This window comes from Catharus ustulatus, chromosome 1, assembly GCF_009819885.2.
Source record: "Catharus ustulatus isolate bCatUst1 chromosome 1, bCatUst1.pri.v2, whole genome shotgun sequence".
Taxonomy (NCBI): domain Eukaryota; kingdom Metazoa; phylum Chordata; class Aves; order Passeriformes; family Turdidae; genus Catharus; species Catharus ustulatus.
Window position 1 is genome coordinate 18,354,687 of NC_046221.1, and position 128,409 is coordinate 18,483,095.

At 39.7% G+C, this 128,409-nt stretch overlaps 2 protein-coding genes and 1 long non-coding RNA gene across 9 annotated transcripts; 1 reads left to right on the forward strand and 2 right to left on the reverse strand.

The window, feature by feature from the left end:
• Positions 1 to 17,111: 17,111 nt before the first annotated feature.
• Positions 17,112 to 27,509, reverse strand: MSRB2 (methionine sulfoxide reductase B2). Its single transcript, XM_033064063.2, has 5 exons — positions 27,285 to 27,509; positions 26,263 to 26,369; positions 25,210 to 25,286; positions 21,170 to 21,317; positions 17,112 to 18,169 (listed from the first exon to the last, which is right to left on the reverse strand). Exons 1-5 carry the CDS (start codon positions 27,406 to 27,408, stop codon positions 18,062 to 18,064), a joined length of 564 nt encoding a protein of 187 aa, XP_032919954.1. The 5' UTR covers positions 27,409 to 27,509; the 3' UTR covers positions 17,112 to 18,061.
• LOC116998454 lies at positions 26,381 to 38,634 on the forward strand. Of its 2 annotated transcripts, none has more exons than XR_004418406.1 (3): positions 26,381 to 27,086; positions 34,943 to 35,468; positions 36,480 to 38,634. It is a non-coding gene; the product is annotated as an uncharacterized LOC116998454 (long non-coding RNA). The 2 variants fall into 2 exon arrangements; XR_004418404.1 differs by lacking the exon at positions 26,381 to 27,086 and adding an exon at positions 27,451 to 27,529.
• Positions 38,635 to 38,917: 283 nt separating this feature from the next.
• ARMC3 (armadillo repeat containing 3) lies at positions 38,918 to 100,976 on the reverse strand. 6 transcript variants are annotated; one of them, XM_033064008.1, is made up of 18 exons: positions 100,726 to 100,976; positions 88,795 to 88,843; positions 82,847 to 82,964; positions 80,756 to 80,881; positions 79,611 to 79,679; positions 79,099 to 79,274; positions 77,570 to 77,764; positions 76,757 to 76,940; positions 71,331 to 71,483; positions 71,100 to 71,205; positions 58,717 to 58,966; positions 57,431 to 57,567; positions 54,564 to 54,732; positions 53,594 to 53,694; positions 49,993 to 50,061; positions 44,694 to 44,891; positions 42,193 to 42,355; positions 38,918 to 40,721 (listed from the first exon to the last, which is right to left on the reverse strand). In XM_033064008.1, the coding sequence occupies exons 2-18, from the start codon at positions 88,840 to 88,842 to the stop codon at positions 40,521 to 40,523; spliced, it is 2,463 nt and encodes an 820-aa protein (XP_032919899.1). In that variant the 5' UTR covers position 88,843; positions 100,726 to 100,976; the 3' UTR covers positions 38,918 to 40,520. The 6 variants fall into 6 exon arrangements, with proteins under 6 accessions (XP_032919899.1, XP_032919930.1, XP_032919910.1 ...); XM_033064039.1 differs by lacking the exon at positions 82,847 to 82,964; XM_033064019.1 differs by lacking the exon at positions 79,611 to 79,679.
• Between the last annotated feature and the right edge of the window lie 27,433 nt (positions 100,977 to 128,409).

The following is a 128,409-nucleotide window of genomic DNA, read 5'->3' on the forward strand; positions in this document are numbered from 1 at the left end:
AAAACTCATGTGATATTCCAGAAAAACGAATCCTGTTAGCTAAAGCTGAGGCAAAGCGCCAGGTCCCCAGAAGTGCCCAAGTTTGTTTGGTTTCCCATCCAACTCTAATTCCTGCATTAGCTGCATAATTTTCCTGACTTCTATTGTTGATCCAATATCCTTCAAGGGGGTCATACCACAGGCATGGGAAGACAAGCCAGGAGAGTTCCACTTCCATCCATGCAGGCTCTATCCAATATTCTTCTCAAATCTCCATACCCACACCGTCAGCGTTTGGTTAAACAAGAAGTCTGGAGTCCATAAAGTCTCAGTGGAGCAAATTCTAAGTATGATCACTTTCCCCTCAAGATTATAAAACTAACAGCTCACCTGTTGGGATTCCTTGGCGTGCTGCACTTATTCAGAGATGCAATGTTTGATGGAGAAAGGAAGCAGAAATGGTTTAAAAGACTGAGTTTGCCCAGTATCTGTGCGAATGATATTTACCAGGAAATGTTTCGGGAGAAAAAAAAAAAGAAACCAAATGAAATTCATAATACAAAGCGGCACTTTATTGAAAGCGTAATTGGAATCAAACTTTGTTCAATGCAACCCTGGCGCATTGTGTTTTTCATGGTAACAAACTTTTACACAACTTTCCTGGTCTGAAGACGAAGCGGAGAGTCCCGCACGCCAGGCACCAGGCAGGTCTGAGCTGCCAGGTACTGGAGACCCAAATCCACTTTGCACAGTCGTCTGCGGGAGCTCGTTTGCTTCCCGCGGGCCAGCAGACCCTCACCATCCCACAGCACACCTGGGCTTTGCAGCCCAAGCATCCCCGGAGGCAGATGCCCGGGACCCGGGCGGCTTTCCCGGAGCAGGGACCGGCCAGGGGGGTGCGGAGGGAGCAGAGCGGGCCGCGGCGAGCCCACCCCTTCCCCCTCCACCACGTGAGGCCCATAAATAAGGCGGGGAAAAGCTCTCCCCCCTCGGCGCCGCTAGCGGGGCGAGCGCGGCGCGGCGGGACGGCGGCCCCACAAAGGCGCGGGGCGGCCCCGGGCGCTCGCCCGCCCGGCGGAGGAGGCGGCACCTGCAGCCGGGGTCGGCCCGGCTGCGCGCCCTCCCCTCCGAGCCGGTACCTGGGCGCTAGGCTGGTAATGCACCATAGCCGGCCGCCTTTCAGGCTCTTTCAAACCGAGATCGCGGAGGTCACCGTGTCTGCAAACCCCCCTCCTTCGGCCGCTCGGGCCGGGGTGCCAGTGCGGCAAGCTGGAGAGCAGGCACAGCCCATGGGAATCCCAACACTTGTGCCGCCGGGTCCCCCGGCCCGCCCTTCTCCCCCCTCCCCGTCCCGAGGAACCGCTGAATGTATCAAATGAGCTGCAATCGATCTGCGGGCACAGGGGAAAATCAAATTATATGGTGCGGCTGGGCGGCCGCGGCAGGCAAAAGGTGCGGGCGGGCTGCCGGGTTCCCTCGGCCGGAGAGCGGAGAGGCTGCCAGCCCCATCCGCGCTCCCACCGAGCCCTGCTGGCTTCTCCTGCCGCTCCGTGCAGGGCCCTGAAAGGCGGGGGTTCGCCCCAGTCCCGTTAAACGCCGTTCCCCCGGTCGGTACCTCCCTGCCCCGAGGGGCCCGGCGGCCCCTCGGCCGCGCTGCCCGCCTGCGCGCAGCTTCCCCGGTGCGCGGAGAGCTGCCGACTACGGCAAAGCCCGTGCGGGGCAGCGGGATGGGGCGGACCGCAGAGAGGTCGTGCATGAGAGGTCTTCTCTTTCCTCCTGGTGCCGGTTTCAGGTCTCTCCGAACTCCTCTCCCGGGCCTGGCAAAGGGAATCAGCCCCTCCCGTCACCGCTGCCGCCGGGCCCGTCCGGCACCTGTGGATCCCGCGGGACGCAAGAAGCGAGTCGGGCACCCGCCAGCCCGGACAGGCAGCACCTGCCGAGGCCGCGGGCTGTGAGCAGAGGGGTTTCAGACAGCGAGCTCGTACCTGAGCCCTTTTCTCGCCCCCCAGACGCGCGCAGGGGGACGGCTCCTCTTGGGAAAAGCCCCGCGCGGAGCCGGCGGTTGTCTGCCGGTCCATGGGAATCTGGCCACTTGTGCCGGCCGCAGCCGGGAGGGGGCTGTGCTTCCTTTACAAAAAGAGACACAATTAAGCAAAATGCTCAATGAACATTATAAATGATGTGCAATCGCCTCGCAGATTGCTTAGCAAATCAAATTATATGGTTGCTCACGGATGATTTCCATGTTCTTTAAAACGCAAACAGGTACTTTCTGATTCGGGGGGGAGGAGTGTTGGTAGTTTTTTCCTAGACAAAACAACAACAACAAAAAAGCTCAGCGCTTTAAAATTGCGAAGCAGTGCCACACGCTGAAAAGCGGCTGTGTGAATATTCACGTTCTCCTTTGTTCGCTCCTGAATTTCACAATAGCCCTGGAAGGGCACGTTCACTGCGCTCTTGTAAATTTACCAATCCTTGACTAAAACCGCCAGGCACCTGCTTGGCAAAGCACAAAGCTGCCTACGTTTCCACCAACAATTTACCGTTTCATCAGCTTCTAAACTGACCCGTCACTAGAAGGGCCTAAAGTTAATATCATTTACACCACGGGGACGGTCGGGGTCGAGGCTCTGCCGGGGGCAGGGCCGGGGCTCCTGCCCGGCTCTTCCTGCGGGATCTGCTCAGGTGCGAGCGGGGCCAGCCTGCTCTGCCAGGCACGGGGAAGCCGCAGGAAAGGCGGCCACGGTGCGGGGTCGGGGATGTCGTGCGGGTGCTGGTTTTGCAGGACGGGGACGGCGCAGTGACGCCTTTAGTGCAGCGCAGCGGAATGAGACCGCAACAAACCCAACCTGTCCCCGCAGGGAACGGGCTCCTCTAAGGGGCCGAGACCGGCCCAGAAGGCGTGGGCAGGCTGGGAGCAGGGGCTGGCTCCCCGGGCTGCCCCGAGCCCCGGCAGGACTCTCCCCAGTGCCCCCCGCCCCCGCCCTGGGCTGTGTGGTGTCCCTGCCGTTTCCCCGTGGGGAATGTATAAACAGGAGCACTGAAGGAAAGCAGTATGTAAAAAGCACGTTTGATGAGGAGTCTTTTATCTTCCAAGACACAAACCCACTCAAGAGAAGGGGAAATGGTTCTTTCAGTCCGGGTCCTGACAGCACTTCTCTGACGCAGGGTCGCTCATTTGAAACACTGCACAAGACTGTCCCCGCAAGTGCAAAAGGGCTGGCTGAAACACAGCAGAGCAGGGCACAGCTGATGGAACGCTAGCGACTTGCTTTACGGTGTAACAAGGGCAGTAAGGCTCCCCAACAGCAGCTGGCAGGAGGCGCTGTGATTTGGCTTCAAGATTTATTCCTGACAATTTCTAACAACTAGGAGTCCTATCCCAATGGGTGACAGGACACATTTCCATCCTGTTAAGCATCTGTGTTACATCACCTCTTCCATAAAAACAAGCAGCTCTAGAAACTAAGCTTTCCAGTCATTGATCCTTTTTGTTGGTTAGAGACTTCATTAATTTTGTACCTTCTTCCTTGAATTCTTCCTCTCTGTTTCATGCCCATCTGTTCCAGTGTGAGTGTTGATTCCCATGAAAGATCTCAATCTCCATAGGGTTTTCTCTTAGGTCTATCTACACACATTCCTTCCCAGCTCTTGCTTTGCCAGGGCAAACAAAGCAAGCTCAGGATTGGACTCTCTTTATCACCTTTCCCTGACCTTTTCTCCATATTATTTCATCTTCTGGGGTAACCAGAGCCCATGCAATGGTACACAGCTGTACAGGAGAGTTCTCACAGCTCCTTGGAGAATGACGCCAGCATTTGCCTGTCTGCCAAAATCCCTCACTTTGTACTGCAAAGGCTGTATTTACCTTTTTCATGGCCATGTTCCTTCAGTGGCTTATGACCACTTCGTCATTAGCTAGTGACCCAAGGTCTTTTTCCTCCTCTTCCTGGCAAGGACTATCAAGACACAGCCATAGCACATGTTCTTAACACACATCCCTGAAGTGTGACCTCTCAGCACTGGATTTCTTTCCTTCTTTACCACTTTAATACTCACAGTCCTAGGCTGCTTCTGAGGATTTTTCAAGCCCCTTCCATGCTGGGATGCCTTTCCTGCTCCATGACTGACAAATATTGTTTTCAATCCTTTGGTTCTACATTTCTTTCTGAAAAATTTTATGTTTTGTCCATAAGAGCAATGAGATTACTATCCTGGGCCATGACACAGATCCACGTGCCTAAGAGGTCTTGATACATTTCCCACCCTCTCCCTTCCATGAACTTACCTAATGGCTTTTAAAACTAAAATAATTTTACTGAAAGTATTAGGTACTATTTAGTAGAGCTGAGTTTTAAACTGATGATCACTGTCTTGGAAAGAGATAAAGCAGGAAAAACCAAAGGCTTAAAAGCACCTTAAGGGTCCATATTCCTCAGGAATCTCCCATCAGCTACCATCTAACCTCACAAGTGCCTCTTGCAAGGAAATACTCCACATTGTTGATGTTTTGTTGAGTAGTCTAGGCTGTAATATAATGTTAAAACTATCTTGATGACATTTGACAGGAATGGCTGAGCTGCCATGGTTCAGTTCCAGGAAAGGATTTCTACTGCAGATCCCTCAACCCCCACTTCTAAATGCAGCTGTGTTTTTGTCCAGCCCAGAGTTAGACATTTTTTGGCTCCCTACTGAGCCCTCTGGGTCTCTCCTACATTCTTTGTTGATCACCTGCCTCCCACTATACCAGGAGCCTTGGGGCTGCGTGCCCAGCACCTACAATTTAGGCATTGCAAAACCACATCTCTGCATCCATTTAGCCCTGAGGCTTTTATCTTTGTGGCAAATTATTAACCAAGTCAGGGACACGAAAAACATCTACACAAGGAGATGCTGCATTTCCTTTGGAAGTTGTCCATACATTGAAAGTACTGTTTTACTTAGCCTGGTAGCTCTTCTCCAGTGCTCACCTTCTCGGAGGCAAGGGAGAACATTGCTCATTCCACTCCATGAAAAACTCTCACAACAAGGATTGTTTTCATGTCTCCTCTGAATGACCTTTTCCTGAGACTAAGCAAAAAAATATCCCCCAAAGTGTGCACTTTTTAGACATATTAACATTTTTATGGTGTTCGCTGCTAATTTCTCTGTAGCATTTCTTCAAGTGTGGTGTCAAAAATTGGACACTGTGCTTAGACTAAGCCTCACCAGTGCCAAGTAGAGCAGAATAATTACCTCAGTGTTTTACCCAAAACACTGCTGTTAGTGTACCCTCAAATGACATTTGTTTTTCTGCTTCTCCCATTTTGCCTAGTGCATAGTTCACAACAGCCAGCTGATCCATTCATAGAGTACTGCTGCCTTATCAGTTACTCTTCATTTCACAAATCATGCATTTGATCTGTCTTTTCTCCCAAGATTGCATTTTGTACTTGTCTTATTACAGTGCAGCTTATTGATTTCAGGCAAGCTCTCCAATCTGTGAAGATCAATGTGAGTGAGCCCCAACCCTGTTCTCCAAATCAACCTCTCTCAGCCAGTGTTCTCAGGAGTTGAATTAAGCACTCTCTTTCCCTGTAGCATGTGTATTGTTGAAAACATTGGAGCTGCAACAGACACCTGCAGGACTCCACTTGGCACATCCAGCTTTGACAGTGAACTGTGGATGAGCACTTTTGTATTATTCAAACATAATATCCTCATTCCATTCCACATTTTATTTAGATCTCATTGAATGGTTTTGTTTATAAGAAGAGTAAACATTAACAAAGTTGACATATATTATATCTATGTCTTGACACACTTGGCTAGTTAGTCCTTCAAATGAGGACACTGAATTAATTGGAAGTGATATGTTCTCGATTAATCCATGTCGATATGTTTTACTGCCTTCTTATCACTTATGTGCTTACAAATTGATTAATAATTGACTCTTATTATCATGGTTACGCTGATGGATTTCTACTTCCCAGGACCCTCTTCTTTGCCCTTTTTTAGGCTTGTAAACACACGCCTCTGGCATCAACGTCCTCAAGCAAGTCGCTTAGGGTGTGAGTCCTCATTAACTTCATCCAATCAAGAGCTGGACACTAATTAGGAGAGGGATTCAGCCCCTCACATAGAGCAATGACATATATGGTGTAGTACTATGTTAAATACTGCATGGTGTACAAAACTTGGGGCTTGCAGATACAGGAGGATCAACAGGATCAACAGGAGACCTGCACCTTTCTGGGGGATCAGCTGGAACTTCCATACAGGCTATCCATGTGGGATACCTGAAAACATTTAGAACAGGATGGGGCATCTGCATCTATGTGAAAGTAATTACCCTCCTAATACCTGAGTGTACCTAAGTATTAGGTGTTCGTTAACAGTCAAAGGGAAAAGATGGGTACAACAAACAACCCTCAGGAGGGAACTTTTTAAAGATGCTGCTCTTTGTTCACCAGCAACAGAGAGAACTGAAACAACCTGCAAGTTAAAGGACTAATATCTAGGGAATGGCATTCTGCCATTTAAATGATTCAAAAGCCTAACAAGAGTTTTGAAGTACTCAAGCACCTTGCACTCAGTCTGGCTGATTTTCCAGCACTACTGAAGATATGCCATGTAGGAAGCTAATTACTTCAAATTACTTCTAGACCATCTTTACATGCATAAGCATGTCTCTAACAACCATGAAGAGAACCTGCACTGTTTAAACTTTAGCTTGGGTGGTTTTGTTGATCCAGAGGAATCCAGGGTTTTACAACTCAGCACTATCTACTAAATGCAGAAAGCAGCCTTTCACTCACTGTCAGGTGAGGATAACCAGAGGAAAGCTTGCAGGGCACTCTGATCTGTGGTAACAAAGCCACATGCACCCAAGGCAGATGCATTAAGTAGCACAGATCGTGAAACTGGAAATCTGCATGAGCTGGGGTAACATCTCCCTCCAAATCTACAGACAGGACAGCGGTGGCAAGACATGACTAGCACAACAATATGTAGTACACATATGCAATAAATTTGGAAAACAGTAAATATCACATAAGATGACAATTTTTTTTTTTTAAATTTTTTTGTTGCCAAAACTCTCAAGACCTCTTCTGGACATAGCAAGTCCCAATGGTGTGTGAACACTGCAAATGCCCTGCATGCATATATCCAGGCTCATGTGATGTACAAGGTCTTTATGATCAATTACAGCTTAATGAATGAATGAATAAATGACATAGAATATGTGTGAGAAAGGGATTGCTTGAGAAAGCAGCTTTTCCATCATCTGTGCCTTTATTTGCAAGCTGTCAGAAACCTGTAGGAAAAGTTCCACTGCCAGTATCTTACAGGCTGTTTGATTTAATCCATGCCTCCATCGGCTTCCCAATCAACAGAGCCAGCAAGGAGTTATCAGATCCAAATGAGCTGCTGCAATTTCCCACCACAGCATGGGGACTGAACCTGAATTACCCTAGGCCACCTGTCCCCCCTCACCACTGCAATGTACAGTAGAGGGATTTAGGCCTTATTTGTAATCTTTTGTCTGCAGCCTTGTTGTTTGGGTGGGGCTGCACCTGTTCATGGCGAGTGGGAATCCCTTAATTATGGCTGTGGGGCTGGGCAGCAGAGCTGGCCCTGCGCACTGGCACACAAAGGCTTAGGGCAATGCGTGTGAATTCAGTGCCCTCTTTCTGCCATGCCAGCTTTCATTGCAAATCCTCCATAGGTCTTCACGGCTCAGCTGCATTCCCAGGGCTTCTGCCTGGTGTTTCACACAACAGATTGTCTCTTTAGAGGGCAGAGATGCTGCCTCCCTTTATTTTGGATCCCTGGGGACTGCAATTGTTTAGGAATAGCAGCCAAGAGACAGTAACACGTTTTAAGGTGTACTTTTGGTTATCACACTGCCATCAGATGCATATCAGGCCTGGTGAACATATCCCCATGTCTTTGAAGGGTTATATTAGTAACACAGCTTGAGCCACAAGACACATCCAGGTTACACACTCTAAGAGGTCCTCAGAGATACTGTTACCTACAGTGTCAACACAGGCTGGGGATGAACGGACCAAGAGCAGCCCTGCCCAGAAGGGCTTGGGGGTTCTCTGGGTGAGAGTCTCGGCATGATCCAGTCACCTGCACTCACAGCCCAGAAAGCCAAAGGTGTCCCGGGCTGCACCAAAAGCAGTATGGCCAGTTGGTTGAGGGAGGGGATTCTGCCCCTCTATCCCACTCTGGTGAGACCCCACCTGGGGTGCTGCATCCAGCTCTGGGGTCCCCAGCACAGGTAGGACATGGACCTGTTAGTGCAAGTCCAGAGGAGGCCATGGAGTTTATTAGAGGGATGGAGCACCTCTTCTATGAAGAAAAGATAATAAAATTTGGATTGTTCAGACTGGAAAAGAGAAGGCTGACTTAATTGTGACCTTCCAGTACCTAAAGGAAGCCTACAAGAAAGATGGAGAGGGACTATTTACAATGGCACGTAGTGCTAGGGCTAGAGAGAATGGCTTTGAGAGTAAGTGTAAATTAGACTTTATAAAGAACTTATTTACTGTAAAGGTTGTGAGGCACTGGAACAGGTTGCCCAGAGAAGTTGTGGATGCCCCATCTCGTGATGTGTACAAGGCTGAATGGGGCTCAGAGCAACCTGGTGTAGTGAAAGGTGCTCCTGCCCATACAGGAGGGTTAGATCCTTTAGATCCCTTCCAACCCAAACCATTCCATGATTCTATGATGAGACCCCAATGTCTTCCTTCACTCATTCCAGGTACCTGCCAAAACCCCAGCCCATGCCACCTCACTTTGGTGGGTACCTCATTCCCTTTCTCCCCTGCTCTGTGCCTGGAGTCACTATCTTCAGCTCTTCTTCCCTATACTGACAGCACAGCCAGCCTCTGCTTTTTAGTTCCAGAGGTAAATGCCAGACAGGGCTCTCAAGACTATCAGTAAGTTTGTGCTTGGATAGCACTCCTGGGTAGAAGGTGACCTGTTCAGAAGGCAGCTATGATGTACCTGACCGCAAAAATCGACCAAGCTTCCGTTAAGCGTGACCACAGACATCCCCAAAACTCTCAACACCATAGTTTATCCCGCCTTTTGGCAGGCCAGCTCTCGGGTTCCCCCCGGGAGGAGCCGGCCGGGAGCCCCGGGGCTCTGCCGCCACCTGGTGACGCCGCTCGGAGCCGCCGGGAGCGGCGCTGGGACGGCTCCGCCGCCTGGAGCTCCGCGGCACGGCTCCACAGCCCTGCAAACCAGACATTTGCTCTCCCCTAGCTCTGAGAATGGCCTTTCCTTTGCTGCAGCTCTGCGGCCGCAGCCCAGGGCTGGTGCCGGGCCCGCTGGGAACACTCCAGGGATGGGAAAGAGAAAAGGGCTTAACTGGGGCTCCCTCCGCCTCGCCACAGCACCTGGACACCCCCTGCTCCCCTTGCAGATGAGGGACCATCCCTCCGTACCTTCTTTGAACCTGTTGTCACAGCCTCGAGGATAACTAGGGTTGAGAGCCAGCTGTTGCTGGGCTTATATGACAAATGAGAGATTCAGATGTAAGATTGATAGTAATTAGATTGCCACCTGCTATCGCTTTAATCCGTATCCCGGATTTTTAATTGTTAAGGGGGGGGAGGCAGTTGGCACATGAATACATGAGGACTATCCTGTAAGGCACAAAACATTGGGATTGTATCCCAGGCATCACAATTAGGGCTGCCCATTTTTTGGTTTTTAGCCTCCACTGTGAATTTTGGCCTAATTTTTCAACATTTTCCTCCTGAGTTTTCTAGGACTTATCCACTCTATCCTTCCATTCATCAATTTGTTATTTTGTTTGTAGCAAATGGAGACAATTTCATTTTAGGCTTGGACAGCACTTTCCAGTTTGGCTTCCTGACAACGCTCTGCATCAAGTGGCCTGCATTCACTGGCATTGTGTCTGATTTTCATCAGGTTCCTGTTTGAGGCCTATTCCTCCTGGCTGTTACCCAGGTGAGCAGTCCTGCTGCAGTCAGCGATAATAGCTGTCAGTAATTAGTACTTAAACAGATTTGTAGGGTTGGGGCTTACTTCTTCCCCTCTGCTTTGGATAGCATCAATCTACTTTCAAGTCACGCTTCATCAGAAAAAGAGAACACCAAGAATTTTGAAAGGTTTGCTATCAGGTTCCACAAAGGCATACACTTGGGAGGAACACGTTGGTTTTGTTGGAGAGACACACAAAATAGACTATAATTTGCATAAGGAGCTGAGAGAGAACTGAATGAGGGTCGAGGGAAGGGGTTTCATTGACTTCAAAGAGTATTGGATCAGATTCATGCAGACCATCTGCAACTTCCTTTGATGCACCAGCAAACTGGAGATAACAAGCCTCTCCTCTCTACATGCCCTATGTAGGGCATTATGTGAAGAAGGACTTTGAGCCTGGCAATGGCACAAGCCACTCTGAGAAGAGAAAGTAGGTCCACATAATATGTTTGGGGGAAGCTGTTTGAGGTGATTGAATGTTGCAGCAGGTTTGAAAGCAGACGTACCCTAGAGGTCACTGCAGAGCAGTCATTTGAGTCTCAATGTGTTTCGAGGGAAAATGGTCAGAACACTTTGGAATATTAGATTTAGTCGAGGTGACTCTCAGTAGTTATTGTCCATCTCTCTCCAAAACCACCCAACCATATGCCATACCTCCACAGAGCAGGATCCCAAAACTCTACCCTGTTATCTTTCTCAGGCAGAATGTCACCTCCTTCATGCTATACCCTCTACCTCATATTCCCACCTACTCCCTTTACCACACCTCATCCTTTGAAGTCTTCTTGCTTTGAAGTAGCCCAATCGTATCATCTGTCTGGCCACATCTCCACAGCATGCACAGGCTGCCCCCCTCACCTTGCCTTGGCTCCATCAAATAGCTTTGTTTGCCTCTCTCCATCCAGAAGACTGGTTCTGATAGGGATAGGTCCTTGCAATGTTTGCCACGGGCTGGGAAGCTGTCACAAGCACAGCTGTACACCTCTGATCAGCTGTAGCTATCTGGGGAGAGGTGCATAAGGGACTTGAATAAATACTGTGGTATGGGTAGAGCAGAGGAGTTTCATTGCCTCTTTGGAGACATTAATCTGCTTCCTCCATTTAGGTAATGTTTATCAATTGGCAGTTTCTGGCTATTTGAGGCAGGTGTAGAGCAAGAAGGTGAAATTTTGCAGAAAAGATAATTTGGCACAGAAATAAAAAAGAGCAACAGGATCAAAATAATAAGCCATCATAAGTATTTCTACAGCCCTTTTCATCTGTGCATGTCAAATAATTTTGACAAAAATGTAAAAAAAAAGACCTGAAAGAGTCAAGCCTCTTTGCAGTGCACATACACCAGAAATACACAATTTCTTCCACCTATTGCCTAACTGCTGTCACCCCTGAATTAGGAGAGAGAAGCTGTTCATTGCTCAAGGCAACAATGCCTTGTGATTTAGGGTATGAGAGGCTAGCTCAAACTGTAAGACAAGGCAGCATTTAGAGAGTTGGCCAGGCCACTGCCTTACAAAAAAAGCCATGGATCTTTAACACCAAGTGGTCAGGCCCTCAGTTTGACGTCTCAGCTGATAAAACAGGAAAGGTGAAAGCAGGGGCAGAACCAATCTTTTAACAGCTGGCTATAGGAGAAGACAAATTTGTAAACTGTAAGAGGGACAAAGGAAAAACATTTACCCCCCGCTTTTAATAGAGATTCATTCATAAAACTTAAGTGAAGGCTACAAGGTCATAGAAAGTTACATGTGATCCAGTTTTGGAAAATGCCCTTCTTACAGACTAAGCCCAGAGGCAGAGGCTATTTTAGCTATTGCCAAGGAGAAGTGTCATGGAGGCCCCTTTTTTCCTTCTCTGGGGGCCAAAGGAAACTCCAGCTAGACATATTGTACATGACAAGGTTTAACGATCTTTGTTCATAATGGATCCAAGCGTGAATACCCAAGTGCATTCAGGAGAGGCCCAGGACTACGAGGTAAAATGTAAAGCCTGAAATAGGGAGGGAACGTTTTCTGGATTGGGATAGGGTCATTCCTGGGGCAGTGAACGTATATGGGTTCATTTTGCACCTGGTATTCTGATTAACAGTGAGGTCAATCTCCTGAACTTCCCAAGCGTGAACACCTGCTTCTAGCACTGCTCATATCCTAGCCCTTCACAAGGCTTTCTCCTTCAGTAATCCCAGGAAATGCATAGGCATCCCATGTCTCTGTTAGAACTATCCCCAAGAGACTTTCACACCAGGGAGGACTGATCTCAGCGCTCCCATATCTGAGAGCTCACAGACAGTTCTTCAGCTGACATCTACCATCTGTGTCATCATCCTTCAGTGCTGACTTCTCTGAAAAGGAAAACATGAATTCTTGTTGTCCCTGACTCCAGCACCTTCCTCTGTGTTGCCACTGTCTCTTCCTTAGAAGCTGGGCAATGGTTGCTGTTCTTTCCTGTTCTTTTTCCCGCTATTACAAGATGTCTGGATCCATGTTTTGGTCTTCCACAAATGACACATGAGCAGAGATGACCTGGCTGTGCTCTGCATTTCTACATCTCATGCATCAGTAGTACGACAGGGCAGCACAACCTTTGTTTCCTGAATAGAGCTGGCTGTGCAAGAACTCCTTACGACTTTTTTACTGTTTTTTCCTGATTTCTGTGGCAACTTCTCTGCCCCAATGAGTTTTCCTGGAAGTTGCTTTGTAAATGGTGTCAAACTGTGTGTGCAAAGCAGGAGAGCATGTGAGTTCCTACATAGTGATTCGTGTCATGGAAACACACCATGGGATCAATATAAACACGAATACTGAACTGAAAGTAAAGCATGGACATGAGACAAAGGAAAATAAAATTATTTCATTATATTTGTTTAAATCACTTTGCTTTGAATTGCTGGCTTTTGCTGTTATGTTTTTTGTCGGGGTTTTTTTTCCCTTTTTTTTTTCCTTTTTAGTTTGGTCTTTGTTCTGTTTTTGGGGTTTTTTTTGCCACTATAATAATGAATTGTATCCACTTTTTATATATAAAGAAAATGCGGGCTTGTGCGAACGTGAACAGAATTGTCACTGCTGTTACATGCTTGCTAGGAGTGTAACCTGACATGTTCGAGCCTTGTCCAGACCTGGTGGAGGCTTGTGGCCACTGCTGCTTGAGCCCTAGCCAGCATATTTGAGCTTGCTCAGACTTGCACCCCAGCACGGTGGGCATGTCACAGCCCACCAAGAAACTGCCTGTACAAGGGGCAGTGCCCAGGGGTGGGACGGACGTGTTGGCAGAACGCAGACTCCCCACGTCCCCAGCGCTGCTTGCCCAGCCCTTACCAAGGAATTCATAAATTGCCTTATTGATTGACCAACTCGATCGTGTAATTTATGACAAGCAGAATGAGCGCAGCCTACGTTTGCTCTGTCAGGGGCTCCAAGCTCCGGGAGCCCGCGGGATCCCCGCATCCCCCCCGGCACAGGCAGGGAGCTGCTGGCTCGGACACGGCTGCAGCACAGTGAGCTCGCCCATCTCTGGGCACCAAGGGCAGCGAACTGAGTGCGGAGCTAGGAGAGCTCAGGCACAAGGTAAGGGTGACTGCAGTCAGGAAAGCCAGAGCCCAGGGAGGAGGAGCAAGGAAGGATAGCACAGAGCAACAGAAAAAAAAATAACACCACAACAAAAGAGAAGACAGTAAAAGGGAGCGCAATAATGGGCATGCATTTCTCTTTCTTCTGCCCCGTGGCAAGCTGCCAATCTCTTCCACACAAATTCCTCAGTGCTACTAAAACCAGTCCCCATGGACACACCTGCCTTGAGACAAATTCTTTTAGTCTTGAAAAAATCTGGGCACTTCTTCAATAAAGCGCTTTGCTTTTACACTGCTTTGCCTTTGTGAATTTTGGCAGCAGCTCACACTTGGAGAGCTTTTGAGAACCCTTTCTGTAATCAGATTTCCCTGCCCTGCCCCAGGGGACTGTGGGCGAGTCACTTCCCACAGCTGTCCCTCAGCTTCCAATTCTGTGACGTGCGGCTCACCAGCACCTCAAAGGGCTGGGGCGAGGCATCGTTTGTGTGTGAAGAGCTGTGAAATCCAGGAGGGCCACGGGCGCTGAGCAGAACATGACATGCTGTGAGCTCAGTGTTACCATCAGCTCATCACTCGGCTATGGCAGGAGCTGGGGCAGGCACAGGAGTATGGTTTATAACACTTCACTGCCCAGTGCAAAACACCATAAAGTGAATGAAAGAGGAGGCAGTGGAGTCTTGTGGTGATATGACTTCTTCCTTCTACGCAGTAGGGCCAAGGTTTAAGACCAGAAAATACGAACATGCTTAGGAGTACTAGCTAAATACTCAGAAAAAACCCAAAAGCTCAAGCTGAGACTTTTCCAGTTCCTTCTCATGCAGGTTATCTCCTGAGCCACCTCAAGCTGGAGGTGTTTAGGGGTAGTGAAAATCATGTATCTGCATTGAAAATAGTCTCCCTTCTTTTCCTCTTCTGTCCACAATCAGACTAGGCTGTCCACAAGCATTAAAAAGAACCCAAATTATTTGCAGCATGGTGCAACAGAAAAGAGCATCACTACAATTCTGTGAATACATGGTTAAAATAATGGGCTTTGTGATTTCTGCCCATTCTAATTTTCTTCTGACTGAAGTTTCTAGTAACATAAGAGTAACCTTCTCCTTCTGTCCTATTTTTGCTCTTCTTTTCTGTAGTTTCTAACCAAGGCCTTACCACACTTGTTCTGAGAAAGAGGTCAAGTTTATAAGCCAGGTTGCCTGTTTCGGCTTAGATTTAGTTTTAATATCATAACTGAAAAACATACGCTAAGTTTACCTGCTCTTTTTTGGCAATTTACAAATATCAATATAAACTGTGAAAAAGTAGGGTCTGAAGATATGGATGCTGTCATGAGCCATGCAGAGTCTAATTCTGGCTTGGCTGCAAATTTAATTTGAAGTCTTGAGCAAGTCAATTAAATTTTTCTCATCAAGTCTTTCCTCAGCAAAAGAGGGAATAGTTACTTGCCCTGTAGAGAAGATGCAAAGACTGAGAAAGTAATTAAATAGTTTATTTAAGATGTAAAAAAATCCCTTAAGAATTATGTAGAAACCTCAATCAGGTTTTTAAAAAAGGCTATTTAAAACACAATGGGATAAAACATATCATCATTGAAACTAATTAATGAAATAACCATGGCAAAAATTCCTCAGATATGAAGAATGGAACATAAATCTGCAGTTGCCTGGCAGAGTATATTCCACTCAGAAAAGCAACTGCTCTTTATTCACTGTGGTGGAAACAAAGTAATTGCAGATACATGAGAGAATTCTTGTAGCCTATGAGAATCCTTGATAATGCCTTCCATTATTATTGTTCTTTATTTTTCATGATCTTATAACACTTTGGCCCTTTAGTTGGGATCTGTTGTGGTGTGGTTGGTACCACAGACACAGAAGATAATGAAGTACACTGCCCCAAAGAGCTTTAGGTCAGAGATCCCAAATGTCCAACAGTTTATATCACACTGAAAGGTGATGAACCATTACTCTAATTTTACACATGTGGTCAAATTTTCCCCTTTCCCCCGTTTCATATGAAGCAGAACAAGGCTGCTTATCTGTGTTTGGCTCCCCCCTCCGTGGGGGGTTTGCTGTGTTTGTTTGGTGACATACCAGTGTAGTGCAGGTCAGGTGCTGCTCTTGGAGCTATGGATCTGTTCACGTGATTACGTATCAGTAAAATTGCACAAGCTGAACTGGGGCCTTCCAGGACTCTTTCCTCAGGCCATCCTACTCTGTGAGCGAGGAGGCACCAGCTGCTGCTTACCCCAAGCATCCAGTTGCACACAACGATCCTTGTAGGTGTGAAATAAAAGTGCTCTCTGCTCTGGCCAGCTCCCTCTGTCAGTAGTAGGTACTAACGTGCCAGTTCACTAAGAGCTGACCTTCACCAACCATGTCCATCCATCCAAGGTACTAAACTGAGTGTGGTTTGCACATAGCTCTGTGTGGATGCTTGTTTTGTCAGTTCCATGGTTTGTTTTGTTGGTATGGCACTTTCATTTGTAAAAGGTGTCAGTGAGACCTGGATTCCCTGGGGACAGGAAAAAAACAGGTATTTTGCCACTTCTGTTCTACTTTAGGCCATTTGCAGAAGTGAGAAGCATTTCCATTGGTATCCCAGATAAGTCTCTCTTCTAAGGGAGGTGCTGGCTTCTCCCACCAGCACTTGCTGAGCACAGGAGTCATCATGGGAACACCTTTCCCCTTTCTGAGAGAACCCTCTCCTTTTAGGAAATGCAAGGAGAGCAGAGAAGGCTGCCTGACTAACAAATGCCTTTAAAGGTCAAATAACCTTTTCAGTAGCTGTGCAATAGATTTTAAGACAAACAAACAGTGGATGAAAGTGTATTAGGGTAAGGGGGCACATGAATTCAGACAGTGCAAAGACAGTGATTTCTGTTCAACCTGGGAAGACTCTTGAGAGCAGAGACCTGAGCAGGCTGGGCATGCACAGCCTGGTCAGAGCAACCAGAAAATACAGTGGGTGATGCAAGGGCAGCCCTGAGAGGCAGAGCATGATGCAGCACAGGCACAGAAAGCAGTGTGTTAGTGCTTTTAAAGGCAGCTCTGATGGCAATGGGACTGTCCCCAGCTGTGACACTACATAAAATCAGTAGCACCAAGCATTGGCTTCACTCATGCTGCTTCACACCTCTGGTGAGCTTTAGGTTCTGTAGTGATCTGGTTTAGGTTGGCTGTAGTGATCATTGTTTCTGTGATGTTTTTGGATTTGAACAGTTATGATGTCAGGGAATTGTAGAGTTCCCCTGTAGAAAGCAGAGGAGAATGAAAAACCACAGAGCTCCAGGACAGAAGGAGCAGAAGTAAATTCAGTGCAGTAGAGGTCCATTTTCTGAAGACATTAAACAGCTTTAAGACTACACTAGTAAATGAACACACCCTTTTTATCACTGAGGCAACCAAAGTGGGGAGAGTGGAAACAGGCAGTTATAGGTAAAGCCGAATGAGATGTTGCCTAGTAACTCCCAGCAGGGAAGCATTTAAACCCAGCCAGTTTAGTGAAACTGATGTTCTGAGTCAGAGATTATTTTCTCTGGAAAAAATTCTGAAGGAAGGAAAGCTCAATTTAACAGACATAGGATTTATTTTGCTGTTAAGGCAAACTGTAATGACAATGCTTGGGAGAATGCAGAAGTATTTACAAACTTGTACAAGGAAGGACAGACAAGGCATCAAAAGCAAGACTTTACCAAGCCTGGTTTTTGATGCTGATTTATTTCCTCCAAATGCAGTATATTTCATATTTATTTTTATTTTTAGATTCTGAAATACACAAGTGATAACAGAAGTCTGAAAATATTACACATATCATTACATTATTATCATATAATTGCTGTAAGAGAAGTTTCTGGAGCAAACCCTATTTCAACTCTGCTATTGGACACAGAATCAAAATAATTGATTTAAAAGAAGAAAGACTCCATGTCTCCACTGGTTCCATTGCCTGAAATAGTTTTAATTAGGTCCTCCTTCAGGACTTTGCTTTTATGGGTTCACAGAAAAGTCACTTGGCTCAGCTAAAGGTCTCTCACATCAGGGGGAAAAAATCCCCCAGACCTTATTTGAAGATTCATGTTATTTTTGCTTTCCTTTAGAAGGATATGATGATTTTACAGAAGCATAAGCTTTGCCATGATCAGCCACGTGTGTCTGTGTTCCTGAGTGCCACAACTACTGCTCAGAATAGGCAGTCAGGTTCAGGAGAGCACCTCACTTCAGCAGCCTCAATAGAGTTAATGATGATAGCTGTGAATGTGAACTATTGCATAGATTTTTTTAAAATTAAAAAATATAGTAAGCAGATCAACACACCACACTAACCATGGAAAGACAGACTGCCAAAGTGTTACAACAGAAATATGCATTTTATCAACAATGATAAGAGGTAGAAAACAAAGCTATAATAGCATAAATCCTAAATTTTGAGTTATATAATAAAGGCATGAGAGTTTTTCACAAGCGTGGTATACAAGCAGAGAAAAAATGTTTGCGAATTGGAGAGAGCCACTTCTCATTGACCAGAGCCTGGTTTGAAGTTTAATGAGACGCTATTGATACAGAACCTCTGCCCAGAAGGTGTGGGTCCATCATCAAACACATGGCCTAGATGGGCATCACACTGCAACAGAAATTATTACCATTTTATTATTGTATTGCTGCAGAATGACAGAATCATTTAGGTTGGAAAAACCTCTCATTCACGGAGCCCATCCTTGACTGATCACCACCACTGCACTAATTGCCATGTCCAGTTGCTTCCTGAACACCTCCAGGGATGGTGAATTCACCACATTCCCTGGCAGTCCATTCCACAGCTTAACAACCCTTTCCATGAAGAAATTCCTGCTGATGTCCCGCCTGAACTTCCCTGGTGCAGCCTGAGGCCATGTCCTTTGTCCTGTTTCCAGCTGCCTGGGAGAAGAGGCCACCCCCACCTGGCTGCACCCTCCTTTCAGGCAGTTGTAGAGAGTGCTAAGGTCACCCCTGAGCCTCCTTTTCTTCAGACTAAACACCCCCAGCTCCCTCACTGCTCCTCATCAGGTTTGTGCTCCAGACCCTTCCCCAGCTCCATTGCCCTTCTCTGCACTCTCTCCAGCACCTCAATGTCATTTTGGAATTGCGGGGCCCAGAACTGAGCACAGGATTCAAGGTGTGGCCTCACCAGTGCTGAGTGCAGGGGTTGGTCACTGCCCTGGTCCTGCTGGCCACGCTGTTGCTGATCCAGGCCAGGATGCCATTGGCCTCTTGGCCACCTGGGCACTCACTGGTTCATGTTCAGGTGCTGTTCACCAGCACCCCCAGGACCTTTCCCAACTTGCATCTTTCCAGGCACTGTGCCCCAGCCTGTGGCCCTGCAGGGGTTGTTGTGACCCAGGGCAGGAGCAGGCACAAGCACTTGGCCTTGTTGAACCTCAGACCTCTGGCCTCTCCCCATCAGTGCAGCCTGTCCAGATCCCCCTGCAGAGCCTTGCTGCCCTCCAGCAGATCAACACTCCCACCCAGCTCAGTGTGTCTGCAGACTCACTGAGGGTGTCCTCAATCCCCTCACAGGGATCACTGATAAAGGTATTAAACAGAGCTGGTCCCAGCACTGAGCCCTGGGAACACTGCTGGTGACCAGAAACCATTGTCATTGCGTTATTACCATTGGAATTATGGACCAATGTTATCTTGGTACCTACTGTACTATCCTGAATTAAGAAACTTTCATGATTAAATCACTGCAGAGCTGTGTGAGTGGGAAAGTCCCAGGGAGTGACAAGGAATCACATCTTGTCAGTAGGCAAGTATCTGTCCCCAAACAAGCAGAACCCAGAAGAGAAAGTAAAAAGGTATTCATGCCAGAAAGTATAGGCAATAAATGAGATGATCTAGGCATCTCAAAATTTCACAAAAATTTCAAGTTAATTAATTAATAAGTCACTGTAGTCCATTCTAACAGATCAACTGAGGACTCTCAAATTACTGAGGTGAAAAAAATAGACACAGTATAGCTATCAGTGACATTATAAAATTGGAAGATCTTCATCTGGGGCTCTTGAAGGTGCTTGCTGCATATGGCTGCAAATATGAACTCTTCCAAAATAATGGACTGCAGCAAATTCTTGTTATGTTTGTAGATGTATCTAAGCCTGCTGCAAGCACACTGAAGGACAGCATTAACAATCTTAGCAGTTTACAAAAACAGACACACAGACACATAAAAAGCCACCCCAAATCCAAGATGCAACTCATTAAATTCAATTGCATACTTTTAACAAAAGTAAGGAACAGATTCAGGGTTGGGAAGAAGTGGTTAAGGGTGGCAGTTCTTTAGAAAAATAAACTGGGTATTACAGTAGGTCCCAAAATACAGTAATTTCACGATTACAACCCGCACCAATCATAAGCTGCACTTCCGGGGTGTCAGCAACGTTTCGTTTTTCCTCCATATATAAGCCGCACCGGATTGTAAGCCGCACTTTCGTTCGCAGCAAGGATCTGTGTGCAACTTTCACTAAGTTGCCAATTAGTAACAGAACCGCGGGATCGTGGAGTTAACTGGCTCGGCCCTGCTTGGGGCGGCCGCCAGGAAACGGGAGAGCGGCATGCCTGGTTGCCACTGCCACCGCCACCGCGCTTGTCGGGGGGCGAGCGGCGCTGGTGCGCTTGCTGGGGCTGGGCAGAGCCGCTGCTGCACTTGTTGGGGGCGGGCAGTGCCGCCACGCTTGCAGGCTCTCACTTCTGGGTTTGGAAATTTCCTAAATTTGTTAATATATTAGCCGCTCCGGAGTGTACGCCGCACTTCCGGGTTAGGAGCTAAATTTTAGTCAAAATGATGGTGCGGCTTATAAGCGTGAAATTACTGTAAATAAATATTATGTAATATGGTCTGTGGAAAGGCAAAGGTGTAAGGACAGGAACACCATTTATAACACACCTGAACAGCCTCTAACCCCTGCTGCAGGCTGGGCCCAGCTGCAGTGCTACGTCCAACCTTGATCTCTACTACAGGAAATAAAAGAGTCAATTGGGAAGAATACAGAACAGTGCAGCAGGATGATGAGCGCACTAAAAAGCACTGCATAAAAAGAAACAGTTGAAGGAACTGGACCTTTCTATCTAGTCTAGAAAAGAGGGAGTCAAAATAGCTAGAAAAAATAAAAGGATGTCTTCTGTGAAACAAGAGAATCCACAGAAAATAGGTGTGGAAATGCAGGGCACAATCACCACCCTGCAGGGCAAATAGTTACGGCTGCAAATGGCTTCAGTGGCTGGTGTCTCAATCTCTGTATATTTTGGGAACACTACAACAAGCATTTAGCAAGGCTGAAGGAGGAAGAACTGTCCCTGTGATGGGTCAAATGCACAGACCCTATCTCAGAGTCTCTTCTACCATCTCTTGCCACACCTTGCAGCATACCTTGAGTAAATTTTCTGTCTAAACTCCAGCGTTTGGCTATACATACACAGTTGCTTTCCCCAGTCACATACTTTTCTTCACCCCAGAGTGAGAAAGAATGGCTCCAGTGATACTGTAATTCTCACTGCTGTATTTAGGTAGATTCATTAATGGGCACAAAGAAAACTTACCTGAGAAGTTTTGTGTCTTTGTGTATCATCTCCAGAATAAACATACCTGTTTGCAGACGACTTCTGTTCTAGTTGACCCCAGTGAGTTATCTGGTCGTCTCATGATATTTGTATTACTTTCATCTCTGCCACAAGTACCATAAGCCTCAGAAAATGATGGCCATCCAGTCCCAGAATTGTACTTCTTCTCTGAGCTATAGTGGAAACCAGATCTCATTAATTAATAGCAGAGATGTTACAAAAGAGTCTGCTTCTATTAAGAACATTGGCTTTTCCCCTCATTCCATGTTGTACCAATATTTATAACATTTGGCACAGTAGAGGTTTTCTCACTGGCATCAAACTGTGCTGGAAACTCTTTTCCAAAGGGAATTCTCAATCAGCTCACAACAGGAGATTTTGCCTCACTGTTTCTATTTCAATAACAGGTTGGTATTTTACAAAGCTTAGAAAAGGTTTTTTTCTGACAACTATGCCACACTAACATTATGCTATAGTGTTTAGCTGAATTACACCTACCAGAGCTGCAGTTTGAAGCCTGGCCCAATCCAGTAATCTCAGAGAAGAGAGTTTACAAGAAGAAAGGAAGAATAGAAAAGGTTGGGCTGGCCCACCAGACTAGGCTCGTGCCTGATGAGGATGATAGAGATTTGTCTTGCAGTCAGCCATCAGGCTGGTTTGGAAAATCAAACAGAGCCTTGCTCAAACCATCAATCAACCAATGACAAATCCTCACAGCACAAACATCTACTTTTCCAAGAGATAATCACACACATAAGAAACAGCACAACAGACTGTCAGCTTGTGGGTGCCTCCTGTTAACACCCAGGGTGACCAACACTGTTAAGCTGCATATTAAAACCTAGAGCACATTGGTAAATATGATCAAAAGATATTTTAGGGATTTGGTACAGAAATGAGATAATGCCTCCTGTTTAAAACTTTGCAAGCTTTGACAGCAATATGAACCTTCTCTTATCAAGGAGGGACCAAGCATGAGTTAGAAAAAGAAATGAAGATAGGTTCACATACATCTCAGATAAGTAGCCTGGAGACTCACCATAACCATTTCCTCATGATTTCTCATGCTTTTTTCCCAGTTTCACAAACCCAATGCTCTTACTGGCATCTAGTGGTGGATGGAGACATCAGCACCATTAGCAGCTCTTCATCAAGGGGATTGAAATGATAGTTAGGACAGAATTTAAAACAAAGTGTGCAATAGATATCATGTATGTTTTGGTGGGTTATTCACACGGTGAAGACAAATCTGAAAATCTTAATTGCAGTGCCTTTTAAAAAGATAAGGCAAACAAACTGGACAAAAAGCTTTAAAATCCAACCCAAAGAATAGGCATGAATCAGCATTTTTATAATCATCTGCACAGGGCTGTCACTGAGTAATGCAGCTGTGGAAATAAAAGAGGATTTGCTAGCACAGAATTACCAAAGGCTAGTGTTTTTGTGGGCTGTTGCTTAGTCATTTACATCAATGCATAAATAGCCATGAGAAATGCGCTCTTCCCCTCCTCTCCATAAAACTAGAGAGAATTAGGACACAGCACAGGAGCAGCCTGCTCTGAAGCAAATGCAGTTTGCAGACTCTGTGTTTGTACATCAAGGTCTTTAGGGCTCCAGGCCTGTTTCTTTCCAGACAAAGAAGGTTCCCTGCTTTCCCTGCCATAAAACCACATGAACACTGTCCCAATCAGCCACAGAGTCCCAAGAATGACCTGAGGGACACATATCCCGACATGACTTCTGAACTTCCCTGATGCACATCTGTTCTGTTTCTTTTTTATCAAAACTCTTTGTTTTTTGACACAGGAATCTTTATGTTTATTCACACATAGATACAAAGATCCTCTTTGAAAACCCACAGAGTCAAGGAAGGTCTTTAACACTGTGTGGGTTTTGCATCTGACCCTGACTGACTCTGTCCCTTACACACTGCTCACACTACTTAAGTTTATTGTAGATGTTTTCTACTGCTAAAGGAACAATCTTTTGAGCTGTTAAATTAGCTCTCAACAGAAATGGTCTCTGTGTGGTTTTATTAACAGTAATGTCACTTAGATTCCCTAATAGAAACATTTTAGTACCCAAAAATATTGCTGTTCAAGATCATATTTGTCCTTTGAAGTATTTCACCACTTAATTTATGGATAAATGGACTTTCCCTAAACATATGCATTAGATTAGACCTCGACACACCATTCCTCCAGCATATGTCATTTACTTTGATCCCTATTTCAGTCGTCCTGGATGGAATCCAGATAATTCTAAAAAGTGCTTTTTGCTGTATGAATCTCAGCTGTAGGTTTATGGTTTGATGAAGGTTTGAGACTTCATTAAAGCACCACAATTTGCTATCTGTAAAGGTTAGGGGTTTGTTCCATGTATTTCCAACTCTTTCAAATATATATTTGGTAGCAGAGGGTAATAAATTCTGGTATAAATGTAAACACACATGTTTCAAAGAAAGGAAGAAATACTTCATGTTTACCTGTAGTTAATGATCTAATGCATTTGGAAAAAAAAAAAAAAAAGAACATTTTTAATGTACTAGGAAATAAATATGATGAATGAATCTCTTATCCAATGCCATTTCTCCCCCTCATTGCTTGTGTTCTCCACAGCATAATACCTCCATGGTAAAGATATTTTCAGATTATTTTTTCAAATTTAATAGTTTCCAATTTTCTTACAAGGCGCTTTTTTTTTCCCCCCTGGAACTTTGGCCTGTTATATATGTCAAGCTTAGCATTATCTCGTGCTGCAAAGAAAAGTGCTTATATTCTCTGAGAGCTGGATAGTGCAAAGGGTATCCTGACTGTTTGGTTATCTTGCTTACTAGTTTAACAACAGAAGCAATGCCCTCCAGTGTTTGTCTCTCTTCATGTTGGCCTGTCAATATCAATTGAATAATATAAAAGACACCGAAAATGAAGGAATGGAAGGAACTCTTCCATAGCTCAGTAATTTACAATTTCTCTAATTTATCTGTATTTTCCAGAGGTGTTTTTAGGTTTTATATTTATCTTCAGAGTATTTTGTAATGCTGAGCTAACATCAGAAATGAATTTATTTAAAAGTGTTCCTTAGCAAACCTCTACAGAAAATTATACATTTAAGCAAATGCATGTTGGCATAACAGTAGTTTTCCGCACTTGTCCAAAGGAAAACTAATGGTACACAATTATAATTTAATTGCTTCGTTTACGTTTATTGTCAATACATCCATTACATTTTCCCCTCCTTTCTTACTATCCAGATCTCTTGTTCCTTAGTGTCCCATTTGAAGTCCTGATCTGTGATTTATCCTTTAAATCAGCCACATTTCATTCAATTCTCAGTTGGGAATAAATAAGGGCTATTTTCTAGACCAAAAATATGAGAAACTGTCTTTCCTGGTTCAGTTACAGAGAACAGAACACCCTCTGCACATCCTACTCCAAGGCACTCTATTTCCTTTTACTTAGACGTTAATGAAGTTGCAAAATATATAGTATTGTAAAGAGCACAGAGGTTAACTGTGCAATCATTTGCAGCCAGGCTTTAAAAAGTAGATGTAAAAAGGCAAGAATAGCGGAATTTAATTTAAGGAACAAGGAGGGGGTGGGGATGAAGAGAAGGTCTCAGCTGCAATGTGAGTGACCCAGCAATAGGAACATCACAACAGTAGACAAAGGCAGACCAAGGTCTCTCCAGCCCAGCAGCATGAGTATGGAGGAGCACAAGAACAGAGCAAACACACAGTGATACTCATGCATAAATACATGTATTTGAAGCAGCTTGTGGCTTAAGGACCTCTTAAACAGAGAATTATTATCAACCAGAAAGAAGTGTGTCAGGAGAAACAGGCAGACACAGCGTGACAGCTGAGTGCTGGCCACTGGCAATCCTCATCAGCTCAAGGAAAAGGCACACCATGTATCTGTGCCATCACAGGCATCCTGGAACACTTACACACAGCACTTGGGCACCAAGGGATTGTTCCTCTGACCAACACTTCCCATGCCATTCATGAAAAGACATTGCCACAGTTAGTACACTAAAGACGCTGTGAAATCCAGAAGATGTTACCTGAAGAGGGGGGCATTGCAGCACACACAGCAGTATATCCCTGATTCCGTGTTATTCAGATAGATTCCACTGAATGGCTTTTAAAATAGGAAGGAAAAAAGAGAACTTAATAATGCAGGTCTTTAAAAGCTCACCATCTGGAAGAAGCATGTAGGAATCAGATTCAAAACAGGAGAAAAACCATAAAAAGAAGGCTTTGCAGGGGGGCTTTGAAGAACAAACATTAGCAGCCCGAAGAAATGAAGGGGAGGATGCCTTTGGATTAGTAGTGAAGACTATCCCCTACCCCCACAAACTCTGAGACCAGTCAGATGCATAAATCATTCAGGTACCAAGGACGGAGTCATGACCTCCAAGAAACTGGTGAAATGTGCAGGTTCCCAAAGGCCAGGGCTCTGCTATGGACTGCCACAACTCTAAAGTGGCTTTACAAAGGGACTCTCCTCCTTCCTGCATGGTCTGGAACAGGGATCCTTATTTTACAGATTTGGATTTGGGCATTGTTCACATGGTACAAGCTCCATGTGTGCAGAAGTCCTGGCTCTGGGCTAGGGATAACCAGCACTCCACCACAATGCTACACGGCTTCCTTCACAGAAGGAGGAAATGTGGGGATGTGGGTGGGTGATCTGGCACCTGAGGGAGAACCCATCTCCTGAAGGGAGGGAGCACTATGTTTAAGATTTCCTTGGCTAATCTACACATGGTCATAAAAAGGAGACCGCAGGATAAAAATATGACCTCACTGTCCTCTGGAGGGGCCTCTACTCTCACCACACAAACAGTTGATCTGGCAGCAAAGTATCCCAGGAAAAAAAAAACCAACCCAATAAAATATGAAAAGAATGCAGAATGCTTTTTCATCTGCAAAACAGTCTGGGTCAGAACAAAATCCACCCTATTCCGTATGTTGAGTCTGACTTTCATCCACAGGAAGGCAAGGGAAACCCTGTGAAGAAAGTGAGTGGTGACAGCTCCTCAGGGCAGGTTTTTCTGTGCCCAGCAGGCAGAGGAGATGGCACACCCTTGGACAGCATTAGCACTTTTGCTCACCGGTTCAGTTCCTTTTTCTCGTGTAACATAGAATTGCTCTGGAGTCAATTTTTTTTTCCAGTCTGTAGCAGCAGCTGCTTCAGCTCGTTTAGTGAGGGAACCTGTGTCTTCAATTAGATATAGAAAGCTAATTTAGTAAGAGAGCTTAGATTCCATTGATGCTTTCCATCATCATCTCAGTTCTCCCAAAGTTTCTCTGTAAAAGCACAGAGGGCAGTACAGGGACATGAGCAGGGGCAAGCGCAGGATTTGCAGTTGGTGTGCTACATCCTGAGAGCAGCTCCAGCAAACCACTTGGGAAGGCTTGTAAAGGAAATGGGCACCTATGACCCAAGGCACCACCCAGTCCCAGCACAGGCCTCTGCCCTGGCTCAGAATAATTGCTTGTCTGCTGGTGCTCCTTCTTCATCCCTGGGTGTCACTAAACGGTTTGGAAACTCTCAGAAACCAGAGTAATGTTCATCAGTGGGCTGTGGAATACTGCCAGCTTCCACGAACCCTAGAGGAAAGTGGTGGTAAGAAGGAGGACTGGAAGAAAGCAACACCTACAGCCCAGGAAAAATGGGGCCACAGTTAAGGGAGGGACACAAGAGCAGAGCAGAAGACACCCATCATGGTGCAACCTCCATGCGAGTCTGCACACACCACACTTAGGGTGGTAGGGGATCAGCAAAGAATAGACTGGCTGAAAATCAGCGAGTAAAATAGCTTAATACCTTCCTAATCAAAAAGTCTGAGGTGGGGAACTACCTCCTAGCTTATCAGGACGGGATCCTTGGAAAACAGTCAGGAATGAACGCTTGCCTGCATTCATCTCTTGCAAGGTAGAGGTGAGACTGGAGGGGGGTTGGGGGGGTGGGGCGGAGGGCAGGGGAAATGAATTTGAAAATGATAGTTTAACGAAAAAACCTAGAGTTTAGCCTGCCAGCTCAAGACAAACCCCCCCGGCATGCTAAGGCAGCCGTTCCTAAGGGGCCAGAGGCAGGGGATGCTCTTTCCCCTCCCCACTCCCAGGCAGGTACCTGTGCCTCGGTGCGCAGCCAGGGCGCTCGGCAGCGGCGAGCGCAGCAGCAGCAGCAGGCGGCGGCTCCCGAGCATCCTCCCGAGCATCCTCCCGAGCATCCTCCCGAGCGGACGAGCCGCCATAGCGGCGGGCGGGACCGGGGAAACGCCGGCAGTGTGTAATCCCTGCGTTCCACCTTAGGAATCAGACCTCATAAAGGCAACGAGCAGAGCACCCGCTTAAATGCAGATGCAGCATTTGCAGGTAAAGGTTTCAGTCACTTCTTGCCGAGAGGTAAAGAGATCAGTGTGGAAAACGAGGTTCACCCTTCTGGTAAAATTAAAAAAAGTTTAATAACAGACAATAGGAAACAAAGATAATAAAGCAAAAGGTTAACGGCCGGGTGCTTGGCATTCACCCAAGAGCACACCTAATATCCTTGGAGTCACTCTTTAAATACTTTTTCTATTAAATCAGCCTGTTATGTATTCATAAACCATTACACATATTCAAACTTTTCTACAAACTGTTTTACATGTCTCAGGAATTCTTTAGCATGGCCACGGCTTGGGCCTGCCCTTTTAGAGCATGCGTGTTTCCTGGCTGTGGCTTTAGTCCATTCTCATTATCACCTCCAGTCTGGGCCTTGGTCCATACTTTCCTAGGATGGCAGGTGCTGATACCTGGCATATCAGTAGCAGGGTCCCCATCATATGTTCACTGGATGTTATCTCAACCAAACAGGCAGTTCAATTACAAGCATAACTATATATCAGCTATCCTACTACTATGTCTAAGTTTTGTTAATAGCAGAAATAAAAACTATATATTTACAGCAAAGTTATTTTAACATTTTACACATAGCATTTATATTAATATTTGCAAAAAGCCAATTTAATAATATGTATTTATAGCACCAGCTTAAAAATTAACACTTGTTGCAGCTGTAAACATAACAAAATCCTTTTGAGACATTTGCTTGCAGCCATTCTAGGTTGTTTTTAAGGAGAACAGATCTGGTACTTGCATGCAAAAGTGCTCTTGCTGTCCTCTTGCTGTTCTGGTGTTACAGGAATTGCTCTGCCATTGATGGAGGAGTGGCGAAGGGGCTGTGCCATCTGAGGGTTTCCATGATTGGGGGGTGATTTGCAGTCACAGCTGCCTTGGCCTGGCCTATAAATATACCTGTAATAGGACACGTGTGTTAGTTTGGCAGCCTGTCCTTAAAAGTCAGACCTAAACACAAGTTAGTTTTCCAGGTTAAGCCTTAATGCTACTGTCTGCTTTTCTTCCAATAGTTGCATTTCTGATTTGAAATTAGTTCATCATTTCAGAATAATGTGGAAGGATGTGTTTTGATTACATTGGATAACCATGCTAATGATGATGCTTAATACAAATTTACTTTCTTTTAGTCTATTTCTTCTAGCCTAATTCTAAAAATCAAAGCTAAAAAAATAGTCTTGTGTGATCAGTCCTGTGTATACAAACTTGTATTGAACCGTCCTTATGCCTAAGACAGTGAGTTCCATGGCAGCTGAGGACATCCAACACAGCATCTGATCAGTACCACGGCTGTAATCACTGCCTCTGCTCAGATCCACAGAGAATTGCACCGAAGATGGATATCAGCAAGGCTCCTGCGTGGTGCATTCACTCTCTGCAGTGGCGGGGGGAGCAGGGCACACAGCTGATTTATGGCTTTGTCCTGTGTAATAAGGCATGGTGGAGATAAAAAATCCTGGAGTGTGATGTCTGTGAGTCCTCAGGACTGTGATTCAGGAAGTTGGGAGAGCAGTGCTGCTGGCAGGGAGGAGAGGATGTTGCCACCCCACTTTGGTGCTGGCAGAAGGCAGCATCCATGCTGTGGGCAGAGGAACAACATTTTTCCATGTTCAGCTATTTTGGGAAGTGATGATCCTGTGATCTTTCCAAATGCTTTCTAGCTTACCTCTGTGGCATCTTATATGAGTAATTTAGCCATGGTTTAGGAGGGAGTAGGAACATGTTAGGGAGCCTTTGGTGAGGAGAGACCCAATCTGACACTTCCAGTTCTGGCAAGTGGCTTAGGGCTAGAAAGTGGTAGCAGGTGATAGTGTTGCTCCTGGCCTCTGTCTCCAGTTCAACTGTAGAAAAGAGGCATTTCCCTCACATTCCTCATCTTAATCTCACTCAGATGGTGTTTGCTCCTGAGGAGGACAGGTAATCAATAGAGTTCTCCCTGAATTATCTGAGAAATGAAGGAGGGTGAAAGAAAGTGGTTAGTCCTGAAACTTGCATGTTTTCATGTAATTGACATTGATTTAACTGGTGGTTTTTTTAAAGACAAAATTAAATTAAAAATGAACTGTTAGTATCTTTTCTCTGTTACCGGTACCATCCCAAAATGCAGCAGTTTTGAGGCAGTGGGAACTGAACCAATGCAGTTCTGCTGCTGTACCATTTTCCTCAGATTCTGGAGGAGGGAAGTGGGGGCTGGGGGACAGTGAGAGCAGAAGGAGCACAAGGCATCAGGTTCATCAGCCCAAGCCTCATCATCCTCTCAGTTGCCCTGTTCACTACAAGCCACTCCTGGATTAAAATGAGTGGGGTGGTGAAAGAGGCAGATCCCATTCATCCCAACAGCTGTGATCCACATTTGAGGTGGTGAATGGCAGAGCAGGAGAAAATCCTCCATTTTCCCCTCCAACAGAAACCTGCAGTCATCCAAACCAGCATGACAGGTCTTCCTCAAGTGGAAAACAATCCCCCCAGCTGGAGGTAATTCATTTTTCAGATCTTCAGTGCTGAAAAACCAAATCATTGTCCTGTCATGCCTGTAATGTTGCCTCCCATGGTTACAGCACACACCAAGCCGTGTAGCTAGGCAGACATCCGGCCTGCCTTTCTCCCTATAGACTGTTCTGAAAGCCAATTAAGCTGTTACTTAATTTTCCTCCTTTTTTTTCCTCCCTTATGCACAAGAGGAAGCATTTAAAAATCTCCCCTAGCTACATTATGTAAATTTTCAAGTAAATTCCTCCTGAGTTGTAATTCAGCAGATTTATTGTTAAAAATGTCACCTGTCTCCAGCGTGTACACAAGCTGCATCCAGGGAAGGGTCACTCATCCAAAGCACAGTGTCCCCTTAGACACGTGTAGATGGGGAGATGCTCCTCAGCTCCTCCCGTAGCGTGCCTCTGTGCCGAGGCAGCAGCAGCAGCAGCACGTGTAGGGGAGAGCAGGAGGGAAAAGGGAAGCAGTCACAGTCCAGACTATCCTGCTAATATTTATTTGGGCTCCAGTCATTTCCCAGCTCAGGTTCTGTCTTGACTGATGGCTGTGGGGACAAGCAGAGCATCACGAAATGCCTACGCTGGCAGATACCGAGCAGTCAGGCAGGAAGCAACGAGGTGCAGAAGTGAAAAAACCCTGTTCAAATTCAAACCTCTGCTTACACAGCTTTTGTTAATAAAGCCCCTTGACATTACCACGTGTGGAAAAAAACACTGAAATTGTGGTGGTTTTATTTTGTATGCGTTTGTATGCAGTTTTCCTCTGCTCACTTTTTCAGACCTAATGTATGTCCCCTCTTAGGGGGTGGTTCCACTGAAACGTGTGGGTGCTCATCATGGAAAAAATTGTCTGTGACCTGTCACATGTATGGGTGCTGTGTGCCCAGGTGCCTGGGGAGTGAAGAACAGGGGCTGGCATAAGCTGTTATGTGATGGGTTGTATCTGTGGGGGGCTCTGTTTCCTCCACAGAAACTCTCAATGCTTTTGTAGGAGATACTGCAGAAACTCCACATCTTTCCTCAGCAGAGTCTTCTTTCCCCTCTAATAGGCTTGATATAGCTCCACAGCCAGCCTCCAGCCACTCAGGTGTGATGAAATGATGAGCTCTTGCTATGTGGGGTCAGTGTTCCCACATGGAAACACTATCTAAAGATATGTGGTAGTGATCTGGTGCTGAATTCCAGTGATGGAAAGGGATTTTGGCAAAATTGATGAGAAGCAGAAGTGTCAAAGTCCATTAGAAAAGGGTACTGCTGGTTTCCAGAGACACACAGAGACTGAACCTCCCTGAAGCTGATTTAGGGATTCTGCTTAGATTAATTTATGGAGCAGCATGATTTGATTCAGGTCATCATCAGAAATAATGAACACACCACTTCTCACTTTGTTTGCTTTATGGTTTAATATCTGTTTTTGCTAATCACATATTATAGGATACCTTATTATTCTAACCTTTGTTTTTGGAAAATGATAAGTCATATTTGTGGACTAGCTTAAGTGGGAGCCTTCTCTTGGAGTCTAAGGGTGGAATTAGAATAGAATAGAATAGAATAGAATAGAATAGAATAGAATAGAATAGAATAGAATAGAATAGAATAGAATAGAATAGTTCCAGTTGGAAGAGACATATGGGTTTGGTCTACTGTGACAAATACTTTGAGATGGATTAGACCAAACGCCCTTCATAGGTCCTGTCCAACATAAATTATTCTACGTTCTAAATGCTTTTAGAAATTTCTTGCATAACAAGCGAAGGCATGAATTCAAAGTTAAATGGATAGTTTGCAGTCACTCCTTGATAGAAAACTCAACTCTGCAACTGAGCCATTGGTTCAGCTAAAAGCAGACATGCAATCTGGTAAGAAGTAGGTGTATATTCAGGAGCAGCTATTGGGAGCAACAAATCCAGGCTATTTCCCTATATGCACCTCTGCACCCCCCATATCATACCATCCAAGTCCCTAGAGCCACATAGACAGTAATAATACATTCCACAAATTTGTGTGTGATTTCTCATCCCTTTTATCCCAAGGTAGTGAAGAACTGAGATGTTTCTTCCACACAGCACCCTAAGCCTGAACAGAAAATTGAATGAACACTTATTTGGCAGCAACTGCCATAGCAGCAAAAGTCTGTAGGCTATCTCAATGGATTTATCACCCTGAACTAAGCCCTGACCATCTGTTCTATTCTCTCATTACAAATACAGAAAAAGCTAATTCATGATTGCATCATAAAAAAGTAAAATATAAATGATTTAAGAGCAGGGCATGCTTTACACTCTGATTGGGAAAATGGCTCTCTTCCATAGAGTGATGTCCCTGATAACAGAGTTTGCCTTTTTCCCAGCAAATGGAAATTACTGAGGAATGAGGCTTGCTAGAACAAGTTTTATTCCCACTCATTCATCTTAGATGGATTTTTAAATTTGAGATTCATGTAAATGAAGTTATGAATCTTCTTTCCTTCTCTCTTAGGTGAGCCCCCCCATTTTCCTTGAAAAAACTAGCATTCTGTTCTTAAGGCATGAGCAGGTTTTCCATTTCATGAAGTGCCTGGTGGCATTCTGGCCCAGCACACCCTGTTCCCACTGGAACAGGAGTTGGAGTTTCTTTTCCAGGACCTATCTGAGCAACTCTGAGCTGAGCAAAAACTTCTCCAGATTCATGTGATGTAAAATCTGTCCAGATCTGCAGGGACAACCTACTTACGTGGGAACCTTAGGTGAGGAGTTTTTTAAAGGGCAGAATGTACTGAGTCAGTGCTGGTGTGGTAAATGTTTTTGCCCACATATGCTACGTAGGAAGAGGGTAGAAAGGATCAGAGCAGGCTCTAGGTTTCACATGGATCTCTTATTTCTACATGGTACTGCCATTCATCTAGCAAGAAAAAATACTTGTAGGCCAGGTATTGCCAGCCTACTTGTTAGTGAATTGCTTTAATTTCTGGGTGCTAAGCAAAGATACCTTCCCACTATACCTAAGGTTCAACAGTGTTTCAGTATCAAAACTGAACACAGACCTGACTGAAACCTGTGCTGCTCTTTACTACTGAATTTCTGCAGTCAGCAAATACACAGCAAGTGGCAACAATGCACTGCATCAGTGGCAGCCCCCGGACGAGGCTCTGGAACAAGTGGCCCTGAGAAGCTGTGGATGTCCCATGCCTGGAAAGTGTTCATGGTCAGGTTGGATGGGGCTTAGGACAACTTGGTCTAATGGAAGGTGTCCCTGCCCACTGTGGAGGTTGGAATGAGATGATCTTTTGGAGCCCTCACAACTCAAACCACTCTACAATTCTGTGACTCTCATCCCTCCTCTATCCCACGGTGACAAATGCTGTAAACTAATTCCTGTGTAAATAACTCCAGATTTCTGACCAGAAGTTTTGCTCTGAAGAAGGCAGTCTGATCACTGAACCAGTGTGATCCTTGGCACATGGAACATTGCATCCTGAGCTCACCCTGCATTTCATGTTTGTGTTTTAGATCTGCACCTCATGCCACACAGCTCTTGGGTTGTGGAAACTGCAGTGAGCTACTTAGACCCAGCATTACATTTGGCCCAGTGCTGCAAAGTCCAAGTCCCTGTCAGTTCCTGATACTGTCTTGCATTGGGAGTTCCTGATGAAATTTAGTACCTGAATAGCCCAGTATTTGGACTTTCAGTCCCTGACTTTTTTGCACGTATTTATACCTAGGAGCCAGCCTTTACTCACCTAGTTCTCTCTTTGGTAATGCAGCTCCTATTAATAGCAGGTGGATCTAAGATTAAACCCACTTATATTAGAAGTGTGCAGAAAAAATTGTGTAATGAAAAGAAACTGGCACTCACAGCATGTGATTCTTCTGTGTGATCTACCACAGATAAACTGTGTCTTAAGAGTGCCCATTTGTCAGAGAATTCTCCAACTTTGGAAATTAGATATCATTACCAACATCTTTTATATCTTGGGACACTGAGCAGACCTCCAGTCTTTCATAATATGTTCCCTAATGCCAATTAAAACTAATGACTTGACATTTTGAAAAGCCTTTTGACTCTTTAATATCTTTTTGACACCTGGCCTTTAAGGAATCTTTTTTCAGACTGTGTCACTAAAAGCACCTTGTTCAGAGAAGCTTATACTAAAAAGGAATTAAAAACATGCTATGGCATAGGGGGTGGGGGGGTTGTACAAATTCTTATAACTAGGAAGCACTGCTGATCTGTAGGAAAAGGTGTGCTGATTTTGAATGGGATAGACTTAATTTGTTTCACAGTAGCTGGTATAGGGCTGTGTTTTGGTTTTCTGCTGGAAACACTGTTGATAACATTGATAACACACGGATGTGTTTGTTACTGCGGTGCTGTTTACTGCTGTAAAACCTAAGGATCAGCTGAGCAGCTCTTACACAGCACCAAGGCCTTTTCTGCTCCTTGCTCCACCTGTGAGTGAGTTGGGGTTGCACAAGAACCTGTGAGAGGACAGAGCCAGCACGCTGACCCCAAGTGACCAGAGGGATATTCCATAGCATATAGCATTGTGTTCCTTATTTAAAACTGGGGGGAGGAGAAGGAAGGGGGATGACATTCAGAGTGATGTCCTTTATGGTGTTGGTGGAGGTCCACTCCCTGTGGGTGTTTAGAAAAGACTGGGAATGGCACTTAGAACCATGGTCTAACTGACTTGGTGGTGTCTGGTCAAAGGTTGGACTCATGATTTCAGAGGCCTTTTCCAACCCAACTGGTTCTGTGATCCTGTCTGTCTTACCATATCACTGTTAACATGTGACAGAGCCTTGTTCCCCTGGGGATGACTGAATACCTGCCTGAATTAATTCCTAGAGTTGCTCTGCTTGCATGTGCAGCTTTTGTTTTACCTATTAAACTGAGTTTTCTGATTTTTTGCCCCCACTTACAGGAGGAGGAGTGCATGAGATGCTGTGTGGGGCTGATGGTTGATGTTAAACCACAACAGGATGTAGATGAGAAAACACAAGAGATGAGCATCAGACACAGTAAGACAATCTAGGGATGTCTCCTGGAAACAGCAAGAGAAAGCAACAAAGAAATGGGGAACAGCATGACTGCAAGCTGTGGGACCAGCAGGCACTGAGGTCTCTGGTTGGGTGGTTAGCTCAACCTTTCTTGAAACAAAAGAATGAAGTGACTTTGGAGCAGTTTCTCCTTCTCAAGGACTTGGCACCACGTTTTACAGCAAACTTGCACAACACTGGCACCACAAAAAGGAAAGATGTTACACAGTATGGGGCCTAGGGAGAGTTTTGTTGCCTTTATGCACCATGGATGAGGGAGTGAAAACCAGCAGTGAACAACTCTTGCTGAAGGGCTTTTTATGTCTCTCATTCTAGAATAAGCAAAGAGATCCTGTGCAGCCCAAGCATTTGGTGTGCTGGAAGACAGCGTCTGCTGTGCTCACTTGCAAGGTAGGACCAGCATGAGGAGAGCTGGTTGTGGGCATCATTTGAGGAGATGGGTATAGTCTGGGCAAAGGGCTGCATGAGCAAACAGGGTCTGCTGCCTCCTTTGATATGCTTGTTCTTCTCATCTTGCTGTACTTTCCCCAACATCTATCCAACTTCAAGAACTGGCTTCAATTATGCTTTGTACAAGGTTTCCATAGATTGCATCTTAGCATATCAGTGAAACATCAATGAGCTGGAAGAACTAGCTGGTTCATTACCATGGAAATAAGCTCACTCTTCATGAAATAAAAGCTTTTACTAACTCCAATTTCCTCCATATCCTACAAATAACATTTTTATAGGTCAAAGACGTGTATGTGTGTATATATGTGTATATACACACATATATATTATTCCACTATTTTTGATATGTGTCAGTGTCAGAGACAGTGTTTGTAATAGAAAAATAATGAGTTCATTAAGAGTGCTAAAGAGCTGTTAATTAATCTGCAAAGCTCTGCTGTAGTAGCAGTTGTGGTGAACTGAAATATCATGTCCTATATACACAATTGTATCGCAAAGACCACAGCCAGTGCTAGAGCAGAGTCCTTTGCTTGTTTCCCTCTGTGCCATTTAGGAAGAGGTACAGCTGCCTGGGAGGAGAGGAGGTACAGTGGCACAGCTGTAGAGTTAGAGGGTTTTGTACTGGATGTGCCAGTGGATGGCTGTACAGGAATATCTGTGCTATGTGTTTTCATCTCTGTGTAAATGTGTTATTAAATCCCTAGACACAGAGAAATTGCCTCAGCTGTGAAGTGCTGAACCTAGCAGAGGGCTCTGGAAATTCAGAAATGTATTTGAGCCATGCTCTTTACCTTTTCTATACTGACCATTGTCAGAGACAGGCTACTTTCTTGGATAGACTCCTGGCTTGAGTCTGTCTGTCCATTCTTATGCTTTCATCTCCTACTTTGTTGCAATATGTTTGGGCTTTTAATTACATGGGGATTTTTTTTTTTTCTTTTTTTTCAGTCTTCTGAAGGAAAATAAGCAGTGCCAAAGAGTTGTTGGGAGGAAGAACCTTGTATAAACCAGCAAGGGGGCTATGAATGTGATAATGTTTTATTGCACTTTTCTATCTTAACTAAGTTGACACACTGGCCGGTAACTGTCTACTGCCTCTGCAGTTTCCATTCTGACTCTCCGTGTCGATAATGAGCTGGATTTACAGAGAAATGAATCATGTAGTAGAAGAGATGCAGATCCACGCAAAGAAGCTGTAGATGAAATAATATGTCACTATTCAAAGCCCACATTTACTAATAAAAGACTTGTTTTTCCCTGAAGACAAGTTTGGTGAGAAAAGTAACAGAAAAAAGTTCCTCTTGGATCTGAAAATAAATACATATTTTGTTCTGAGAGCCCTGGATTCTTCTCAGGATCCAGAGTTAATCAGCAACAGATTTCCTGGAGGAAGAGTTCATTTCAATTTCTACATGCACAGGAGTGCACGGATTGAGGGAGTGATGTCCCACCAATGCTCTAGTTTAGCAGTGGGTAATCAGAAATGATTTGAAATGTCCCAAATCTATAAATTACATTGCAGTTGTTCCCTGCTAGCATAAAGATAACACAAGTGTAAGTTAACCTCAGCGTTCCTACTGCTCAGGGATCAAGGGGAGTAGAAGAGAAGCATGGAAGAGTTGCTGCTGCTGTCAGCAATCTGTACTGCCTCAGCACCTGCTGGGGGAAGAAGAGTCCTCTTCTGCAGAGAGGTGTTTACCAGAAGCACCCCTCAGAAACAGGTCTCAGCCAAAAACTCGTCTGCAGATCCTGAAATTACTCCCTTAGCCACAGTGGCCCCAGACACACAGAACAAGCAATAGCAGAGGTTTGCAGGGCCAAAGCATTAGACTCTCTCATAGCAAAACCTCTACTGGGACTTGCAATCTCATTGATACCACCATCAGTTTGGTCTGCTGCTTTAACAACTCACATCCACCAGACAGGTAGGAATCATACCTGACCTTATATCCACACAGTCCAGATTCGTATTTCTTGATATGCAGATGTGCTATATATTAAGCATTGTGCTTTTCAATGCCAAATTAAAACCAAAATTCTTTTTAATGAGGAGTGGGTGCAGCAGTGTGTGCATGTGTGTGCCTGTGTGTGGGAGACACCATGCAGGAAGCTGAGCAGGGCACTTCATTATTTCTGCAGTTAATACTGAATTGGGAGCTTCCCATGAACAGGAGGAAAGAATCTTCATGCCAGCTTCTCTCAGAAGCACAGGCACCACAGTGAGGATGACTTGGGGATGGCCCATCACTGTCCTGGGATAACCATCTACATGTCCTCTCTTTCAAGAAGCTGGTTTTCATTCTGCACAGCTGCTGGCCATGAGGCCCATTTCTGTGTCATTGCCTGCTGGTTACAGCTGTGGAGGAATGAACCTTGTCTCAGTTCTTACCTTTGCTTAAGACAGCTTTTTGCCTTGCAGGAGAGCACTTAATTATGAGGATCTTGTTCTAGGTAGGGTACAGTTTCTACATGTTACTGTCTAGGTAGAAAAATATAAGAACCTTTCTGGAAGTGGGTACTGGAGACCCAGACTATTTTTTCCCAAAGGAAAAGCCTAAGTGCTACTCCCAAATACTGAGTTGAAGAGGTTGCTCAACTTTTCAGTTTCTGTAGTCTATTAATCCTGCATTCTTTTCTACATGACAGCAGATCTTCAAAAAGGAATGCAGAGTGCTTAGCGGCCAGAACAGATCCTGCAGTGAGGTAGCTGCAGACTGTTTTGTTCGTGCTTAGGAAGGCATCAAGCCTGACTCCTTCTGTGTGACTGATCTGCCCAGTGAACTATTATGTAAAAGGAAATACGAGCCCTTCCCCATCTGCTCCCTAAATGAAGGTAGGCGATCAATTCCCTCAGGCACAGCCCAAGCCAAATGGTGTGTGCTGGGCATGTCCTGGGAATATTCACCCAGCTGAGCCCTGCAGAAATATTTAAACATTTTGTTTTCTGATTCAGTTCTGGAATGAGTGTGAGCTGAGCTGCTCTTATCAAGGGTGGGGGAGTTCTTCACCAGGCCATGGACACAACTACAGGTCGCTGATTAACATCAAATAAAAAAGCATGGCATCTCTTGACTTGACAAATAAAGTGCCGTTTTCAAAGTAACAATTTTTGATTGAAGTGTTTATATTCTACCTAGATCTTAATTCTGACATCCAAGTGCATTACAATTTTGAAGTGAAAGAACTCAGACAGTACAAAGTTTAAAACTGTGAAAGACATAAAAGATTTTTTGATCCTACATTTCTAATCATCAGATTCTGCATTATACAATGAAGGGCATAGTATTTGGTTTTATTTCTTTAGACAATTATTTTATGCAAAGTGAGATTATATGTCTAGAAATTTCCCAATTTTTATTTTGAAAAAGTGCATTTTGCCTATTTTTTATATCGATTTTTATTAGAAACAACAGAAATTGCTTTCTTTTCAAGACCTCCTCAAACACAATAAGTCATAGTTTAACATTATGGTTCCAATACAAAATAATGAAATTCCAATGTAAGAAAACTATACAAAATGATAGCTAGCAGGAAATTAATTCTTATTTTACTTAAATTTACTGGACTTTCAAAGTTGTGGGTTTCTATACCCAATCATACCTGTCAATGAGAGCATATGTCTTTCCATCAGTCTCCTACCTGCTACATAGCAATGATAAGAAACACATCCTCACCCTTCTCTCAGTTCTGCCAGTACATCCTGCATTTTGTTTCCAGATTTCTTTTTCATTCTGTTGTCTAGAGGACTGCTGAACATAAGGTAAAAAAAAAATGAACATGAGGCTATATAAGCGAATTTACAACACAAAGATAAAATGTTCCCCTAAGGGCTACCAGGAAATCATGCTGCATGTCAGAGGAGGAAGGAGAGGGAGTGGTGGGATCATGCTCATGAGCAGTAATGAATACAACAGATACAAACCTTCTCCTCAACCCAAAGCAGTCAAGGCAAGTGACTGTGTTTATACAAACATTAAAAATGCTAAAAGAACACAGACCCCAAATTTTTCAATCACATTTTTGGTAGGCAGGAAGTAAATGCCTTGTTGTAGGTGTTCTGGTCTGCTGAAATTCAGTTCTGTACAACAGAACTGCCTGCACCGGCCTAACTGCTGTACAGTGCATTCTCTCAGTTTTCCACAGTAAACTCAATTGATAGTGGTGCTCTCTGAAATACTCCAGTACATTCCTGACAGTTTCACCAGGAAGTGTTTACCAGAGTCCTCTAGCCAGTATTTCACCTCTCTTAAAAGCACCGCCGCTCTTCAGCAACATCACGTTACCCAAGGCTGCAAGAAATTCAAATTCCCTGATCTCAAACCGCTGCCTTCTCAGAGTCCATTTTATCTTCAAGTCAAAAATAAAAAACTTGAACAGATCACAAGCACTAACTTAGCAATTATGTGTCTTTCCTGTGCCAAACAGTATTTACTTTCATCCAGAGTATTCTATTATCTGTAAATATTAACTCTGCCAAGTTTTAAGAAATACAAATGGGATTTTTTTTCCCATTTATAGAGGCTGAAAGGATACTGTTATTGTAGTTCTAGTTCTCAGTTCTTGGGTTATTTCACACAAAAATGGTCCAGTTGTTTTTAGATGTCTTGTTATTTCATCAGATATATTCACATTTATTGCTTATGGACATGAAATTCCTATAAATGTGCATGGGATTAGAAGGAAATATTTAAAAAAAAAAAGAATATGCTGTTTTGGAATTTAACCTATTTAATAAGCATTGTAATGTTAGCACACACCAAATATTAATGATTACCAAATTTTAACCTGCAGTTTTGCAATGTAGTCTTAAAATAGTACAAAAAATTAACATAATTTCTAAGCACTGAAGCTAGATACCAAAATCACATTTAATTAAACCTTATAGATAGACCTTTTTTTGATAGTTGGATATGAACCTCCCCATGTTTCATAAATACAGCACTGCAAACATATTTGAAGTATTTATTTTGGTGAAATTCATCGAGGTGATTAAATATATTTGTATTGATCAGCCTTTGCACTTCCTTGTTTCAGCAAACGGCCTGGTTCAAACATTACATCTACAACATACTCTTGAGGAGGAAGCAGAAGCCCTTTGGGAGAGCGTTCAACCAATTTAACTTCATTCCAAGCTCTGTTATACATGCCACGAACTAAAGTACAGCCAATGCCATTTCTGTCTGCTAACACCTGAAACAGAAAGAAAAAGTAGTAAATTGCAGTTCATTCACGTAGCTTCCGTGATACACAGCAATGCCTAGTCATGTTTAAAAATAAAACAAACACCTGAAAGGCCTAGAGCTTTCTTGAAACTTTATGAATTTCTTAAGTGTTCCAAACTTCAAACCTTTCATGTTGGTTTCGTGTAGAAAATGTAGGCTTTTATATGCTATTTCTTGCATATCCTATGCACAACATGAAAAACATTAATTTTACCTCTTTTCAAACACTGATACATTTGTTTATCAGCTAGTCCTTTAGATCTCAAATGAAGTGCAACACCCACAGTACCCAGCAATGTTTTTTTTCTATTTGGGAGACTTACTTCTGAGTAACATTTTGAAGTCTATTCAAGCAATGAGGTGTAGGCACACTGCACACATACAGCTAGTATGAAATATTAAGTGTAAAAATGTAACATTTTTATCAGTGTAAGTTTAGGACTGTTGATTCACTCCAAAGCACACTCCTTGCTTTTCAGCCCTGGAAATGTGGGAAGCAATGAAATGCGAGGCAAGTGTCTGCTAGATGAAACACCTGCCTTTTCTCTGGGCTGCACTATCACAGACAGACCTATAATGATTTCCAGCTATCAAACTGCTTTTTCAACACACATGTCCTGCGAAGGAATGAAATCCTGGAAGATTTTTAACTCGCTACAAATGGACACGGATATCCATTGCTTAGAGTGCTGTGCTTTTAAGAGAGAGGACCTGTCCCTAAAAATGTTTCTTAGGACAGTGGACAATAATTAATTCACGCCCTCAGAATGTCATAAAGTAAGTTGGAAACTTTCTCTCCCTATGGACACCATAAATTTACAGTCTTACTCCTTCTCCTGTGTACTCTTTCCTAGGCCCTTCCTGCTTAATGTGCTAGGCCCTTGTTTCTCTGTTTCCATTCAAGAAAAGAGAAAAATCCAGCCAAGGAAAAAGGATGGGACAGATAACCAGGCTGCACCAGTACATCTTCATATGAAAAAAGAAGAAATAAAATTTCCCTGTTTCTTCTAAGAAACTAGAACATAGAAGCTATTATATACTATCACAGAATACTGCATAGATACAAAATAAAAATTGTCCCAACAAGTTTACTTTTGCAGCATGGAAAATGAAAGAAGCTGCATAATTCAATATTTTACAGTTTACAGAAAATGTAAAATGTTTTGACTCCAAATCAAATACTTTGGCTTTTTGCCGTTAATCAAGTATTCTGCTGATATCACTTAAGACAATTTAATGACAACCAGAATCTTTACAGAAAGAAGCGATGCTGGCTTCCATTCACTGGGAAATCAATTTTACTGTTGAAAAATTATGGAACTGTATACAAAAGATTTTACATGAATATAAATACTGTATCATACTGATGCAAATATACCTTAGCTTAGATTATCCATTTAACAACAACATGTTATGTTGAAAAATAAATTATAACGTACCTTGAAAAGTAAAGCTCTGTGATAGAATGAGCCTCTCTTGATTTTCCCGATAGGCACAATGTTGCTTTTCAGTCCAAATTCTATTTTACTCATGTCAAGTTCCCACCAGAAGTTATGTAGTTCCTCTCTTTCGATAGGGCCACCCATCTTGTCTGCAACAAACCTGTTCCAAATGCATACTCAGATCAATTATATCTATAATTCCTCTTGCATTTATCGCTAAAATGTAGCACAATGAAATATATACAAGCAAGAAGTGAATGACCTTTAAGCCTGCAATACTTTTTCTACGTTTGCTTAATTATTTTTTTTAATTTAGTAATTGGCATTTTAAATATGCTTACTGATAAATACAGATAACCACAACTCAGGTCATTCATATTTATCACAGATCTAAACCAAGGTGCAAAAGTAGAGATTCTGGAGAGGTGTAGTATAGGCACAAAGTCCTCAGAAAATGTCATCAATAACAGTGTAATTACTGAGCAGCTGATGTTCATGTTTACAGGTTATAGATTCAGTGAGTTACATATTACAGTCCCCAGACCTATCATTTGTTTGAAATAATAATAAAGCATGGGAATATGTATGACAAAAATAAAGCCATAGGTAATGATCCCAACATAGGAAAGCAACTGTATTCATTGAAGGTACTTATCTTCTACATGTGCTTGCTTATATTGAAGCCAGTATTTGGGGGTGAGCAGTATTTATCCATTAAAACAAATGGCTCAGAAACAGAAACGGAAATAGGTCAGACCTCACCGTCAGCGCAAGCTCTGCCAAAAGCATGTCTTTTTGGGGACTGTGCACACACAGGACCAAACCCTGGTTTGTGAGTCTCCCCATTCACACACACCTTCATCTTCCACAGGCACAAGGGTCATTGAGGTCTCTCACTCTGGATAAGATATTGCAGAGCTGAGATGAAAATCACAAGCCATTGCTTCAGACAGGGAGCTAAAACCTGCATCCCCTCCTCTTGCAGAAGCAGTGAACGTGTCCCTCTGCCCAGTGTAAGCAAGGCAACCTTCAAGGCCTCGCTTTTCAAAATTTAGAGTCGAGGAAGCATTGTTTGCAACAGCATGGGCACAGGGAGCTCTCACCAAGCATGTCAGTCTTGAAGCTGGGAATTACTGGGTGAAGCTGAGAATGTGTGGGGCTTGACGCAGCCGCTTGTGCTGTGTGTGCCAGCCCTCATTAAAGAGAGCAATGCTGCCCTTGCCAATGTGCTCACCACCACACAAAGGTGTGCTGTGTTTGTTCTGAAGGAGACATCCTGCATTCTTGATGTCCCCTCATCTAGCCTGACTCCCTCCCCAATGAGGAACTCTAGCCAGGCTGCCAGGCTGCTGAGAGATGCTGGAGCTGCCTTTTTCCCCACCCCCTATTCAAAAAATACTATTCAGGCAGCCACCTAAAATGGAACACAGACAAAAAAGCCCCCACAGAAAAAACATTCTACTTTAATTTCCCATGATTGTTTCACTGGGTTGGGTGTCTGCTAGTATTTCACTGGTGTGTTAGAAGAGTGGATTTAAAAGAGAATTTTATGGATTCCACCTTGAGGAAGGCAGCATGATTTATACACAGCTGGATAGTAAAGGATGTATATCTGTCCTGTCAAATTCTGCAATCAATGGAAAATTCATTCCTCACATCACATTAGATGACTTCATTAAAAATGAGAGTTAGTAAAAGTAACAAATTTTGTGAGATTAAGTGGGATATGACACCAAACTCTCCAGATTCAGGAGGCAGCCTGGAAACTGCCTAGATATAAAGGTGGAGAAGTTGAAAACAGACACACCGCTTAGAGTGATGGGTGCCCAGGCTGAGTAGTCAGTGTAACTAATGAATCACACATTAATACCAACCAATCACCATTGATACTATTGCAATATTCTGGCACTATTAAATCATCAGGATATTAATTACAAGAGCACTTAAAAACTATGTTAGAAAACTTGTCTTATGCTTTTGGCCCTATAGGAAACAAAACACAACAGAGTTGCTGTCCCAAGGGATTACAAAACCAAGTAGGCAGGAAAGATGGTAGGAGAAAAAACAGACAGGATACATGTAACTTGCAACCATCTTGACTATTAGATTACGTTCTAATGATGCTTTTAGGCTGTCCAAAACCTGGGTCACTGGGGTTCCTAGATGATGTAGATGCTATATGCTGATGTGTTCACTGGAAAGAACCAGTACAGTTGTATAAATGTGAGAAAGAACATGAAATTATCTATAAGTATATTTTTAAAATGAGAAATTGATAGCCTTTTGTTGCAAGTGGTACTTTTTAAAAAATATGTTAAATTAATTGCAACAAAAACAGAAACTAGAAGCTTAAAATCTAAATATGTCAACATTCTGGGCCAAAGCTGATTTGGACTCCACTTAAGCATGAGAAAATAACTATTCTGAAAAAGTTGACCTTGGATAAGAAAACAGTTATTTTACCAATTCAGCTTATGGAAATACAATTTGGTACTCACTGTGCAAGAGCCACAACTTGTTCTCGGGTAGTAGTTAGTGGTAGAATTATTTTGGAAGCATCATTAATGTAATCCATTAAAATGAAATCAGGTGGTGGTACCCATTGTGAATTTTCTATATTTATTTCCTCCTCAACTGGAGTTGCAACTGGGGTAACTTCTTTTGGTTTTTCCTCCTCTTTTTTCCCCTTCCCTTTTCTTACATAGAAAAAAAAAAAGTTATACAGTTATCTAGAATACTGTAATCTTTAAAGATCAAATTCAAATACATTAGTTCTCCAACAGGACATTTAGACAAATTGACTAGGGAGAGGTGGAAGGTAGGAGACATCTTTTCCCTTGATAACAAATATCCAAAATCTAAAAAGCTGTAGAGAACACTTACGGAACATGACCTGAGGAGGTGGTTAGGAACAAATGCCACTAGCTCCATATTTACATTGTTGTCAATTCTCATTTTAGTTTTAGTTAACGGCTCTGATATGCCTTTGCCATGTATGGATTATATAGAGGAGAAGACACTTACTATATAAATATAGGGCATGTTTTTAGTTATGGTTTAGTTCTGTATGGATTTGAACTAAAAATCATTAACTCCAGTGAGTTTTTACTTGATAAAAATCTGGTCTTGAAATAAAAGAAAAAGTGGTATCAAAAGCACAGCTGAAATCTTGACAGGACATTCCAAAAGACAGCCTCTGTACTTGCAAGTTCAGGTACTTCAAGCATTATGCAAACTACAGCATGGTTTGTCAGAGAAAGATTTTACAAGTCTGTGTTTTTGCTGACTCTTTCATTGCACATGCTTCATATTTTACTAATGTTCAGGATCTGAAAAGTGACTATGATCCTATACAGGCATCTTAAGCACCCAGCAGAAGTATAAATGAAATGGCTGTTCTGCTTAAATGAAATACTGTGCATTTCACAAGTTATGCAGCAACTATAAAATCAGTATCTTTTATTTGTGGGAACACATGAAACTGTATTTTGTAAGTATTATGTCTTTTATCAGCATAGATCCTGAAAATTTTTACTGTGAAATACAAGAAAACTTCTTTCCTTCATTTAACAGCTTTGGCATATTTTTAAAAAAATCTATAATACTTCTGGTGATCTTGGAAGGAAAAAGAAGAAAAGAAATAAAGGACCACTAGAGGACTATGGCTCCAGGACATGCTATCATTACTGCATGCTCTTCAAATTATTCTTAAAATTTATACTATGAATAGCACTCTTAAGATGGAAGGCATTGAACAAAGCAAAAGGGCATACACCATTATCAGTAGCTGAATTCAAGCAATTTGTCTTCAGAATACTTTGCAAACTTTTCTTTAATCTATTGAGATTTACCATATCCACAAAAAGCCCTTTTCATAGGTGTCACAAAGCACATTATTTTAGAAGGATAACCAATTAAGATTTAATCTTAAAATTATAGAAAATTCACCACCCTCTTAAATAAACTGTTCTGGTTATTAATTACACTTACACTTGGAAAAAAGCAGACAAACAGTTTTCTTTATCTAATTTGACTCTATCTAACTACAGCCAGAGAACCTTATAATGCTAGATTAAATAGCTATCTACTTATCCATTTATTCATTCATACATTATGGTTAAAACACCGTGTTTAAAAAATCCTGAATTATTCCCAACTCTCTGGTGTCCAGTTTAGGAGGTTTTCAAAAGAACATTTATAAATGCTATACTTCTTGTTTCTTCACCATTTGCCCTTTCCCCCCTTCTTCCCCTTCTATCCTGTCAGTACTTTATTTTCTCTATGAGAAGTGCACCATTAAATTACAGTGCTATGGGAGAATTTGCTTCCTATTCCTACCTATTCAAACAACTCTAGAGTCACACTTATTCTCCTCCTTTCAAATTTCAAGAACAAAATATCTGAGAGAGGTGGGTTTGAACAGTGATTTGTCTGGGGTTTTGCTGCTGCTTATTTCTCTCAGGTATGACTATGTTCCATTCCATGGTGGAAGAGCTGATTTAAGGTTATCTTCCACACTTGTCTCTACCTTACTCCTCAACTCTTCAGTTCATCATATCTGTCTAATCCTTATCTCATAAGAACCTGAGGAGCTGCTGTCTTACACCTCAGTGCTATAAAATAACTGGTAACCACTACAGGAGACTTCTACTGTCTTTTTTCCTGCCCTATTTTTTAAATCCCCGTTTTCTTGCCAGCGGGAATTGTGACATCAGAAAAAAATCACTCTCATTTCTCAGAGCTGTCTTCCTAGTTGTGAGACTACTTGCTGTGAAAGCAGAGTATTGCAAAGGAGAGCTCAAGGCACTTTAATAATCTCCAAACTGTTTCTGATTCTTTGGAACTTTAGTACAAGAGTCCAGCAGGTCACCAGAGCATCAGTTGGAGGAAGAAGGCAGCCAAGAGTCTACCATCAAAAAGCAGCCATGACACCTATTTTCTTTCCCATTTTGCATAGCTTAAATGCCCTCATTTTCTTTATATAAGGAACAAATGAACATTGGGAAGTATTTTCTTAAATGCAGTATTGAAACATAGGATGGAATAAGCACACATTTATTAGTCTGCATTAAATACAGTGCTTTAGCCCAGTCAATGTGCATATCAGATACGAAACTGAGTGATTAAAAATGTTGCTGTCAATGAAAATATATGTCAAACTAGGCACATTCTCACATCTAATTCAGACATTTCCAGCAGACAATTACAACTGCCCTTTCTCTTGGCCTTCAACTATGGTTTATATAAAGTAGTATCACTTTTTCAAAACAATGGCTTTAAACAATGTTCAGTAGTACTTTGCAAAATAATGATGAACAGAAACATATGATCAAAGGAAAAAATTTTCAGGAAAAAGTCTAAGCATGTTTGAAACTTGGAGTCAGCTACTGACCTTCAAGTAACTCCCATATATCTCACAAATTAATAATAATAATGATGTATGAATTATGGATTCAAAATGAATGACAATGGGGTTATAAATCATACAACTTGATCATGACATTCAAAAGCAATTATTTCATACTTGAAGAAAGGAGTCCTTGTACCCTGCAAGGTTTACTATGGGGAATTGAGGCAGGTATTTGTTTTTTTCCTAAAGAATTTTTTTGCTTTTCAAAAGAGTTATGGTTGCAAACAGAGCAGTCATTTACACTGTAATTGACATAAATTACATGAAAAAGCAACTATCCAAGTGTATCCCCATCACACACTGTAATAAACAAATATATTATCTTGTCAGAACAGGTCTCCCTGATCTTGAGACTATACAAAATGGCTTATGACTCTAGAGCATCTTCCAAGGTGAAGGAACTCCCCACTGAAACAGAGAAAACATAGCTGGGGCTCAGTATCTCCCCTTGCCTCTACTCCCTTTGAGTAAAGGCACAGGCACAGTGGGTCATGAGCAGGGCTCGCGGGCAGCAGAGGACTTGCAAGGGAGCAGAAGCTGGGACAGGCCTCCTAAGGCACTCAAGCTGCTGTATCTACTCTGGTGCATCCTGAAACAGGGACCTTGCACAATGCAATTCATACAATCCATTTCAGGTATCTACTATCAAATGATTTAAACAGAATTTCAGGAGTGCTTACAGACCAAAAAACTAGTCAAATGGAAACGTCTGCCTTGTAAGTCATTAACTTTTGGATAGACTAGTCTGACACTGATTTAAGTCTAAACCTCAAAAATTCAGTCAGTAGCTACATCTGTCAATAATTTGCATGTCTGTTCTAAACAAGCTGATATAATTCAAACATATTCAAATATAACTCAAAGTATAATACTTTAAGACTTTTTCTCTAGTGCTCCTTTTGCTGAGTGAACACCATTGTTAGGTAACTTCTGGTTTTGCTCTAGTGGAGATACCACTCAACTATTGAGATCAAAAGCAGGTTTTAGTTTTATCTCTATTTTTTCATTGCACATTTAATTTCTCAAGTGCAGATAGAGAAATATACAAGCATTATCTCTGTCAATAAAACACAGTAGAATATCACAGTTCATGAATGAGCTCCAAAATAAAAACTGGAAACATAGTACATCAGCTCCTACAACAGACACACCATTTCTCCTTTTTCTTCCCAACCCTGCAGCACTTAGCATTTTGTAATGTCCATCACTGACTACAACTCATAATCCTCAGCCATTGCCAAGGCTCCCTTTACCACAAAGAAAGGAAAATTAAGAAGGCAGGATTGGGACCCACAGAAGCCAGCATGATAAATGGTCAGCTCATTAAGTTAGCTAACAGAAAAGCCAAGGACAGTCGCAGGTTGTATCACATCCCTATCAAGGACTAGAGAACATTCCATTGATGGCAAGGAGGCTCGATTTGGACTGTGGATTCCCCTGGAATCAGGCATGTACACCTGCCTTCTCCAGAAGGCACTCACTGTTGTGATCATGATTGTGCTGCTGTTTTACAGGAAGGACAGTTGGGACATCATGGCCCAGTTTCCTTCCACAGGAACAAACTACAGGTTAAGTATTTTATATTAGATGAGGACTAGAAGCCTGGTCTTGGTGAGAATAAGGAGAGTTAAGTAACTGAACAGCTCAAGTAAAAAGCCCTGTTCACTACACCTCATCATTAGTGATCAGCTACAACAAACCACTAAGAGACTGCTAAACCCCAAATATCTTGTGGTCAGCTATCTGCAGGTGTGAGGGACAGACTCAAATTCTCTTTTTGTAAGAGAAGGAAACTAATTTTCCACTACTAGAGTAGAAGTGCTGATCTACTTAGTGTGAAGAGACAGACTGCAGCACTGTACCTAGTGTATGGTATGAATCAGGACAAGTGCTGCAAGTGAAGCATTTTTAGGCTAGTTGCCTAAAAATCAGGAGAGTTCTGAGCACACCTTTCTCAGCTTTTAGTCATCTGTCAACTGTGCTAGAAGAGATTTAATCTAGAAATACGGAGGCATATAGGCAGTGTAGGAACATTTCATGGGTTTAGGTTCTAAACTGAGAAAGAACTTCTAGTGTAATTTCCCTGTGTCTTGGTTGTCAAGTTGTAAAATAACAGTATTTCACTGCTTCCAAGAGATAATGAAGAAAAAAAAGCAAATAAGTGTGAGCTGTTCAAATACTGCATGGGAAGAGAGGACAAATAATCACTAAGATAGACAAAGGAATATTACTGCAAACAGGAGGTGAAAGAAAATCTCCAAAACCATCTAACATGGTGTTTAGGTATTTGTACTCCATTCAGAAACTGTCACTATTTTCTCAGACTTCTATTTCTAGTTTTAGAGGAACAACAGAACATTGGCAATTAGTAAATCTGAGACTCATACCTTATTTTTTCTTTGCTGCTTACTCTTGAAACAGGCACTGATTCATCTTGTACCTTCTCTTCTACAACACTGAAACAGAGTAAGATGGTTTTGCATGTTATTTGCAGAGTTAATATTTGCATGTGAAGCTATGAAATGGAATTTGGATTTTAAAGGATAATAAACATATTCATAGGTGGTAAAAAAGTGAAAGAAATAACATAACTACTAAAAAACCAGACATTAATTCAGGGATCAAAAATGAAGTATGGAGTCATAGAATGACAGAATATGCTGAGTTGGAAGCAACTCATCAAGATCCTCATATCCAACTCCTGGCACAGAACCATCCCCAACAGTCATGTCATGTGCCTGAGAGTATTGTCCAAATCCTTCTTGAACTCTTTCAGGTGCTGTGACCACTTCCCTGGGCAGGTGTTCCAGTGCTCAACCACTCTCTGGGGGAAGAAACTTTTTCTAATATCCAACCTAAACCTTCCCTCAGGCCATTCTCTCAGGTTGTGTCACCACAGAGAAGAGAGCAGTGCCTGACCCTCATGAGGAAGTTGAAGATTGCCATGAGCTCTCCCCTCAGTCTCCTCTTCTCCAGGCTGAACAGACCAGGAGACTTCAGCTGCTCCTCACACAGCTTCCCCTCAAGTCCCTTCACCATCCTCATGGCTCTCCTTTAATGCTAACAGTTTAATATTTTTCTTAGGTCTGAAGTCACTCCAATCACTGTAACCCTTTGTGCCTGACCATGAGCCAGCTGCTCTCCCATCACATGATGTGTTTATCCAGCTGTGGGCTGGACATCTTGTGCAGAAGGACACTGTGAGAGACAGCACTGAAAGCTTTACTGAAATCCAAAAATCTCATTACATCCACTGGCTCCCCTTGCTCAACCCCATGGTTTACTTCATCATGAAAGGAAATCAGGTTGGATAAGCAGGATTTTCCTCTCATGAAGCTGTGCTGGTTGTGACCAATGACTGCATTGTCTTTCAGATGTTTTTCAATACATCAGAGAATAATCTTCTCCATAACTTTACAGGCACTGGTGAAGTGAAACTAATAGGCCTGTAGTTTTTGGGATCCTTCTTTATGCACTGCTTGAAAATCAGGACATTCACCAGCTTCCAGTCAGCTGGAATGTCTCTATATTCCCAAGACTGTTCAAAAATCATCTAGGGAGCTTGTGCAATAACATCATCCAGTTCTTTAAGGATTCCTGAAGGAATCTCATCTGTCCCCATAGATGTGTAGGGATCCAGCTGGAGCAGCAGATCCTGCACAATTTCAGGGTTGACTGGGAGCTGATCATTCTCCCAGTTATGGTCCTCAGGCTCAGGGTACCCTTGCTCCATCATCCTTATTGAAGACACAGGCAAAGAATGTGTTAAACACCTCTGCCTTGTCTCTGTCCCTGTTTGTGAGGAGACCATCTTCATCCTGTAACAGGACAATGTTGTTTTTACACTGCCTGTTGCCATTTATAAATTTGAAAAAACTCTTTTTATTGTCTCCCACAGTTCTGGCTGGCTTCAACTCCAGCTGAACTTTGGCCATACAAATTTTGTCCCTACACCAGCCAGCAGCTCTGTGTTTTTCCCATGTCACCTGACCTTGCTTCCACTGGGCATACACCTTTCTTTTTTGCCTTATTTTTAAGAGAAGATTCCTGTTCAACTAAGAGGGCCTTCTGCTGGACTACTGTCATTTGGGAATTGTCTGCTCTTGTGCCCTTAGGAGGTGATGTTTAAAAAGTGATCAACACTGACAGATGCCAACATCTGCAAAAACATGTTCCCAGAGGATCTTACTCACTAATTTCCTGAGCAGGCTGAGGTCTGCTCTCCTCTGATGCAGAGTTGAGGTTTTTGCATTTTTCCTCCTGTTAACAGAGATTTTGAACTCAACTGCTTCATGGTCACTGTGGCCAAGACAGCCACCAATCTCCACTTGCTCACAAGATCCACCTTTGCTGACAAGGAGTAGATCAAGGAGGGCATCTTCCCAAGCCTGTTCCGTAAAGTTGTCATTCAGGTTTTTAGGAATCTTCTGGCCTGTGCTGTACCAGCTCTGTGATGGTCTCAGTTAATTTCTCCCATAAGGACAAGGGCAGTTGGCTTGGAAGAGTCCCTCAGTTCCTCAAAGAACAATTCACCATTGTCTTGCCCAGGAGGTCTGTAGTGGACTCCCATGATGGCATCTGCATTATTTGTTTGTTTGTCCCTTGATTGCACCTTATCCAGAGGCTCTCAACTGTGCCGCTGCCAGCTGTGAGCTCCATACAATCTACCCCTTCTGTTCCATACAGTGCCACCCCTCCACCTCTCCTGCTGTGCCTGTCCCTCCTGAAGAGCCTGTAACCATCCAACAGGGCACTCCAGGCACAGGATTCATCCCACCAGGTTTCACTGATGCCAGTGATGTCAAATCCCTGTGCCTGGGCCAAAGCCTGGATTCCCCTTGTTTGTTCCTTGTGCTGGGTGCATTAGTGTAGAAACATTTAGGGTATGGTACATTGTAGTCAACACTTCCTGAGGCGACTGAGGGATCCCAGTAGTGCTCCTTTCCTCAAGTTTTGACACACCATCCCATTACTCCATCACTGGCCAGCCTGGCTTTGTCCCTTTCCCTCTTCCAGGCTGGTTTAAAGCTCTGCCAATGAGCCCTGCCAGGTCCTGTGCTAGAGCTCTTTTTTCCTTCTGAGATTGGTGAATGCCTAACAATGTACACAAAAGTAACTGGGGAGTAAGGCTCCTGCCAAAGTGCAAAACCAAGAAGCTGTATCAAAGTCAAAGAATGAAGACCAGATAGTTAAAGACAGCTCTAGGGATCAACAAAGAGCATGGAAGTCTAATTTGTCATAGATATTCCCAGACATCTTTATGGTGTCATATACAAGCTTAAAAGGGAAGCTAATGACACTGTAACCCAAATATGTGATGTGTTGACAGAGATGAAATTTTTGGACTCGCAAAATATTGGTAGAGTGATCTTTGATCTGTGAGACTGTTTACAGGAAATGGCTCCCAGTTAAACAAGCCCAATACCAACTTCCTGCATTCAAATCTTAGAAGATTTGTTAGGCTGGCTTCAACTTAAACATAGAAGAAATGGACACAGGTTCTTTATCAAGCCTGAGAGCTTAATGCTTGGCTTTGTCCCACCCCTTGGAATGATGTGCTTAGAATTCCATGCATTTGTCTGTACAAGAGGCCCATCAAATCATAGGTTTCATTGACAAATGTTGACATTCAGCTCAGAAAACATAATTATTACAGCAGATGACAAGCTTTGTTATAACTGATAAAACACTGGTTGTCCCATCATCAGGAATTACAGAGTATTAAATGAATGGGTCTTCAAGGCTAAGATAAATAAAGCAACTCAACTGAATAAGCTATTTTCCAAATTCTTATTTTATAAAATATAAACATTTTGCTTCCTAGGACATAAAAGCACCATGCTGGGAATAAAATAGATATCTCTATTTATGTGTGTGTGTGTGTAGATAGATAGATAGATAGATAGATAAAGTTTGTAATGGAAACAGTGAAAACCATTAAAAAGATGAGCTATTACAACAAATGCTAGTAGATCTAACATGACTCACTTTTCTTGGGGTTTAGCATTAATGAAGATTATTGCTCGACGGTCAGTAAGCTCTTGCTTGCTTAGTTCTTCCAAAGACAAAAATTTCTCTCCATGTTTTACCTACAAGAAAATTAGCATAAAATATAGGGTGTTCTGTTCAGTTAAAGATGCAGAGAAAAAAAATGTATTTAAAATACACCTAAACGGTAATTTAAAATTTCCTAATCTTAAACCAAAGACTGTGTAAGAACTTATAAAGCTTTAAAAATATCAGAAATTATTCTCTTCTTAATTTGCATTTTCTTCATCAAGTTTTCTTAGAAAAGATTGTGCATAAATATTTTAGCTTGTAGTTATTGGGTTTGAAGCATTTCAAACACTTCCAGAATGAGGAAATGCTCCTGCTTTACAATCTTCAGAAGGATGGAATTTTCAAAAGTAACCAAGTGCTTTAGGAGCAGGTATTTCACTGATTGTCAGTACGACTGGTATTTCTAATTCATCTGGGTATTTTGAAAAGTCCTTCTCAGATTTAAATTGAGCACAGCACTAATAAGTGATACCAGAGTCAGTCTTTATATACAAACACTTCTTTTGAGACAGAAAGGGTCATGACCGAGGTGAAAATATGAACTCTTTGCTTCCTTATGTAAAAATTAACAAACAAAATGTCCTCAGGTCATACAATGTCAAGTTAGCATTTAGTGCAGGGAAACAGACCAGAAGAACTAAAGTTTGAGAAAGGATCTGGAAAGGTCTGAACAGCTCAGATAGGATTGTGAAGATCACAGCTAGGGAATACCATGAAGATGATTTCATGCATTAAGAAAGATAATCAAAAGAGATCTGTATAACAGCTGTGAAATTTTAGGACAAGAAAACAAAGTCTTTTCTGTAACCAGATTTTGGCTGTTGCTACAGTACTCTTTCTAAATTAAGAGGAAAATTTTACTCTTTCTAAACAGAGTAATTTGTTTAGAATAGCTTACCTGACCGCAATCATAGAATCCATTAGTAATGATATTATTTGATGATAAATATCCCATCAGGCTGTACTTTTGGCAAAGATTGTTATCAAGTAGCTTTTCCAGAGCAGCTTCACTGAACTTATTTTTACGGTTTGTTGACAGATTAATTTCTTCTAGGATGTCTAAAGCACTGATAAATAAAATACAAAGGCTAATTCATCATTAAATACTAAATAAATGTAATTATACAGCTCAGAGTTAGTTTTCAGCATTACCAAGACCAAGACATTCACTTCCAAGGGCCGAACCTGTGCCCTCTGGGACAGCAAGGAGTGGCTGTGCTGCACCAAATTCCTTCTCTAGGGAAGGGAAGCACCATGCAGTGCTCGAAAACAAAAGCAATTCCTTTAGGTTGTTAAATGCTACCTAAAGAAATGCAGACAGGATGCCAAAACGTTTTATCTAGAAGGATCTTATGCACCATAGAGAACTTGGGAGAAAAAAAGATGTAAAAGGAATAATGATCAGAGCCAACCATATGATACAGTCCAGGCAACCTCTCTCCCTCTCTCTCTTTTCAGCGGCAAGGCAATTTGCAGATGCAGTTGTGTATTATGCAATGTGTGAAATCTTCTAGTCTAGGACTGTTACTGTGTGTGAGGGAGCACAGCTGGCAGATATTTGCTAAACATGAACAAGCATGGAAACACAAGGAGTTGTTACCACCAGAATAGCAGGATTTTTGCAGCATGGAAATGGAAACAAATAGCAATGTGGAGACATGGGAGGACAGGAATTACTTTCTTAAGCTTTTTCCTGGTGCTGAAACCCACAAACTGACAACTTTTGACCTGAAAAACTTAGGAAAACCTCACTAAGAAAATAAAGCAAACTGAATCAGGAAAGCATCGCATACTGCAGTTCCAAGACTGTTTAGGGGAAAAAAAATACAAAAACAACAAAAAAAAAAAAAAAAAAAAACCAAAACCAGGGGGAAAAGAGTCTGATGCCTTTTTTGCTTCAGTTTTCATAGAAAGGTTTCAAGCAGATAATATTAACAAGAAGGTAGAAACAGAAGTCTTAAAATGTTTAGGATAAGTTTGAAGAGACAAGGTTAGCAATCCCTGAGGACATTTACCTCATACACTCTATGAATTTGCAAAAGCAACATTGGAACTATTTATAATTGTATTGGAAAATTCTAGGCTACATGGCTGGAGAATGGAGAAGGGCAAAGATACTATCTAGTTTTGAAAAAAACTATGAACAAAGAAATCATAATAGAGATCATTCAATCAAATTTCAGTGTCCAAAAAACACCATATCAAATTATTAAACCAAGTTGGCAAGTAACAAGTGATGAGAAATAGCCATTATGTATTTGACAAAAATCAATCATGAAAAGTCCATCTAATCCTTACTATAATTGGGTAACTGACTTAACACATACGCAGAAGAAGTACATGTGAGATATGAGCTGAATTTGAGATATATTTTGACTTTTCTAAGTCTTTTCACTTATTCCTACTTGGATACTGAAAATCAAGTCACGGAAATATGATCTACATGAAAATAACATGAAGTAGTGCCTGACTAGTTGAAAAACTATGTTTAATGTATTATAATCAATAATATGCTGTCAAACTCAAAGGACTCATACATTAGAGTCCTGCTTCAATACAGTCAGAAAAAGGGATTAAATTACAACAGTGTTATATACAAGATAGAGAAAATAATTACTGAGCTTTATTTGATGGTGGTATGACCTCACCTGAAGTACCTCATCCAGACTGGGAGATGGTACTTCCAAATGGCACAAAAAATTAGAGGAATTCAGAGATATGTGATGAAATGATACAAACAAAACTTGCTTAACATTTTTATTTTGTTATGAAAAAGAAACAGAGAGGGACATGAAAAATGAGAAAATTCAGTGAGTTAACTGCTATAAAAAGTGGTTATTCAGTCTCACAGAAAGCAGGACAACATGATCTGTTTTAAGGGATATTTAAAACTGAGAAACCCCTTCTATGTGTAAGGATATTCCAGGCTGGAACAGGTTACCTCAGAAAGTTGTGAAACTCCTGTAGGATCAGTATTTACCCAAGCCAAAATATGTCACTGTACCTTATTCAGTCTTATACTAAGATAATATCACCTTTGAGGTCCCCTCCTGATCTGAATTTTTGAGAGTCTCAGAAATTCCCTCATAGGTGGATTTAAAGTATCTGTGCAGTCACCAAAGAAGTGCCCAGTAGAGGGAGCAGGGCAATTATGTATATTTTAATTTAACAGTAACTATAAGAGTCGCCTTGTCTGAGCAGTCCCATGACATAATTCTTATAACCTGAAACAGCCTTTGTAATTCAGATACTAATACAGGGAACTGGGAGTTCCTAAGAAAGAAAAAACCAGAGCCACTTTTCCATGACACTTCCACACACCTGCAGTTAGCCATAGCTTGTAAATCAAATCTAGCCTGTGTACAGTAAGTACAATTTACAGTATATTAAAATTAGTCTGAAACCTTTATTTCAGTTTCAAATGTAAAGGGCACTGTAGTCTCTAATATTAATGGATATAAGGTCTCCTCAATATAAAGCCTAAGTCAGTCACAGAAACAATAAATATTTTATAATTCTATATAAAATAATATATCTAATTCTATATAAAAATCTATAATTCTAGTTGTCTCTACAGGCTTGTATTTTGTTAGAAGATTCTGTTCTTTAAAATCAATACCATCTCATCTGCAACATCTGTGGTGCAAAAGTAGATTCAGCTTATCAGAAAGCTTTGTTATTCTGCTATAAATATGTAAATATTGACCTCAATCGAGTTCCTGCATCAAAAATTTCCTTTTGACTTTTGATACTATTTCTACTCACCCTAGCCTGCACAGTTCAACAGCAGTTGGTTCATCACTTCCACAGACTGTAACAGCCCAGCAGGCATTTCTTCTGACTTCTTCATTCTTAGACTGCAGCAATGCAACGAGTAGTTCCAGCCCACCAACATCTCTTAACTATTAAAAAAGTGAAAACATTGCCACTTACGTATTTCATCTCTCCCAGCAAGAACAGCCTGTGAAATCCACCTCCTGAAACATTCAAGTTTTGTAGAAAAGCTACACTGGGCTGAAAAAAAGGTCATTTATGGGGATTCTGTGTTTCTGTGAACTCTGCATAGGCTGGAGCTTTAGAATGGTACAAAGCAGTCATCCCTTCTGGCTCTGCCCTGCTTTTCAGTTATAAGGCTGCGGTGTGGAACCCGAAGAGACTATGCAACCCAAGACTGCCACAGAGAGTTACACAGTTTTTTCTGTGTTCTGGTGCCTCCTAGCAACTAATTTACATCACAATACATTTGAATTTGTATTGTATGTATGACAATCTTATTAACATCCTATTCTCTTGTGTGCTACAGTATCTTTCCTATACATGCTGGAGGAAATATTGCTCATTTGGATTTTTGAAGAGAAAGACATTTTAAGGACACTGAAAGAGGTAGATTAATTATCTATGCCCCTTATTCATGTCCTAATTAATAGCCTTGACCCATGAGAAAACGCCAGCTTATGATTTATGAATGCACATAGCATCATTCTTATTTATGAGAAGAAAATACTATGACCAATTCATAAACAGCAAAGAGTTCAACTTGCTGGATGTCACTGATCAAAGGATTAATTATATTTTGAGTTTTGTCTGAAATACATTTACTCCATGCACATCCAGTATCTCATTAATCAAGGTCAGACATTGCCGTTCAGGCCTTGAAAATAGACAGCATAACACTGAGGGAGAGTAGAGGACTGAAGTACTCATCTTCAAAGTTCAGCTGACAGTTGCAACTGAAAGAAACCTTGATGTTTAATGCTCCTAAATATACAGATCAAGATATAGCCCTGGTGAAAGCTCACTGAAGTCACTGAAAAGCTGCAAAGCATTAATTTGGTGCAAGCAAACACAGTCATGAGAATTTAAGCTAAAGAAAACCCTTTCCAAAATCTCCTAAAAGCTGAGTTAAATTCAGCAGAACAACTATCACAAAAATAAGTAACTACCTAGAAAGCTCAGGACTTCTAGGTCAGACACAACAGATTCCTGGTTAATATAACTCCCACCTCAGATCTACAAACATTATCAATAAGCACAACCTCAAAGAGTTTTACCTCAGCTCGAGCATCAGCATCACAACCAAAGGCAGCCACAGCAAACGCTGCTTTGCTCTGCACTTGGCTGTTGGTTGAGCGCAGTGGCCCCACAAGGGCCCTCATGATACCACAGTTCTGGATACTGACACGGGATGGCTCTTGCAGGGACAGATTTATTAGCACTGCAATGGCATTGGAAATGGCTCCATCTCTCTGGGCGTTCAAGGTGTTCATTAATGGCTGAATCCCTTCAGCCTCAGCAACAACACTAGCAAAATGAAACAGGTGAAAAAATATTTGTTATTTTAAGACCATTTTTTCTTCTTAGTATGCCATTTTTACCAACTAAACTAGTATTACAATTCAAGGTTTGCGTACATACATATGTAGGCATCTGTACATATATAAGTGTGTGTGTAATTTCTATATGACTCACAGTGATAAGTTCAAGAGGCACAACCTCACTGGAGAAACCAAGTCACAAACTTCTGGATTCTTTAACTTACAAGGACATAGATTCTTTCTGAGGTGTCGAACAAGTCAATTAAAACCTGCATCTTTTCAAAGATGCAGAATTTCTGTATCTTTAGTTCCAGGCAAATGCTTCTGCAGCCTAATACCACTTCTCCCCAGAAGCATTCTAGCACTACAAATGAGGATTATACTGAACAGAGTATTCAGATCAGCTAGTCTACAAACAGGAGACCCAGTTTGCATATTCTCAGTGTTATCAGATGATATTGCATCCATGGCTGAAGGGTGCTGCCCCTCAGCAGTGCAGAAATAAATGCTTGTGTGGCCAAGTCCTAAGATAGAAGTGCAAAATAATCTATTATTTTATTGTTATTTCAAATAATATTGGGGAGGATGGTTGGATTTCTTTCTAAGTACAATCTCACAAATTTAGGTTAGAGAACAGTCAAGGAAAAAAAACAGCTGAAGAAGCATTATTAATGAAATAACACCTTTGAGTACCAGACAGCAGAAAATGTAAGGAACTGCACTACTAGAGGACACATAATTTTACTTAAGGCTCATCTGTTAAAAGAAAGTTGGCAATATTGTTAGCAATGGGAATGCACAGATGGCAAGTTGAATTTTCACTGCAACTTCTTTTTATACCCTCTGTTAATACATGTTGTCTACATCAAAACGATAAAAAACTCTTCACAAAAGAGTTTACACTTTTTATAAGTTTCACTAAATTTCTTGTGAACACAGTAATAAAAGAGATCTGTTTATGAAAATCTTTTACTGTAACAGTACCTCATGGAAATTTGACTAATATTTGGATAACTTTCACAAGTTACAAAATAAACCAAGCTTTGAAGTATCACATATAAACAAAATCGCTACAATACCAAAGACTGTTGGCACTGATAAAAAACAAAAAATCCCATGAGGAATGCTGACAGTCCCATTATTAATCAAACAGGACAGAAAATAGAATACATGCCGACCTGAGCCACTAACAATAAAATAATTATTAAAATAATCCCAATACATGGAGACTATGATGTAGGTCTTACGGTGAACTTATCTAGTGCAAGTATCTCCAAATGGTCAGAGAGGGGCATACAGATGCTCCTGAGCATACCTGGAATGAATGAGCAGAGCCTGATGCTGTTTGTTACTCTCATCTCTGCCTCAGGTTCAAGGCAGTGGCAGCTCACACGCAGTGCTGGAGCATGGATCTAACGCTATCTGGCAGTCAGACAACAGTTACTTGTTTGGAAAACCAGGGGAAAAGCAGCAATCCAGGGGCAGAAGGTGCAGCATTAAGATACAGGGTCAGTTTGGTGCTGCCTAATTAACCCTCCTGGAGAACCAGCAGCTTTCATGCAAGAACTTTGGTCTCTATTCAGAAGTAAATCCCATGTTTTCACATGTCCCACACCGTGTCTTCCTTCAAGTAGCTGGATTTGCCTTTGTATGCCCTCCTTCCCCTTTCCTACTTGACCAGATGAAGAAAAGCTGAAAGTTTTATTTGTTGGGTGGTGTTTTTTCTTGTGGTTGTTTTGGTGTTTTTTACTTAGGTAAGGCCACTACACATCTTTGGTTAATATTGTCTTATCTTGCCCATGGAAATTTTATCCAAATTTTCAGCTTCAGGACTGTAGTAGCTCTATCCAGGCTGCTGTATATGAAATTTTGGACATGCTGATTGCACATGTAAGAAAGAGCTGTACACCACATGTATCACAGGCTTGCTGGAAAACACCACAGTAACAGCACATGTAACAATGCCATGAGGTACCTGTTGGCACAGCTTGGGTGAACTCACCATACACACACAGCTGCACACAGTGAGATGTGTCCATGAGCTATCAGATTTGCTGCATCATGCAGTGCATAAACACACTTTACCCAGGAAGGAAAAAAACCCGAAAATGAAATCAGGAAGTTTCTCCTTCACAATGGATACACAGAAATTCCAGGATTTATGGGACAGATTCACTAGTCATTAAAACGCATCACTGCATCTCACAGATGTAGTATATCCAATATTTCTGCAGTAAGTGCAGGACTTACTATTCCTATACTACAGCCAAAAATACACATTCTCCCACAGGAGCTCCTAGTAAACAGACAGTCCCTAACAGACTGGCTACAGAATGATACACAGCACTGAATGACGTAGCTATTCACATCATAAGCTGATTTACTATAATTTCCATAAAACCAGAAAGTACACAAGCACTTAACAAAAGAGCAAGGTGATGGCTCCTCATGAGATCAGAGCTGACCTCAGCAAGGTACAGAGCACAGCCAATTTTCTCAAGTGCCACTCAACCTCAAAAAGGTTGAGAACCACTGATTTAGAAGATCATACATATTTATTTCTACTTCTGCGCAGACTCGTTTTGAATCACAGTTTCATGCATAGAGTTTAATAATCAAGTAGCACAACTGAGTACAAGGCAAAAAAAATTTGTTCAAAGTGACAATGGCTGGTAACAAGAGTTGAAGGTAACCAAAACCTATGAGAAAAAGTTTTTAAGAGAGTGTGAACATCTGAGGCCAGTGCTGTGTCCTGGTAACAGGGATGCACACAAAAGGAGGAATGAGGAATCCATAGTTCAACTCACTCCTACTCCACAGGTCTCTGGAGAACACAGAAATAGCACTGTTGCCCTGGGCCACAGAACCTGACCTCAGAAGGGAGCTGAGAGAATGGACACGGTTAAGTTTAAGGTGCTGAAATACCTCAACATTAAGTATGGAGGTCCTTGTTCCCTTTTATCTCGGGCAGAGACATGCGCCGTGTAATTATTTTATTATAAGGCAACAAAAGTCAGAGAATGTTTATACCAGTAATGTTTTTGCTGAATGAAGATCAGCATTAGACTCTCTGCCTCCAGAACACTCTCCTTCAGACACATCCTAATGAGACTGTGCAATTTATCAGTGCTTCCACTACAGAACTATATAATCAAGGAAGAAAGGAAGAAATGAGCCTTGGTTTAGCTGAAAAGAAGTATACACTTTTTGATGTGGAAAAGGAGTAAATTTAATAAATTCTCAAGTTTTTTTCCTCCATGTTTTGTATATATTCAAAATATACACTTTCCTAAACAAGGAGAAAAAAGGTTAGGGAAAAGGAAAGAAGACAACAAGAGAAGAAAACAAAAAGAACATTGCATTTGCCTCACCATTTTTTCCTCAAAAGTGGAAGCTGCCTATCTGAAGTACAAACAGAAAGGAAAAAAAAGAAAAGACAGGTGTAGGAATTGCAGAGCTCAAATTAAAGTTAAAATAATTGAAATGTTATGTATTATAAGCACATATTATGGTCTTTAGAATGCCTAACCTAACAGGGTTAGGCATTTACCTGATCAAGGTATACACAGTTCAGGTACCTTAAGGACCATAAGTATGCTCTTTAGTGAAATAGTAAAATTCTGATTACAATTGGATTCATACTACTATATTCAAGAATAGCTAAAATTTTTTTTCAGCTGTCATTGGGAGGACAAATATTAAAAGGTCATATAATAAATATTTAATTTAATAATTTTAAATATACATTTTAATGTTTAGACATTTTCTTGAAAATTCTATAAAAGATAATTCAAGACTCAAAGTATAAATGCTGAGAGACTGAGGACAAACAAACATTTTCTTTACTGCCTTTATTGCACAAATAAATTAAAAATTGACAATAAAATTATTACCAAAAGCTTCACAATACAAACTTTTTTTAACAGACATTTTGGAGATATGTATGAATGTCACTGAAGTGAGTATTTTGTTGCTTCAGTTGTCTGGGATGCAATAGGAAAGCTCAGATATTGGGAGTGTGTTGTGAAAACAATCAGCAGTAAAAATTTGATGAAAATCCTGAGGGGTTTTTATACTTTATTTTATTTTTAGCACTATAAGCACTCTGCAGCAAGAACCACCTCTTTGTTGGCATTGCAGGAGCATAAAAGCTCTGGTCTGTGACCAAACCTTCTAGGCACGACAAGAAAAATAACAGATTATTTACTTAGAGCATCAAGAATGGTCCAGATAGCTTTTCTTCCTGAAGAGAAAGTCTAGCCTAAGGGAGAAAGCAACTGAGAGTGTTCAAAGTGCTGCCAGAAAACACAGTGATTGCCCCTCAAACCCCCAACCTAAACAACCTCCGGGGGAGAGCAGATAGAGGAGAAGAGCAGTGGTACAGCTTGACACCACTGTTTACTCAGGATTGTACTAAATTTACACTAGTGAGATTGACACTTCATAAAAATGGTAAAGTATGTTTGGTTTTGTTTCTTCTACCATGACTGAACATAAACTGGTTTATATTCAATTATATTTTTATTCACTTCTATGCTGTTTACTCCCCCACTCCTGACTGAGAATTTAATACAATTTCTGCGCAGAAAAAAATTCAAATTTTTCCTCCTCACTGGACTTCATTTTTTTCAAATGTGTTTGCAACTGCATGTTTAATTTCTCTGCAAAATTACTGTGATTGTGTGTGAGGTGCTTAGCTAGCCATTTATGCCTGTGCATAGCTCATTTTCATACATAATTGCATGTAAATTATGCATAAGAATTATGCATCTAATTACACACATTTTTTAAAATCAACTCTATCTGTGTTAAATCGCGTGAGTTCTTTTACACACAAGGCATTTCTGATCCAGTTCTCCAATGCAATATCTGTCTGAGAAAGAATATCATAACCAGAAGTTTGAAAAAGGCTCAAGCAATAGCTTCCTTTTTATTCCTTAAATGTATTAGTATTCTTCATTAGTCTTGTTATGCCATCAGAATAATTACATCCAATAAATGTCTTCTGCACTTACCAAAAATTTCACTTTGTGATTTAATTATTTTCAAAAGCAATTGACTGTTGTAAATAGTCACTCGTATTTTATTTAAAGATTAATATTACTTCTGTTTTCTTTCTATACAAGGGAAATTAATGTCAGTATATTTATTCTGAGTATGGGAATCCAGCACAAGAGACTCTGATCTACAATCTAGGGGCCCTTTGTGCTCCAATAAAAACTCTGATGATATCAACAAACCATATTAATTTTTCATTTCAGGAACTGAAGCCTCTATTCCTATTTTCTAATGCTAAGTTAAAACTGCAACAAAACCAAAACTCAATAACCCTCACAGTCTGATTGCAATAAAATCCTGAATTGCTAACTGGGTTAGTAGAGATTCTAATACCTGATTCTCATTTAGCAATTCACAGAGATCTTTTAATGTCTATCATTGAACTCATCTGACAAAGTTACACAGATTTCAGTTCTAAAACTGCAGTATTCCTGATTTAAAATATTACAGGAACACTGGTAATGAACTATCTGTTCATGATGCCTGAGATTTTCAGTTATAATAATATTTGCAAACTTTGTAAAGAATTTCTGATATTTCCATTATTATGTGGAAGGCTTAGAATTCAACAATAGAAACTCTTTTTGCTCCCGAAAGATCCCATGTACCTTTCAGGCACGATAAACTCATGAAAACAACAATCCCCCCTCTCTCTTTTTCCTGACCCAAGAAGTAGTGCATGCAAAAATCAGTAACTAGGCACCAATATTCAGAGTCTGGAATCCACATTGTTACAAAAGCAAAGTAAGAGGGTACGTGCATGTGCTGTCAGAGCAGCCTTCATGGAGGTGGAAGTAAAGAAAAAGCCAAATCAGTGCGCTCACAATTTCTCTAAACATAGGGAGCAAGGAGACCGTGGTTCTTCTTCATCTTTGGAAGCACCAGCTGAGGAGGGATGAAAGAGCTGTGCCAAGTCAGTCTCTACACACAACACTTTGGATAGTGAACTTGAGCTTTCACTTCTGGACAACTCTTTTCTGGACAACTGTGAACACATCTCAAAAGGCAGCTGTCTGTTTTGCCTTGCTATAAGCTCAACCTCTTAGGATGATTTAGAGTACAGAAATTTATGCTTTCTCTCTTTAAATTACATCTCTAAGAAAATACACACACATTTGTACTATGTTATGACAAAATTACTAAGGTTGTATGTAAAAAATTTAAGATTACTTGTGAAAACTTATTTTTACCAGATGACAGTCCAAGTGGACAGCATGCCATAGTCAGTGCACAGGTTAAATTCACAGCAGGGCAGAATTAAGTTTGCATGGTCAGTCATAACCCTGTAATTTTCTTACAGACAATTTAAATAAACAACTTGACAGTATACCCAAGTAAGTTAAAACATACACTTAAATCACTTAGCTTAGAAATCTGCCACAAAGAAAATGTGCATGCAAAAGCACCAATACATTGCATTAAATATTTACTCATATGTAAAATAATCCTTGACACTTTTAATTCATATAAAGCATAATTTATCTCAGTGAATATCATTGAATGAGATTGCAAGGACACACACTCAAGAGTAATCATGATACTTGTGCCACTTCACAAAAGAAAGTTCTCTCTCCCAGACTTACGAGTTGCCATCCAGGATGGAAAAGTTTTCACCTGATCCCACAGAAATCTATCATGGGAAGTTACAGGTGACAACAAACATGCTCTGAGTGAAATTCCAGCTGTCCATAGCTAAGATAAACAGTGATCAAACTGAAAGGTTTTGAAATTAAGGGTGTACAAATAGGCCAAAAGATTCTGCTGTGCTACAAGGAGTAAAATTTCTATGTAGTTATCATCACCCCAGATCAGAAGTGTTCTGTGTTCTGTCTGAAACTATTTTGGACCTACTTAGGTTTCCATGTGCTTTAGAATGTGGTGACATGAGATCTGTGTTAGAGATAAATGCTCTATATTGGTCTTTGACTTGAATATAACCCCAAAGTTAAAAAATAACAACCCAAAAAAACACCCCAGGAGCATGTATAACAATCTTTTTTTTGTTGTTGTTGTGAAAGAAGGTCTAGGAAGAAAACAGTTAATGTCTGAGCCAACAGAAGGCACATGCAATACCTTCCACAATATGGATATACAGTAAGAGAAAGGAGAAAGAGGAACACATTTTTAGCCTGAGATAACTATTTACAGAGTGTAGATGTGGATGTTAATGTAAAAAAGTAACAGCACGAGCCATAAAACTCAAAAACATCCCTTTACCTTGCAACACTTTAGCTCAAAAATATAATTCTGTCACTAGGGGTCAGTATTAAAACATATTACATCTACACAATGCAGCTAGCAGCATTCTATTGTTGATTTCCTCCTTCAGAAAAACAAACTTATGTCATAAATAACTATTAAACCACAATAAAAGACAAACCTTTTTAAGCTATTAAATATAGCTCTTGTTCTAGAAATTTGTGTTCCTGTTCTCATAAATTAACACATATATTCATGCAAATGTATTTTCTTACATAATATTGATGCTTTAATATTTATGTGAATTAGGTTCCATCTACAGTCTCGAAAGAGAAAAGCTATTACTAAGTTTCCCATTTTCTAACAGAGAAAATTACTGCCTAGTGATATTACTACCTGATGGTAGTAATCACTACTTCCTAATAATAACAATATTTGGAATGTAAGAAAATATGGATGTCCTTCAAATTTATTATTTGATTGCCATACTTGCCTTATAAACAGTAAAAAAATCTGTTGTGTACTGAAAGTCTCAGTTGAAAAAGGTGAGACACTCTCACTACAGGTGAAACAGATTGAGGATGTATTTTGAGTCATTAGATCAGTGTATTAATTTCAGTTTGGAATAATAGATATAACACCCACTAAAGTCAAAGGAACAACTCACTTTCTCCTCACTGGGCACTGTCCATAACCAATGAGTTCCCAATCTCTCCTCCTATCCCAAACCACTCTCAAATCTTGATAATCTTGATACACTTGAGAACACACACATTCAGATGTTGCACTAATGCCTGGAACTGCCTATATGGATATAACCTTTGCAAATTCAAATAGGTTGTCTGATTCCTGTGAAGGATTTAAGAACTAGAAAATTAAATAACAAAGCTTGCTGACTTTGTAAATTTTGGGATGATACTTTACTATCTTGAATCCAGATATAAAACAGAATTTTGTCACATGCATTTATTATAAACCCCAGGAGAAATATTCCATCATAAGTCTGTCACATACCACAGTTTCCTGCAGCCCTTGGTACAGATGAAGAAAAAACATCCTTTTCCTTCTTCCCCCAGACCAAATTCTAACTGAATGCTATAAATTTAGCACTTAAAATAAACAATTTAGGACAAATATTATTGAGGCTATTAATTAGTTTTCATGTCCAGTACAAAGTTCTAAATTCCAGAGCACATGTTTTCCTTTAGTGGCAAATCCATTAGGTGCCCAGAATTCAGACATAGCCAGATTTATGAAGGCAGCTATTAGAAATGGCATTTGTGCTACAACTATTCTGAAGAAAAGAGCTGGTCAAATTAATGTCTGACTAACTGGTATATGTGAGAGCTTATTTCTATGTGCTACTTCTAATATCATATTTATATTTAACATGATTATTTTATCCTAAATGAAAAGCGAAAAGAATTGATTAGATTTTAAATGAGAAAAAATAGGCAGAGGCTGAGGTAAGCCATTTGTTCCAGGATTAGATGTGTGGCACAAAACCACTTATTTTCCTGCCCAACAGATGACGCTGCTGTTTCTTTGTTCGTGTGCAATTGTTCCATTTGTGCATCACATCCATTACTGAAGTGACTGCGCCCACACTGTCTGGACACAGCAAAACCAAAGAGCTGCAGAGATCCTTTAAATGGCATTCTGCTGTCCAAATAATCATATACAGTTTTCAATAAAGCAAGTTGTGGCTCTGGATTAAAAAAAAGTGATAGAAAAGATAAATGCAAATACCCAGCTGAACATAATTCTCCTTTTCTCCAGAAGCAGACCACAGAAACAAATTCTGACATATATATCAAGGATTACCTCGGAGCTATGCACACACAGTAACATAACATGTTAGAATAAGCATATGGGATTTTAAACTGCAAAGCACTTTGCAATTTATTTTTACTGAACCTAATTATTAACAAGTTTACAAGGATTTATCATCAATATTAATCAGCATTAAAACTCTGTCCTTGTGGTAAAATTCTTATAAAAGCATATTCTGAGGGTGTCAGTCTGAAAACTAATAAGGCATTTGACCACTGTATTTTTTCTTATGTGCCACTGAAGTGGGACACAACATCAGCTCTGCAGTGAAAACTTAAATGCTGAAATATTTTAGAAGTTATTTACATCAATTGCTATGTGTTCTAGTAGAGATCCTATTGAAAATCCATGTTTTCCAGCAAACCTGAAAACTCAAACCACTTGCATGGGACTCATGTCCTCTTCCCCTCTAGATTTTTTGGTTAAAATACTACAGGAAGCAAAGTAATTTATTTATTTATTTATTTTTGCCAAATCATGGTTGCTTGAGGACTTGTCTCAAATGACAAACTGGTCTCTGTCCCATTCATCGTGAACAGGTGTTCTAATTACCAAACCTCCACCATATTTGACACCTTTATTAGCTGTCTCAGTTGAGAAACAAAGGATTGATTGGGTAGGGGTATAGAACTAGCCTTTCATTGCTGTGGGGAAGCACCTAAAGGTCAAGGTTAATATACATTAGTGGGGGGTAGTATTGCCCATTGCCTATGCTGTTCTTGTGCTATTAATCAATGGAAGATTTTATCTTTATGAGCCACCTACGGCAGGAGTTTTAATTATACAATTGCTTTAAATTGTATTTTTTCCCATATTACATGAAAAGCTGGCAGCACTTTTTGATATTCCTAACAAGAACAACAAATCTCCAGCAAAAATAGCAATGTCTTGTATTAATTTTATATCCTCAAATATATATTGTACCAAATAAAAGGGCAAAGTATACATCCTTCAATAAATACAACATAGAAAAAATGCTCATGACATGAAATACAGCAGAACTCATGCATATGAGTTCAACAAGGTTGAATATTTGACTGGTCAGTAAAAAGTGAAAGCACTTAGAGCAAATAGTCTTCCCCATCACTGGACCCATTTTGTTCTTGCCACATAAGGTCCACCTGCTGCTACTACCTTTCTGATTTTATATTCTTGGAGGGTTTATAATAACAATCTAATACATAACTGATAAAAGGGCACTAGTATCATCAGCTTCATTTTAGATCAGAATATTGTTAGCATAACCACACAGTGAAGTTACATTATTATAAAAGTGCATCAGCATCTCCATTATTTATACACTTATTTTCAGAGGTCTACAGGACATACAAATGAAACATTCTAGTATGAAATATGATTATGGTAACTCAATCTGGAATGAATTTTTCCAAACTATTTTTTTCCTATTATGTGAATGTAAAATAAATAAGGGTCTGATAGTCAGTCAGTGAGCTGGAACTATACCAATTTGTATCAGCTAAGGATTCAACACTATATATTCATTTATAGATCCTAGTCACACACAGACCCTTCTGTGACTTATTAATGGTTTTGATTTAGAAATGAAGCTTTGAAGTAATTATATAGTCATATGGAATTCATCCAATATACATATTTAATGTAAATTATTGCTTCCTGATTTTCACAGAAGACCTCTGATTAGATTATCTGGTGCTTCCATATTGTACTTGAAGCTGGGTTGTGAGGAGAGAGAAGTGCATGTAAGCCACCTTTACAATTTCCTGACTTTGCCCAGCAAGAAACAAATACGGAGTTCATTACAATGCAGAGGAACAGAGACAGCTATTTCCCTGCCTGAGGTCTCAGAGAATTGTTCCAGCATTTGAGCTAAACAATGTTCTGACTATCTCCTTAGCAAAAGAAATGGAATGAGTTGGCATAAGCTGCTATACCAACTCAACACTCTCCAGAGATCCCCTTTTCACAATGTGAAACCTCAAAGGGCTGCACTACGAAAACCAGCTGTAGTGGAGCTGAAAGTTTGACCTCTGGACTCCAGCACTGTGCTCGTTTTATGTGTGTGTGACTCCCACTGACACCAACTGAAGAGTCCAGCACATGAGAAGAGCAGAATATCAGACAAAAAAATGTACAATGTGAATCTGAGAAGAGAGTATTATTCTCTTGTGTCAAATTATTGCTCCATCAGGTAACATTAACTGAATACTAGTGACTACTAGAGCTGAATCAATACATTGAAACTATTTATTTTGTGAGTTATTTTACTTTTTCATTTCAAAGAATGCTTGTGAATCAATTATAACTTCTTTAAGTATATTCCAGGAAAATTTAAGGATTTTTTTTTTGTTTGCTTGTAAGTTACATGTGATTGCTCATATACATCACACAGCTCTGATGCTTTTCCCTGAACAGGACTTTTAATAGTCAAGATAAAAGAACGCTGCATGTGACAGTAGAATTTAGTTGATACTATTGTTTTGGAACATATAATGAGCTAACCATTGTTACCTTTGTCAGTAATTTTGGATTCTGATGGTACACTTCTTTCAGAGAATGCACTATAAGCATTCTCTATTACTTGGCAAATAATTTTTTAAAAAGGAAGAGTAAAACAATGCCCATATTCAGGAGATCTAGCTCCCTCAAAGAACAGATTTAGATCAGTCAAGGTTGTACGAACCATCAAGTTTTAAATATATCAATGATTTGGGATTTAAAAAAAGAACTCCACATCAAATGCTTTAGATTATAAGGCATATTTTGCTCATATGATCTCTTCAAAACATGATTTATATCTCTTCTTTCATTACATCTGCTTCATACCTTTCCTTGATAAAGATAACGTTAGTAGAGACAGCACAACTCTTGTAACACTGATGAGAACCAAGCTATTCCAGGTGACTCCTAAGCACCAAAAAGTGCCTCAGAGTCAAATTCAAACAGACCTGCCTTGTAGGATAAGGACAAGATGAGGCATTCTTTAAAAATAAAAATATTATCATTGCAGGTGAGTGTTTTAAATAATAATTTAATTATTGCAGACTTACCTTGCATTTTTAGGACTGCCTGTTGTCAAATTAGTTAGTGCTGTCACTACAGCTTCTTTTAGCTCTTCATTATCACTGCTTAGCAACTGTACTAGCTGAGGAATCCCTTTGAAAGAAATAATTGTATATATGAACATTTAAATAAACCACAGCAGTCTGCAAAATTTCAATGTTCTCCTTATAAACAGAAAAAACACAAATTCACACTTCATCATTTCCCACCTTACTTACCCTGAAGTCCAAGGACACATTTACTGTCCATATTCTCACACATAGCAGAAATGGCTTGGGAAGCAGCAACTTTAACTTCATCATTGTTAGTTTCCAAAAGGCTTAGGAGAAATTTCTCAACCTCTCCCCAGTGTAAGATTTTTCGTATTTCAGCTTTAAACGAGAAACAACAAGAGTAATAATCAGCATTTGTTTTCCAAATCAGTGAAAGGACATTAATTTGATTTCATTTAGCTGTTGGAAATATTTTGGTAACAAAGGCACCAGCCATTAAGAAATGTGCACAAAGGACCTGAGCCAAATCCCATCACAGAACATCCTGAGTTGGAAGGGACCCACAAGGATCATCCAAATCCAACTCCTGGATTAGGCTTCATTGCACTCTGAACCAAGCCCAAATAATGACTATTAAACATAGTATAAACATACATAGCCCAACAGAATGCAAAGTTTGTTCTCTGCAAGACTTTAAAACCACAGAATACAGGCTTGATGGAAACAGCTTTTCCAATGCAACAGATCATGCTTACCCAGGATTGTGCTGAATTTCAGTTTATGCTAACAAAGTCCAAATGCATAAAACTGAAGAACATACCATTAAATGTACAATTGAACTTGGTGAAATACCACTCAGTGTATTAAAATAACCCAAAAAAGACAAAGAGCATTACAAAGAAAATTTTAAACTCTGCACAGCTTGTAGTTCTTCATTAATGTCCACTCTGCAGAGAATTTGAATTTTGTCCTTTAGCAAGTGTTCACTGCTGACCTGCCCTGCACTGACTGGCAACGGCTGTGGAAGGACAGAGATGCTCCTTCCTCTGCACAAGTAACAACACACAAAGTATCTACAGATATCTGCATGTAAATACCAATAAACTAATGAACTCCCTCACCTCAAAACTGATGAGATCAGAAAAGCAGGTGTTTCTTAGAAAGATCCCTGAAAAAAACTTTCTCATGCAGAAAGGTGCTGGACAGCACAGAATCTCAACAACGAGAGTCAATAAACATTTAACCACAAGCATAATTTAAACCAGACTAATTACATGCTGGAAGTTATATCTATATAGTGGAATTTTAGAATGTATTAAAGAATTTCAGGAACTGAGAAAACAATGAGACTTCAAAATATTTAGAAATTTTACCAGGGCTTGCTACTGTTCTGAGGAATCACTCCCTTGTTTGGATTATTGTCCCCTCAACAACAACAACAACAACAACAACAACAACAAAACAACAACAAAAAAAAAGGCAAAAAAATTTTAAGCATTCTTTTAGATAAATCTGAATTTGTAGTGAATAAAAGTAAATAAATACAAGTCCACAAAGTCAATGAAAAGCAAGTTTGATCGAAAATGTAATTACAGCAGAAATGACTCAAATCATGGAGATAAGACAGGTGCAGTCAATTTCTCCTCTTCAGCTCAGTTTTAAACTGTTTTAGAATCCTCAGATATGCAAATGAAATCACAAAACAAAGATGCAACAAGTAAAATAGAGGATTTTAAGTGTCAGCAGAACTTTGGCCACAACCTTGATGCATATCAGCCAGTTCTCAAGAGAAGGCCTCAGTTGGGATGAGAGACTATTTTGACAAGTTATCATTGGATGTTGCTTGCCAATGGGGTCCATAATCCCTAATAATGATCTCTAGAGGTTGTTCATGCCTCAGTAATTTGTTTATTGTACAGCAAGCTACTTGTTTACAGGTTTTCTTAAAAATTATTCTTGCTTTTAAAAGCAGCTATGATGATGGCTAAGCATTTCTTTTAAATATAATTTATGCCTATATGAAATAATAATATGAATAAATAATTTGAATTAGTGAAAATAGTAATTTAAAATACTTTAAGCAGAAAAATAATTTTATAATAATAATGTGGAAAAACAAATTTTGAAATTGAACTTATAATAAAGGGTATGCATGTATATTTGGGTATCTACATCAATAAAAATTATTAATATTTCAATATCTAGGTGCCAATTCTATTTAAGGGATCAACAGTTTCTGCTGATCTTCCCTCTATGAGTTGTTTCCTTTGTGTCCTTTACTATAGACTAGAAAGAATGCACAACTGAAAAGCATCATTTATACTGAAGTACTTCATATGTCAGTGCCACCATTTTTACAGTGATTAATTTCTTGACCACTAAGTAATTTGAATACATTGATTTATCATGAAGGAAAATCAAGCACAGATGAACTAAGAGAGTTTGGAGTATCAACTGTTCTGTCCAGATTTTTGTGCATTGATCCCATGGTGAGACCACCTTTGTTTTTCAATATATTTTCCTATTTCCCCTTCTTACCCCAAAATCATGATCTGAGTTCTACTGATAACTATTCAGGTCACTGTCACCACCTTATGGAATGATTTATAGCAATTTCAAATGAAAAAATTTAATGTTAAATAGTATAATGACCTCCCACTGATCTTGAGTTAATGCAGATAAACAAAGAACTGTTTTATGAAATGCATTTGTTAATCAGGCTACAGAGCATGTTTAGTGTGCTTCCTTTTAAGCATGAGATGCACTGAGATACACAGAAAGAATGTGGAGAGCTTCAAACCAGAAGTTTGGCAGAGCAAGTGTGATCATCATTTTCTCCTCACACACTCCACAGCATTTTCTTGTTGCTGGTGTGTCTGGCATTGTCAGGGGAAAATCAGACTCTCCTTAATCAACAGTCCAGATAATCCACCCACAGACATTCAATAATTTATAGCATTAGATTATATTTAGCATTCTGAAATGACTGCATTATTTGGTGGGCAAGGCAGGAATCACAGTATAATTCACCATTGTAATTCTGAGCATACAAAACAAAATCATCAATAAATTAATATATTAAATTCAAATTTATGTTACAGAACAAAAAAAATTCAGGGACAAAGGCATAATGATTATGTATAGAAATATTGTCCATTTTCATGTACTTAAACAGAGCAGCATCCTAAAGATGCTATTTAAAGTTGAATATCATGTTTATACCATGTAATTTATTCTGATACTGAGAACAACTCTTAAGGGATAAATATATCTTATAACAACACCAAGTTACAGGAGTCCCTTTCCAAAGGGTTGAAAGAGACATAAAACAAAACTACTTGCTATGATCACATCTATCAGGGAAAAAACAATCCAAAACCAAATTCCATCTGTCAACAATAATAATTTCAAAACCAGATACTGCTGTATACTCAGCTGCCAGGATTAAAAAAACCACTAGATACATGTTCTGTCATAGCAGAAGAAGGTTTTTCATGCCAATGAAAAGCAGTATTTTTTTTACCCAAGTATAAAGAAAATGTTGGTAAACTGCATCCCTGATTATCAAACCTGAAGAAGGTAGGTATAGGTACTGCAAATTTAATGAAAAAGTCACTACAGAATTAAGTGCTATGTTGTATTATACTGGATTCAGATCAAGGCAAGTACTTGTATAGTGTACATTAGTGTTGCATTTTGGATAGGCTTTAGTATGCATACAATCAGAATCCAATCAAAAAACAACACCCAAAAATATTTGTTTTCTTTTTGTGCTTGGGCTCTTTCTTACAATGGTCTTTTCTTTCCATTGCAAGGCTGACTTCACACCAGTATCTCTGTGTAGCTGAAATATTCAGTGCTTTTGGGGGCTACATCGAGCAGCAAGTTTACTGGACTGTATTTTCCACTGCACCAGGACAAGTTTCCTTTTGTCTGAGTGTCACCAAAATTCTCAGGCTTGAAAGCAAATATTTTAAATCTTCTTTTGATGTATTTTCCCAGCTTGCTGCATCCATACTAACTGTCAGAGGCTGAAGAAGAGAGCAAACCTTTATAATGAAACCTCATTGACTCCATTTGTAAAGAAGCATGACAAGAAGATGCATCTTCACTGACGGTAACATCCCATGATATAAGATCATAGGCAGTACTGTAATATATTATGTGTGGTTCTTGCAACCGTGCTTTAAAAATGTGCTCAGACATGCTTCTACTAACAGCTGCTAAAATATTAGGCCACAAAAACTGAAAAAAAAAAGTGTGAAAGAGGAAAAGAAGGCTATGCTTATTTGAAAATAAATATGATAAAGGAGTAAGATGCAGTAGAAAGCAGTAGGAGCAAATATAAATCTGCTTAGCATACAATTTACAAGCCTGTCACACGACTATAAAAATGATACTGACAGTCCTAAGTAGCGTAATAAAATAACAACACAGGAAAATACACAAAGAAAATACTGACATAAGAAGGTCCCTTCCTATCTTTGATACCTGAACATTAATGAAAACAATTTTCAGTGACTTGCCAAGTTTCCAACAGATAATGACAAAAGCACAGAAAAACCCACAGAATACCCAGACACACTTTCTGTGTATCATTTTCAATCCAAATAATTACAGATATTCAGGATATCAAACTAAGCAAGGTAAGAAAAGAATCAGAATAACAGCACCGGGAGAGATGAAAGGAGGTCTGAAATATGGCAGAAAGGAGAGATTATTTTATCCATGTATTAAAATAAATGGCATATTTTTGAAATACACATAAAGCCATGATTCAACCACAAGGTGCTAGAATTATGAATGAAATATTTAAATTCTACTGACATAAAAATCCCTTGACAGAAGTAAAATCTATAGTCAAAAGTATGTTATTAGTTACACTGCATTTTGTTACACAACACTACTTGGTACATGTTGTAACTCAGTAGTCAATGTATGGAAGGAATTTCAAATGTAGTTTGATTAAAAGAGAATTCTTGTGTGCATAAATGATGAGCATGTTCTGCCTAATTCAGAATTCCTCGGTGAATTAAAGAAAAATATATAAGAAAGAACTATAGGATGAATAATTATAAAGATTACAATGAAACTATTTAACTCCCCTGGGAATATTAATCTGCAAGCTATTTGAAAGGTTTCCTTTCATGCCTCTGTTAAAGGAATTTGTATTTGAAATTGCCTGACATTTAGATGAGCAGTTGAATGCAAAAGGAAGTCAGCTTGCAATGAAGTCTTAACAGATAGCGGCAGAAACAGTGCCAGCAAAGGTAGTTTAAGATGGCAGTCTGCTGGCATCACTAAACAAAAGACAAGGATCATATTTTCAGAGCTCCATTTTCCTTTGAGGACAGCATTTTACAAGAATACATTAAAATAAAATAATAAAAATAAATTTAAAATATTAAATTGAGGCAAAACTGTAACATTTTCAAATATATATATACATATATCCACATATATATATATATATATGGATATAATCTCCTACCATCCAATTGGTACTTTTATTGGCAAGACTCATCACTGTAATTAATTCTTGCCAGTGCTTTCCTCAGCACAAGTACTACCCTCAACCAGAGAAGATGGCCTCATTCTGGATAAAAATTTACTTCATAAACAATTTCATGGATAATTGAAAAGTCACATACAGTCATAAGCTGCCTTGGTAATTGCCTTTGCTGCATTCTTCTGAATATCCGGAACAGTAGAGGTTTCTAAAAATGAAACTATTTTTTTAAGGCCTCCTGTTAGTTGAATCTGTTGCAGAGTAGCCACATCTTCGAAGCAATTTCCCAACACAGCAAGAGTTTCAATATGTAGATCACTGAGTTCCTAATTTAAAAAAAAAAAAAAAAAAAAACCCCAAAGAACCTTGAAATCAGGACTGAAATACCTTAGGCTTTTAAGTTTGTAGGATAATTGTTGTAACTTTCTTTTGGAAAGTTGATTAATACTGCAAAGTACATATTTACAAATTCATATTTTCATATAATCTATAGGATGATGACTTAGGATTCAACACAATTTATTAGAAATACTAAAACCCCCAGAAGTTCTTAATTTACATCGAAGTGGGTTAGAGAGGTACTCAGAATGGGTTGGTGATCTTAAAAATTAAAAAAATTCATTCATATCTCCATGTATTACATTTCCCATTGTGACTTCTGAACTCAAGAAGCACTAAACTGAGTCTCATAATTACATAAACAATGAAGGAAATTGTGTCTAAAGCCATTATATAAACTCAATTCAAAATGAATAATGAAGACTTTGGAAAATGTCTTTGCTTCTATTCTTAGAGAGCTAGATATCCTAACTTATCCTATTTCTATCATAGTTCCCTCCAAGTAAGTAACTCTTTGTTCTTATATCTCTCTTCCATAGAACAAGTAATATTTCTCATTAGTCATACAAACATCAGCACCAAGAACAAAAAACCTTTTAAGGCAAGTAAACCATACATTGTTTTCCAGTATATTCAGAAGGCAATCTAATCCATTATTTTCTCCCAGTAATATCCTGGTTTCTCTGTCTTTGCTAATTAATTCTAAGGTTTGAAGGGCCAACAACTGAATGACCGGATATTCAGATTCCAGTAGTCCCAGCAAGGGTGGAATTACATTCAGTTCACGAACTGCAGCACGGTTTTGAAAATCCTGCAGTAAAATATTCCAACAGAGAATGTTAGTGATAGAGAATATAACAATACATCAATTTCTTACTTTATAGAAAGAACACCAAAAAACTGATTTCAGACATCAGAAAATGAGCTAATACTCGAGAGCTTCCAGTTCTGCAGACTTCTTTCTTTTAAGCTAAGAATCAAACTGAATATAATCAAGCCCCACGAACCTTAAATTCTAGGGTTTTTTTCCATGACTGAAGTACACACTACAAAATCTAGTCCTGTATAAAGAAGCCTATTCACTCTTGATTTTACCATGTTTGCCTCAACATAAATGTTTCTTTGAGAAAGTTTTTTTTACATTTATTTTTACCATTTTTATTTACCTCAGTGGGAGGAAAACAGTTTTTTGCACTCTGCTGTGGTTGCCTGGTTATACTTTCTTTTGTTTTAGTAATTATAAAATGACAACTTAAAATTTCAACTTTAAACACTGGATGTGCAGCTTAATAAAAAGACAGTAGTTGATTATATTAAAAAAGAAAATAAATAAATAAATTACAATTTGCTTTTAAATAGCTTATTGCACATGTGCAGCATGCAATTATCCTTATCAATATAAGCAAGCACCAGGTGCAGTTATCCAGATATACCCTGCAACAAAGACAGCGAGATAGTAAAAAAGGAGAAAGAGTAAAATGTGATTCTGAATAGACATGCTCTGATGCCCCAAAAGAGATAGAGTTATAAACTGAATTCATTACTGAATTGATTCGCTTAAGCCATGGGAGAGAACTGCCATACAAATGCACCATTCTTTTGCTAAGCAGCATATGGATGACATTAGTGCAAGTAGCCAATAACGAATCTATTCCTCCTAGTGTGGAAAGTAGCTGTTGACAGCATTCACCTATCATTAAAAAGATGATCCAAACAAGAAACAATGCAATTGGTAGTTTTTTAATTTACAGGATAATTCCAACCTTTTGGGTAGACAGATTACAACTCTCATTAGTAACACTAAAATCTTTCAACTAATAAAGTATATTATTATTATTATTTAGTTTTAAAAATCTAAACCTCATTCTGATTTTACTTTAAATGCAGTACATAAATGCAGTACAGGACAGACAACAGCATTAAGTCCAACAGAATACAGAATTTAAAAACAGCTACATTCATAACTAATTTAACATTCAAGGACTCAGGTGCAAAGACTCAATGTTTCAAAAACATTGATGAACACTGTGGAGTAAAGGAAAGAAATATCTTAAAATTAGTAACTCCACACAGAATGTCAGAGATCAGGGTGCAAATGCTTATCTGCCTCTGTAATTTAAGAAAACAAACAAGAGCATACTTTACCTGTACCAAAAGGTAGATACACTCAAGTGAATTCTTCTTAACATCAGGATCAGGGCTACCTAGCAGTCTGATAAGTGGTTCTAACCCACCTTGCTCAAATATTTTTACTTTAGTAGTATATTCAGCAGCCATATATGCTAGACAAAGAGTAGCAAACTCATGGATAACTACATCTTCTGTGGGGGAAAAAAAAGAAACATCTTGATCAAGTTTTATTCAGCACAGAATATTTTCACTAATCCAGTGAAGTAGTTTAAAGCATTATTTGAGGTCAATAAATAATAGCTGTTAACCACACCCAACATGTCCATAAATATCTTGGTCCATCTGTACAACATCAAACACTACTCAGTGAGCTACAGAGCTACTCCCATAAAAGCATTTACCTATTTAACATGCACTAGGAAAGATCACAAGTTACAGGGTAGATTTTATTAAATTTTCTGATAAAAAGGCAATCATAAATTATTTCTGACTGTACTTCTACACAAGGAATGAATACTGTAAGGTACCTTCTGGTGCTAGCTGTGATATAAGTGAATTTGTGACATCCAGTTCCCTCAGTACCTTCTTGACATCATCTACAATGAAGTAAATACAAATATGAAGTCTTTTGTTCGGCAATGTTGGCTAAGTAAAGAAACAGAATCTGCTCCAAGCAAAATGTACTTATGGTTACTCCCTCAGTGACAAAAACATCTGACTGGGAAAGACACACAACTGAAATTAGACCAAGATCATAATGGGCCCAGAAAAAAAAGCAGAAACTTTCAAATAGCAGATGACATTCTTTGACATTTGATACACATTAAATTCCTCTATATTTCATTGAAACTTTATTCAAAATACTTGCATCTAGCAGGTTCTGATTTAGTATTGCGCAATTTTAGTTGCCAAAGAAGTCATACCCCAATATTTAAAATTATTTGTGGCTAAAATTATCAAATTTAAAGCAATCCTTCTGTTATTTAGTTTTCAAGACATCACTTTGCAATTTTATGCTAACACCAGCCCACACAGCAAATGGAAAACATTAATTACACAAGTCTTACTAAAATCACAGTAAATACTCTCAGATTGCATTTTTAATGTTGTCAATGGCAAACTAGCAAAACCTCAACCCTTGGATAGAAAAATCAAGTAATATTCTTTGGGACAGACTTCATGCAATCCTACAGGGCTGTGTTGCTATTATCAACATATTCAACATGTTGAAATGTAAGGAAAAAAGGTATGAGTTTAATTTACTTTTAAATTTAAAAAAAATTGAGATATGAATATAAATAGGAGACACTTGCTCATTCAAATCCATGTTTGTGCAGCACCACTGACAATATGCTAATGCCAAATTAAAAGTAACCTAAGAGGGTAAGGTCCAGTGCAGCATGACAAGCAGGTAGTAGTTGATGAAAAGACTTAGAGTGTGGTTGGGATATCCTCATGGAAGACAACTGGGTAAAACATTCACCAAATTAAGACTTGTTTAATTACATTAATCAGATACAGGTCTATAAAGCACTATAGAAACAGCTACTGAAACTCAACCTTACATCGCTTACTCTTTATTCTGGCCCATTAATAAACGATTTTTTCACACGATCAACCTCTTGTTTTGATGATCACACACTAAAAAATAGTAAAACCTTGAGACTCTTACTATTAGAAGCCATGATGCCAAATACCATGATGGCATTTCTGCGTATAAGTGGATCTTCGTGTGAGAGGAGTTTATGCAGATGTTCCAATGCTCCAAGACCAAGGAGTACCAGTTTGTTTCCATCATCTGGAAAGGAACTGGGTTAAAAGCTCAAAAAAAGGTCAGCAACCTCACAGTACAAATGATTCAAGGTAAAACCACTACCAATCTTTCACTGGACAGCAGAATCATAGAACAGAGGCTGACAGGTCCTTTGGAGATCATCTAATTTACACCCCAAATAAACATGTGTCAAATAGTTTCAAGGATTAATAGTATTTCAGATGAATTCACATTTTTAAAGCAAAGGATACTTCTGTCTGTTGGACATTCCACTCATTTGTTGGAGACTGCAATGTACAAAGGAAAGCTTTCTATTTAGCAAAGTACAGGTTAACACTATCAGGTGAATGTAGTCTATTTTCCACTTTTCTTGCCTCCTAATTTAATTTTCCTCAAAATAACAGTTCACTAATTCTGTGGATGCTTACTATCCCTCAAGGGAAGCAACTACCAGGATTTGTATCATTAATTCCTGCCTGAGATTTCTACCACCTGAGAATGAAGTGCTTTGTAGCTGAATAGGTGTTGGACATGCAAAGAACAGAGGAGTTTAGTGTGATTACAGCCTTCTGTTCCTGCTAACACAAAACACACACAAACCCCCAGATAACAAATCCCAAACCTACTTCTATTCTCAGTTCCCACAACAGCTTTTTAATTCATTTTCTAATGAACCATGCCTGCCCTTCCTGGCTACTAGAGAGCAATGTGAAAGGAAACTAGAGATCTATACTCATTCTCAGGCCAAGGCATGATTAAAATGGAGGAAGTATTTTTTTATTGAGGGATGGGACTTAATTTACTAGCAACACTCCAAAAAATAGATTATCTACAATTCATTAAGTGAAAACAACTCCTTCTCTTGTGCCACACTGCAAAGTTACAGTCTGGTCTTCTAGAAGATTATAGGAATATCTACATTAATAATTCAAAGGATTATTCTTTTAGTATAAACATAAAAGACATAAACATCTATCCTCCTGCAATATGACATATTTTACTGGGGACAGGAGAGAAGGAGCCAGCAAGAGTTCATGGTTCATAGCTATCTCCCAACAATCTACATTCTCTCTTCACATATTCAGAACTTGATCTCATGCCCTCAGCCAAGTTTGCCATATTAAACAGAGTCTAAACCCAGTGAGCCCTAGCCAGCCATCAAAGACTTCAGCTCTTCTCTCACAACTTCAGCAGAGTTGGTAATTTACATCAGTATAATAATCAGTATATAAATGCATAATTTTAAAATAAAATATAAATTAAATGGGAATTTAAATTAAACCAGATTAATCAGAGCAAGAATACTACCAGTGTATACCAATTTGAGTGACTAACAGTGAATAACATGGAATAAGTAGGAGACAACTTAGGAAATTATGAGCTGCATAAATTTGAGCCTTTGGTATACAGTTGTTTATCTCCTGACTACCTTGAACATGATGTTTAGCTATGGATTATACAGGGAATTTTGGAAGATTTGAAATCTTAGAGACTTGTTAGATTCCCAACTGATACAGAAATAAGCTTGATAAAGAAGGCTGAGCAGTCTCCAATGAATCACCAGCACAGAAATACCGACACAACAACTTCGTGTAAAAATAACAGAAAAAAGCCAAGAAGCTCTTTTCATTGACAACTGAAGCTTAAAATTCCTACACCGGTACAGAAGTTTCAAACTGTAACATAAAAAAAGAATCCTTTCCCAACTGCAGATCTGTTGCTCATAAGAAAACATATCTATGTTATATTTAAAACAAGCTCTATTAAACACAATTCTCCAACAAAATTATAAAAGTTTCCTTCATGCAAACTACAAGACTTCTTTCTTACTGCAAGTACAAGTTGGACAGATATTTCAGAAAACCCCCTAAAACTTCAACAGACACCTTTGAGGTGAAAGGAAGATTTCAATGCTAAGAAACTAAAGAATCGTGAACTACTATCAAAATCTAATCAATGCAAAACAAAGTTCATTGCAAAGAGACTAACCTTTTGATGCAAATTTATACAGAGCATTGCATGCTTTGGCCAAAATTTCATTTTCAGGAGAACTAAGCATTAGCACAACTGTTGCTGGTGCTTTGCTTTCAATCAATAAAGGATCAAACTAAAAACAAAACACAAAAAGGGGAAGAAAAGTTTGATTTATACAGAGTCATCATGTGTGCTGCAGTAGACTCCCACATTTCATTAAAAATAAAATAAAAGCTTGTTTGATATCTACATTGAATTCGAAGTATTAATGAGTTGCTGTTTCCTTGGAAAAATTTTAATAACAATTAGAGACATTGTTGAAAAAATAGAATAATTGTATAAAAAATAAGTATAACCATGATTTCATCACATATGGAAAACCTCCACACTTCCCTGAAAATGTGGAAGTTTTGAAGATAACAAACTATGTAGTTGTTATATATGGAAGCGCATTTTGAGACTTCAGAACCAGACAAGAGAGGTTTCTTTTGAGTAGCAGTACACAGAGCGGGTGGATTCAGGGGGTACAAGGAAGAGGATTTGGTTACTCTACAGCAATATCACTTTGTGGCTGCTTAAAAAATAAAAGAACACTTTCTGTGCCTTTGTCAACTCAGTTCACCAGCTCACCATGATCCTGTACTAGATGGAGTATTTCCAAGATATAATTCCTGCTCACCCAGCAAGAAATGATACCTAGGTTTCATTTCCATTTCTGAGCTCCTTCATGCAGAAAGAAATCTTCCAACAAATCAGACAGTTTTCACCCTCTTAATAGACTCCTTAGGACTAACATCACTTGAGCAAGGGAATTTTCTAAAAAAGCCTTTCGTTTCTTAAGAAGGCTCAAGGAATTTTGAAAATTCTACTTATTAAAAAGTTTTAAGCTTCCTTGGATTTAAAGTAATTGGTTAATATGGAAAAACTGTCTTCTATCCTCACAATTCAGGCCTATGCAGTGTCTGTGTTACATACAGAAACTACCAGACTACTAGTTACTCGAGTCATGCAGTTTCTCAAAACCAGTGTATTTATCTGTAAAATGTAGTAGGTTATAAAATAGCAATACAAATTAGTAAAAAATATTATTACAATATATATACATATATATTTACAAATGTCAATTATTTGCTTTACTCCATTAAAAAAACTTCTAATAGCTACATCAGGGGCACATGTTGAACAATCAAGGTATGAAAATACATACAAATAAGTTGTCAAGCAAGGAAATTATATGGAGCAAATTTTGAAAAAATATTATGAGTGTGCTAGAAGAAAAATGAACACAGAGAAGGGTTTTTTCTTCTTTCTGTGACTCGCTCGAAAATAAGGCAAAATGTAATACTAGTACCAAGACCTTTAAATTCATGTTTTTGATAGGTTTTTAAATGTAAGTGACCTTCCATGAGACAGGTCACACAATTTAGCAGGCAGCAAGGTCAACACACAAGTTCCATTATGAGGTGGCTTGCCTAATGTGCTTAATTGGTCTACCTGGCTTCAATCACGTCTAAAATCTGAAGAAACTGTTCAATTTCATGCTTGCTGTGACAAACTGGAGGTATGGGCCAAGTCATGGAACAAAGCCCCTCCCTAAAATAAATATATAATCACCTTACTGTACCATAAGTCATCTTGCCTAATAATGACTCCACAACAGAAATGAAATCAAAGAATAGCATAGAGGTGCAAATTACATCTTAAGGATAGGCCTAAAATGACGGAATTATTTATGTGAATTTTCTTTTTGGATTGTAACAAGGCAAAACAATTCAACTTATCCCTGTTCATTCTACCTACGGAAGAATTTAGAGGTGACTGAAAGTCCCTTTATTTTCTTCATACTTCTCTACTTCTGCACATTTGGGTCTTTCCATGGACAGAACATGATCTTTAGTTAAGTGCTATTATTTAAACACAGGCATAGCTCCTGAGTTTGGTCAAATACTTGGTGATGGGATAAAACTCCAAGTTCTAGAAAAGGCTGGTAGTTCTTCAGAGTAAAAATGCATCTAGTCAATTTGAAAAAGCTTTACTGCTAGTTTTTGTATCTTTGATAGTTCTGTGTGATGCAGGGCGACATAGTGCTTTTACTTCTTATTTGGGAGTGGAAGTGGGGGTTTTTTTTGTTTGTTTTCCCATTTGGATGAAAATCCCATCTTTTGAAGGATGCATTTCTCTGCTATTATTCTGTTGTTTAAACCTGCTGGGTTTTTTTATTTTTTAAATCCCTTAAATTTGATTTAAGGTCAGTTTTAACATTTTGCCTCTCATGGAATCTTCAGAAGCACTACATCTATCTTTGCTATTGTTAATCCCTTTTCCTTTACAATAGATTTAGTAGATACCTGGATATGCTAATTATTTCAGTTCTGTGAGTGTCTGATGTCCTGCACTAACAATAAAATCCAAGATATTCCACTGAATCACAAATAGTTGATATTAGAAGGCACCTCTGAAGACAATCTGGTCTAACTGCTCTGTTCAGAGCAGGGTGAGCTGGAGCTTGGGGCTAGTGCACAGTCTGATTTTGAGCATCCCTAAGGATGAAGACTCCACAAGCTCCTTGGACAACCTATGCCATGCTCCATCATTGTTAGGAAAAAGAGGGATTTTTTTTCTTATGCTTAAATGGAAGTCTCCTGCATTTCCATTTGTGCCTACTGCCTCTCATCTTTACATGGGGCACCACTGAGAAGAGCCTGGCCTGATTTTTTTACTTCTTCCCATCAGCAATTTTTACACCGACAAGACCCCTCCAAGCCTTCTCTCAAGTCTGAACAGTCCCAACTGTCAGTCTCTCCTCCTGTGACAAATGCTCCAAGACTTTGTTCCAACAAGGCCTTGTCTCTCAAGAACCCGGAACAGGACGCACTACTCCAGATGTGGTATCGCTCACCAACACTGAGTGAAAGACAAGAGTCCCCTCTCTCAAGTTACTGGCAACACTCTGCCTAATAATGCCCAGGACTTTGTTAGCTTCCTTTGTCCTGAGTTCACACTGCAGGTGTATATACACCAGAATCACCAGGTTCTTTCCTGTAAAGCTGCTCTCCAGCTGGTCATCACCCAGTTTGCACCGGATATTCTTCCCCCAGGTGCAGGACTTTGCCATTTCCCTGTATTGAACTTAATTAAATTCCCAATTTCCTATTTCTCTAGGAAATAGTTGAGGTCCCCTTGAATGGCTGCATAATCATCTGTTCTGTCAATCACTCCTCTTAATTTCTTATCTTCTGCAAACTTGCTGGGGGTGCCCTCTGTTCCATCATTCAGGTCACTAAGGAAGATGCTGAACAGTATCTGCTGCAGCATCAGCCCCTGGAGCACAACACGCATACCTGACCTCTAACAGAATCTCATGCTAATCTCATGCTGCTGATCACAACCCTCTCAGCCTGTCTGCTCAGTCACCTTTTGGTTCATTTACACTATCTGTTTATCTTGTCTGTACTTCACCAGTTTACCTACGAGGATGTTACAAGAGGCAGTACTGAAAGCCTCATGAAGTCAAGTCAAATTAATATCTATGCATTAATCAGAAGAAGGTGTTTATGTAGTGACAATTTCAGGAGCTGACAGCGCCAATTAATACATTCCACTTTTTTTTTACATCAGTCCTGTGAATGAAGCCATTTTCAAAAATACTTGGGTATCCATAGCTTTCTTTAAGTGATCACACTTCAGTATTTTCTCTAGGGATAATCTTAGGGGTCCTCTTTCAACGTCCATGACATAGCTGATGATCAAATAATAATATTGCCAGGACCAAACTGAATGTAGATATGTGAAAAGTTCCTATCAATCTATGTCAAAGATAGCATATTTTATCTGCCTAAATTACTGTCTTAGGTCATTTATATAGAGATAGAGGCTCAAAGCAATGTTCTTCCTCTTGGAGACCAATTCTCAGAACAGAGAATAGTAAAAGACAAATTATAAAAGAGAATGCAAACAGAGCTCTCAGGAATACTTTCTGAAACATATAAGCAGTGGCTAGGCTAAAAGATGTGTTTCCCACCTGTTCCTAGAAATCTATAAAAAATTAGTGGTCATCTGCAGTACCATATATTCTCAGAGCATTCCACATGCACAAAGGCCTTCTTTTATAAGCCCGTCTACATTATCTCAAGGCTTCTTTTCTTGGACTTGACATTTTCATAAACAGATTATCAATCACAAGATAATAGCTAATGCATCTTTTATTTTGTCTGCATCTCATTTCCTGCCATCTGAAATACCCAGGTGAAATTTAAAGTTTTCAGATTTGATTTTACATAATCATTATTAACAAAATTCACACTATGGTAAGATTTTCTTCATTAATACTTACAATGATCTATTTTCATATTTAATACTGTCTTGATATGCAACATTTCTCCTGCTACAACTGTGAGAATAGATATGTTAGCCTGAAGTACAATAATAGTAAAAGCTAATCCAAAAGCTGTAGATGCCATCTGGAATTCACTCTTTCCAATTTGTTCCTTTGGATAGTTTTACTGACTTTTTCTGTGTATTCATAGGTTATTGTAGTACCTACTATGCTGTACAACCATTTTCTCTAGAAAATCTACTTGTTTCTTTAGGATATAGAAATTATGGTGCTGCATCTACTGATTTTCTAGCTATTTACTGAAGAAGTCAACATTTATTACTTCAGCTCATCTGTATGACTTAAATGTGTTCTCATGCCTTTCAGACTTTTCTTAGGCTGCAAAGATGCTTTTAATTCTTCAGGCCTGTTTTAATTAGACTTATCCATATACACCTTCTTTGTGATTCCTGGTTTTCTAGGTTATTTTATACAGACAGAAGTTATATTGAGGTTTTATGTAATTTCCTTTCATAAGGATTTATTATTGATTGAAGATTATGAATTACATTTGTAATATTCACCTTTCCACACAACAGGTGGGAAACCTGATGCCAACTGCAATGTCTCAGTGACATCATGGCTATTGGATACTAGTGTCTTAGTCAAAAGCATTTATGCTTATGTAATATTGAAATTGCAATGCAGTTTTTGCTAACTTTTCTGTGACCTCTGAAAAAGCACTTGCAGTACTGCAACTCTTTACACACAAATTCATTGGTTTTTTTTAAAACAGTGTACTGAACTTTGCATTTAATGGGATTCATTGAGGGAGTGGGACTCCTTCTATGGGACTTGTTGAGGTCCTCATTTTCATTAATCTGGTTGTTATTTGACACAGAATTTATACTGTACTTATTTTAGTGTTTCTGTATTTCCTCTACTTCTTTCTGAAGAAAACAATCAAAATTTAAAAAATAGTTATATTTTGAACAATTATCTTTTTGGGGGCCTCTTTGTACCTTGTGAATTTATAGAAACTCTTGAAAAGTGTGCTAGTGTCAGACTTTTAGCCTCCACCTTTTGAAAAAAAAGTCTCACTATCACCATTATTCTATATTTGGCCTCAGCTCTTGTACTTTTCACTGTACTTCCAATGACAACAGAAAACTTTAACTGCCTGTTAAGACTGCAAAAGAGACAGAGTATATAGTATTATTCAAAATATTTGTAAAATTTTGAATTCAGTAAAAAACTGCAGATCCATCTAGGCTTTTAACTCTTTCCTTAAAGAATGTCTTCACAGTTGAAAAATCAGGCAGATTTCAGGTCGCTCTTCTCCTTTCTCCTTTTATTTTTATGAAGAGAAAGCTAACACTGTTCTTCAAATAAAAAGAAGCCTGGATTGTTTCATACATAACTGTTTGCAATGCCTGCCAAAGACAACAATCTCTACAAAGAACTACACATGCCCAGTCACTCTGGTTTGTATGCTGTCCAAGAAAAGCAGAAACAGAGTCATCTTTAAAAGCCATTTTTAGAATAATGTGGGTAAACTAGCAGAATAAGGAACTATGTAAGGACGGTAGAGCTGGGCCTGTAATTGCGTAATGTTTATTTTATAGCACATAGCAGTTTATAAACTTACCACATCCTTGGGTGGATCCTGTGATCCCGTCTTTACTTTTTTACCCATTCTGAAAACAAACAAAAACAAAAATAAAAGCAGGCAAACAAACTCCCTCCTGTGCTTTAGGAACCAGTTTTCCAGTGACTTAGGGAAGCTTGTAAGACAGACTTTCTTATTCATCTGACCCACCTAATGAGTCTGAAAATTTCTTTGACACGGTAATTTCTATACAGAAACCAGTCCCTCTTTCTAACATTTGTACACATTTGGCAAAATACATCTGTCAACAACATACATAGCTAAAAAGGTCTGAGACATCACAGGCTCAGGTTGTAATGTGGTACAAATACATAGAACATCCCTTTCTGTAAATTAGTTTTATCTGCATCTATAAATCATACATGAACTTGAAAGTTCTTTTAGAGTATTTCCCCATGTTTATATATACATTCTATGTTGGTAAACACACCATACAACTGCAGAATGTACAAAGAAGTTCTACCTTGAAAACATGGTTCAAATACAATTTGAATTCTCTGTTCATATTTCACAGGAGAAAAAAATCATGTCTGAAGGTATTAAGAAACAGTTCTGCACAATATAAATTTCATTGATTTTTAAAAAGTTACATTTATTTACAAAAAGTCCAGTTTGTCTTTTTTCTTTTTCTCTTTTTCTTTTTCTATTAGCACATGTACACATAACCAAGAAGACCTTCTCAGCTGCATTTAATAGCCCTTTCTGAAGCATATGGATGTAATAGTTCATGTGGACCTAATTTCATATGACTTACAAAAGTACAGCAGAACCTTCTAGTTAAGGTACAGGCAAAAGTAAAGGGCAACACGAGCCACTAGCACTAGCTATGCATAGAACATAACCCAAGTTATGCCAAACTTAAGTTTGTTTTAACACTGTGTAAAAGTGAAACAGGCACCAATCGTACCCCTTGTTAATTCCTCGGTTAGCTCTCAAAGGGAGACCACACATTCACCCTCAGCCACAGTTTACTGAGAGCCTACCTGTGGTATAAGAGATTCTTTTCTAATGCAACATGAGCTGCAGCCTGACTGGTTACAAAAGTCAAAGCTATTGTTTGTTGTGTTCAACAAAAATTTGGAGCTCTTCTTGAATTTTCCAGGCCCTGCTCCTCTACCAATCTCCACAAACAAACTGTAACACAGCACTAATGAAAGCAGTTGATAAGCACATTCTAAGAACAGATCTGAAATTTAAAACTTCATAGGCATGTCACAAATTACAGTTTTGAGAGAAAGATCCACACAGCCAAAGATTTTTCAGCTCCAATCTGCTTTACCCTTGTGCATCTGTACACACATACACATATGAACCACACAGACAAAAATTCAGTGTTCCAGAAAGCACAGCTTTGGCCAGAGACAAATTGCCTTATATAAGAAAAAGCATGAAGACAGATTACTGACAGAATATTCAACAAGTGTGATGGACACACTAGCTTCTGATTTATGCAGTCACTGTAGAGAATAAGAATCATGCACACATGCAACAATCAGATTTAGACTGACATTTAGGAAATCAGGGTTATTTAAACTGCTAAATCCTGATATGGAGATATGGGCACTTATTAAGAATCATTCAGTTCAGCTCAATTCATTTCAGATATAAATTAAGCTGCAGTCATAAAAGGCAATTTTAATTCTGAGTGAGTTTAATTAAGTTTAAACCAACTAATTTTAAAAGTTAATTAATGTAAAATTATTTATAATGTTATATAATTAATGTTCTCAGATTCAAATTACATATATTTCAAGACCAAGAAAAACTACGGCTTTTAATGGAAAATATTTCTTCACTCTGTATAAATACATCCAACTTCAGAGTATATTTTTAAGAAACTTTTGCATATTTCTAAGTGTTCAGAAATATTTGGTTCCTTAAAAAATGTCATTAAAAAAGCAGTGCGATCTGTAGCAACAAGCAGAGAGAACAGGTAAATTACTTTACCGTGGGTTATGCCCTTCAGTCTATTTCTTTGCTGCAGTTACTGATCTAGATTTCAATACATTCTGCCATCAAATGTTGGTGTCAGCTTTGTTTCCATAAAGCTCTCTGTATTCAGTGGTCATTCTCTGACTTGAGGGAATGATGGACCCAGAATTCTTTGGCTTACTTATAATTAAAAGTGTGTCTTCTGCATTGAACTGTAATTATCACAGACAATCAATGTGTACAGGTATTGAAAGGCTACTGACCCATAAAAGAGCTTCTTTATTCAAATCCCTTTCTCTCCAAGATAACTGCATGCTGTCTTTTTCTCATTAGGTTTACAGTATGCTTATTTCTCATTCTGTTTACCAATCTAAATATTTAGAATTTGGGAAATAATTGTAGTAGGGCTTAAATTTTTATATCTATAAAATGCTGGCCTTACCTGAAAAACTTGTTTTAAAAATGAAAATTATTCACTAGCAATTACATGTAATTTAATTAATTTCTGGACAAACTGGCTGTTCATGGCTTGAATGGATTAACACTTTGCCTTGAGGAGACTCAGGGGGACCTTACTGCTCTCTGCAACTGCCTGAAAGGAGGGTGTACCGAGGCAAGGGTTGGTCTCTTTTTCCATGTAGCAAGCAATACAGCAAGAGGAAATGGTCTAAAGTGTGCCAGGGGTGGTTTAGATTGAATATTAGGAAATATTTCTTCACCAAAAGGGTTGTCAAGCATTGAAACAGGCTGCCCAGGGAAGTGCTTGAGCCACCAGCCCTAGAGGTATCGAAGATATTTGGTGCTTAGGGACATGGCTTAGTAGTGGGTTGAGCAGTGCTAAGTTAACAGTTGGACTTGTTGATCTTAAAGGTCTTTTCCATACTAAACAATCCTATGCATCTATATTTTAAAGACAAAATAACATTCTCATTTGAGTAATATCCTCTACTTCATGTCCTGCACATTTCTAGAATCATAGGAGCATGCCTTTTCTACATATGTTTTTTGAGATTAAAGGGTTGATTGTTTTAAATCATGTAGAGGTAGAGGTAATAAAGTACTTTGGCCTAACAGATGCAGCCGATACATAGCCAAGCAATCCATGAAGTTATTGTTCTATCCTACTTCCTGTCCTTCACCTGGAATTTATTGCCTCAGTGGTAGACAAACTAGCCTGCTTTACTTTTCTCCAGCCCAGTTTTAGTGCAGTGGTGCAATTAGGTGTTGTCTCTCAAGCAGCAGGACAGTCATTACGTCTAACTAAATCCTCATTCCAAAACCACAATCCCCAAAGCTGTCCCTCAGCTCTGGCTATTCTTAGTGCCTCAGCTCAGTAGGCACTTCCCTGTTTCACTCTGAACTTCATTAGGACCTCCAGCTTTCCCACAGGACCAGAACCACTCCAGTGTGAGCATCCTAAGTTAAACCTATATCCAGAATCTATGAGTGGTATCCATTAAACTAAACTAAGTATCAGCACTAAAGTTAATCACTCTGCTTGATAATTGATGGAGATCTAGCCAACATATTCAATAGCTCTTAAGGCAGATTCATCCTAAAGGAGGTATCTAAAATGGAATAGCACCTTAAGAATAACTAGTTTTTCCTTGGACCAACACCAGAGTCTTGGGTTGTTAGCTCATGTATTTACATTGATATCTAAATTTGTGAGCTAATTTTATTACCCCATTTCTCCACATGAATCCACATGCTAGGCTAGATCTGGCAGACAGTACCATAGCAGGCTGAACACTAGCAGAACAAGGCATACAAAAAAACACAGCCACCTTGTCTGCAATGGCTGCAGGGACAGGCACATCTCCAGTAATATCTCTATGACCAGAACATTCTGCCTGTGAGTGGAAAATGATTTTGCAGAAGGTCACAAATGCAAATTTTTTGGTTCAAAGTGGAAACCTCTAACTTCTTAACTATTTTATCAGGAGCTGGCATCTCTGCCATGTCAAATAAAATATGGAAAATTTATTTAGTTTTTGAAAGAGTTGCTGCAGATGCCTGCTCAGAGGAGCAGACTTCAAGTACTAGATCATAAGATAATGATGGCCCTGATCCCTGCACTTATTTATTTTTACTGTTATGCTTTAATGTGAATAGTTGCTGTTCTCAGTCTGAATAGTTTTTTAGATTGCAAATCTAAGATAGTCACTTATTTCTAGTCACTCCACTTTTTTTTTTCTATATGAGATGATGGCCAGCAAGTGAGCTTTAACAAAGAAATAATCCATAAATCATACTTTGGAATATGAGGAAAGTTTTCTGATTGTTTTTCTGTTTAAAATACTTAAGTCTTACAAATGTTTCCTTTGCATTATCAGTGTCCTGTTGCATACACTTAAAGTACATAGTATTTCCTGGGTTTAAATCAGACAATGCATTTAGAAAACACTTCCTGTTCCATTTGCATCCTCTGTTTTCTAAAACCTTAAATAACAGATGCAACAACCCAGGACCCTGCACATACTGTGAGAGGTGAGTCAAAGAATAGGAGTAAGTCAAAGGCACAGCCAGCACTGGAACTCTTCTCTTAGACAAGGAACCAAAGGTCTTTGCTGAGAGCAACTACCCCTCTGGAAAAGCAGTGCAAACAGAGGATTTAGAAATAGTTTCTAACCAGTTGTTTATTACATGATCCACTTTTCAAATTAACAGTGCTTTAATACAGTCTCAATCTGTATTACTGCAATCTAACTGCAATTTTCAGGTTCTTACTGAAACTGATGCACAAATGGGATTTGTTTTGCCTTACAGATGAAAATTACATAATATCAATTTAGTTGAGCAGGTTTAATTGAAGTCTAGCTGTTTATTTTTGTCTCAGAAAAACTATTTTTTTCTTGTGATAACAGTGAAAATTACCTATAAATCAGTCATTATCATTGATTATTTAAATTGATTTTTGTATGGACAGTTTAGTACTGCTGCCTTCCAATGGAATCAAAAGATAATCATATCATCAGCAGACAATCTCACTCCTTTCTTGAGTCCATAAACCAATATGTCCTCTGTATACCAGCTTAAATATCCTCATCATTCTCAGATAGCTTCGTTTTAATTAAGAGAACAATGTGGAATAGTCTTTAAACTCCTCTCTTTCTCCCAAATTCTTCTTTCACCTTTTTTTCTGCCCAACTCCTTAAATATGGATCAACAGACTCCCCTTTTCCTGTGTTGTCATGACACTGCAAGCATTACCACACTATTAAAAAACTTGGTAATAAGAGAGTTAAAAAGAGATAGCAGGTCCAATTTAATATTCAGTTCCTGCAGATACAGATATATATGCCATATGAAAATAATACATTATATGAGAGACCAATTAAGTCAAGGCCTTTGAATTTGCCCACTGTTTTATCTGTGTGCATGTGTATATTTGTCAAAAAAAAAAAAAGGTAGTTCCACCTGAATAGGAGGAAAAGCTTCTTTACTCTGCAGGTGATCAAGCACTGAGACAGATTGTCCAGAGAGGCTGTGGAGTCTCCCTCACTGGAGATATTCAAGAACCATCTGGATGCAATCCTGTGCAATGTGTTCTGGGATGGCCCTGCTTGAGCAGGGAGGTTGGACCAGATGACCACTGTGGCCCCTTCCAACCTGACCCACTCTGTGATTCTGTGATTCTGTGAATAACAACAGTCTTCCACATGGCTGATTAATATCCAGCCTCCAGAATGACAACAGACAAATGTTTCTGATAAATGCACGAAACTAATCCCAAAAGTCAGATTTCTTCCATCTGTTACAGGGTTTCTATTTCCCTAAAGTACCAAGGTTTAGATCTCCTAAAGTTTTTACGTTCTTCCTAACAATAGTAGCTATTTTTACTGTCGATATAAATGCCTAATCCTTTTACTCTTCATTCTTAGTCAGACATGCTACAGCACAGGTCCAATTGTCAAGTGTATTGTATAAGGAACTCTTCCTTACATTTAAAAATATGTAAATAGTTTAAATGTGTTATTTAATTCAACACAATAACCCTTGGTTCTTATATTACAACTTTAGTTAACAGATGCCTTGACTTGATCTTTTTTACCTTCCTTTATAAGTCATTGCACATTCTGATTTACCTCCTTTCTAAGCTGTCTTAATTATTTTTTTCTGTATAGCTTTTCCAGACATGTATGTTTCCTGTCTCAGAGTCCCTCAGTGACTGTTAAACCTTTCTCAGATATGACGTACCTAATGAGAAATACTGTAATCAATTCTAGAACACTACTGACTTATTCGAGTGACATTGAAACTTCCAGGGTATTTATTTTGACCCAGTTTCCTCAGTGAAGATTTTTACTAAGTTATCCACATATGGTAAACAGTTCATTTTCTCAGTCGATCACAATTAATTTAGATTTACTGTTGAATATTGTTCCAAGTATTCCTGACAGTATAAATTACATTGCTTTCATCAACAATGAATTTTATTTGTCATGGTGTTACCAGTTCACCAAACTGCAGAAGAGCTCTCAGAAGTTTCTACAAGTCTTCTTCAGTTGTAACAAAATTATTTTAACCTCACCAGAATATTTTTATTTCTCTACATTATTGCTATTTTCCAAATTATAATGAACATATTAAATAACATCAGACCTAGAATCTATCCTTGGAGAATCCAAGTTGTGACAAGCTGAATTGAGGAGGTTTTCATGTGTGATTCTAAACGTCTGAGATGCATAGTGAAATCCCTCATTCCATGAGAAACAGACTAAAGAAAAATTGACTTAATCTAAACCAAATGAGAGACAGTAGTCGCACTACCATTATCTGAGCTATAATAGCAGGACACTTCCCGTTCAGAAAGCAAAGATGGTCTGACTTAGGAAGAAGTACTAGTAAAAAATTAAAGACACTCCTAAGATTTTAGCCAGCTGTGAAAATCTACATGAATTAAAATGAATCCTTCCTGCTGTCATTTTCATGGGCACACTGGGGGAAAGGGACATTCTGACTGAGTGGACTTGTCCCCCTCCCCACTATAGCCACTGCACCATGTTAATCCCACCTATCACACTATATCTTAAAAACCTTAGTTATTTTTTCCCATTTCTCTCATTAAAAATCTGTTAAAAAAAAGTTGTTACTTCAATTACAGTAATTTCACGATTACAAGCTGCACTGACTATAAGCTGCATCTCTGGGTGTCGGCAACATTTCGTTCTTTGTCCATACACAAGCCGCACCTGATTATAAGCTACTCTGTAGTTCGCAGCGAGGACCTGCATGCAACAAAGTTGCCAAATAGAAACAGAATCGCAGCATGGCGGGGTTTACTGGCTCGGTTGGGGCTGTGCGGGTTCGGCCTGCTCAGGGCTGTCAATGGGTCCAGGTGGCCCAGTTTGGCGGGATCACTTGGCAGGGCCGCTCAGGGCCGGTCGCCATTGCCACCAGGCTTGCTCGCCTGGCACTGCCCCGCAGTGGCAGGTGGGGACGGAGCCCGCCAGCCGCCGTGGCAGTAGGCGGAGATGGAGCCCACTGGCACCCACGGCAGCGGTGGCAGGAGGGGAAGGAGCCCCCCGGCTCCCGTGGCAGTGGCGGTAGGCAGGGGCGGGAGCCCCCCGCTTCCCCCCTGGGCTGCGGGGATGGCAGCACGGAGACCCCGCCTCCCCCTCGAGCCGCGGTGATGGCAGCACAGAGTCCCCCACCTCCCTTCCCCCGCGTTGCCGGCACTAAGCCTGCCTCCACGCGCTGCACAACAGAGTAACCAATTTGTAACAATCGCGCAATCCCGGGTTTTACTAGCAGGTGCTTGGCTCGGCACCTTGGCTGCACTTCCGGTGTTGGAAATGTCAGAAAATTATTCACATATTAGCTGCTCCTGAGTGTAAGCTGCATTTCTGGAGTGGGAGCAACATTTTAGTCAAAATGGTGCAGCTTATAACCGTGAAATTACTGTAATTTCTTTGCTGGCATGTATGAAAACATTATTTATAGTAAATATTTATACTATACAATACATATTTATTATATTCTATACATATTCTATAGTATATTATATAGATTCCACATACATTTACATACATAGAATCAGAATACATTTAGAATCCTAGAATGGTTTGGTTGGAAGGGCCCTTAAAGATCATCTCATTCCAACCCCCACTGCCATGGTCAAGGATAATCTTCCATTAGACAAAATTGCTCAAACCCCCATCGAACCAGGTCTTGAACACTTCCAGTGATGGATCCACAACTTCTGTGGGCAACTAGTTCCAATGTCTCAGCACCCTATGAGTGACTATCTAACTTAAACCTACGCTCTTACAGTTTAAAGCCATTCCCTCATGCGCTATCCCTACATGCTCTTATAAAAAGTCCCTCTCCAGATCTCCTGTGGGCCGGTTTTAGGTACTGGAAATGCTCTAAGGTCTCCCCAGAACCTTCTCTTCTCCAGGCTGAAAACCACCAACTCTCTCAGCCTGTCTGCATAGGACAAGTGCTCCAGACCTCTGATCATGCCCTTCCTCTATCTGAAAGTAACAAACATATCCCCACTCAGTTTTCCTTTTGATAGTCTAAAGCATTCTACTGTCCTCCAAAAAATGACTCCTTATTTCCCACACAGACTCATACAATCTGCTGAGTTTGAAGAGCCTCACCAGGATTGAGTCCAATTCCTGGCCCTGCACAGCACCACCCCCAAAAGTCACCCCATGCGTCTGAGAGTCCAAACACTTCTTGAACTCTGTCAGGCTTGGTGCTATGACCATTTCTCTTGGGAGCTGTTCCACTGCCCAACCACACTCTGGGTGAAGACACTTTTCCTAATACCCAATCTAAATCTCCCTTGACACACCTTGAGCCCATTCCCTCAGGTCCTGTCACTGGTCACCACAGAGAAGAGATCAGTGCCCGACCCTCCACTTCTCCCTATGAGGGTGGGGGGTGTTCCTCTTGGTCTCCTTCAGGCTGAACAAGAGTGATCTCAGCTGCTCCTCACACAGCTTCCTCTCCAGACTTTCACCATTCTCATGGCCCTCCTTTAACGTTGTCTAACAATTTAATATTTTTCTTATACTGTGGTGCCCAGAACAGCCCCCAGCACTCGAGGTGAGGCTGCCCCAGAGCAGAGCAGCACAATCCCCTCCCTTGCCCAGCTGGTGATGCTGTGCCTGATGCCCCCCAGGACAGGGTTGGCCCTCCTGGCTGCCAGGGCACTGCTGGCTCATGTTCAACTTGCCGTGGACCAGGACCTCCAGGTCCCTTTCTGTGCATACATCCAGGGCTGTCCCAACCCTGAGATTGACCCTGTTAAATTCACATGTCTGGTAATTGCCCAGTCCTCTAATTAGTCAAGATCTTTCCACAAGGCCTCTTTTAATTTAAATAACTACAGAAATACGTATCTAAACCAGAATGTTTAAGGACTCATCTACATAAAAAAGATGTTCAAGAAAGGGGTCTTGCAAACTTCCTGAAGAAATATGCTGTTGACTGAAGTGTTCAGATTGCTTTAAAAAGAAAAATCATGTCCCAGCAACATGTTATTCATTGGACAATGTTTTAATAAAAATTGTAAAGCATTATAATGATTATATCTTACAGTAAAATTTTATAGATTACTCAGGTTTTTAACAAATAAAAGTCCTAAATGGAAGACAAAAAGAACGTTTATTCCCATCTCTATTTCAATGCATAATGTACATAAAATATGTATTATAATATCTATAATAATATATTTTTCATATATATTTATATTACATGTATAATAGTCTCTGTCTACTGTAAGGATGCAAAACTGCAACCCTAATCGAAGGATTTCTCACACTGCACATACGGAAATCCTATGTTTTTTACTTTCTTGGTAACAAAGTTTACCATTGTAAACAAGTAGTTTATGCATGTACAAGCAAAAGAGCAAGAAGAGACTTGGCCATATGTCCCCATCTGGCTAACTAAAGTATAATTGAAGAGTATGAAGTATTTTTCAGAAAATGAAGTTATTTTAAACAGTATAAATAGGTTCTGAAATATGGCTGTGACACGAGATAGCAAAGGCAACAAAAGAGTTTTTGCAGGTTGTAAAGGGGACTCAACTTCCAAAAAAAGAGACAGCAACCACAAAACACACACACAGACACACATGAATTATGAGTAAAGAACACCACAACATAAGTAGAACCCCAGGAAATGAGATAAACTCTAAGTTTAGCCCTTACTTTTCCAAGACCTGGTAAGAATATAGGGATATGGAAATTGCTTCTATTAATAATTTCCTCTTCAAAGAAATGTATTGGCTGTTTCCTTTTCTGAATTTTTGCTTATGAAAGATCATCCTCATAAGCGTTTTTTAAGTCCTTTTGAAAACATGGATGACCTCTGCTGAACATCCCAGATGAAGCCTCTCCTGTCTTGTACAAAATTGGACTCATACTTCTTTGTCGACACGGGAAATGTCTCAGATGTGTTACTATCACGCTCATGATTTTGATGGTTATGTCTGCAAGGGTAGCCCTATTGTTTAATTTTAACTGCTCATTTACCAAACTCTATTATGTTAACAGTAAAAAAAAATATATATATATATTATATATATATATATAGTTGCAGTTTAAGACAAATATGCAGGTAGCAGATTTGCAAATGTAAGGACAGGAGTGGATATATAAACCCATGTTGGCATTCGTTGTGTTAGAGGAATATTAGCTGATCAGAAAATGGCAACAAAAATCACAAAAATGAAAGGAAGCTGAAAAAGGGAAATGTTGCTTCCATCACTAAATGTGAAAGTGATCTTGTGCACTGTCAATAAACAAGCAGAATGTCTTTACCTTGCATAAGTATGAGACTATCTCATATAGATGATAATTGCAGATAATCAAAAAGATTTTAAGAGTTCTGTACTACAGACAATGCTTCTCTACCAGCTGATTGATATTTTGCTTTGAAATTCCTGTCTACAAAAGTCCCCAAACCTTTGAAATATTAATAAAAGAGGGGAGATTTTTCCCCCAATAGCCTAATAACCCGTTACTATTCTTTCAGAGAAAATTTCTGTATCCAGTTGGGGTTTTTTTAATTCTCATCTTCAATCCACAGAATTTTAGATTTCATACCTTTCATGTTACTGTCACATAAAAATTCCATGTCTCACCTGAACTGTTTTTTTTTCCTTTTTCCATATTATCTATCTAGATTTTAAAATAATTTTTTTTCCTCTGCTATCTACATTTCCTTATGGCAGGTCTTTTCTTACTGCAGTTTCTTACTTCCCAGTTAACATTTAAAATTATTGGTACCTTTATCTGCTGAATGCATCCACCCATTGCTGACACCAATTCCTAAACTCCCAGTTCCTAGTATGAAATAGTGTGAGGAGCCCTTCAGTGCAGCATATTCTCTCCCTGGGTATAAATTTTTTTTATGTTCATACTGATACACTTCAGCTGTTATTAAACACCACTCTTTTAATATAAATCTAGCAATTGTCACTGCTTTTCTTAAAGGGGTAGATACCCTTATCATGCAGACACTAAGTTTTTAGTGGCCTTTTTGACTGTGGTTGGAGGAAAGTTCAATGTATGCCTGTAAAAATTATAGAATCTTAGAATGATGGCTGGAAGGTGATCCTGAAGATCATCTAGCTCCAACCCGCCTGTCATAGGCAGGGTACACTGTCAACTACACCAGGCTGCTCAGAGCCCCATCCGAACCGGCCTTGAGCACCCAGGGATGGGCATCCACAGCTTCCCTGGGCATGTGTGCCAGTGCCTCACCGCTCCCACAGTAAAGAATTTTTTCCCAATATCTAATCTAAACCTACCCTCTTTCAATTCAAACCCATTCCCCCTTGTCCTGTCACTACATGCCACCGTAGTCTTGCTCCATCCTTACTGTAAGTTTTCTGGTATGTGGAAGGATGCCACCACCAAAAAAAAAACCCAAAAAAAAAAAAAAAACCAAACAAAAAAAAAAAACAAAAAAAAAAACACCGAAAAAAAAAAAAAGTCTTTTAGAACTTTAACTTACTCCGAAGGTCTACAGACACTTGGCCTTCAGTTCACTGACAAGAACGGAGGAGCCAGAACCCCGGGAGGCGGGGAGCCGGCCTCTAACGCAGTGCCCACCCGGTAACGCCGATGCCGCCCGGGCACCGCCGCGACCCGGGGGCTGCAGGCGGCGATCGGTGCTCACAGACCGCGCTGCAGGCGGTGATGGGTGCTCACAGACCGCGCTGCAGGCGGTGATCGGTGCTCACAGACCGCGCTGTGCCCCGGGCCCAGCCGCCCCCAGCCCCGCAGCGCCCGCGCCGCCCGGGGGCGATCGCGCAGCGCCGCCCGCACCGCCGCTCCGCCGTTGCCGGGAGACGGCGGGGCCGCGCCTGAGGGAGGCCGGGCCCGACCGGCCCCGGCCCGAGCCGGCCCCGCGCCCCCTGCCCGCCCCGGTCCCGGCTGTCCCCCGGCAACGGCTTCGAGCGTCTCATGTGCATTCCCAGAGGAGTTCAGGGAAGCGTTTTGCGGTGAAACGCGCGTTTAATCCATTGCTCCGCAGTTTATCCCGACTCCGAAGTGCTGGTGACGCTGTTTTCGGGGAAACTTCAAGATGTTAATGCTGATGGGCCCTGGGTAGTGATGGAAAAAGGGATCAGTTATTTCTGCAGACTAAAAGAAAAGGCTGCTTAATCACCCAAAGACACAATTTCTGAAAATTAACAAACGTATACAGTCTAAAAATTGCAAGTTGCTATGTTCACACTTTCCTTTTGTGATTTTTCTCGATCTCGTTTCACCGTCTATGTAAAAAAAAAAAATTAAAAAAAAAAGTGGAAGCCAGCAGTTTTCAGCAGAAATGGGTAAAACCTCTCCACAAGGAGCAGAGCAGAGCAAACCTCGGTCAGAGCCCCGTGGGCAGAGCATCAGCACAGAGGCACATCAGGGCCCGAGGGGCGAGCTCCTCTCTCCTCAGCCCTCGGCTGGTGAAGGAGGAACCTGTGCCCTGTGGAGAACTGCGCTAGTCTCAGAATGACAATTCATTCCAGTGTTCTCTTTTGCCAGCCAGGGCTGTTTTGGAAGGAATCCTAAACTGAATTCTGAAATCAAGTAACACTTTCTACTTGAAATGCTATCAGTAGCTGCAGGAGTAACAGAAAATAGGCAAATATAATAATTTTGGGGCTTCAACATCAGGTAGTAATTGGTAAAGAAATTACAGTTGCTACTATCTCCTGTGATTCCTTTTAAGCACAAATATCATTGCTTTCTTCCCAGATTTCCTACAATGTTACACTGCAAGTATAAACTTAGTTCTATTTTTATAAGCCATATCGTTCTGTTGAGATCATGACAGAAACATGTGCTGGCCTCACACTATGACCAATGTATTCATCATAACAGAAGAGCCCATGGGTCATTGTCAGCTGTAGGCAAGACACATGTCAAGGCATCTCCTTCCACTTTTAACATCATAACTTCTTATAGAAAATGTATGGACATTTGTAGTCATCTTCCTTGGAAACCTGTGATGACAAGTCAAGAACAATTTATACAGACTGGTACCTCTGGAGACAGAAGAAATCACACGTTGTTTTCACAAACTTTGTGGCTGACTGACTGACTTTCTATAAAGACTAACCAATGGATGTCTCAGGTTTACAGTGCTTAGTAGAGTCTCACCCTGGCAGGACAGGAAGCAAAAAACTTTTGGTAGAGGCAAGTCACCAGCTTCCCTAACTTCTTCATGGACTTTTCGCTAAACAGTCAGACACCACAATGACAGGTAGGTGCTATTAATGTAAATAGTGAAGACAAAAATTTGGGTTTAACTCTGTCCTGGGTGTGGCTGGGCTGCAGATAGTTTTCTTCATAGCAGCTTGTATATTGGCATGTTGTAGGTTTGTGACCAAAATAGTGTTAAAAACACTCTTGCTGAGCTGCTGCTTGGGGCCTGGCTAGACACTTACCTGCTGGTGGAAGGTGCTAAATCTTTGAAGATCTTTGGGGTTTTTAAAAACTTTTTCTTCAAGTATTAGGTAGTTTTTATCTTGAGTCATTTGTTGTTTTCTCACTTCTCTTTTTCTAATTCTGTCCTGCGTCCTGCTGTGGGTGGAGATACAGTGATCAAGCAGCCCATGGTACTTAGTTGCTGCTTGGGATCTCCTTATCCTAACCACAATATCCACTACTGGGAAAGCTTGTATTTTTCTTCTCATAGATCATGGTAGCTCTTACTCCTATTTCAAACATAATTTTGGCCAACTGCTAGTTAGTTAGCTGTTTTCCTTATTTCATATGAATGATCCCATAAAAGATGTACAGTGATGCAGAGTCCATGTGAAAGAAGAGGGACATGGTAATCAGGCGCACGTTCACCCTGTATTTCAATACACTCACATGGAACAATGGGCTCAGTTTTCCTTGAAGACTAAAGTGTCTTCTGCAGTAGGGAATGCAGAGATAGTCTCAGACTCCTAGCAAGGACTTTTCAAAAATGTTGTGAAGAGTGTGGATCTGTTTTGTGAAACAGAAAGGAAGATGGCCAGCAGCAGATGACCAGGAGAAAGTCGAGCCTGCAGAGACAGAATGACGACTTGGTGTTTTTACTTTCATTTGTGTTTGCCATGAGAAGTGGCAATCAAACACTGTGTGACAGACATATAATTGCAGTGGTTTTACCTGTGTTTTGGCAAAATTATGCAAATATATTTTGAAAATGATTTTAAAATTATTTTAGTGAAAATATTCCGAACGTGTCATTAAATAACAACTTACTAATAAGGAAGCAAAGGGAGAGAACAAATGGGGAGAACAGTTACAAAATGTCATGGAAACTCACAACAGACAAAGAGTCAGAAATTACAGAATCCACAGAATAACAGAATATTCTGAGTTGGAAGGGATTCACAAGTATCACTAAGTCCAGCTCTTGGCCTCACAAAAGACAGCCCCAAGAATGACAGCATAGGCCTAAGAGCATTGTCCAAACATTTCTTGAACTCAATGTTTTATTGAAAAATAATTTATTATAATGCTAAAAAATATACAAACCAAAATACATACTGTATTGTATTATATTAATTATATTAATACATATTGTATTAAAGATAGGAGATTATGAAATAAAATAATTTCCTAGACAATACCTAATAAAGTGAAAAGGGACTTATAACTACCAGAACTTCATTAACTACACATTTTAATGAAATTTTGTGACTAAATTTTTTATAAAGTCACTGCAGAGTTTGTGTGCTGTCCTATGAAGGGACAGGGCCAATCAGTTTGATTAATTTAAAACTTCTGGAAAAATAATCAAGTATGAATTAGAAACATATTAGAAAAAATATTGGGGAACAAATTTTAAAACATTTAAACTATTTCATTTCAAAAGGGATTTAAATGAATAAGCTACTGCCAAACCAAAGTACTTGTTAAATTTAAGTGTTAGAAATTTGCATGTTGAAGTGTGAGAAATTATCTTTCTGCTTTTACTGGAAGTGCCACTGGGGGAGTAATTTCTCATTTCCTGAAACATCAGAAGTAGAATTACTATTTGCTGGATTGCTTGTATGAAATAACTCTTTTTTTCCATTTAAAAAAAATCATTCATAATTTATGCTGTAAGAAATACCTGATGACATACAGTACAAACAGTCTTGTCATATAACATGTTTTATATCAGTCTCTAAAGACACTTAAAAGGAACTTTCCTTTTCTGACAAGAAGCAGCTGGCTTAAGGAGTGATGAATTTACAACACATCATCCTGGCATTTCAGTTTTCTGTATTACTTCACACATTAAATTACTCAATATCAATGTAAATGGACCTCTTTCTCTGGGGGGAAAAAAAGGAAATCAAAATGGAGAACAAGCCTTTCCTTCTTTTAATTTGCAAGTGAGATTTGTAAGCCTTCATTTTTCATAGGCACCCTGCCTGAATATGTGCATGGTATGGGAGTATTGAAAAATGTTCCCCCAATGTAGTTGTATTCTTTCCTATAAAACAATTAAATTAAATTAATTAATTATCACTTTTAGCAAATAGCATAGCACTACCATTTAGAAACTGATGACCTGCAGCCACAGCTTGTACCTAGTGCTGGTCATGATATGTCACATCAGTGCATGTGTATGTGTGTACTAAATAGCTTGAGGCTCTCAGAAGGGGACAGGTGGTTCAGCAGTGAAAGCTTTAAGCCAGGAGTTGAGACCACAGAACTTTGTGTGTAACCCTGAATAAACTGCCTAAAATGAAACCAATTTAGTTATTTCACAAAAATTACCAAATACTTAGTATTTCTGTAGGTGAATTTCTGCCTATAAAAATGGGGACTTCTGAAGTTCTCATCATACACAGTGTTTTGAGACAAAATTCATTAAGGTCCTCAAAAACTATTGCTGCAGCACATAAACATTTCAAAATCGGGAAGGGGATGTTTAGGTGGTACCTGGGAAATCAATATGTGGCACACTTGTTTCTTAGGCCATATGTATACAAAGAAAATGAGATTGTGTTTTATGTCACCATGATGATCATATTTTTTGTTTTTTAAAAAAAGTAGGTTAGGAGTGACCACTGTCAGCTAATATAAGTGAACATATACAAGTATGGCTTTTATCTGAAGTGGTATTTGAAAACTGTAGATATTATCAAAGATCTTGAAGGATGATTGCAAGGAATGACTGAAGGAAGAGAAGAAGTTGAAGAAATTTTTAACCATATATCTAACACAGATCAGATCATTCTGCCTAAATATTTTCACATCTCTTAGAAAATATATTTCAAACATTGTTTTCCCAAGATGTAGATAGTTTTCAAGGCTAAACTGAATCAGTTCTCAGGGGTGCTGTTAAGTGTTGTCCTGGACAGATTTTTTGATATTGGGTATTCTCAGAGACCGCAGTCTCCTGTGCCAATGAAGAAATACACAGATTGTGTTTAAAAAACCCAAGACTTTTCTTGCCCAAATTTCAATGAACAGCTTCATTCTTCAAAGATGAAATATTCTGTGGTGTCCTCAGGACAAATTGTGCTGCACTGTTTCCATTCTTGTAGCAGCACCAATCCTCTGAAGCCTTGCCAATGCTGTGTTTCAGCAAGGAATGACAACTCTGTTTCTATCTTGCATTTGAAGGCTGGAGTCACAAAATATAGAATATAGTTTAATGAATATTTTTGAGTTGATTCAGTACTGTAGCATTCAAAATTAAAATTATTCTTTATCAAAATCTTTGCTCTTTTAATTATATAGAATTCTCAGAATTTAAGAGTTTGGTCCTTTTCTTTTTCTCCCTATGTTTCTTTCAGATTCGTAGGAGGAATTGAGCAATTTTTTCACTTTTCTTCACTTCCTCTTCATTAATCTACTCTGTAATTTACATAACTCTCTCAACTCAAAAAACTGTGCAGAGTACACAATTACAGTTGCATTTTCCTTTTCTTATTGTGCAACCTTTAAAATCTTAAGGCAAAATATTGCTACTGCTGAGCAAAAAAAAAAAAATCCCCTGTATAGGGTTTTTTTTTTTAAATTCAGAAAACAGAAAAGAAACAAGCATTTTAAAGCTTGAGGTTATGCACATGAGTCATAAAAATAAATTTTCCTGAGAAAGATACTAGTTTGGATGAAAGTCCCACAGTGTTGTTTTAACTGGAAATTCCCTTTATGTCTAGAAAATGGGTTCAGAAATGAACCCAATACTATAAAATATTTTAAGTTGTTACTCTATATATTACTTTTAATTATAATTTATTGCATTCTTTACTTTTATCTAGGATAGGTCTCTCTATTGTCCTTTCTGATGTTGTGAGAGTATGTCAATAGTCTGTTACTATTGAAAAAAAATCAGATACATGTATTTGGGGATATCTAAATGTCTTCAAGTTGCTTTCTTCCCTTTACCATCACAGTCAGTTAGGAAAACTTTGGTAACATTCAGTACACATATTTGTTCTGCTGTCTCTGAAGCCTGGTTGCAGTGCCAGGCCTTACTTTAGAGTAGTGCCATTCACATTTTCAGTTACATCTAGATAGGGATGTGCATCTATCAGCCAAGCTCTTTTCATATTTTTGCTCCTAAAATTGCTAGACAAAGTAGAAGAGGAGCACAAAAAGTGAGATAAGCCATGCCTTAGTCAGTGATCTTGAACTGCATAGAAATAAATGAGAGTCTTGTTTTCACTTGAAATTATTTTGAATTTCACACATTTCCCATGTTGATTACTATCCGGTTCTTGGTTTGGCATTATTTGTGTTGAAAATTACCTTGGCATATTGTCAGCCTACCAAAATGCTCCATTTTTCTGGATGTTAAGAAATTGGTCATCAGCCTAGTCATTTTAGGTGTTTGTCAGGGTGCATTCAGGAGTTTTGGTAAGATTTCTGGACAGAATTGTTTCAGAGCTGCATATAGTTTAGGATATCAAATAAGATGCTGACTAACATTTCCTGCTGCACAGCCCTCCTTTGTCTTCTGCTTTTCCTGTGTTCAGTTAGGTGTCATTGGATCTTGGGCTCCTGATTTTGTACTTGCCCTTTCCTAATTTCTGAGTAGATATGTACTAATGCACGTTTTTCTATATTTAAATTGGGCTAGGACTAAATGCTGTGTGGTTTTGCAAAATCAGGGCTGTCCAGAACAGCAATAATTCAAAGTCAGCCTTACATGGCTCATTTATAGAGCAGAGCAGATACTTTTCAAAGAGGTTGGGAATTCAGACTTTAGAATATGATTTCCAATGCAGCAAGTAATGGCACTGAAAAAGGCTTTGAGATATAATTGTGTTTTGTTGCCTTCCTTATGATTAGTGAGATACACAAATGACTGTACTCAGATGGAACAAGGTCTGTCTTTGTGGTACCCCAAGATCTTGTTCCTTTCACCACACAGATTCAGGAACTGTCTTGCAGAATTAAAGCAGGAGTGAGAAGGGGAAGGATGCAAGCCAGAAAGTTCATGGGTTTTAGTTCCTGACACAAGACACATGAAGCTGAGCACACTCAAACCAGGGTACTCAAAACCATTCCCTTTTTTAAATTTCTTTATTTTTTTTGAGCTCTTTTTATAAAGATGACTGATTTGAAGATATGCTGGATTTATGATTATTTGCTTTCTAAACTTTTAAATCTGTACACTAGCACTGCTTTTAATTGCTTGCTGGTTTACTGTGGTAGTGTGTTAAACTGAGCAGGTAGGAGAGATGCTGGCTTGCTTGCAAAGGGAAATCAGATTTTAAAAGCATTTACAAAATTATGGCTTGCAGACTTGCTGGCATATTTTAAATTCGGCCTTCATAAAATTCTATTGGACATTTTTTAGTCTACTGATACCAAAGTGTGTATTTAATAGCTTCTCACATCAAATTAGGCAAAGATTAATGTGATAATTTTATTCTTGTTCAGCTCAACTTTTGAGACATTTTTGGTTGCAATAGCTGGTCATGCAGCCCATGCAGTTACACAATGGGTTAACTGTTTCCTTGTGACAGTTCCTCAGTTGCTATAGATTAGCAGAGCTGACTTCAGCAGAACCAGATCTATTTCCAGCAGCTCAGGATATGGTCTCTTGAGCTATATTACAATTAAACAAACTTGTTCAATTAGCAACAATTACTTTTGACAGTGAAAGGATAATAGAGGATTTTGCTTACAGGTGTCTCCTTTTGATGTCAGTCCATTGAACCATTTAATGATTCTGTTTTGTTTGGTGCTGCAAGCTATCAACTAGACAAAAAAAATTAGGTCTATCATTTTCAAAGGCCTTTGCCATTAAATGTTCATGACTAAATCTATTTATGTGTGACTTAGGAAGCAGTAGCAGCAAGAGGAGCTGCAGTGAAAAACAGCAAAGTGAGAAGAGATGCAAGGTGCACAGAGGAGGCTGGAATGGATTGCTTGATGACAAAGCTGGAGCATGAACAGTCAGAGAAATAAATCAAAGAATGGTTTTGCTTGTTCTGTTGGATTTTCCCATATTTGTGCAAGGGACAGGGTCATATGCTTAGGATTACCGCTAATGTGTCTTTCAAACAAAAAAAGTCATTCTCTAGGGTTTCTATTTTCTGTTCTCAGAACTCATTAATTCAATGTTGAAGTCATTAGCAATTTACAGGAGAAGATAAATCTCCCTTCAAGTCTCCCTGACTGGGCCTGAAGAATCTTGATGCAATATTTCCCCAAATGACAGCTTGATGCCAATCCTTATCTCTAGCTACCTCAGCCTGGCTGCCTGCTATATTAAAAAAAGTAGGCTGAGAGTAACACAGTTACTGAAGACTAACACAGACATCCTGACATTCTTTAGAACAAGTATTTTATATTAGGCAGACTTATAGATAGCTGCAACTTTTTAAAAATTTTCAGGAATACTCGGTGCCCATGTCTGTTGTCTTACTTCACTGTCATTAACAATAAACCTGTGCATAGTAAGTCATAATGAATCATGCTTATTAGCAACTAGTATCTGATAAAATTTCAAGTTTATTAGAAAATTGAAACTACTGGTAAGGATTTATATATTCATATAAATTACATTTAGCATTATTCATAATATTCAGTTCTATCTTTCCCAAAATAATATGGAAACCCTATCACAATTATTAACTATATGTGTTTCTGTTATTATTCTGACAGGTTTATCAGAACAGTGTATTTCAGATTTCTGTAAATTATAATAAGATATGACAGGCAGGCTAGATAAGAAAGGATAAACATCTTCAAGAAGGAAAATTGGAATAGCTATCTATTGTATTTGGTAAGACAGAGATCTCATTGGAAAGAAAGATGGGGGAAAATATAATAATTTCAAAGCCATAGACAATTTTAACAACAGATTCTACTACTTATTTTCCACTTGGCAACCATTATATTAGCTATGGCATAGGGAGATCAAATATAAGTAGAAAACAGGAAGCTCTTTCACATTGCAGGCGACTGTAATGGGTATTGCAAACAAAACCTAGTCATTTTTATTTGTCCCTTTCATTGTGCTAATGAGACTCTCTTGCTTATAAAAGGGTTTCACTTGGCTATTGAGCTTTCTGCCAGTTTAGAAATTGGCTACTACTATATAGTTGTATTGTATGTTTTAGCACCTGTTGTTATGGTCATTACTCAGGGATAGTGACAATTGCCCTTTGGTCTTTCGTACATGTTGTTCTTTCCAGCCTCTCTATGGCTTATTGTTTTTCGGGCTCTGAACCTGTCATCTTCCCAGCCTGAATAATTTTCTCGCTGTAGGACAGTTAGTGTCTCATCAGTCAAATACTTCACTCTGGAAGTGATTTATTCAAAGCCGTGGGGTTTTACAAAACTATCCAGATCACTTTCCTGAATGACACAAATGATACCATTACTAAATATAATACAGAGGGATTTATTGCACTGTCTGTTTCATAATAAACTGCATGTTCTGTGCATTGCATGGTATCAGTTATCGGTGCTTTCAGTCCTGTTTATTTCAGTACCTGTGAGAATGCTGTGTGAGGCCAGGGCACAGAGGGAGCACTGAGTGATGGGCTAACATGCAGCTGGGAATGGGCTGCACCCAGACAGCACATCCCCTGGCAGGACTTCTGTGAGCAGAAGGCTCCTTTAGGATGGCATGGGCTTGCGACAGCTTCATTCCTGCTCCATGATCTCATGTACCAAATCAAAGGATCTGTGTGAGTGCTGAATGCATGCGTGTGTTGGATCCCCAGCTGCAAGAGGCCAGGCAGGAACCAACTGTGGGAGCCCTGCAAGCAGTGTGAAATACTTGGCAGGTCTGAAGTCTAAATTCAGTTATGTAATGGATGTGATTACCACAGACTAGAATCTTGTACATTCACTCACATCTTTTAGATAAAAGAGATAGAAGGCAGCAACCACATTGTGCTTATTATGCCAGAAGCAACGTACAGCAAGAAAATGAACACCACCAGATATTTTCAATTTCTCTGCTAAGGAAGGAGAGAATATGGTAATAATATCCCAGAAAAGACAGAGACTGTTATAACAAGTCTCCTAAATACAGAAAAGAATCCTTTACTATATGTAAAATGAGAGGATACACTTCATGTCAGAATGCTTTTATGAAACTGGCCATAGCTGTCAAGTTCAATCTGTAATTAATATATTGTGCTGAATAATGATCATATAGATGCATTTAGGGGTAGTTTGGTGAATTTATTATGCAAATATTTTGACCAAAGTAGACAGTATTATTAAAGATTTTTCCCATTGTTATGTTTACAGAATTATGCAGTTATTTATGGTCTAGGATCTTGTAGTTGTCTGGTGGACAAGGACCTTCATTTTTTTTGAAATGCTAAGTTTGTAGTCCTCCTCCTATACATTACTTTGAACTTTCCAGTCAAGAGTTTCAAGCAAAAAGATGACAAAAAATATGGGAAGTTAGCAGTACTCCCTTCATTTCTGAAGAGAATAAAATCCACATCTCAGTTCCAGTCATGGGTTTGAGCTCTGTTGACTGTCTAGTTTGAGGTCCAGCCACAACCGTTTCTAACTTCCCGTTAGGCAGAGAGTAAAATCCTAATTTATTAGTTGCATTACTAATCTTCCCTTACTGAAGCTATTATTTGTTAGACCACTTTGAAAATGGGATTTTGGTTTTTTGTGTTGATCAGTCCTGAATTTGTTTCTTCTCTTTTCATATGGAATAATATAAACCAAACAGCAGTTTTTAGGCAGCTGATTGTCTGTCCAAAATGGACAGAGGCAGTACAAAAGGAGATATCATTGTTTGTCAGTTTTATCTTAAAGACATGAAAAATACAGGGCTGTTGTCTAGTAAGTACTTCCACTTTCTCTAAGAACATTGTAGCCAGATAACTGGAGACAAGTATTCCATAACTTGCAGCTTGATAACCAGCTTGACAATTCTTTAAAATTGTGATTTAAACACACTCCAAAAGAATGGAAAGAGTGTGAGAAACAATCAAAATACAGATCTTTCCTGGAAAATAGAACCCATATTTGTATCACATATATCTAGGGGTTATAACTGATTACCAGGTTTGGCTGTTGGTTGGCAGAGCAGTGATATGGGCTCAAGGACAAAACTTGTGCGTCTGGAGAGGATTTTAGGTTGTGTCAATGATGGCAGGGACCAGACTCACCAGCATTGAAAGCATTTTCCAGCGTGCCAAGTACTGATACACCCAAAATTTGAAACTGAATACCTGATGGGTTTGGTTTTTCCTTTTTTTCCATTGGAGTTCTTACAATCTTCTTTTAATAATTTCAGTGTATTTTGTAGAATTGTTTCCTTTGTTATTCTATTATTTTACAAGTTACATGCAAACTGGGGACTAGGGCCTCCAATTTAGTTGCCTGTATTTGAAGGTACTCCATATTTTTTGGACTTCCCAGAGGATCTCAGGAACCCTTAGGTAGTTGCCAAATGTAGTGTATGATTTGTTCTCTCTCTACAGTGCCCAGAGAAAGGCCATGGTGGGTTTGCAAGAAGCTAGGACATCTCAGAGATCAACAAGTGCCTGTGTACAAGTATGTGAATCAGACCTTTGTGATGGACTTTATCTTGTAGAATTATGTATTTATATAGAGCACAACATCCTACAGTGTTCTCCAAAAACACAGCTATCAAAATGCCTAAAGAATGCTGGTCTGAAAATGAACTTAGATTAGTTAAGAGCCTTTGCAGTGTTTTTATTTTTGTTATCTAGACTCTTGCCAAACAGGTCCCATATCTGTGGGAACTTGTATACTTTGAAAAACTGTTGGGATTATTTATCTAGATCCATGCAATTATTTAATTGAATTTAATTTCCACATAGAATATTCTGCATATTTTCTAATCTGTATGGCATAATTTTAAAGAAAGATACTGACAAATACTGCAACCCTTCCAGTTACACATCATCTGGCAGCTTCTTCAAAAAAATCACAGTACTTGAACTCTGTGCAGAAGAATGTGGAATGCTGCAAGGTATTCATGCACCAGTTCAGTGGCCTGGTCATGGCCCGTGATTTGCCATGCAGATCTGCCAGCACAGGCAGAACTCAGTGGCAGAATCTGACAAATGGGCAAGCAAATCTGCTCTGCTGTGGGGGGAAATAAGCAATGCTGTGATGAGACACAAAAATGCAGTAATGTCAGAATTGTGGTCAGGGAATATCATAAGCACTGTATCTTGTCTATACTCAATGGAGGGTGGGGGGGCAGGAAGGAATATGTATAACAGATGGCCTGAAAGCAGCAGTTTTGAATTAATCAGGATGGAGGATTATGAGGATCTAGATGACAGATTTAGTGTATAGATGCAGATATAGAAGCTAGATATGAGAAGTATTACTGTGGTAAGAGTAGCAAACCATGCACACAGGCTTAGAGTTCAGTTGGAAAGGACTATTGGAGGTCAACACATACAGCCCCTTGCTCAAAGCAGAATCGGCTTTCAAGGCGCAGTGGGTAGTCCTGCTGAACTCTAAGTATCTTCAAGATGAATTCCTGCTTTTTCTGGGCAACGTGTTCCTGTCCTTTAGTACACTCACAGAGGAATTTTTTTCTGTACCCACTCAGATTTCCCTTTATTGCAATCTGACTGTCATCTTTTCCTTGTGCAGCTCTGAGAGGAGTCTGGTTTTGTCTTTCCTGTGGACCTATTTAGGCAGTTGAAAGCAGAAACTGGATTCCCACTTAGTCATCTCTCCTCCAGACTGAACTAACTCAGATACCTTAGCTCCTTCTGGTGTGTTGTGTTTTTGGTCCCTTAAACATCATGGTGTCAGTCTGCAGGACTTGGTCCAGTATGCCTGTGTTATTCTTGTACTGTGGTTGCCAAAACTGGACATGAGTGTCAAACAGAGGGGCCCACTCTGTTCTGTGGCTGTGCTGCTGCTCATGCAGTACTGTGGCATCAGCACTGCTGCTGCACTGACAGCCAGAGCCTGGAAACAGGGAAGCTGAAGAGAAGTGGTCCTTGTAACTCTAGTTCCTGAAAGCCATTAAAAACCCCCAGATCCCATTAGGGTCCTTTTGTATCTATCATGATGTTGGATAACTCATTTAAAAAGACATCTGAGAGTTGTCCTAGCATGGGTGAGTTCCCTAAATTGTACAAAGGAAACTGTAACTGTAGTGCTCAAGGATATGTGGTGGTTCATCAATTTATTTTTTTTGCTAACAAAACCTGAATTTAGGGAATTCACCAAGGCATACAATGCAAGGACATTGTGAAATCTGAATAATAAGAGAAAAGTTATACAAACCAACAAAAACACTGAATTTCATATCCAGTGGGGGAAAAAGTGCCATATGTATTTTAAATCCAGTTTATCTCAAGTCTAGTGTATGAAAATTCAGTAGGTCCATCCATGACTAAAAAAACCCAAATATTTTGTTTTATAAAGTTCTCCATAAAATGGTATAAAACTTTATCTGTAAATATTATGAATGGAGATTATTTTTTGTTACTTATAGGATATGAATGTAAAGTATGTGACTAGCACAATATAACTAATGGTGTTTATTTTTACAGGATTCAGGCAAGAGTCATGTATATTAGGCTTGTTTTCCATTTACAGTGCTATTGTGAAATTGTTGAATGTCTCTTGAAAGATGTTGAGGACCCTTAGTTTCCACTGCTGGACCTCGACTTTAATTTCAATATATATTTTAAAGGACTATGTGAGCTCTTAAGATGCTTAGTATATTGAAATAAACGTGTCTTAAAATATTATTCTTTTTCAATACAAAACAGATGGTGCAGATCCCTGATGTAACTTAATCTAAAGCAGCCTTGGTCTTTGTCTGTAGTTCTGTCATAATTTATTTTCTTTTGTATGTTGATTCTATTGCAGACTAAAATCACAAGGCAGAAGTCAGAGGTATGTGGAAACCTTCATTTCCACTTTTTAAATCCTGACCAATAATACTTGGTTGAATCTTTCATGTTCCCTTTTGACAAATATCAAGGAGAATCTCTCTTGGGCTTTGCATCAGATTAATTTTAGGCTCCATTATGATTTCCTTCTTAGTTTGGTATTTCCAAAAGTTGCTGTGCTGCTAGATGGCAATCTTCTGATTCTGTGAGGTGCCCTAGTACCAGCTCTGGAAGTATGTAACTGAAATTTTTTTTAGTAGTTTTAGTTCTCATTAATGCTAGCATAAAATCAGAATTAGACCATCAGAATTATGGTGGATTTGAGTTCATTTATGTATTTATTTATATTTCAGTGACTCCACTTTTAATTCTAGGTGATATACAGAGCTAGAAAAAATGCAAAATTTAATCTGATATACAGTACATTAATAAAATAAAACTGCATTTGCAGGATTTAAATAAACCATCTGTAAAAGCTGCATGATGGAATTTTAGTCTTAAATAAGCAGAGATATGAAAACCAATGTCCTCAACCCATTTCAGGGTCTCTGTGATGGCAGGTCTCCCAGCTCTCCCTGCTTGCAACCTCACTGTCTGTAGTGCCATACAGTTAAAGCAACAGAGAGATAAGCATAGGTGTTCAGGTGCAAAAACAGATAAAACTGCATATACTTTTTCACAGGTCTAAAATGCCAGTCCTCTGGTTGGCATGACAGAGGCTACTGTCTAATGGCAAAGAGCTCTCTACTATGTCCACATTAGTGAGTAATTTGGTGCAATAAAAGGAAGAGTTATGGAGTTGAACAGTTCAGGCCCATACATCTACATTATGTGCAGTCCAGGGGTTTTACTGTGCAGCAGTTTGGACTGCCAAACCTCACAATCATCATGACCACCCATGTGACCTGAAACTCTGTGAGGCTAAGTTAGCAGATTGTGTGCTGCAAGGAGAGCAGGCCTGCAGGGGGAAGTAGCTGGTGCTGAGCACCACACTCGTGTTTCAGAGGGAGTATTTCAAACAGGATCTCCTCTGATCTTATACACGGAATGTCCATTAACATCTGCTGTGCCCTAGGTGAAACTGAGGTACATTTTCTAGTTCAGTTTCACCCACAAGGAATCCAGTTTAGGCTTTATGAAACTGCTCTGCAGTGCAAATCAAAGAGCGGGGCAGCCAGGAGATCTGATTCAAACACACCCTTGTGATGGAACTGACACACTCCAGTGTCTGGAGCAGGCAGAACAGTTACAGTCTCACATGTCCCCAACAGGACTGAAGTGAAACTGGTGGCCATATGGAGCACCGCTATCAGGTTTGACATCTCTGAAAGGAAACCCAGTTAGTGTAAACACTGTTCTGAGGACTGCACCAGAGTGCAGTAATTGCATTGCCTCAAAACACAGCACTAACAGACATGCAGTTGCAGCCTGGATTTTGTGGCAGAACATTCAGTTCTTCTTGGCACCTAAAATGGAACTGGAGCAGACCAAGCCTCTGCACTGGGACTTGGGAGGCAAGGATGAGAAGGATTTCTGGAGATGGGTTTGAAAACTAATCTGCATGCAGACGTGACAATCCAGTGCCTTGACACAGCCCTAGGCATTTAATGAAATTGTACACCATGAATTTTTCCCTCTGTGGAATAACACTGGTGGAAGAACTTCCTTGGTTTCTGAGCCCTTCTAGCCTGAAAGAACAGGGGCAGTGCCCTCCTGGAAACAGAGCAGTGCTTCATTCCAGAATTTTGGGCTTTTTTTTTTTTAGAGCTTTTTTTTTCTTTTTGGTGGCTTGGTTGCTTTTTTGTTTTTTATCATTTTTTGTGTTTTCTTTTGACAACACAGTTGCCATTAGGTAAATATTCAATATGAAATTTCTACAGCTGATGGTGGGAGAAGGTCACGGGTGTGTAATGGCCTACAGCTAAACAGGTGGCTTTGAGTTTACTGACTATTACAGCTGTTATGAAGAAGACAAAAGTCTTTAATTACAAATTCTTTTTCTTAGATAGCCTGAAAAAGTCTTATTATAAACCACACTCACTTTGGATTTTTTTAAAGTATTCATCTGTCATTCTTTACACATTATAGTTTGTTCCAACAAATTATAACTGGACCCAAGAATAATTATAAGTCAATAAGTGTAATATTTACTTCACAAGCAAAATAAAGACTTTTTAATGTATCTAGACTATATATTAAAGTTTAATGCAGCATACTTTTTAGCTAAGTAATATCATAGGTAAATTAGAATGTGTTCATGTTCTGGGCCTTGTATGAGACATTGGGACAGTCCAGTTGAAAACTATTTATATATGGAAAGTGATAGGCAAACACAACTGTTGTAGTAATGATTAGAGAGTCATTCTAATTTTATCTGATTGCATTTTCTTTATTTCCAGATAGTTTTTTCAAGCTTAGTCTTCAAGTACTGAGAAAGTCGTTCATCAGATCATATTCCCAGTGGTTCCACTCAAACCAATACAGACAAACATACTTTTATTTAACTTTGAACATTTTGGAAGGCTATTTCCACACTACATTAGCAGTCATTAAGAACGGTTTTAAAAATACAATGAGTTTTAATCCTTGCTGCTGTTCAGAAACTCTTTATTCTACAAACTTGCACGACTAAACTTAAGAATGGTTTTCAAAAATGCTGTAGCTCAAACAAGGTTTTTAAAATAGTTAATTCTATCTGTTGCAAGTATTTTGTTTTGTTTGACATGAACCTACACACCTGCCCTAATGTTTGCTATGTAACAATTCTATTTTCTTGTTTAGTGGCATAGACCTGACCCATTAAACAAAAGTCATTAGACCGCATTCACTCGGTGAGAAATGGAGCAAAGAGTTTTTGTACAAGTATTAATTTTGGGACAAGAGTATGCATAGAAGGGCTAAAGCCGGAAACTAAAGTTCTTTAAAACCATAATCATAAAGACACGATTTGCTTACACACAGTGCTTTATAAATAGTTTTTTATAGCGATGCTGGTGTTTTTCCTGTATAAATTAATGGCAACATATCTGTTGATTTGTGGAATTTCAGGATTACATCTAAGTACTAAGGTAATTATAACAAAGACATGTAGGCTTACAGTAAAACGAAGAAAATTCTAATCTATTGATTGATACATTGTAGCAAGTGTTTAACCAGCTTGCTTATTAATGGCTGTCAGCTAATAAACACCACCTTAATTAGTTTAATCAAGTACCTTATTCAGAGTAGTGACACCAGAAACTGTTAAGTGCTGTACAAGCTGAATATGCCAGAGCTCTCCTGGATACCAGAGTGTGAGTGAGGTCAGGCCAAGCAAATCTCTGTCATATAAGGTATATTGTTATTTGTTTGCTTGTTTGTTTGTTACCCCTCACTCCTCATCCTCTCAGAGAATTAAACCTGGCACAACTTGCTTTTAAACTTGCCATTAACTTCTTAATAGAAAAAATGTCCTACGTCTGTATGGAGACTGTCTTTTTGGAGAGGCAGACGTGCTTCATATACTGGAAGCTAAGGAATGATCAGCTTTTGCACTTGGAAACAGCTTTTGTACAATAGAAATGGTGTTTATGTGCATACACAGCAGTGTGCAGTATGTAGGTAGGGCAGATATTTGCAGGGGGGCAGCAGGAGAGATGGGAGTGCATGTGCTGCACGTCCTGGCCTAATAGTGCAGGAGGCAAGGAAAGAGGGATAATCTGCACTTAAAACAATGTGACCGAGACAGAAGAGAACAATGTTTGGGATCACCAGCATAGGATGAATTTCAGAAGCTTTTATCTTTGATGAAATGTTGTGTTAATTGTTTCTCTTTGAGATGTGTCTCATTTCTGATGGCTGTTTGTGTGGAGAAGTAGCAATGTTCAGTGCTTAATGCATTGGATGTAGAGATCTGGGATTTATCTGTCTCTGATTCCCTGTGTGATCTCCAGTTAATCGTTTCCTATCCCTGTCTCAGTTTCCTTATCTGTAAAGTGGAGTTAATAATCCTTTCTATCACCCAGTGCGTAGTGAAGTTAGACAATTCAATTAATAGTTGTAAAACAAATTTAGCTGCTGGGGCAGAAAATGATAAAAAATGTAAGGAATTTATTCATTAATGTGGTAAGATATCACTGTCTAAATCTAAGGAAAAAATGCTCTGCTTCATATTTTTACCAAATTCTGCTAACTTACTTGCATCACCATTTGTCTTTCTCTTTACTCAGCATATTTGTATTAATGTATGCAAAATCTTTTCATACGGAGTATTATATTAGCTAACTGCTAATATCAAACAAGAGTAAAGGTATGGGCCATATGCTATCTCAGTAGAACACCAGTGATTGTAAGTTTGAGGTTGAGACACACTGAGCTATTCAGTGAATTTGGCTTAGTCTTTTGGTTTTATTTATATTTTTTTATCCAAATAAAATATTATCAGACCATGGACTTCAAATAGTATTTCTGATACTAATTTAGTATATTTTGATTTTCCATTTTAATAACCATACATCCTGAAGACTGTCAGAGATATTAATATAGCTTAAAGCTTTCTGTTTACTAGCTAACTGTACAGGTTTCCATAGAAGTAGACAAAAATCCATTGTGTCCTTAGATGATTGTTTTTCTACATGCAATTGTGCGTATAGGAAGAAGGCTAAAAGCAAGTACAGAGCTCTGTTAGCTGCCTGGCTTCAATATGCATGTTGCAATAAAGAGCAATAAGGGCTATACCCATGGAAGTAGACCCTGTTGAAATTATAAGGCTTTACAAAAAGATTAAGATATTGCAGGGATGTGAGGGGTGAGAACATAGAATCACAGAATCATAGAATATCCTGAGTTCGAAGAGACCTACCAGGATAATTGAGTCCAACTCTTGGCCCTGCACAGGGCACTCCAAGAATCACACCATGTGCCTGAGAGCATTGTCCAAAGACTTTCTGAACTCTGTCAGTCTTGGTACTGTGACCACTTCCCCGGGGAGCTGTTCCAGTGCTCAGCCACTCTCTGGATGAAGAACCCTTTTTGAATATCCAACCTAAACCTCCCCTGACTCTGCTTCAGGCCACTCCCTTGGGTCCTTTCACTGGTCATGAGAGTGAAGAGCTCAGTGCCTGCCCCTCCTCTTCTCCTTGTAAGGATGTTGTAGACCATAATGAGCTCTCCCCTCAGTCTCCTCTTCGTCAGGCTGAACAGACCAAGTGACCTCAGCCACTCCTCGTAAGGTTTCCCCTACAGACCCTTCACCATGGCTCTCCTTTGGACACTCTCTAATAGCTTTATATTGTGGTGCCCAAAGAAAGCTCTTCAAAATGCTGGGAGAATAGATTGGAAAATCTGTGATCAAAACTTTCTGGTCTGCACTGGCAGTACATGAAGTGTCTCCTGACGGAGATGAGGGTTGCTGGATCTGCTCCTCCTTACTTTCAAGGTTGAGTCCATATTAGCCCCAGGCTCAGCAAATGATACTTTGTAGGAATGCAGAGTGAGATGCAGCCTCTCATGCACGAAATATCAGCTGAAGTGGCCAAGATACAAAAACTGCTATGACCAGATCTAAGACTCAAGTGTGCCTCCCACATTTCAAGCTGAAGGATGACCTTGGGGCAAGAGCTTGACGTCCCTAGGGAACAAGACTCGCATAATTCCTGAGCTTTGAGTGATTAGGGCAGAAAGAGCAGGGATCAAAGGGGATGGCAGGGAAAGTCAAGCTGTTGTATATATCCAATACTTAAGTGTTAAGAGAAGGAAGTGGTGTAATATGTGTTCCTGTTATGGTGGTACAATGTTGGTTTTGTCTATAGCAAATGGGTAAACAACATTTCAAGTACCTACGAGAGGAGAGGAGAGGAGAGGAACTTGAGGGAAGTGATGAAAAGATAGCAGGTTTCTTTGACTTATTAAAAGCAACTGCATTTCTTTAGAAAATTGTAATAATAAGGACTATATTTAGCTTCCAACACTTCCAAAGGAAATAAGAAAACAGATATATCTGAATAAACATATTTAAGAGAATAGATGTAATGTCTTGCAGTGTTGATGTTAGCCATTCTATGCCAAGAGAAAGAATGAGTGACAGCAACTCATTACGTTGACATGCCTTAATTTTCAAATCCAGATATTCTTAAAATAGTACTTGCAAAGTAAGTACTAGATGAACTCAGAACACGAACAGAAAATATATATGAAATTATGCCTTTCAGTATATGAAAAACAAAGTATTATGTGCTTCCCTGAGCACTTATTTTCTATATCCAAAAAAAAAGTAATAATGCAGGAAAATTGGCATAATTTTCTGGATATAATGGAAACTCTGAAATTGCTTCAAAAATTCATTAAATGAGACCTTAAATAATTGCTTAGACAAGTAAAGAAAAAAGTTGAACTTACTTTTTTGGTATTTCTCTTTGGTACAGCTACTGTTTCCATTTCAACCAATGTCTTGAAAGTGGCAATTCACTGCAATAATCTAATCTCAAGAGAACACAATCTGTGGAAAATTATTGCTGTTTCTTATAAGTTATTAAAAAATATCTGTGATGTGAAGAATAAGATATTTGATTCTGTAAGAAGTGAATGGTGAGCCCAAATGTGCAAATCTGACAATTATTTGAGGTTAATTTTCCTTTACATTTTTTGCTTTTGGGATATTCATTATTCAACCAAGATTTAAAGAGACCACTAAAATATTTAGAATCATCAAAACTTTATAGCAATTTGTGACATAAATGTAAGCTGAACATGTGCTTCAGATGCTGGGGTTTTATCTCAGCTATCATCACTTGATTATTCAGGTTCATTAGTTAGTCAAATTACAGAAATGTCATTGAAGTCACCTTGTAAATGTCAAGCTGAATGTCAGCTGACAGCTGAAATGGTGACATTACTGAAATGCTTCATATGAAGGTACTTTTTGTCACAATAAAAATGTTTTCTGTCCACTGAGACAGCTGTGACTCAATGGTACGTAATTTTACACGTACAGAAGAACAGAAGGGATATTTTCTGCTTTTGAAGGCTGCAGAGGAAACAATTTCATGAATCCCAGTATGAAAATCTCTTGCAGAACCTCTTCAACATTTCAAGTTGCACACTTCAAAAAAATACATTCATATGTTATTTAATATTACATTGGTGACTTTTGATGAAATTAAATCAATAGGTTTATGTTCCAACTTCAGTGTTCCTTTTTATATATTAGCACAACCCCTAATTTGGGGATGAGGGGGTTAATTCCACCCTATTTATCTAATTGTCTACCCATGCTGAAACGAGCAGAGCAGCAGCACTGCACTTGACTGTAAAGTGGTGGAGTTTTTGATTCTGCTGGCGCACTGGAAGGCTTTTGGGCCATTGTGCAAATTACAGTATAATGCAATACCCTAGAAGAAATAATTATACCCAGCCCCTGTGAGCCAGAAATTACACACAAAAAAAATTGAGCCTTTTAATTTGGTTACATATAGTATATGAAATGCAGTTCTTTCAAAGGTAGTGCAACCAGGGGAAGCAATATGATTATGACTATATTAATATATTTTTCCATTTAAAAACTGGGATCAGACCTGATCAGAACAAAAAGATGAAATACAATTTAAATGCTAGAGACTGGTGTGCAGGATAATATGAAGGGGAAAACTTAGAAGCATATTAGTAACTGCTCAGTGTCTTTGCATGTCCTGAGTATCTGCTCCCTAAGCTGCCCTTTCAACAGCAATTTATACATTACAAGCATGACAGGTAATACTGAATCATTCCCCATTTTTTTCCAAATCTTTAGAAAGGGTAAGAAATAATATTACTGGATGTGTGGTGGAGGAAGGTGGTCTTTGTGGTTCTTTTTACCATTCCTTTAAAATAAGACATGCGAAAGCTACTTTGCTTTATTCAGGCTAAGGCAGATTCTGATTAGTTGTATACCAATGTGGTTCTCATGTCTTTTGAATGTCTTTGCTTTTGAAAAATTTGAAGCCAGCACTGCAGCAGGTTCCTATATTGCAAAAGATGAAGGATATATTCTCATTAATTTAGCAATTTGGAGAATGAGGTGTTCAAATTTGGCCGTTTGCAAGGGAAGGATGCATCCAAGCCTCTGAAAGTGCAAAAAAGCAATAATGTTTCAAAGAGTACTAATGGGACACAGAGGCAGTGTGCCACACCAAAACTGCAGTATCATCATGGCCTGCATATTTGTAAAATGCCACTAACCTCAGAAGGGTGAAACTTCTGTACAGTAACAACATTTTAATTACATGTGATTCTCAAAATTAGTGAAATTACAGTGAAATAGGCCTAAATTTCTATTCCTAAGACAAAAGAGTGGAAGAAACAGAACTTTGCACATCACAGGAGGGGAGCTCTCAAGCAGATTTCAAGTTACTCCATTTCATTCTCACAGATGCTGAGCAATTAATTCACACCTTTAACCACAGTATAATAAAAGAGATACAGAGATAGAGAAATACAGTGTCTGTAGAGAAACAGAAAGGTCTCAAAGAACATTGTTGACTCTCTCTGCATATCCAGTGGCAAACAGAAAACCTCCGAGTTTACTGTTTGAGAATGTTTACTGAAAGAGAACGTACTGCTAAAGATGGTGTTTTAGAGGTGTAGTGCCGATGAGATGGCTCCTGGCTATTGCGGCCAAAACAGACCTCAGAGTATGCCTAAGACTGTGATTCCCTGATAAATTACCCTGCCTGCCTCCTCACCTCTTTTGTGCTGGGGTTGGTACTCATCTGATCCACAGTGCACCAGTTCAGGGACTTAAACAAGCACAAAAAAATGCTGGTTTTGTGAACTGGATCTCCCCAGGCTGAGCCATGCAGCAGTGGTTAACAAAAAGGAGGGAATTGGGAACAACGTGGAAGGGGTGAAGAGTTGCTAAATTGTGATGGAACTGCAGCATAAGTGAAAGTTAAGAGAAAAGATTAGTTAGTGACATGTTTATACTTGTTAAGATTAGAAGGGACATCTGGAAGACATCTGGTCTTATCCCTCTGCTCAAGCAGGGACACCAAAAGCCAGTTGCCCAGGAACACACCCCGAAGGCTTCTGAATATTTACAAGAGGGAAGTTCTTCTGCAATTATGCCAAGAATAATGTTTTTTATTTCATAATATGTTTTCTAGGAGTAAAATGAATTCATGTGAAGCTGACAGATAGATGGTATGTTGCTCCCTGAAATGACTATACACAGCCAAGTTGTTTTATTATAAATGCTTTGAATATCTGCTGAAAGTTTCAGATTTGGGACTCACAGAAATTGGGCTTCTCCTCACACAGAAATCCTTTAAGAATCAAGTAGTCCAATTTTAGCTTGGGAAAACTGTTCCAAAGATCTAGATTTTAATCCAGACAACAACAATGCTTTGGAGCCCCAAATCAAGTCCTTCTCTAACATCAACAATTGTCTCAATAGGTACAATTAGAACTGCTGCTGGTTTGGCAGAAATCAAGCCTAAGCTTGCAACATGACATCTCTCCTAGTAGTAAGGTATGTGTTGGTGTTGGCATCCCCAGATGGCAATGAAGTGAGTGTTCTCTACAGAAAAAGGGAGGGCATCAGAGAGGTTTTTTTAATGGTCTTTAAAGGTTGTATGTCATCCAGAGAGACATACAAAACAGATTCCAGCCTGAAAGGGGAAAACTTGACCGATTTTAATAAAGCAGGCCAAGCCATAGGTTGTAGACTGTTTAAGCTGGTCGTAGGGAACAGTTGTCCATATTGAAACATATTGGCTGAAATTCAGAGATCTCAAGAAATTAAGAATTTGAATCATGTAAATAATCTGATAAACAAGATAACTTTTTAGAAAATTACTAAAAGGGTTGAGGACTAAAATGAATTTGTAAACCCAATTAATTTGGATCAGGTCTCTAAGGGTTTTGACAACGGTGTGAAAAAAGAAGCTTGAACTTAAGTATTGAAAAGTCACCAGTGAAGGCTTTTTTGTACATAAACAATGAAGTCCTTCACTGGGTAAAGAGGACTGGGGGAGACCAGTAGCTGTGGCCAGACCATCCAACATGCCAGGATGAGGGGCTCCCCAGCAAGCATAAAGCACTGCCTCTGCCTCTTGGCAGGAGGCAAACAGGAGCGAGCAAGCACAGGAAATCAGATTAGCCCATATTGTCACAGACTGGCAAAGACTCGTGCCCTGTTTGCCAGAAGATACTGATTCATGTTCCTGACTGCCATTTACTTGTATGGCCAATTTATTCAAACTCTCAATATCTGTTGTCCCCATCTGCTGAGAATTAGTTAATTAAGGAATCAACTGTAATTTGTTCCATGCTTTAAAAAGCTAATATGATACATAAATACTAAATAATACCAGTAACTTCCTTTGGGATACATTATAAACTTGTCCTAAGATAGCAACAGGTCCTGTATGTCCTGTTAGCTGAAACTTCAGGTTTCTCGCAGCAGAAAAAGGCTCAGCAGGCAAAATGTCCATTCTGGAAATTTCCACAGTGTTGGAAATGTCTCCCAATCAGGAAGCTAACAATGTTCAAACTGGTTGTTTCTAGCTTTAAAGATGGGAGTGCATTATTTCATTTCATTTCAGGCATTAAGGCTGCCTGCTCCCTCTTTTTTCATTGCAGCAGCTTCCCATGTTGTGGTCACCTGCTATGCACTGAGACCCTCCTGCGTCTGACTTCATATGGGCTCCAAGGCTTTCTTCCTTTTGGAATAGGGCCTTTCCTTTAAGCCATCGATTTTCATGTTCAAGGCAAAATTGGTTTGCCAAGACCTGTGTAAGTAAATTCCAAGGCACCCAATAGATCTCATGCTTTGGGTAAAATTCTCCTCCACTAGAGTGACTTTCCTGAGTAAAAATCAAAAGAACCAGTCCTCAGATGCCATTATTCACATTTTCTTCACTTTAGGTACCAGCTTGATACCTTTACAATAGGATAGCTCTTTTTTAGGTAGTTCTTTTTATCTGAATGTTTTTCAAGTGCACTTCTGCTCAGGTGATAAATGTGTAATCAATGACACTTTCCTGCTTCTCAGATCCCTCTTTTGTGTATATTTGGTGAGATGACTCTTTACTGAAGTGGTTAAAATATTGTTACAGTGCTTCACTACCTCCTACAGCCCAGAGCTCATCTTTCTGAAAGGACTTTGGGTGTGACCAAAACTCTTGCTTGAGGTCCAGCCCAGTTAGTTCACCAGGTGAAGTCAATGTGAGCACCATTTATGCTGCTGAACTTGAGAGTTAGAAATAAGCGGAGAAAAAGAGAAAAGGAATCTTCAACTTGGAGGCTGATTTTTGAGATTGATTATTACTTTAAAGCTTGAAAAATTTCACCTGGACATCATGGAAAATACGCCTGCCTGTTTATGGACAGTATTCAGGAATGAGATTTAAAATCTTATAATTTTCTATTAATGTGAAAATCAGTTATGAAACTCTCCAGGACAGTGGAGGAACCTTTACAAGCTGAAGCCTTTAACTGGTTCAGCCATCAACTTCAATCCCTTACACTTATGTTATTTACATGGCTGTAAATTTCCACATATATCCTACATTCATTTTACATTTACTGTATCTATCCACTTTGTTAAACTGTAGCCTGACATTGTTATTGTTATTGCAACACTTGGGAATAATCTCGGGGCTACAGTACAGAGAAATTACTTTCTCCTTTAAATTTCATAGGAGAAGATCTTTATCTTTTCAATGTTTATTATTGCTATATTCATAACTACTACTTAGGTATTACTGCTATTATTACCTAACAAGTGGTATGGTATTTGGAAGAATGGAAAGAATTTAATATGTAATTTCTCTGTGTACCAGCTGGGATACACTAAAGCTACACAGGCAGCAATGGTGCCTGTGATACTCCTGTAACATAGTGAAGAGCTGTGCCATACACTCTGCTCCCTGACATGCAAATACTGTTCTCTTCACAGAAACCAAATTAAGATACAAAAGACTACATATATTTTTTAATAACTCCTCATCCAAAGATCCTCTGACTTGGCTTTTTTCCTATTTCTCCTTAGAAACTGTTGGAAGTAACGATATTTGAGGCTTATTGGAATGCTTAGAGAAATACATCTTTCTCCTTGAGATATGTTTCAAGCTAATAGTAATTTCACGATTATAAGCCGCACCTGATTATAAGCCGCACGTTACAATACAGGCTGTGATAAAAGGTATCTATTCTATCACCATCTGTTGAGGATGGGAGCAGTGATCCTTATCTCCACGGCAGATATTCTGCTAATGGGCCATCCATTGAAACCAGGCAGGGCATTGTTCTTTATCTTTTCACAACCCATTCTGCTAATGGCCCATTGAGTCCCACTGTGTGGCTGATAAAATTTCTTCATCCCATTGGAAGTTGCTCCAGCCAGGGGGAAGAACCCAACATTTCTTACCACGATAAAAACAGAGGTTTTGGGACACTAAGGGAGCCCCTTTCTCCACTGGACTCCAGAGGAAAACCAGATTTCTCCACATCACCACTGGACCTTTAGAGGGAAACTGCACCTTGTACAGGAGCACTGCTTCAACTGAACCACATCTGTCACTGCAGGAGGATGCAACCACCATTTAATGGGACTGCTACCAACACCCTGCCTGACAGGGTGTCAGGTTGTACTCTGACTTTGTCAGGGTTTGCAGTTTGTTTCTTTGTAGTACTGTATTTCTATTTTAATTTCCCTAGTAAAGAACTGTTATTCCTAATTCCCGTATGTTTGCCTGAAAGCCCCTTGATTTCAAAATTATAATAATTTGGAGGGAGGGGGTTTACATTCTCCATTTCAAAGAGAGGCTCCTCCCTTTCTCAGCAGACACCTGTCCTCCAAACTAAAACAGCAACTTTTCATTCTTTGTCCATATATAAGCCGCACCTGATTATAAGCCGCACTTTGGGTTCGGACCAAAATTTTAGTCAAAATGGCTTATAATTGTGAAATTACTGTACTGCTTTCTGCAAGTGAACATAAGAAGGACAGAGCCAAGAGAAACCTAGTACGGTAAATTCACGAATACAAGCCGCACTGAATATAAGCCGCATCTCTGGGTGTTGGCAAATATTTTGTTTTTTGTCCATAAATAAGCCGCACCTGAGTATAAGCCGCTCTGTCGATCGCAGCGAGGACCCGCGTGCAACAAAGTTGCCAAATAGTAACAGAACCGCGGCAGGGCGGGGTTTACTGGCTCGGCTCGGGCTGTGCAGGCTCGGCCGGCTCGGGGCTGCTGACGGGGCCGGGTGGCCCAGCCCGGCGCTGCCGCTCGGCAGGGCTGCTTGGGGCCGGCCGCCGCTGCCACTGGGCTCGGTCACCACGGCCCAGCACTGCCCTGTGGTGGCAGGCAGGGACGGAGCCCCCCTCGCTCCCACGGCGGCGGCGGCGGGCGGGGATGGAGCACCCCACCACCTCCCCGAGCTGCGGCCATGGCGGCGCAGGGCCCCCCCATCTCTCCCCGGGCTGTGGCAGAGGAGGGAAGGAGAGAGCTCTCCCTCCTCTCTCCCCACCCCCCGTGCTGCCTGCAGGGAGCCAAGCTCCACCCACAGCACAACAGAGTAACAATTTGTAACAATTGCGAAATGCCGACTTTGCAGCAGCTCGGCTCGGCACTCTGGCTGGCACTTCTGAGGATGTAAATGTCAGAAAATTATTCACATATTAGCCGCTCCTGAGTATTAGCCACATTTCCAGTTTGGGAGAAAAATCTTAGTCAAATTGGTGCAGCTTGTATTCGTGAAATTACTGTAACTGATAGAAAACATCCCAGTAATGGATAAGAAAGCAAATTAATAAAATAGTGACACAACAGGTCATACAAGTTGCTTCTTTTCTCTGAGCAAAAGGGGAAACACAACTTGCTATCTGACAGTGGGTCACTTTGATGATATACTTCATG

Coding starts and splice junctions, on each gene's coding strand:
- MSRB2 (XM_033064063.2), bottom strand. CDS start 27,408: ATGGCGGCTCGTCCGCTCGGGAGGATGCTCGGGAGGATGCTCGGGAGG. Junction 25,287..26,262: donor GAGAAAAAGGAACTGAACCG/GTGAGCAAAAGT, acceptor CTATTTTAAAAG/CCATTCAGTGGAATCTATCT. Junction 21,318..25,209: donor TGCAATGCCCCCCTCTTCAG/GTAACATCTTCT, acceptor TTTCCACTATAG/CTCAGAGAAGAAGTACAATT.
- ARMC3 (XM_033064008.1), bottom strand. CDS start 88,842: ATGGGTAAAAAAGTAAAGACGGGATCACAGGATCCACCCAAGGATGTG. Junction 82,965..88,794: donor AGGATCCACCCAAGGATGTG/GTAAGTTTATAA, acceptor TTTTGTTTTTAG/TTTGATCCTTTATTGATTGA. Junction 57,568..58,716: donor ATGCTGATGCTCGAGCTGAG/GTAAAACTCTTT, acceptor CTTTTTTAATAG/TTAAGAGATGTTGGTGGGCT.